Source organism: Oncorhynchus kisutch, linkage group LG10, assembly GCF_002021735.2.
Source record: "Oncorhynchus kisutch isolate 150728-3 linkage group LG10, Okis_V2, whole genome shotgun sequence".
NCBI classification, from domain to species: domain Eukaryota; kingdom Metazoa; phylum Chordata; class Actinopteri; order Salmoniformes; family Salmonidae; genus Oncorhynchus; species Oncorhynchus kisutch.
This window is the reverse complement of record NC_034183.2, coordinates 61,577,250-61,686,027: the sequence shown is the minus strand read 5'-3', so window position 1 is coordinate 61,686,027 and position 108,778 is coordinate 61,577,250. Positions and strand designations below refer to the sequence as shown.

General features: G+C 43.7%; 4 protein-coding genes across 5 annotated transcripts in view; 2 read left to right on the top strand and 2 right to left on the bottom strand.

Annotated features, from left to right (window-relative positions):
• Window positions 1-4,083: 4,083 nt before the first annotated feature.
• On the top strand, window positions 4,084-6,620 carry LOC109893511 (galactose-3-O-sulfotransferase 2-like). The gene is made up of 3 exons (XM_020486754.2): window positions 4,084-4,820; window positions 5,108-5,425; window positions 5,623-6,620. Exons 1-3 carry the CDS (start codon window positions 4,702-4,704, stop codon window positions 6,530-6,532), a joined length of 1,347 nt encoding a protein of 448 aa, XP_020342343.2. The 5' UTR covers window positions 4,084-4,701; the 3' UTR covers window positions 6,533-6,620.
• Window positions 6,621-7,044: 424 nt separating this feature from the next.
• On the bottom strand, window positions 7,045-19,545 carry LOC109891993 (cysteine protease ATG4D). Of its 2 annotated transcripts, none has more exons than XM_031834553.1 (11): window positions 19,402-19,545; window positions 17,559-17,799; window positions 12,163-12,384; window positions 11,924-12,001; window positions 9,801-10,077; window positions 9,638-9,705; window positions 9,396-9,544; window positions 9,212-9,290; window positions 9,049-9,125; window positions 8,667-8,786; window positions 7,045-8,143 (listed from the first exon to the last, which is right to left on the bottom strand). In XM_031834553.1, the coding sequence occupies exons 2-11, from the start codon at window positions 17,791-17,793 to the stop codon at window positions 7,958-7,960; spliced, it is 1,491 nt and encodes a 496-aa protein (XP_031690413.1). In that variant the 5' UTR covers window positions 17,794-17,799; window positions 19,402-19,545; the 3' UTR covers window positions 7,045-7,957. The 2 variants fall into 2 exon arrangements, with proteins under 2 accessions (XP_031690413.1, XP_031690414.1); XM_031834554.1 differs by having other exon boundaries at window positions 11,924-12,097; window positions 12,301-12,384; window positions 19,402-19,544.
• Window positions 19,546-19,838: 293 nt separating this feature from the next.
• Window positions 19,839-85,490, bottom strand: LOC109891992 (microtubule-associated serine/threonine-protein kinase 1-like). Its single transcript, XM_031834552.1, has 26 exons — window positions 84,621-85,490; window positions 73,459-73,487; window positions 38,586-38,683; window positions 38,390-38,465; window positions 37,791-37,863; window positions 35,408-35,644; window positions 34,852-35,061; window positions 34,149-34,250; window positions 31,871-32,003; window positions 31,674-31,741; window positions 31,196-31,272; window positions 30,804-31,012; window positions 30,541-30,679; window positions 30,283-30,415; window positions 29,500-29,665; window positions 29,285-29,386; window positions 28,891-29,013; window positions 28,183-28,292; window positions 26,872-27,032; window positions 26,429-26,700; window positions 26,100-26,330; window positions 25,683-25,912; window positions 25,374-25,496; window positions 23,888-24,024; window positions 23,556-23,743; window positions 19,839-23,443 (listed from the first exon to the last, which is right to left on the bottom strand). Exons 1-26 carry the CDS (start codon window positions 84,657-84,659, stop codon window positions 21,783-21,785), a joined length of 5,127 nt encoding a protein of 1,708 aa, XP_031690412.1. The 5' UTR covers window positions 84,660-85,490; the 3' UTR covers window positions 19,839-21,782.
• Window positions 85,491-101,929: 16,439 nt separating this feature from the next.
• The window catches only part of LOC109891991 (riboflavin-binding protein-like), a 7,125-nt gene continuing 276 nt past the window's right edge, over window positions 101,930-108,778 (top strand). The window contains exons 1-6 of the mRNA XM_031834551.1: window positions 101,930-102,214; window positions 103,028-103,235; window positions 103,400-103,493; window positions 103,698-103,826; window positions 103,956-104,052; window positions 107,412-108,778. The exon at window positions 107,412-108,778 is cut by the window's right edge and continues 276 nt beyond it. Coding sequence (XP_031690411.1) covers window positions 103,073-103,235; window positions 103,400-103,493; window positions 103,698-103,826; window positions 103,956-104,052; window positions 107,412-107,783 — 855 coding nt within the window. The 5' untranslated portion in view covers window positions 101,930-102,214; window positions 103,028-103,072 and the 3' untranslated portion in view covers window positions 107,784-108,778. The remainder of the gene's footprint in view (window positions 102,215-103,027; window positions 103,236-103,399; window positions 103,494-103,697; window positions 103,827-103,955; window positions 104,053-107,411) is intronic.

Sequence of the window (108,778 nt, the reverse complement as noted above, 5' to 3'; positions counted from 1 at the left end):
GACTCCCTTTTCTGGGTGTCAAGCTTCGACTCCTAAGATTCAGTATTTTTGCAATGGAGGAAACTATGTTCCGTAGAACACAAACTCTCGCATCTTTCACCGCAAAGAAAGAGCGAGGGAGAGATGGGAGGGGCATAGCCAGAACTGTGCATCGGTTATCAAAATATGTAGGCTATAGCAATGCTGTATTTCACAATTTCTTGCCTTGTAATGTCTCATGCAAATTCACTAAAGTAAGGGCTATCAATGAGTAGGCTGAGCTATTCTACACGCACACACTAGCGTTTTTCATAGCGAAGGGAAAGAGGAGCAGGCGAGGGAGAGAGAAGATAGGGTCATGCAGAAAGACTGTTAAAACCATGCGCATAGGCTGTATTTTGGAAATCTGTATCTAGCTATGCCTCGTAAATTACCAAAAGTATATTAAAGTATATATTAGGCAGTCAGTGAGTATGGCTAAACTGAAATTATCTAAAGTATATATTAGGCAGTCAGTGAGTATGGCTAAACTGATCTTCATAGTGCCAGTGAATTGAAGTGAATCATTTCCAAATGCATCAGTTAAATTAGGCCTAAAGGTGCAATACAAATGATTGCCATTAGCTTATTTAATGAAACTCTGGCTTTTGATGACCTAGGTCAGGGCTCCCCAACCCTGTTCATGGAGAGTTCCTGTAGGTTTTTGTTCCAGACCCAGTTGTAGCCTAACTAACTTGATTTCAATTTATCAAGCAGCTCATTTTTGAATAAAATGCGCTAGATTAGGGTTGGAGAGCCATGTTCTAGTCAATAGTTCCCAAAGCAGGATTCTCGCTGAACTTTTTGTAAATGGCAAGTTCACTTTCTCATCCATATACACAATCAAATGTGCATATACCGTTCAGCAGCTGAAATCAGCAGGATGTGGGGCATTGTTGTTAGGAAGGACGTCTACCATGAATGGATCGCAAAAATAATGGTTATCAAATCTAATTTTATTTCAAATTTAATCAAATTTATTTATATAGCCCTTCGTACATCAGCTGATATCTCAAAGTGCTATACAGAAACCCAGCCTAAAACCCCAAACAGCAAGAAATGCAGGTGTAGAAGCACGGTGGCTAGGAAAAACTCCCTAGAAAGGCCAAAACCTAGGAAGAAACCTAGAGAGGAACCAGGCTATGAGGGGTGGCCAGTCCTCTTCTGGCTGTGCCGGGTGGAGATTATAACAGAACATGGCCAAGATGTTCAAATGTTCATAAATGACCAGCATGGTCAAATAATAATAATCACAGGCAGAACAGTTGAAACTGGAGCAGCAGCACGGCCAGGTGGACTGGGGACAGCAAGGAGTCATCATGCCAGTTAGTCCTGAGGAATGGTCCTAGGGCTCAGGTCCTCCGAGAGAGAGAAAGAAAGAGAGAATTAGAGAGAGCATACTTAAATTCACACAGGACACGGATAAGACAGGAGAAGTACTCCAGATATAACAAAATTACCCTAGCCCCCCGACACAAACTACTGCAGCATAAATACTGGAGGCTGAGACAGGAGGGGTCAGGAGACACTGTGGCCCCATCCGATGATACCCCCGGACAGGGCCAAACAGGAAGGATTTAACCCCACCCACTTTGCCAAAGCACAGCCCCCACACCACTAGAGGGATATCTTCAACCACCAACTTACCATCCTGAGACAAGGCCAAGTATAGCCCACAAAGATCTCCGCCACGGCCCAACCCAGACAGGAAGATCACATCCGTGACTCAACCCACTCAAGTGACGCAGCCCTCCTAGGGACGGCATGAAAGAGCACCAGTAAGCTAGTGACTCAGCCCCTGTAATAGGGTTAGAGGCAGAGAATCCCAGTGGAAAGAGGGGAACCGGCCAGGCAGAGACAGCAAGGGCAGTTCGTTGCTCCAGAGCCTTTCCGTTCACCTTCACACTTCTGGGCCAGACTACACTCAATCATATGACCCACTGTAAGCAAGCCCATGCAATGCTTTGTAGGTTAGCAGTAAAACCTTGAAATCAGCCCTTGCCTTGACAGGAAGCCAGTGTAGGGAGGCTAGCACTGGAGTAATATGATGACATTTTTTGGTTCTAGTCAGGATTCTAGCAGCCATATTTAGTACTAACTGAAGTTTATTTAGTGCTTTATCCGGGTAGCCGGAAAGTAGAGCATTGCAGTAGTCTAACCTAGAAGTAACAAAAGCATGGATTAATTTTTCTGCATAATTTTTGGACAGAAAGTTTCTGATTTTTGCAATGTTACGTAGATGGGAAGAAAATGTCCTTGAAACAGTCTTGATATGTTCATCAAAAGAGAGATCGGGGTCCAGAGTAACGAAAAGGTCCTTCACAGTTTTATTTGAGACGACTGTACAACCATTAAGATTAATTGTCAGATTCAACAGAAGATCTCTTTGTTTCTCGGGAACTAGAACAAGCATATCTGTTTTGTCAGAGTTTAAAAGTAGAACGTTTGCAGCCATCCACTTCCTTATGTCTGAAACACAGGCTTCTAGCGAGGGCAATTTTGGGGCTTCACCATGTTTCATTGCAATGTACAGCTGTATGTCATCCGCATAGCAGTGAAAGTTAACATTATGTTTTCGAATGGCATCCCCAAGAGGTCAAATATATAGTGAAAACAATAGTGGTCCTAAAACGGGAAACATTGAGGAACACCAACATTTACAGTTGATTTGTCAGAGGACAAACCATTCACAGAGACAAACTGATATCTTTCCGACAGATAAGATCTAAACCAGGCCAGAACTTGTCCATGTAGACCAATTTGGGTTTCCAATCTCTCCAAAAGAATGTGGTGATCGATGGTATCAAAAGCAGCACTAAGATCTAGGAGCACGAGGACAGATGCAAAGCCTCGGTCTGATGCCATTAAAAGGTCATTTACCACCTTCACAAGTACAGTCTCAGTGCCATGATGGGGTCTAAAACCAGACTGAAGCATTTCGTATACATTGTTTGTCTTCAGGAAGGCAGTGAGTTGCTGAACAACAGCCTTTTCTAACATTTTTGAGAGGAATGGAAGATTCGATATAGGCCGATAGTTTTTTATATTTTCTGGGTCAAGGTTTGGCTTTTTCAAGAGAGGCTTTATTACTGCCACTTTTAGTGAGTTTGGTACACATCCGGTGGATAGAGAGCCGTTTATTATGTTCAACATAGGAGGGCCAAGCACAGGAAGCAGCTCTTTCAGTAGTTTAGTTGGAATAGGGTCCAGTATGCAGCTTGAATGTTATGACCACACCTCATCAATATAAATATTATGGGGAGACCTATATTTTTGTCAACGCACATACTTGGATAATAATTACAAAACCAACGTCTCTAGTAATACCCGTCCGAATAGGGCTATAACATGTAAAAGAATAGGCTTATCAGCATCGAGTGCGCAGTATCATCGCATGGGATCTGTGAAGGCTGCACACAGCAGAAATATCACGGAAATATTATAGATTTTACTTCTTACATCACCTTCTATATTCAAACAAAATAGTCCTTTAATATGCAACTGGGGGGCATCATTCTCTTGCCAGTCCTCTGAAACGCAAATATAACCTTCCTAGTAGGACGCAATAATGAGGTGGAGCGTACGTGTGTGCATCCCTTTCAGCGTGTTTTTGGAGTTGAGCAAGATTCGACTCCAATCACAGGAGTCGGAGTCGACTCCAAAAATCCTGAAGTCGCGCACCACTGGAACCGCGTTCATCAGGACAAAACTTTTTAAATTGTTTTATTTAATTTAACCTTTATTTAACTAGGCAAGTCAGTTAATTAAGAACACATTCTTATTTACAATGACGGCCTACCAAAAGGTAAAGGCCTCCTGCGGGGCCCTGGGATTAAAAAATACAAAATAAATACAATATACATATAGGACAAAGCACACATCACAACAACAGAGACAACACAACACTACATAAAGGGAGACCTAAGATAACAAAATAGCAAGGCAGCAACACATGACAACACAACATGGTAGCAGCACAAAACATGGTACAAACATTATTGGGCACAGACAACAGCACAAAGGGCAGAGACTACAATACATCATACAAAGCAGCTACAACTGTCAGTAAGAGTGTCCATGATTGAGTTTTTCAATGAAGAGATTGAGATAAAACTGTCCAGTTTGAGTGTTTGTTGTAGCTTGTTCCAGTCAACATTTTGGCCAATGTTCAGATAGCTGTGTTTGTTCTGCATAATACATTTCTATCTCTTTAGGTGGTTTTACTGTTCTTTGTGTTGGGGAATTTTCTGTTCTTATTTATTTTCATTGTATCTAATTTATTGTATTTATTTATTTTCCTTAATGTCCTTGTCTCTCATCCAATTTAGCTTTTAGTATTTGGCATCCCTAATATACAAAACCAGTGATTGCTGCTCTTATCATGTGAATAAGGACTTTAGCCTTGTCATATTGCGGTTGCATCTTATGACTGTTTACAGCAGCAAAGCTTGAGAATAGACAGTCTCAAATCTTATATTAGCCAAAAACTCAATCACAACTTCTTGGCTGGAGAGTTGCTTGCTGCGTGACGTCTCACTGAGCCAGCTTAGAGGGTGAGGTCAGGTCTCAGTTTCTTTAAGCTCCGGAACCCAGTCTCACCTTCAAAGTCCCAGAGTCTCTTTACCATGCTAGGAGGGAAGAAGGTTCCAGAGGAAAGTGTTTCGGGTGGGCCACAGAAAGGAGATGACCCTCCGCTGGTTGTCCACCCAACTTTGGAGACACCGTGTGATGGGTCTCCTGCTGGCTTTGTGTGTCACCTTGTTACTCATGCTCCTGGCTACTCAGTCATTGCAGAATCCAAGGTAAGGGACAGTCTGTCTCTCTCTTTCTCCCCACACCATTATGCACTGTCTGTAGCTGTAGGTGGTGGTAAAACTAATAGATTTAACTCAGTGGTTATTGTGAATGTACCAGAGAAATTCTACATATACTTGTGTAAATGCGTTACGGATTAAAAAAGCTTTTACATACAGAATTGATTACCGAGGAGTTTTTTGTCATGGCATACAGCTAAGCTGCATAAGTCCTGTTGAGACTTTGTTTACCTAGACGTCTGATGAAATCCTCTGTCTCTTTCCTTTTTCGAAAGCCACTATGCTGGGCACAAGGGCCATAAGGTGGAGGAGAGGGGAGCACTTTCTGACAATGCTCTTCCAAACACCCCTGTCCCATCCCACACTGCCCCTAACAGGAGGAAGGCAGTTCAGACACCAAATCTGCAGCATCAAAGTGACCCCAATGGGTACACCTTTATGAAGACAAGGAGGAGCCCTCCACCTGTAGCTTTCCTCAAAACACACAAGACTGGAAGCAGCACTGTTCAGAATCTGATGTTCCGCCTTGGGGAGAAGGAGAACCTCACTTTCGCCTTCCCCTATTACGCATACCAGTTCAGCTACCCAGATAGGTATGGGCACGACTACTATCTCCTGTAAGATACGGTTACCTCTATTCATCTGATGAGTAGATATATTCTATTGCAATGTTCAGATTATCAAATTTACTGTCAGGTCTCTGGTACATTTGGAGCCCCTCCATTTGGTGGATATTAACTGCAGTTAACTTTCACTGCTTTAACGTGCTTAACCTTCCTTATGGCTCCAGGTTCCGAGCAGACTTTGTAGATGAGCTGCCACCGGGTTCCTCTCAGTTCGACATGCTCTGCAGCCACATGCGGCTGGACCTGGGACAGCTGAAACAGGTGATGCCCAGGAACACCATCTATATCACCCTGCTGCGTGATCCTCTACAGACCTTTGAGTCCATTTTCAGCTACTACACTTCCACTGTACCCGCCTTCACTCTAGCCAAAAAGGCAGCTGAGACAGCTAACAGGAAGTCCGCCCTCTCGGTCTTCCTGGAAGCCCCAGAGTCCTACTGGGACCCTACAGAACCTGGGAATGGCCTAGCCAGGAACCCTATGAGCTTTGACCTGGGCCTCAGCAGCCAAGAGTGGAACGCATCCTGGCCCATGGAGCTGACTCAGCTGGAGGAGGCCTTCCAGCTGGTGATGATCGCTGAGCACTTTGATGAGTCTCTGGTTCTCCTGGGGGCTCTGCTGCAGCTGGAGCCTGAGGAGTTGGCCTATGTGCACCTGAACGTCCGCGCCCCATCGGACATCACCCCGCTGGAGGACGACACCAAGGCCAGGCTCTGGGCCTGGAACAGTCTGGACGTGCTGCTCTACAACTTATTTCTGCAGGTGTTCTGGGAGAAAGCTGAGCAGTATGGCCTGGGGAGACTGAAAAGGGAGGTGGCCCTACTGAGGGCCTCCACACAGAGGCTCAGACAGAAGTGTGTGGCCAGAGAAGGAGTCCCCCCTGGTGAGCTGGAGGACCTGGTCAGGCCCTGGCAGACCGACACAGTCACCATCCTGGGATACAAGGTACGAGGGAACCTGACTCTGCAGGAAGAGGGGCTCTGTGTGCGACTAGTGCTGCCTGAGCTACAGTACCACTCTCACCTGTATTTCCAGCAGTATGGCCATGACATGAGGTCCATACCTACAGACTAATGTGCAGCACTTTCCCTTTTAGATACTACACCACTCAGAATTTCTGCTTTTGATGTACTTTTCCAATAAACCAAAAATACTAACATTGTTAGGTCTCTTTCCAAATGTATTTTTATTTTTTAAATGTGGACCTTCTTGTTAAAATACTATAACGACCTCAATTCAACTCCTAGCGACCTAATCAAGAGATGTTAGCCTGTTGGGGAAGCTAAAAGAGGCATAGTTACGCCACTTCCTGTCGGATTATGGCTGATCTTTTTACTAGAAGATCAAGGACATTATTTTAGCTATAATCGTAAAAATTCAGTAAAATGTTGGGATTTTTTGGGTGGGGAGAAACCCCTCTTCAGTTATCAAATGTATTTATAAAGCCCTTTTTACATCAGCAGGTCACAAAGTGCTATACAGAAACCCTACCTAAAACCCCAAATAACAAGCAATGTAGTAGCACTGTAGGGTATCCTTTAAACATATAATTCAAATTTGTATGGCCTAAACTAAAATCAGTCTGATGAAGTTGAGTGATTTTATTTATTTTTACTGAGCTTTTATTGAATGCATTGTGCCACTCATTTTCCATGTAAAAGAATATTCATTCCAAAAACAACAGGGCAAATGCAACCCCATATTGCCCAGAATGTGCCTTTTAATTGACTGATAGCAATTTAAAATTTTTACACTCTCCCCACTCAACCACAAAACCAACATCTCTAAGACAAATTGATTCCTTCACCGTTTCCATGTGCACATCACAAGGTCTAAGGAATCCAATTTCCTAATCCATTCACAGAGCAGACATCCTGTCACATGACGTCAAACAGCAGCTCAGAGTCTAATGCTGGACAAAGTAGTTCAACAAAAGGTTGTAGTGGAGAGGACTATGGGGTGAGCAGCCTATCTACACAATGATGAAATGGGGTCAGTTAGTGTCTTTCAGCCAGGCATAGAGTCACCCATGACTTCATGTAGAATAGTAAACAACCAAGTTGAAGGCAGGTTATTTAACGTAAGAACCTCAAAACCATACTAATATTAAAACCTTAAATTAAAAACAATTACACAAAAACCTTCATTTAAAAACATTGTTACATTCATAAAACAAATAATTAGCCCAAACAAATAAATACACAAGAATAGTGTCATTCTGTTCTATTCAGCAACACCTCACCCAGCCTGGTTATTGCCTGTGGAGGTTGGGGATAAAGGCGAATGCTGGAGCATGTGCCCCGTCAGTAGCTGCCACTGATAAAGCTCAGTTCAGTAACCGTGTGTATGAGTTGGTATGTGAATTATGTTCCCTGCTGGCCACATTCAGTCAGTCTGTTCACAGCACCCTTAGCAGAGTTGCCAACAACCGGATGTTCCGGTTTTCAGGGATACAGCTAATTCAACCTAGCTTAGAACTTTTATACCTGCTACGTTAGATCACAATAACACAAACTCATCCATGCTGTTGCTGTTATTGGTCCTTCGCAGCCTCGCCTTGTCCTTGGTCAGGATGTGGGTGATAGAGTTTGGGGGTGCATCGCTCTCATCCTCCTGCCCCCCATCCTGTCCCTGACCCTCTGCAATGGTGAAGATGGGGTACTTTTCTGTTGATGATGAGAGAGCCTGGGGAAGAGAGAGATGAACGAGAGAACCAACTCTAGGAGCTCTTATATTTCCCGTCATCTTGATTTAACCATTAACCAATGACTGTATTACAACATATTGTAAAAGCAATAATGTACTTGGCTCCTTGCAACTAAAACATCTGCATCAGTTATACAGCACACTCTTCATATATGTATATTTGATCTCAAGAGTAAACAACAGCATCTTGGACAGGGTTCAAATCCATAGCCAGCCTATTCCCCTGACATGGACACCACAAATAAAATCAAGTTGGTCACATTCACAGGATACAGGGTATAAACGGTACAGTGAAATGCTTACTTGCAAGCTTTCCTCAACAGTGCAATATCCATTTATAAAAAGAATACACAATAAGTAATACAAAGTAGTAACAAAACAATTCCAAACATTAAAATGGTTATGTTTGGAAATATATACACAAAAATAATATACAGTACAGCTTAGATAAATTATAAATAGTAGCAGCAATAGTGCCTGTGTGTGTGTGTGCCCCACATACCGTGCTAACAGCTGAGCACAGTAACTCAAATTCCTTCTGGCTCTTGGCATAAAAGCCTATAGTGCAGCTGGGATCCATGCGACTGAAGGAGATCTTCCTGGGACACTTACAGTGAAACGACTGCAGGGGGAGTGGAGAGGAGAAGGCCCCATTAAGGCGAGAGATGGTGGCGTCAGGGTAGCCCAGTTTCTAGACTGAGTTTTTATCACGAAAGCGTGGCCAACAGGCACAGACAGGTTGGTAAATAAGTGGCTTAGTGTTACACTGCTAGACCGAGATGCAATCTTGGCCTAGGACCTGGTCTAGTCATGGATATAGAATAACGTATAGGGTTTGCAAACAACACAAACAGCCAAAACAGGAAGAGAGCGCCTTCCATTACCTCTAAGGGGAAGTTATCATGTGTGATATCCACTGTGGACTGGCTGTAGTGGGGGTCCAAGCACAACAGCTGTTCGTCTAGCACAGGAGACATGCGCATGGTCAGAGTGAGGGTACAAGGACTGTAAAATTCCAGAATGACAACAGGAAGACCATACACCTACTTTGGTACCCAACGAAGAACAGAGAGTGCTTGGGTTTGCCACCAATGATTCCAATGCAGCATTCTAACCTCAGGAGATTCTATGGAAAGAAAAACAAGAATGGTTTACCAATCTCTCACTGTGTTCTGTGGTTGTCAGTGTCTGTGTGCATGTCTCTAGCATGTTACTCTGACTTGACACATACTTTGACACATTTGATGTAGGTGGGGTTGAGGACTTCTCCTCCCAGGCGCACAGGGACCAGGATGATGACAGACTTCCAGGCTGGACTGGGTCCTGTGGAGCCCTCAGATAGAGGTCTCTCACACTGCCTCACCACATCATCTATGTACACTATACAGGGACCACATAATGATACAACCTATTACTATGGTCTGATGGGCACCCTGCCAAATAGTGAGAATGAGATAACAAGGGAACACTCACCAGTACAGTCCTGTGCTACATACACTGTCAGATTGGACACCTCTGCTGATGCTGCGTCAACAGCCTTACTAAAACAAACAGACAGCCCACATCACTAAGGGAAGATGTATTGTATGGAATGCAGATGGCTGGGAGGGGGCAGGTTTAGCTTCTAAGTTCTCACCGAAGAATGTGTGCTACGATGGAGGGGCCATACCAGTCCCCTGCCTTCTTCCCTGAGCTTGTGCCCTGTTCCACCAGCTGATGCAGCCCGAACGGGGCGATGGGATGGTCCCCAAACCAGGACACCACCCGTCTGTGAGTAACTTCAGTCCGGCTCTCCAGGAAGGACACTATGCTCTTCCTCCTTCCCTTCTTAGTCACCTCTGGACCCAAGGAGCGAGACTCCTGTACCTCCATGTCATCTTTGGACACATGGTTGGCAGAGAGCCAGGTCCAGCCTGGCAACAAGAGAGAGACAAGGGACAAGGCTAAGTAGTGATAAACTGTAGTAGTGTGTTACTCAGGAGATACTTTGAGATGCTGCTGGAAACATGTACCTGTATGTATGTATGTATGTATGCATGCATGTATGTACCTGTATGTACAGTGCCTTGCGAAAGTATTCGGCCCCCTTGAACTTTGCGACCTTTTACCACATTTCAGGCTTCAAACATAAAGATATAAAACTGTATTTTTTTTGTGAAGAATCAACAACAAGTGGGACACAATCATGAAGTGGAACGACATTTATTGGATATCTCAAACTTTTATAACAAATCATAAACTGAAAAATTGGGCGTGCAAAATTATTCAGCCCCTTTACTTTCAGTGCAGCAAACTCTCTCCAGAAGTTCAGTGAGGATCTCTGAATGATCCAATGTTGACCTAAATGACTAATGATGATAAATACAATCCACCTGTGTGTAATCAAGTCTCCGTATAAATGCACCTGCACTGTGATAGTCTCAGAGGTCCGTTAAAAGCGCAGAGAGCATCATGAAGAACAAGGAACACACCAGGCAGGTCCGAGATACTGTTGTGAAGAAGTTTAAAGCCGGATTTGGATACAAAAAGATTTCCCAAGCTTTAAACATCCCAAGGAGCACTGTGCAAGCGATAATATTGAAATGGAAGGAGTATCAGACCACTGCAAATCTACCAAGACCTGGCCGTCCCTCTAAACTTTCAGCTCATACAAGGAGAAGACTGATCAGAGATGCAGCCAAGAGGCCCATGATCACTCTGGATGAACTGCAGAGATCTACAGCTGAGGTGGGAGACTCTGTCCATAGGACAACAATCAGTCGTATATTGCACAAATCTGGCCTTTATGGAAGAGTGGCAAGAAGAAAGCCATTTCTTAAAGATATCCATAAAAAGTGTTGTTTAAAGTTTGCCACAAGCCACCTGGGAGACACACCAAACATGTGGAAGAAGGTGCTCTGGTCAGATGAAAACAAAATTGAAGTTTTTGGCAACAATGCAAAACGTTATGTTTGGCGTAAAAGCAACACAGCTCATCACCCTGAACACACCATCCCCACTGTCAAACATGGTGGTGGCAGCATCATGGTTTGGGCCTGCTTTTCTTCAGCAGGGACAGGGAAGATGGTTAAAATTGATGGGAATATGGATGGAGCCAAATACAGGACCATTCTGGAAGAAAACCTGATGGAGTCTGCAAAAGACCTGAGACTGGGACGGAGATTTGTCTTCCAACAAGACAATGATCCAAAACATAAAGCAAAATCTACAATGGAATGGTTAAAAAATAAACATATCCAGGTGTTAGAATGGCCAAGTCAAAGTCCAGACCTGAATCCAATCGAGAATCTGTGGAAAGAACTGAAAACTGCTGTTCACAAATGCTCTCCATCCAACCTCACTGAGCTCGAGCTGTTTTGCAAGGAGGAATGGGAAAACTGATAGAGACATACCCCAAGTGACTTACAGCTGTAATCGCAGCAAAAGGTGGCGCTACAAAGTATTAACTTAAGGGGGCTGAATAATTTTGCACGCCCAATTTTTCAGTTTTTGATTTGTTAAAAAAGTTTGAAATATCCAATAAATGTCGTTCCACTTCATGATTGTGTCCCACTTGTTGTTGATTCTTCACAAAAAAATAGTTTTATATCTTTATGTTTGAAGCCTGAAATGTGGCAAAAGGTCGCAAAGTTCAAGGGGGCCGAATACTTTCGCAAGGCACTGTATGTATGTATGTATATATGTATGTATATATGTACATATGTATGTATGTATGTATGTATGTATGACCCACGTGCACAAGTGTGTTTTTTCTTTTACCTGGCGGCAGCAGGTGTAGCAGCAGCCCCTGTGCCAGGAGCATCTGTCCACTGCGCAGCATGCAGCCCCACCCACTGTCTGTGGTCAGAGAGGAACCATTCAGCTGTGGGAAGCCCCGCCTGTACGTCAGCCACAGCAGAGTGGCAAAGGCCCGGCGAAAGCACTCCCTCTCCACTGACAAAACAAAGGACAGACACTGTCCTTGAATATATACAATGTTCTCAAATCCAGTTACATACCAGTTAGGTGTGGGTCTTTAATTGAAGGTCCCCAAGAACACATTCTTAAATGGAAGAAGTTTGGAACAACCAAGACTCTTCCTAGAGCTGGCCTCCCGGCAAACTGAGCAGTTACCCAACCAACAGAACATCTCTCACCTCCATGACTGAGCAGATAAGACTGTCCAAGCATGGTCAGAGGAGAGGTCTTGCTGAAGCGGGCCTTTGACTTGAACGACCAGCCTGGATGGGCAAAGGAAAGCAAAATATAAAATGATAAACAATAACTTGCCCAAGCCTCCCCCATTTCTCCTTCACCCAAATCCAGATAGCTGATGTTCTGAAAGAGCTGCAAAATCTGGACCCCTACAAACCAGCCGGGATAGACGATCTGGACCCTCTAAGATTATCTGCTGAAATTGTTGCAACCCCTATTACTAGCCTGTTCAACCTCTCTTTCGTATCGTCTGAGATTTCCATAGATTGGAAAGCTGCCACGGTCATCCCCCTCTACAAAGGGGGATACACTCTAGACCCAAATTGCTACAGACCTATATCTATCCTAACATGCCTTTCTAAGGTCTTTGAAAGCCAAGTTAACAAACAGATTACCGACCATTTCTAATCCCACTTTATCTTCTTCGCTATGCAATCTGGTTTCAGAGCTGGTCATGGGTGCACCTCAGCCACACTCAAGGTCCTAAACGACATCATAACCGCCATCGATAAGAGACAATACTGTACAGCCGTATTCATCGACCTGGCTAAGGCTTTCGACTCTGTCAATCACAACATTCTTATTGGCAGACTCAACAGCCTTGGTTTCTCAAATTATTGCCTCGCCTGGTTCACCAACTACTTCTCTGATAGAGTTCAGTGTGTCAAATCAGAGGGCCTGTTGTCCGGATCTCTGGCAGTCTCTATGGGGGTGCCACAGGGTTCAATTCTCGGGCCGACTCTTCCCTGTATACATCAATGATGTTGCTCTTTCTGCTGGTGATTCTTTGATCCACCTCTTACGCAGACAACACCATTCTGTATACCTCTGGCCCTACTTTGGACACTGTGTTAACTAACTTCCAGACAAGCTTCAATGCCATACAACTCTCCTTCCGTGGCCTCCAACTGCTCTTGAATGCATGCACTTCAAACGATCGCTGCCCGCACCCGCCCAGCACCACTACTCTGGACGGTTCTGACTTAGAATATGTGGACAACTACAAATACCTAGATGTCTGTTTAAACTGTAAACTCTCCTTCCAGACTCACATTAAACCAAATCCAATCCAATCTAAATCTAGAATCAGCTTCCTATTTCGCAACAAAGCATCCTTCACTCATGCTGCCAAACATACCCTCGTAAAACTGACCATCCTACCGATACTCGATATTTACACAATAGCCTCCAACACTCTACTCAACAAATTGGATGCAGTCTATCACAGTGCCATCCATTTTGTCACCAAAGCCCCATATAGTACCCACCACTGCGACCTGTACGCTCTCGTTGGCTGGCCCTCGCTTCATACACGTCGCCAAACCCACTGGCTCCAGGTCATCTACAAGTCTCTGCTAGGTAAAGCCCTGCCTTATCTCAGCTCACTGGTCACCATAGCAGCACCCGCTCCAGCAGGTATATCTCACTGGTCACCCACAAAGCCAATTCTTCCTTTGGCCGTCTCTCCTTCCAGTTCTCTGCTGCCAATGACTGGAACGAACTGCAAAAATCACTAAAGCTGGAGACTCATATCTCCCTCACTAGCTTTAAGCACCAGCTGTCAGAGCAGCTCACATATCACTGCACTTGTATATAGCCCATCCAACTACCTCAGCCCCATACTGTATTTATTTATTTTAGAGGTCGACCGATTAAATCGGAATGGCCGGTAATTTTGGACAACATTTATTTTCTTTTTTCTACACCTTTATTTCATCTTTATTTAACCAGGCAAGTCAGTTAAGAAGACAATCTTATTTTCAATGACGGCCTAGGAACAGTGGGTTAACTGCCTTGTTCAGGGGCAGAACGACAGATTTTGTCAGCTCAGGGATTCAATCTTGCAACCTTACGGTTAACTAGTCCAACGCTCTAACCACCTGCCTCACGAGGAGCCCGCCTGTTACGCGAATGCAGTAAGAAGCCACGGTAAGTTGCTAGCTAGCATTAAACTTCATCATAATCACTAGTTATAACTACACATGGTTGATGATATTAGTTTATCTAGCGTGTCCTGCATTGCATATAATCGATGCAGTGACTGTCGTTGCTCCAACGTGTACCTAACCATAAACACCAATGCCTTTCTTAAAATCAATACACAGAAGTATATATTTTTAAACCTGCATATTTAGCTAAAAGAAATCCAGGTTAGCAGGCAATATTAAGCAGGTGAAATTGTGTCACTTCTCTTGCGTTCATTGCACGCAGTCAGGGTATATGCAACAGTTTGGGCCGCCTGGCTCATTCCGAACTAATTTGCCAGAATTTTACGTATTTATGACATAACGTTGAAGGTTGTGCAATGTAACAGGAATATTTAGACTGATGGATGCCACCCGTTAGATCAAATATGGAACGGTTCCTTATTTCACTGAAAGAATAAACATCTTGTTTTCGAGTTGATAGTTTCCGGATTCGATCATAATGAATTAATTAATTTCTGTGTGTTATTATGTTATAATTAAGTCTATGATTTGATAGAGCAAACTGACTGAGCGATAGGCACCAGCAGACTCATAAGCATGCATTCAAACAGCACTTTCGTGCATTTTGCCAGCAGCTCTGCTGTTTATGACTTCAAGCCTATCAACTCCTGAGATTAGGCTGGTGTAACGATGTGATGTGAAATGGCTAGCTAGTTAGCGGGGTGCGCGAGTAGTTGTTCCCCTTGCTCTGCAAGGGCCACGGCTTTTGTGGAGCAATGGGTAACGCTGCTACGAGGGTGGTTGTTGTCATTGTGTTCCTGGTTCAAGCCCAGGTAGGAGCGAGGAGAGGTACGGAAGCTATACTGTTACACTGGCAATACTAAAGTGCCTAAAAGAACATACAATAGTCAAAGGTATATGAAATACAAATGGAGAGAGATAAAAATATTCCTATAATAACTACAACCTAAAACTTCTTACCTGGGAATATTGAAGACTGGAACCACCAGAAAGGAACCACCAGCTTTCATATGTTCTCATTTTTTGAGCAAGGAACTTAAACGTTAGCTTTCTTACATGGCACATATTGCACTTTTACTTTCTTATCCAACACTTTGTTTTTGCATTATTTAAACCAAAATGAACATGCATCATTATTTATTTGAGGCTAAATTGATTTTATTGATGTACACTGCTCAAAAAAATAAAGGGAACACTTAAAACAACACAATGTAACTCCAAGTCAATCACACTTCTGTGAAATCAAACTGTCCACTTAGGAAGCAACACTGATTGACAATACATTTCACATGCTGTTGTGCAAATGGAATAGACAACAGGTGGAAATTATAGGCAATTAGCAAGACACCCCCAATAAAGGAGTGGTTCTGCAGGTGGTGACCACAGACCACTTCTCAGTTCCTATGCTTCCTGGCAGATGTTTTGGTCACATTTGAATGCTGGCGGTGCTTTCACTCTAGTGGTAGCATGAGATGGAATCTACAACCCACACAAGTGGCTCAGGTAGTGCAGCTCATCCAGGATGGCACATCAATGCGAGCTGTGGCAAGAAGGTTTGCTGTGTCTGTCAGCGTAGTGTCCAGAGCATGGAGGCGCTACCAGGAGACAGGCCAGTACATCAGGAGACGTGGAGGAGGCCGTAGGAGGGCAACAACCCAGCAGCAGGACCGCTACCGCCGCCTTTGTGCAAGGAGGAGCACTGCCAGAGCCCTGCAAAATGACCTCCAACAGGCCACAAATGTGCATGTGTCTGCTCAAACGGTCAGAAACAGACTCCATGAGGGTGGTATGAGGGCCCGACGTCCACAGGTGGGGGTTGTGCTTACAGCCCAACACCGTGCAGGACGTTTGGCATTTGCCAGAGAACACCAAGATTGGCAAATTCGCCACTGGCGCCCTGTGCTCTTCACAGATGAAAGCAGGTTCACACTGAGCACATGTGACAGACGTGACAGAGTCTGGAGACGCCGTGGAGAACGTTCTGCTGCCTGCAACATCCTCCAGCATGACCGGTTTGGCGGTGGGTCAGTCATGGTGTGGGGTGGCATTTCTTTGGGGGGGCAGCACAGCCCTCCATGTGCTCGCCAGAGGTAGCCTGACTGCCATTAGGTACGGAGATGAGATCCTCAGACCCCTTGTGAGACCATATGCTGGTGCGGTTGGCCTTGGGTTCCTCCTAATGCAAGACAATGCTAGACCTCATGTGGCTGGAGTGTGTCAGCAGTTCCTGCAAGAGGAAGGCATTGATGCTATGGACTGGCCCGCCCGTTCCCCAGACCTGAATCCAATTGAGCACATCTGGGACATCATGTCTCGCTCCATCCACCAACGCCACGTTGCACCACAGACTGTCCAGGAGTTGGCGGATGCTTTAGTCCAGGTCTGGGAGGAGATCCCTCAGGAGACCATCCGCCACCTCATCAGGAGCATGCCCAGGTGTTGTAGGGAGGTCATACAGGCACGTGGAGGCCACACACACTACTGTGCCTAATTTTGACTTGTTTTAAGGCCATTACATCAAAGTTGGATCAGCCTGTAGTGTGGTTTTCCACTTTAATTTTGAGTGTGACTCCAAATCTAGACCTCCATGGGTTGATAAATTTGATTTCCATTGATCATTTATGTGATTTTGTTGTCAGCACATTCAACTATGTAAAGAAAAAAGTATTTAATAAGAATTTCCATTCATTCAGATCTAGGATGTGTTATTTTAGTGTTCCCTTTATTTTTTTGAACAGTGTATTATATTAAGTTAAAATAAGTGTTCATTCAGTATTGTTGTAATTGTCATTATTACAAATATTTTTTTTTAAATAAATCAGCCGAATAATCGGTATCGGCATTGAAAAATCATAATCGGTCGAACTCTTATTTATCTTGCTCCTTTGCACACCCAGTATCTCTACTTGCACATTCATCTTCTGCAAATTCTACCATTCCAGTGTTTAATTGCTATATTGTAATTACTTTGCCACCATGGCCTATGTATTGCCTTACCTCCCTTATCCTTCCTCATTGTTACATGCTGTATATATACTTTTTCTACTGTATTATTGATTGATTGTTTGTATGTTTATTTATTCCATGTGTAACTCTGTGTTGTTGTATGTGTCTAACTGCTTTGCTTTATCTTGGCCAGGTCGCAGTTGCAAATGAGAACTTGTTCTCAACTGGCCTACCTGGTAAAATAAAGAAAATTAACCTTTAAAGTGACTGGTCACTTAGGTCAAAACGGTTTTAGGCACACATACCATATTTGACATTGTTCCATGCTGACACCAGCTTGGACTTGAGTCTGCCTCTCTCCTCAGGTTCCTCTGTGTCATCCTGGCTTCCATCAGAGCCCTGAGTTCCCAGAGACATGGTGGAAAGGTGGAACCAATCGTCTGGAGGGTCACCCTCAGGGCTCTGGCCCTCACAGGGAGAACTGGGGTTCATGACTACTTGGCTTGTCCAACTGTCTTGAGGTCGTTTCCTTATCGCCATATCAACCTGAGAGTGGACACAGCATTGAGTATTCAGCCAAGAAGAAACCTTGATTACCATCAGGGGCAAAGCTCAGATGTAAGCTGAGAGATATTGACTGCACAGATCATAGTAGTAGCTTATACTAAGTCTTCTCTCCAGGAAGTAGCTACAAACATAAGTTAAACTGCATGACATGTTAATAATTCCCCTCAGTGAGTTAGACTGAGGGCATGTGACAAGCTTGTGATGACAGTAAGAATTTCAGACATGTATGGTTCTTTCAAATAGATAGACTATAATAAATGTTGCTAGAAGATACCAACCCTACCGTTAGGCTTGTTTACACTAAGCTCCACTGGGGTCGAAACACAATCATGATTAAATTAAGACAATGGGGAGCCAGCGTGAGATATGGGTTGGAATATAAATCTCAATGTAGGGATGGGATATGTATTATTACTAACGTATGCTAGCTAGCAGTAACCACCTTAGCCATTTTCGAATGGAAGTGTCAGCCAATCAGCTCCTTTGTTGTTCAACGGACTTGCCATTCCATAAGGCTGCTGTGGTTATAATCCTGATTGCGTTCCGACCCCAGTGCAGCTCAGTTTAAACAATCGTTATGGTAGGGTTAGTATCTTCTGGCAAATAATTGTGGAGCAGCACTTTCTTTTCAGCAGACACTGAAAATGCAGTTACTCACACAGTAGAGCTCCATCTGCCTTCGCATGTAGCAAGTATCCAACTGTTTAATATACATTGAAAGATTTTATAGCTGGCTAGTCTACAGTGCATTCGAAAATTATTCAGACCCCTTGACTTTTTCCACATTGTTACGTTACAGCCTTATTCTAAACTGGATTAAATAGTCCCCCCCCCCCCCCCCCCCCCCCCCAAATCTAAACACAATACCCCATAACGACAAACCAAAAACAGGTTTAGACATTTTGGCAAATGTATATATACAGTGAGGCAAAAAGGTATTTAGTCAGCCACCAATTGTGCAAGTTCTCCCACTTAAAAAGATGAGAGAGGCCTGTAATTTTCATCATAGGTACACTTCAACTATGACAGACAAAATAGAGAAGAAAAAAATCCGGAAAATCACATTGAAGGATTTTTAATGAATTTATTTGCAAATTATGGTGGAAAATAAGTATTGCCCGGGCAATACACGTTGTGCTATAAATCAGCACCTGAATTGTTTAACATAAGTAATACAATTCGTGTTGACAACCAGCTAACATTACAGTGACACGACTAGGGTTGAGGTAACTACATGTCTCAACATTACATATGAATCGTCAACATTTTTTCCAACACAATGCCAATGGCAAGCACGTCGGCATTAATTTGTCACTGACGAGCTTCTTGCTGGCTGAATGTGTTCTAACGTTGCATTGTAAAAATATAGCTAACAAAAATATTGTATATTGCTTTCAAATCTTAAGCTAACTCAATGTTGGGAAACTTGCTAGTGAGTGAGCTAATAGCTCATTGAGAACGGGTTAACGATATCTAGCTAGCCAACGACGTCCATGTCTTTATTCTATTCTGTAAACAAGCTAACATTAGCTGTTCTTCTCTCCTGAGCTCTTTATAGTTGGTTATAATTTGTCCTCTTACCTTTATTTACATATGTCATCTTGTATGTTTCACTTACAAACTACTGTCAACGAAATAATCGTCTGAATTGGAGATGACTTTCAAGAACAAGTTATCCCATCATTAGCTAGCGGCCTGACTTCCTGTTTGTCTACTTGGCAATCGGTATCGTGATTGGTCAATAAATGACCAACGTTTCATTTACACCCATTGATTTACTCCCTCCACAGCGGCGTGTTCAGCATGACGCAACGTTTTGGAACGTTCATGTATATGCTACTTAAAACAAACATGACTCTCTGATGTATAGAATATAGAATTATGTATTGCTCTACTCCTGAAATGTCTGTCTGCATGTTTGGACAAAGTTTTGCTGAACGTGGCCCTGTTGATATCCATTTAGAAGTTGTCTGTCAAAGTTATGTCTCACAACAAGAACACAAACAGGCACATGGTAATTTAAGGATTATCTTGAAGGATTTTATTACTCTATAGGCTTTTTTTTGCATTGGTTTCATAACAGTGCCTAGGGAATAAAATGACATGGACAACAATGAACTGAGAGAAGTGTCATAAAAAAAGTCAAAACTCACAAATAAGTCAACATGGACAGAGGCCATGGTGTATTGCAACTCTCTTATGGAATGACAGAAGTATAACTGCACAAAATATGACAACCACACAGATTTGGTAAATTATCTCATTTGTAGACTTACAATTTAGAGATATAAATAACAATTCAAAGAACAATGCACAAGTAAACCGTTTGAGAGCAATTGACAAATAATCAAATACAATAAATAAAAGTGTAATAAATAGATAAATAAATACATTTGACACAAAATAAAGTGCAATTTCCACGCACACCCCCACATACACAAACACAAGCTTTTAACTAGCATTCATCTAAATATGAGCTGTTTGTCGTCTCCTAGGAGCTCTGTATCTGTATCATACATCTATCTCTCTTTATCGGTCATAATACAAACAACAAAAGTTTTTTCAAATTGTATTTAGACAAACAAACAAGTTTCTAGTAGCTATATGAATGGAACAGAGGTTACAATAGAAAATCATGAAGATATGAGGGTAATATCTCGGATCAAATCTAATCTTGTGTCATTCAATTGTGAACTGATTATGTGTAAATGACATTTTTACCTCAAATACTATGTTCAGGACAGTCGTGTGATGACCACAAGATGGCAGTCTGATACAGGTATGGGCATGAACATATTAAGTTACGTCCCTGATGAAAGTGCTGCCTAGGTCTACGGTGGGCTCTCAGATCTCACTTGGAATTCTACATAGAACTTGCATATCATTACTCATCACTGTAAACAACATATCCCTCAAATAAACTGGCACTTTTATTCACACATTACATTATACAATGCTAATTTTGCATATATTGAAAAGGGAGAGTTCTAGCCTACGTTGCCAGAGTACGAGTAAGTCTCAAATAAGACTCCCATTCTATAGTATCAATTTCATCACCTGACCACACTTAATTCACACGCAGAGACATATGGGTTCCTCTTCTTTAGTTCAATTCATTATATCTGCTTGCTTGGCTTATTGCAAACCTTTACCTCCCTAACATCCGTTCATGGGTACATTGTAGGGGACACACAGGAAAATACTTAAAAAGCCCATTGCATAGTGTCCCTGTGCAAGTTCAGATAGTCCACCTAAATCCAACCAGGACTCAGCCCTTAAAACACTCAAACAAATTCATTCAGCTCTCCTTTACACAATACAATTCCAAGTTCCACATTTAGCAAGCAGGTCATCTTCTTTGTCCAGTTAGAAACAGATCTCAATGTGTTACACCAATGCATGTTACACCATTACAACAATTCTTCACTCAATCTATTTTCCAGGTACTGTGTGAGAAAAAGAACAAGGTGCTATCTTTAGGTATTTTAACTGAGTGAAAAGATTTGACGGAGTTGACGGACATGGGTAATGTTCTTCGTGTTGACAGACTGTGACAGAAGCCTGCCTATAGACATGCTGTTTACATTGGGAACATGTGGGGGCTGTTGACATGATGTTCACAGTGTTCACTACCATCAGGTCTGTTAGATTTTTTTTTCTTCTCTTTCATCTCTCATGTACAATTTGGAACATGCAAGAAGACACGCTTTTACTATATACATTACACATACAGTACATACACACACACATTTGAGAACAGCATTAAAGCACATTCCTCAACATATTCTTGTTTTATCTACAGGTCTGTATTTTCTAGCTATTTGGTGTGTTTCTGTTTCTTTAGGCGTACATGTTTTTGTCCCTTTTTTGAGGGTGCCCTGTCCGTGCCTGATATGGTGGCATGATATTCTGGTCCAAAAGGCATTTTCCGGGAGATCCCAGGTTTGTCCCTCACTTGCAGATCAGGAGTGGTGCTTACCTGAATTCCTTGTGTTTGCCTTTTCAGGCTGAGCTGAGCCGGTAGGACTTGGAGATGTCCCCTGAGCGCCCCGTCGACTACCTCCAGACGGAGCCTCAGACTTTCCTGCTGAACTTACCCGTTTCTCCTCACCACCCTTGGGCCCTTCCTGGGATCCCATCTTCATAGGCCCCAGCACGTTTTTGGCCACACTGGTCAGCTGAGTCACAAAGCTTGGCTTGTCACCAGGGGAGACGGGGCGTGACTTGCTGGAGCAGGGGGAGGCAGCGGTGGAGGAGGGGGACATAGGGTTCTCCTCCACCACCTCCAGGTGACTCCTCTCCTCCTTGGCTCCTCGGTAGCTGCTCAACGGGACAGAAACCTTGTCTGCTCTGGATTTTGTTGAAGCAGGAACTGGGCGTATGGTAAGAGGGGATGGGGCCGGGGTCGGGGCTGGTGCTTGGATTGGGACTGAAGGAGCAGGTCCTTTAACCTTGGTCTCAGTGGCTTTGTCAATGCCACCCATCCCTCCTTTCAAAGCGCTCTCTCCCATCTGTGTGTCTTTACTTGCCTTGGCCAACTCTGTAGCTCCCGCCCTCTGTGTGGTGACTTTGTCTGGACCCACACTCGCTTTCTCCTCACTCTTCTCCTGGCTTCTGCTTGCTGGGGTGGTGTCTGTCTGGACAGCCTGGTGCTTACGCTCCTGGGAGAGCGGACTCTGGGATGTAGCCTGGACTGGGGCCCTGTAAGTGGGTTTAGGACCACCACTGGCTGTCTCAGAGCTTGGAGCACTAGAGCTTAGAGGTTTGTCTGCTGGGCTGGACTTGGCCCCTGGAGTGGAGGGGGTTGAGACTGGGCTAGGCTGGGCCTCACCTGGTACTGGTGAAGCTTTTCTCTTCAGAGCCTCACAAGGGGTTAATGTCTTAGCTGTCTCACTAGCGCTGGTCTTGGGCTCTACTTTAACAGGTAGAGGGTCAGATGCTGTAGTCTGGGCAGCTCTCTCCCTCCCTGTCAGCAGTGTGTCCCGGCTCAGGGGCGACTCCTGTCTCCCCAGCCTCCTCGCAGGCTTCAGGCACCCTGTCTCTCCAACCGTGGGGGGAGAAGGGGAGGAGGAAGATGAGGGAGAGGGGGGAACGGGCCCGTTCTCTCCCTCCATCTCCAGCAGACTCTGCAGGCTGTGCTCGCAGTGGAAAGACTCCCTTCTGTAGTCCCCATGTGACACCTCCAGGCTGTGCTTACGCATTGACACCCCTCCTGCAAGGGGTGAGGAAGCTGAAGACGAAGATGAAAAGGAGGGTAGGAGGGTTGCACCCAGTTTCTCTGACGACTGAACCCGCTGTAGCAAAGGTGAGCGGGGGGGCTCTGCGCTTTTGGGCCTGGGACGGGCCACAGGGGGAGAGGAGTGGAGCTTTGCTGGGAAGGCCTGAGTGGTGTTGGAGCTACCCACTGTGTGGCCAGACAGGGGTGGGGGAGAGGAGGTGGTGGGGGAGGGTGTGTGGGCCAGGGGGGACAGAGGGATGTTGCCAGCTGACTTGCAGCGGGCTGAGCGGTACTGGCGGTGCAGTTTGGGGGAGAGGCCGTGCAGGGAGCTGGGTCTCATGTGCTGGGAGGCAGCCGGAGAGTTAGGGGTGCTGGAGACTGGAGAACTGCTCTGAGAAGTGTTGCCTGAGGAGTGAAGAGGAGACAAATAGCAATCATTCAAACTATTATTTTGTTATGTGAGGGTGCAGATGCTAAGAGGAGTGCTGTACAGTAATGTATTGCCCTTCATACTGACCCAGGTAGGTGGAGTCGGGGGTGGAGCGGTAGCTCTGTGTGGGGGAGCGTGCAGAGAGGTTGTGGGTGGGGGAGCCTGGTAGGCTGTCCCCTGATGACAGAGAGCGGTTCAGAGAGGACAGGCTGCGGCTGGTGTGGAGCAGGTTCGACTGCTTAGTGATCTTCCTGAACAACGAGCTGCGCTTCTTACTGCGAGTGAGAAGTGAAAAGAGAGAGGTGGGAGGATGAGAGGAGAGAGAGAGTTAGAAAAACAGAGTCAATGACATTGATTTTCTAGAGCGCTCATCTGAAATCATATTGTAGCATCTGCTGTGCAGAGAAACCCACTTGTACCTTTCTTGTCCCTCCTTAGCCCCGGTCTTCTTGTTGCGCCGTGCCATCTTGGACTTGTAGCTGGACTTGCGGGCAGGACCAATCTTGATGGAGGTGTTTTCAAAGGGAGTGGTGGTCACCGTCACATTGTTTCCACTCTGGAGAAACAACGGAAACAAAAAAAGTACAGTATACACTGCTTGGACAATTATTAGGCAAATTGTATTCCTCAGGATTAATTTTGTTGTTGAACAAACACAATGCTCTCAGTCAATCCAAAATGTTATTGAATCTCAAACCTGAATATTTAACAAAGGAATAGTGAGTTTTGTCTTTCTCATGGGAATATATGTGTGCACAATTATTAGGCCACTACATTACCAAAATAATTTCTCCCAACTCACTTTTTACTCTCAATTTGTAGAGTAAGTGTAACAAATAAGTAACACAAAATGACAATTAAATAACATTTTTGGCCTTTCAAAAATATTCAGTGACCAATACAGCCACCCTTCTTTTCAATAACTGCCTTGAGCCTTCCATCCATGGAGTCTGTCAGTTTCTTGATCTGTTCTCGATCAACTTTCGCTGAAGCAGCAACTACTGCCTCCCAAATGCTGTTCAAAGAGGTGTATTGTGGAGTACTTGGATGCATGTGATGGAGCATCGTCCTGCATAAAGATCCTGGCCTTATTGAATGCTGAGGACGTCTTCCTGTACCACTGCTTGAAGAAAGTATCTTCCAGTTTCAGTCCATCTTCAACCCGAAAAGGTCCAACTACCTCATCCTTAATGATAGCAGCCTATACCAGGACCTCTCCTTCACCTTGCCTGACTCGAAGTGGTGCCCTGTGTCCATTATTGATCCAACCACGGGCCCATCCATCTGGACCATCAAGAGTCACTCTCATTTCATCTGTCCATAAAACCTTAGAAAAATCTGTCTTCAGGTGTTTCTTTGCCCAATCTTGACGCTTCAACTGTTGAATCTTATTCAGTGGTGGTCGTGTTTCAGCCTTCTTGACCTTGGCCATGTCTCTGAGCAATTGACACCTTGTACTTCTGAACACTCCAGGTAGGTTGCAGTTCTGGATTATGGTGGCACTGGAGGATAATGGGTTCTTGGTAGCTTGACATTTAATTATTCTCCAGTCTAGTTCATTTGCACCTTTTCTTCTCCATGTGTTTTATACGCCCCAGTTGACTGTTCGCAACAAAACGTTTGATTGTCCGGTGAAGCTGCCTGGTAATTATGCACACCTTGACATAAGGTGTTATTCACTTTCACCACACCCTCCCTCATTACACAAATACATATCACCTGAAAATGGTTCAATCCAATAAGTATTCAAGTTTATATGGTTTGGAGTTGGAAAATGTGCATAAAAATAATGATAAGATCAGAATACTCACTTGCCTAATAATTGTGCACACAGTGTATGATAGGCTTCACCTGTATTCTATACTGTAGAAAAAAACACCTGTTGTTTCTTTCCTTTCCTCTCACCTTCAGAATGAGCTCCACCACCTCAGTGTGCACCAGCCCGTGGACAGACTCCCCGTTCACATGAGCGATGAGGTCACCAGCGCAGAGTCCCGCCTCCTGGGCAGGGCCTCCGTCCTCCACATGCTGTGATTGAAGCAGATCAACATCAATCAAACAAGTCATCATGCTATTGGACAAGTCTGTTTTTCCACTACAAATTGTAGCGATGCTTTGTTATGATACAGAACTTCTCAAAAGAGTGATGTCTACTTAACACTACTTTGTCCATGGAAACGAATACAGAACATATCATCTCTATCGCCGTCTCACCCAGACCACGTGGTGTACGCTATAGACATCACTGTCTCCCATGTAGACTCGAATGGCTCGGAGGGTGAAACCGTACTTCTTCCCAGAGCGGTGGATAGTGATGGGAGAACGCAGCACGTTGACCGTGGGCGAGTAGTCTCGGCTGGGGGAGGAGTCACGAGACGACAGGTCGGAGGAGATGGATCGAGGAGACATGGGGCTGGCCAGGGGGGACGTACCATGCTGCTCCACTGAGGAGGGGGGAGGGAATCACAGGAATAAAGTGTGAGAAAAGGTCAAAGCAATTGATAGGTTTTAAGAAATGTACAATTTTCCATAACAAGCCCAGTTAACCGTTTTAACTGTTTAACATGAATATTGTCATTAGCAACAGACAGCCCCGTTCTTCTCACACTCCCTTGCCTTCCAGCTCCTCACCTGCAGGTATGATGACAGACAGGGCTGTGGTGGAGGCAGACTTGATGACCTTGGTCACGGGTCGCGAGTTGCGCTTCTCTCCCTCAGCTGAGAGCTGGCTGTGGCGGACCCTCCTCAGGACCAGCTCGTTGGTAGCCCGGGACCCCTGGGGCTCTGTTGCCCCAGCAGTCACAGTACTGTTGGGGCTGGGGATGACTCCCATTGGTACATCAGCTGGCCTCAGCAGCTTGTCTGGAGCAGAGCAGAAAGATGGAGGAATAATATCATGTAGGTATCAAAGTGTATGTCAAGCCAGATTTCATCCATTATCTAATGCCAAATGCCCTCACCTCCAGCAGTCAACCCATTGCCCTCCCTTTCCTTCCTAAAATCCCCCTGGCTGGATGTGGTGCCCACGGATGTGGTGCCCATGGCCCCCTCCAGAGAGGTGCCCCTGGCCTTGACTGGGGGCTGCCTGGTGGGCACTGGCAGCTCAGGATCGGCCTCTAGTGGTGAGGCGAAGCGGTGAGTGTCCATGAGGGCAGAAAAGCGTCGCCGGGCCCCAGATGGAGGACTGGAGTCACTCTCAGTGAAGGATGACTCTGAGCATGACAGTCGCTTCCTACACACAACAACACAGCACAGAATAGATTTATTGTATTTATGAAAACAAACAATGAGTAATGATAATGAGAGCCTTGATAATGAGGACCAACAATGTCACATTTCCAACTTGTTATGCAGGGTAAGAGGGCACTAGTACTAGTCAGAGTACAGTAGTGGTCATACTCACATCTCAGGTGATCCTGTCCTCCAGCTCTTGTCTCTCAAGGTCAGGCTGCCCAGGCTCTCTCTCTTGGCCGCCCGGTCCTCCCTGGGGCCCTTGTGCTCCCGCCGGGTCACCGTCGGGGGCTTGTGCTCCAGCTGGGACAGGTGCTCCATGCTGCTGTACACCTGTAGTTCCCAACAGAGAGAGGACAAATAAGCTTTCAGAACCCACAGAGGGAAAAATTACACATTTTCCCATGATTCTTTCTTTTACAATAGGTTCAGGGGCACAATTAGCTTTCACAGATTAGTCAAGAAGGGGAGATCTGAGCAGAAAGAGACATACGCCTGAGGCATGTGTGTCAATAAAATCCAAGGTTACAAAAGAGGTTCTTTCATGACTTAGTCTACCATGTGTGATAGTCACATTAAGTCACTTGGCTCAGACGTTCTTATTGACATTAAATAATTCAGTAATGACTCAAAAAAGTGATGGCAATCATCAGTTTTTATCGCCATCAATTAATAGCCAAGGCATTTATTTGCTTGAATCACTGAACACAACATGTGCTTATTAGACACTGGCTTCTATTTGAGTCAGGTGTCTATTTGCTTAAAGCACACAGCGTTTGCTCACTTGCATAGTTAATTGTTTAATTCCTGAATTCACTTCCAGTATTTTAATCAATATCTTAATTTCCTGCACTAATGTGCTATCATTTACACACTGTGCCACGTTCATTTTGTCTTAGTATGCCTCTAATAAAAATGTATAAAAAACCCCACCCTTGACAGAATAATTGTTCTCGTTGAATCTGCATTTTTTCTGCAGTTCTTACTTTCGTCACTAGAGCGAACAGCTGTTTTACCAGTTAGCTAGCAGTTCTCATCTGTTAGCAGCCAATGGCTAGCAGTTCTCATCTGTTAGCAGCCAATGGCTAGCAGTTCTCATCTGTTAGCAGCCAATGGCTAGCAGTTCTCAGCTGTTAGCAGCCAATGGCTAGCAGTTCTCATCTGTTAGCAGCCAATGGCTAGCAGTTCTCAGCTGTTAGCAGCCAATGGCTAGCAGTTTCTTACTGGCGATAAAAACTGATGATTGCCATCACTTTTTTGAGTCATTACTGAATTATTTAATGTAACAAATTAAACATTAAACCTGGTAAACAATTCATGGTAGTTCATGGAAACGTTGTAAACAATTCATTTAGACCCAGTGTTTATTTTAAACATGCGTTTATTTGCTGAAATGTGTAGTGTGGGCTATTAAAATGGACAGGTCGGCTATTTGAGACTGTGTTTAACTGAAGTTTAAAGATGAGTAAGTGTAGAGTTTGACCTTGCTGAAGCGAGGGGAGCAGGACGAGAAACGACGGATCTCGACAGGTTCATCATCATTGGTGTCGTCCTCATCATAAGAGTGGACGTGGTGGTAGCGATCTGAGCGGGCTGGGGACGGAAGAGGACATGACACACACACACACACACACACACACACACACACACACACACACACACACACACACACACACACACACACACACACACACACACACACACACACAGACACACAGACAAATAGTATGGACAAGTGCCTCAAAGCTCCAAACACAGCTAGTTCATATCTCTATCCCATATGCCAGTGGTATTCAAAGTTGGGGTTGCAACCAAACTGCAGTTATTTTTTTAGGAACAAAGTAAAGATTATTGTACAGGGCAATATGCAAACCTTTTTGAGAAATACAATTTTATTAAGTAAATGTATTTATTGGTTTCTTTTATAAGAGATTCAAATGTTATTGAAGGTTATTTGTTGATGTAAAAATCAACATTTTTGTCAATAGATTAGGGGTGGGGTGGGCTTGGGTAACGAGAAATTGTTGCAAAAAAATGGGTTCCCCAGAAATTCTGGAGAAGAGAACGGGGTCCCCGTTGAAAAAGTTTGAATACCACTGCCTTATGGTGATTCTATACATTAAGAATGCAACGAGTCAGCACAGTTCTCCTCCATGTGACCAGGGGGCAGTGCAGTTAGAGAGAGACTCACTGTCGAAGTAGCTGGTGTCCTCCTCTGACTCTAGGTGGGGGATGAACTCAGCCTTCTGTCTCAGCAGACTGTTCCAGTCCAGTTCAGTGAAGAACGAGTGCTGCTTCACCTCAAATGCACCGCCTGGGGCAGCGAAAGAGAAAGAGAGAGAGAGAGAGAGAGAGAGAGAGAGAGAGAGAGAGAGAGAGAGAGAGAGAGAGAGAGAGAGAATGAATGAAAGGGAGAGTGAGAATGAAAGGGCGAGCGAGAGAGGGGGAGAGAGAGGGAGAGAGAGATAAGATGTGTGTTGTTGAGTGAATCTATATTTTAAGGCAGTTTTAGGCAGTTTAGTCAATTTCTGCTACAGCACACGTCTGATGTTAAGCATTTTGTCAACATGCATGTGTATGCTGACCTGTGCCCAGTCGGACCAGTGGGTTGGTCTGAAGCAGAGTAGAGATCAGATGCTGGGCATCGGCAGGAAGAGCGTCCTCATCTTCTGGCCACACTATGTCATCTACAAGAGACAGACAGAGATAAGTTGCATTGGACAATGTAGATGTGAGAAAGATGGCTTCAAAATGGCTGTAAGATGCTGCTCAATGAACCCACTAACCCCGGACCTCTCACCTGTGATGACCTGTCCAAAGAGCTCCTCAGGCGTGTCTCCAAAGAATGGCACACAACCCACCAGGAACTCATAGAGGATGATGCCCATAGCCCACCAGTCTACTGGCTTCCCATAGCCCTGTCTCAGGATCACCTCCGGGGCGATGTACTCTGGCGTGCCACACACCTGATGGAGGACAGAACCACAGCGCTCCTATGAGAGGTTCTATAGTCATATCTATGGATAAAACCCTACTGGTGAGATGCTAAGGCCAGTCTCTCTCAAAACGTGAGTGAGAGACGTGTGGCCAATGCACGTGTTTTCCAAGCTGATGGGATCAATGCGAGAATGCCAGGATGAAACATGAAAGCTTTGGACGTTGTGTTTTAATGTGCAGATGGGTATTCATCAAATGCTAACAGATCTGTGGCTGTGAGAAAGCCGAGCCAATAAATAATTGGGGATTTAATTGAAGCAGCACCATTCAAAGGGTGGGAAAAACAAAACATCTGAAAAGACAGTTGATTATAATAACTGAGGCATATTTGGTTATCATTTTGTTTGATGTCGATCATTTAATTTCTTCACGCTTTGACAACTATATGCACACATTTATAAACTCAGCATTTATTTATTACATTTGTCTAGAAATAAATACATAAAAAATGTATTAGGTATAGTTTTTGGTCTGAGTGGTTATGGAAAATGTAGAAATCTAAATATATTACTGCAAATTCATTTTGAACGCCTGCCAAGGTTGTGTATACTGTGGTGGGTTTCTCTGCTCTATATACAGTGCACACCTGTTTGTCCAGGAACTCTCTGGTGTCCTTCTCAATGTGTCCCTCGTACAGGTTAGTGGTGAGGCTCATCAGACCCATCTTAGACAGGCCGAAGTCAGTCAGCTTGATGTGCCCCATGGAAGTGATCAGAAGACTGGGGACAGACAGGTCAAAGGTTACCTGAAACACTCTTCGTGTTTGTAATATAATCAAACTTTGAGTTCACTCCAATGAGTCCCATATGATAATTGTTCAATGCCAACCCAAGTGAGGTCTTACTTGTCTGGTTTGAGGTCGCGGTGCACGATGCCATAGTTGTGGATGTACTCCAGTGCCAGGACGGTCTCGGCAAAGTACATGCGCGTCATCTCCACGGGCAATGCCCCAATGTTTTTCAGCAGGGTGGCACAGTCTCCCCCTGGCAACCGATAACACATGATCAGACTGACTGCTAACATTCCCATCACCAGCAATGTCCTAAATGCTGCTCTTGTCCTAAACAGACAAGAAGTGGTGCCCAGTGTATTATTGTGTTAACTTACCCTCCACATACTCCATGACCATACAGAGGTGCCTGCGGGTCTCAAAGGAGCAGAACATTGAGACCACGAATGGGTTCTCAGCGAAGGTCAGGATGTCTCTCTCTACGAAGGCCTGCTGGATCTGGTTCCTTAGTATCAGGTTCTGCTTGTTGATCTTCTTCATGGCGAAACGCTGACGGGTCTCCAGGTGACGGACCAGGTAAACAGCTCTGGAGACACACACACGCATACACACAGTTAGTAATCTGATTTTTTACACATTTTACTGAGTAAATCCAGTGTTTTCTCCTAAAACCATTTAATGGACATCAACAAGATGGCTCAGAGACATGTACTAATGTAACATTGATATGCGTGAACACACCCACACCAACACCCACACTCACACTCACCCATAGGCTCCATTGCTGATCAGCTTTATGGTCTGGAAGTCAGCCTCTTCGGGCGTCTTCATAGCTCTCATCTTGCCCTGAGGGAGAGAGCATAATAGCAGGGTAAGATGAGACTGGATCTGGCCAGACCTCCAACACCAGGCCCACAGGAGTGACGTCGTCACTTTTTCCTGTCTTCCTGACTTCTTGTCCAGTTAGCTGAATTTTGGCACCTGTCCTGATGGTTGAATGAGGGCTGATTGCAGGCCTACAAGGCACTAGAGGATATCCTGCTTTGACTTCAGACTCTAATCAAAGCAAATGGACTCAATTACGTAGAGTATTGTCCACTGTGCCAAGTAATTAGTAGAGGAAGCAGTCATATTCATTAGTCAGCAGGGCCTTGGACTACAGTTTGACTTAACTCAAAGGGACAGAGGGAGAGGGGGGTTGATGGTGGGTGGGCTGAGAAGAGGTGGAGTAGGGACAAGGTTCTCACCTCTGTTGAGTCGTCTGTTTCTGGGGTGAGAGGTCCCTCACTGTCGTAGCTGTCCAGGTTCACCATTTCTGGGGACATACAGAGGGAGTACCTATGAGCTGCCTTTCAGCAATACATAGAGTGAGAGAGCAACAGTAGTCAACACAAGTCAAGGTTTCCTCTTTCTCTCTCTCTCTCGGACTCATTCTCTCGCTCACCCTCTATAGGCTCTCGTGTCAGTCCCAGCTGGCTGATAATGTAGCGAGGGATGTCCGTCTTCATCAGATGTCCCTCCTTGGCGTGGTCCTCTGCTGCCTCCAGCAGGTGGTAGAACTCCTCTGGATTAAACTCCTGAGGGACAGGAACAGGGTGACCACATTCAGTGTGACACAGGTATAACACTGCTTGAATCAAGATATAACTAATTTTATTGCACGCACTACAGACGCTATATCGGTTCGCTAATACAGGACTAGTAAAGGCCTAGTACACTACTTTTATGAAGCCATTTTTTTCAAATAATTATTCTGATTTTTCAAGGGGGCCCTCAGCACCCTCAGCACCCTCAGCACCCTTACTTCCCGCGTTTATGCATGTACCAAATAAAAAATACAAGTTAAATGGGTTTCCATCACATTTTCAACTCTACTGAGGATTTTGTCACCATTTCTTTTGTATATAGCGAGTGTGCCCACTCTGGTATTGGCAGAGTACTGTATCTGCGCCCTGCGCGCTGTAGGCTAGAGCACAGCCTACATCATGGGTATTACACTCTTAACCTACGAGGTCGGAACCTGCTGGTTTAGATAATTAATTGCACTCACCTGGTGTCCCAGGTCTAAATCAGTCTCTGATTAGAGGGGAACAATGAAAGAAATGCAGTAGACCTGGCTTCGAGGTCCAGAATTGAGTTGATGAGATTATTGTGGACAAAAGAGCGATATCATTTGTATTCGTCAAACAGCACCCAATCATCGATGATGATGTCACCTGAATAAGACCCTGGATATTTATTGGAAAGGAGCATCAAGCTCACCTTGCAATTTCACCACCCTGTGAAGTTCATCATAAATTATTTAATCTGTAACCTAATAAACTGCATGCTTCCCTAACGAGTTGTAGTGGGAGGACCATACAACATGTCATTGCAAGACACTAAGTTAACTTCCATTTGATGGGTTGTTATTTCAATATTTGAGCATAAAAGAGTCAGAGTGCAGTATAACTACAGTATGCTGCAAATACTGCGTCCAGTTTCCATCAGGCCTGTCATGACATTTTTTTTATCCAACATGTCCTTTACGCACATAAAAAGGTTGGATGGAAGCCAAGTTCATGAGGCCTGCTGGCTGCGGTCACCCAGAGGACAGGACTACTGATCTACCAGAGACCCTGAGTCAGTCTGGGCTACACACACAGGCTCAAACTTTAAATGACACAGTCACGGTCTGTGAGACTCAGACAGCACTTCAGGGGGCAGCTGCTATTTGTAATACTGCAGCGAGGCAAATTAAATTTGAATCTAAATGCAAATGGAATGGCTAGCCAGTCAGATTGGGCATTTTATCAAGGTGCTTAGTTGGAGCTCAGTATTTTTGCCCTAATGTGTAATAAACCCCCTGTTTAAATGTTCATAATGACTGTTTGTGCTCATATTTATTTAAGGAAATGAATTTCTCTTTGGTCCAGGCCAGGGATATGGTCTGTTAAATAATTAGTGGGGCCATGGACCGTGAATATGACTGTGAACACTCTCATGACCATTACCATGACTGTGAACACTCTCATGACCATTACCATGACTGTGAACACTCTCATGACCATTACCATGACTGTGAACACTCTCATGACCATTACCATGACTGTGAGTGTGACAGGTTAAAGGAAATATTCATAGCCTGTTATACATTAAAAAGTATTAGTAAGTTCATAGTATGTGAGGATCTTAAAACATCTAAGGTTAAAAAGATGCATTCAGTATCAGTTGATAGAGATTGATAACATTCATATAATTGTGTTAAAGTTCAAATCTGTCAAAGGGTACGAATTGTGAGAGTAATGTGTAAATGTTATATTGATTACTTGATTTTATGGTGCCTAAAAGTGTTAATCTGTGATCTACGAAATGCTCTTAATCTATGAGCCGGAGATCGATTGCTCTGGTCTCCACCCATATTCCTGGGGAAAATCGCGGTCTTTTTCTCATTCAACTAAACGTTAAATTGAGAATACAACACCGTATCACTCTCGTGATTATTTCTCCCCTGTTTTCAGGGGCGTAACATGAACACTCTCATGACCATTACCATGACTGTGAACACTCTCATGACCATTACCATGACTGTGAACACTCTCATGACCATTACCATGTCTGTGAACACTCATGACCATTACCATGACTGTGAACACTCTCATGACCATTACCATGACTGTGAACACTCTCATGACCATTACCATGACTGTGATTGTGTTGAGAGTTCTGTGTTCTGTTCTCACCAAGCACTCCAGCAGCCTTGCTGGGCGAGAGATGATGATGAGGAGTTTCTTCACCAGCTCTGTGACGAAGGCCACCTCTGAGCTCTCTGATCGCTCATACGCCTGAGAGAGAGAGAAATAGTTGGAGGAAGAGAGAGAGAAATAGTTGGAGGAAGAGAGAGAGAAACGTTGAGGGAGAGAGAGAGGTAGAGAGAGAGAGAGAGAGACAGCGACAGACAGAACAAGACAAAATAAATCAAAGCTTTGCAGCAACGTGGGATGTGAGAACAGTTATATTCCAGGCAAAACTAATCCAATCAAACAGAATACTGGCAACCCAGAATAATCAGACCGATTTAATCAACCTGTCAAACAAAGGGTGCAGATTAAGTTCCTTGATAGCTTCTATCCACTCAGACAAATCACACACACAATTAGCCTTATTTTACTCCTTTACTCGTTCTTATCCTTCTGAAAGGCACAGTGCTGTCATTTGAAATGAGATGATAGGAACTAACTGTGCCTCTCAGCAGCCTGCAGCTAGGCCACCCAGACCTGAGAAGAGCCTGATATTGAGACAATGTGGCTCCCATTCAACATTTCCACTCAGGGCTATGCTGATGTTATACACTGCAACATAAGAGTGGCTTATGGGCAGCTCTATAACCCCAGGCACCTATCATATGACATCTTAGCCTATAGTTGCAGTGCTTCTGTGACTCACGTCATTGAGCAGCTTCTCCAGGTTCTCCTGCAGCTCAAAGAAGTAGACAGTAGTGATGAGGCCCTTGCGAGCTTTGGACAGGCAGTCCCTGGACAGCTCTGCTATCTGATGGTGGATGAAGCTGATGACCCCGTCGGCCAGCGGCAGCACGCTCTCAGGGTAGAAGGCATTGATGAACTCTGCTAGATGCTCCTCCATCTGAGCCGTGGCCTGGGAGAGGGAGATACAGGAAACAGAGTTAGGAGAGTTTTATCTATTTCATATTTTACATTCAAAGCTGAAATAGTTCCGTTTTGCTCCACTGAGCCGTGGTATCATTCTCACTTCCACCTGTTTAAAAGTAGACATAACTCCTGACATACAAATCAGAGAGGAGGCAGCCTCGTTTCCCATCAACTTCCATAGAAGAGAGTTTCTCTGACATACAGTACCACACTGAGCAAACACCATAACCTGCTTCCTTTTGATACCAGTCTGCTCTAATCAATCTTTACTTGCACTTGAAAGTGTGAGAGAAAATTATGTTTTGTGTGTGTGTGTGTGTGTCATGTCTTACTTTGGGGAAGCGCTCCTTGTACACATGGTTCATCATGACGATCTCATTGTCATAGCAGGAGGGGGAGCGTCCAGGACTGAGGCTGCGGGAGCGTGGTCGCATTTGTGGTGAGCAGCGGCCCCCATCATCGTCGGTGATGCTCTCCGTGCTGCCAAAGTGCTTGGACAGGAAGTGCAACTCGTCCATGGTGGGCTGGAAGGGCAGCTGGTGCAGCCGCTCCTGAGACGAGCTGGAGGACTGGAGGGGGAGGAAGAGAGGGAGAAGGAGGAGAAAGAGAAGGGAGGAAGAGTGGAGGTGTTGGACAGGAGACAAAAGAGGATGAAAATTGATGTTCTCTCATACATGAAATCCAGTTTTTGTATTGGCCATAACCATAGCTAATCATGTACTCTGATGGCTCTGGTAGTGGCTATACTGGGAAGTGGGGACAGTTAACCTCATCCATCTGTCTCACCTCTGAGAGACAGAGAGAGACACTAATGAAGTGAGCACAGCACCAGGGTCTGCTACATTAATCTGTCCCTTTCAGACACAGACTCATTTACCTGCTGAGTCAAAGCAATGGGACTTGACATTTACCACAGGCTCAATCCCAAATCAATCCCAATTGGCATCCCTGCTTAAAACAATCAGGACAAGGTTGGATGGAAGGACGGGAAGATTATCTCTGTCACTGCATTTCATGGTTATAAATGTTCTGTTATTCATCGATGCTGCTTTCTCAATATGTCTGCCAGGGTATTGAAAAAGCACAGTTTTCACTCCCAAATGGATCTGTCTCCACCATAGCCATGATCAGACTCAGTCCAGGGGAGACTGAATATATAGCCTGGTTATTGTTATTTTATTGTGTTACTTTTTACACTTAGTTTATTTGGTAAATATTTTCTTAACTCTTTCTTAAACTGCACTGTTGGTTAAGGGCTTGTAAGTGAGCATTTCACAGTAAGGTTGTATTCGGCACATGTGACAAATCAAATTTGATTTGATTAGAAGCCACCCTGCCAGCTCCATACTAAGTTCCATGTCTGGGCTCATTCAGATATATATGTGTTGTTTGTTGATGTATTATTTCCAGTGGGGGTATTTAGCTAAATAGAGCCTGTGGTGAATTGGGCACCGAACAGCGTGTACTATCTATTTTCTCCTCTTTTCTACTCTCCTCTCTCATCCCACCGGTCTGGTTCTTATCTAGCTACCCTCTGTTCCTCCCTCTCTCACTGGCCAGACGAGAGCAGTCCCCAGGCCTCTGATGTTGTGTTACATAAGTGAGAAAAACAGAGAGAGAGAGAGAGAGAGAGAGAGAGAGAGAATCCTGAGGGAGGAGAATCAAAGACAGAGAAAATGTGGGTCGAGATGATGTGTCTGCCGGTATTTGTGTGTGTCTATGAGTGTGTGAATGAGAGAGAGAAACTGAAGAAGTCCCCGAGGCAATGACAAAGACAGTAAGAGTGTACCATAGTGTTAGAAAGAGAAAGGAGACAGAGACAGTAAGAGTGTACCATAGTGTTAGAAAGAGAAAGGAGACAGAGACAGTAAGAGTGTACCATAGTGTTAGAAAGAGAAAGGAGTCAGAGACAGTAAGAGTGTACCATAGTGTTAGAAAGAGAAAGGAGTCAGAGACAGTAAGAGTGTACCATAGTGTTAGAAAGAGAAAGGAGTCAGAGACAGTAAGAGTGTACCATGGTGTTAGAAAGAGAAAGGAGTCAGAGACAGTAAGAGTGTACCATGGTGTTAGAAAGAGAAAGGAGACAGAGACAGTAAGAGTGTACCATGGTGTTAGAAAGAGAAAGGAGTCAGAGACAGTAAGAGTGTACCATGGTGTTAGAAAGAGAAAGGAGTCAGAGAAAGTAAGAGTGTACCATAGTGTTAGAAAGAGAAAGGAGGCAGTGACAGTAAGAGTGTACCATAGTGTTAGAAAGAGAAAGGAGACAGAGACAGTAAGAGTGTACCATGGTGTTAGAAAGAGAAAGGAGACAGAGACAGTAAGAGTGTACCATAGTGTTAGAAAGAGAAAGGAGACAGAGACAGTAAGAGTGTACCATGGTGTTAGAAAGAGAAAGGAGACAGAGACAGTAAGAGTGTACCATGGTGTTAGAAAGAGAAAGGAGACAGAGACAGTAAGAGTGTACCATAGTGTTAGAAAGAGAAAGGAGACAGAGACAGTAAGAGTGTACCATAGTGTTAGAAAGAGAAAGGAGACAGAGACAGTAAGAGTGTACCATAGTGTTAGAAAGAGAAAGGAGACAGAGAAAGTGAAGTAAGTCAGACAAAGGAAAAAGAGAAAGTGGAAGAAAGCGAGTTTTAAAGAAAAGACTAAGAGCTTTTTAGGAAAAGGTCATTGATGCATGAGATGAGACAAAGCAGGGTAAATCTGTGCTACCGTGGAGCTGGGCGTGTTGGTGCCATATCCAGAGGAGGGCAGAGATGCCAGGGACCATCGTCGACCATCCGCCCTTCAGAGGAGAAAAACAATGTACAGTATTAAACCTGAGAGCATCAGACTTCTGCCCAACATCCTCAATGCATCCACCAATGGAACAAATATGGAAATATGCGAAGGAGGCGACGCCCACATCATGTATAACACAACTGATCCACCGTATTGTGTTAGTCATACGAGCCATCCGAAGGGAGAGGGAATAGAGTGGAGTGGCCTGGCCATTGTGTTTCTATGGGGCTGCAGCATGCTGCAGTGACAGACTGGCAGAAGGATTTGATAAATGAGAGCCGTGAGTACAGGAAGCTATTACTGCTCCTGCCTCTGGTCCTCTAACTCTGACTGACTGACTGACTGGGAAGAGATGGGATGACCTCCTGGCTAGGCTCTTTGGCTTCCTCTCACCACTGATTCTGAGAGGTGTGATCATTCTCACTGGGAGGTGCTAGACCTGCATCTAACATGTATTCACCTCTCCCTCCCTCTCTCACACACACATACACACGCATGCATGCATACACACAGTGTCAGGGAGCTGTTACCGTCTGGAGGAGGCGAATGAGAAGTGTGCCGGGGTGCTGGAAGAGAAGTTGCGTGGGCTGTCCAGAGGGCTACTTCCTGGAAACATAAAGGAATGGGAATAGAAAAACAGACAGAGCATGAAAGAGGCGGAGAGGTACTGTATAATGACGTGTTTACAGTAGGATGTTTGCAGTCCGAGATGGCTGTAGTACGTACCGAGGTGTCCAGGGAGGGGCAGAGGAGAGTGTGGGCGGTGGGGCAGAGTGGGAGAGGTGGTGGACAGGATCAGACTCTTCCTGTTACTGGTACGACAACTGGAAACACAGAGAAAGAGAAATAGAGGGAGTTTTATGAACAATGATGTATTAGCAGGAGACCTTCTGTGAAGGTTTAGTGTGGTACATGAAAGAGAGAGTGTGTTACTGCAAGTGTGTGTGTGTGTTTTCAAATGTGTGTGTGTTCGTGTGTGTGTATGTTAGTGTGTGGACATGTGCGTATGCAGGGCTCACTGCAGGAGGACCAAGGCGATAAAGAAAATTCTATTTGCCATCAATCCCCAGCCGTCGCCTCTCATGCAAGATAAGGGTGAAGAGTAGGAAGGAGGGAGAGATACAGAGATACAGAGAGAGAGAGAGAGAGAGGGAGAGAGAGAGAGAGAGAGAGAGAGAGAGTGAGAGAGAGAGAGAGAGAGAGAGAGAGAGAGAGAGAGAGAGAGAGAGAGAGAGAGAGAGAATGGGAAGACAACAGGATCCTCTCAAATCAATGGGAGAACCTCAATCCTAATTGGAACCTCCACTCCACACACTCTCATCCATGTCGTACTACACATGATGACTCTGAGTCACACACAGGCATTCTCAGTAATGGCACGAGGTCTCTTTAATGACACTAAAAGCCCACAGCTCAGATCCATTTGAAACACACTCAGATAGCTCCATCACCAGCACTATGACATATTGCCCCATCCACTCCTCTTTAATACTGTATGCACTACCAGTCAGTCAGTGTGGCTTGGCTTTACCGTCAAGGAAAGGAGGAGAGATGCTGCGTTCATATGCTGGTCGGAAATAGGAAACTCGAAAATGTCCAACTTGCTGATTTGTGGAATGCGGCAAGTGTATAACTACAACCAGTTAGCAAGATATTCCTAGTTCCATATAGTCCTGCTGTTTTTCCACATCCTACCTCTGTCACACAGGGGAGAGGTTATACAGACATGCTTGTTGCCATAGCCACAGGAAGTAGGGGTGTTGAGGGTGCTGAAGCACCCCCTAAGAAATCTGAATTAAAAAATATATATAAATAACAATAAAAAAATAGACATTGTTTTTTCTCCACAAAAGTGGCGCACTGGGCCTTTACGCCAGCAAGCAGTCTATAGATGGCAGCATTGCGACACCATGTATAGTGTTGTGAAATGTTAACACCATGTATAGTGTTGTGAAATGTTAACACCATGTATAGTGTTGTGAAATGTTAACACCATGTATAGTGTTGTGAAATGTTAAGAGTAACAGAGTAACACACTCTGCATAGAAGGCAAGGTCAGTACAGGGACCGAGAGACTGAAAAACAGCTTCTATCTCAAGGCCATCAGACTGTTAAACATCCACCACTAACATTGAGTGGCTGCTGCCAACATACTGACTCAACTCCAGCCACTTCAATAATGGAAATTGATGTAAAAAATGTATCACTAGCCACTTTAAACAATGCCACTATATAATGTTTACATACCCTACATTACTCATCTCATATGTATATACTGTACTCGATACCATCTCCTGCATCTTGCCTATGCCGTTCTGTACCATCACTCATTCATATATCTTTATGTACATAATCTTTATCCCTTTACACTTGTGTGTATAAGGTAGTAGTTGTGGAATTGTTAGGTTAGATTACTCGTTGGTTATTACTGCATTGTTGGAACTAGAAGCACAAGCATTTCGCTACCCTCGCATTAACATCTGCTAACCATGTGTATGTGACAAATAAAATTTGATTTGATTTGAAATACATGGGTAGCCATGAGAAAGACCCCCCCCCCCCCCTATCGAGGATCGTAATCGGGTGATGTAGGCTTGTACACAATCGCCCAACCTTAACACACACACACTGTGTGTAGTTACACTAGGCTAACGTATATCAATGGTTTTAGGAACAGCAGTGACATCAGGCAGGATTTAGGCCACCTGCCTAACCAGTTGTAGCTCAATCTTGGGTGCAATGATCACATTCCCGCACTGTGTGGAGGATCATTGATTTAACGTTACGTTAGCCTACATGATACTGTCGTGTCTTTACTATCATTAAATTGAAGACTTATAGTTTTTATCAAAGATTCTCTGTAATTAGTATTACGCGATCAACTTATTAATCATGTAAATGTAATTAACTAGGAAGTCGGGGCACCAAGGAAAAATATTCAGATTACAAAGTTATAATTTCCTAAAATAACTTTTCAAATATTTTATCTGATCAATTAGTCTTGGAATTAATTAATTATTTACTTTACCTCACATTAGTCTCATTCTAAATAGTTGGTTATCTGCACGAACCCAGTATCATACTCACTCATTCATCCTATACAACAATTAGATGTAAACCCCATATCTGAGGCTATTATATAAACAGCGTTATGGCAATGTGGCCACACCATCTCCCATGAGCCTCCCCAAGTTGTAACAAACAGACCAGTTCGTAGCTGGATTCTTCACCGATCTTTTATACTTTCTCCGGGACATGAAATTTGTTCATACCTCAAGTTCTGTGAGGTGGAAGGAATTCCTTTGTTCTCTATGAAAATGTACTCTCTCTATACCATGTGTCCATGAGGAGATCCTCAGGAATTTACGACGTCTCTCTGGCCACAGCAGCCTAGTTGAAGGAGGAAAGGGGGAGGCAGGGAGAGGGGGATAGGGCTCGCCACATCCAAAGAGGCAACGTCATGACAATACACTAGTAAAGTAATAAAATATATAGCTGTCGACTATATTGGCCACGACTTACCATTCTTTGTGCATCTTCAAATGTCGAACAAAGTTGGAAGTTGTTGCTCCTCCGTCTGTAATTTCCTTCCAGCATGTTTTGCAAGTTGCAATCCGTTTTTTGTTGATACAGTGTTGTCTTTATATCCGAAAATAATAATTTTGTTTATCATTTTTCCAAGGGCTACATCTGAATTCACCCGCCGACATTCCTCTGCACTGCCACGAACAATTTTTTCTCAGCTGGCACAATTTGATTGGCTGCTGTCTAATTCAAACTGTAATCTGTTAAATGAAGAGTTGATGCGCTGCACACTTTTTTAATGGCATCATTTTTAATATCTGAGCTTGGGGAGGGTATCAAGTAAGGTCGAGTCAAAAGGCTCAAGTCCAAGTTAATAAGTCACAAGTCATTGGTGTTAAAGTCAAAGTCGAGTTGCATGTCATCATATTTGTGACTCAAGTCTGACTCGAGTCCACACCTCTGCCAAATAGGCCTACCAATAAACATTTATCCATTAGCTAAAGCTCTAGGCTACATGCCTTGGCACCACAGAAAGCCTATCACCGAATAGATGTCACAATTTCAGCACCATGGACAGTGATCAGAAGTCTATACTTTGTTAGTGCCTGCCTGGTTAACAGGAGGACGAACTCCTACCTTGTGGGGATCCAGAGAAGCTGCTTCATGCCAATGGCACAGATAGGGGGGTCTACCTATGTCAGAGGACCTTCCCCTTTGCCCTCCCACTCCTCAAGTGCCCTTTTGGGTATTTTTCTGTATACCGTTTTTGTCATTGTTGTTCTGAACCCACTGACCCCAAGTAGTCGTGATGTCATCACCCACTCCCTACCCCGTCTGTTGGTTTGCACTGTACAGAGCTCACATACTGCCGGTTGTGCCTTTTCCCAATCTGCTCTATATCGAGATTGCGTGCTCATGGTATCCAAACATGCATGGCTTGAAATGCAGTCACCGTTCGAGTGTGTGTAGCAAGCAGGAGAGGCTGGTGAGAGGAGCTATAGGAGGTTGTAATGGCTGATCATTTACATGATTAGCTCAATCAGGTAATATTAATTGTAATGGCTGGAATATAATAAATGGAACAGAGTCAAACGTGGTTTCCATATGTTTGATACCTTTACATTTATTGCATTACAATGAGTCTGTCCTCCTATAGCTCATCCCACCAGCCTCCTCTGGTAGCAAGCCACAGCAACATAGCATTTGAGTAACACTTGATAACACTTAATTTAAATAGCCATCCATATTCGGTCTGGTGGTTGACTGTTACCGTGACAATCAAATTACTAACTCAACGACAAGCCGATGTGGATGACCAGTGCAACAGTGGTGCAATTCCATCGAGGTGCAATTCCCACTCTTTCATCCTTCCGACTGGGCAGAAGCAGAGAGGAAGCAATTGGTTCCCATACCTGTGTGAAGCTAGCCACAATAAGGATTAGCCACAATAGTGGAATTTGTGCTTCGCTTAAAAATTAAAGTCCCCAATTAATACTGACCAAAATAGATACAGAGTGGAATAATGCCATATTTGGACTAGATATTCATGCTAAACAAGGTTGGAATGTTGTTATATTACTTAAAAATAAATACAATAATTTATTAATTGGACAATGAACAGTAAAATAAACCGTTAATTGGTGGTATACATACATGCACATGTACAGCCTATAGAGTGTGTGCCCATGAAATGGGGTATCAGACTATTCAGTGACACCTACAGATTACAATTCCAAAGAGTTTACACAAATATTAGAGTCTTAGCTCTTAATGCAGGACTTTGACTGTGTGAAATCACCTCCCCAGTCAACCTACTACTTTTAGTGGACATTCATATTGGACTGTACAGCCTTACCTATAGAGTGTGCACCCATGAAATGGGGTATTAGCCTACTCAGTGACACCCACAGAACACAGCTATGTCTCGGGTCAGATCTTGGGTATTCGGGTTATGAGTGGACCAGAGAAATGATTATAATCCCCACCCAACTATTGCTGAACAACATATGTCATCAATTATTTTAGGGCACCAGGCATATCCATTCAGCCTTTCCCAGCACACAGGCAGATACGCGAGAGGAACTCTCCTTGACCACACACATACACCCCCCCCCCCCCCCCCCTATCACCACACCCCACCACCACACACACAGTTTCTTTGACGTTGTTTCAGAGGAGTGTTTTTCAGTCTGAATAAATGCAGAGTCACTGGGACTAATAGGCTGATTGCTGAGTCATGACGTGAGCTGACTGTAGGATCACCCAGTCGGACAGACACAGAGGCAGTCGCAGAGACAACCTCCTCTATTCCATTGAGAGACAGTGACAGAGTGCTGCTAGCAACCAATCACAGACAGTCTAGTCAGGCTGCAAGTAATGCTAATGATTAGCATGACTCTGCAACAAATCTGTTCAATCAACCAGTGTTTGCTCTATCTGTTTGTTTCAGTTGTGAAGATTATACTCCTATGCTTGTGGTTATTACTGAGAATGTTGATAAAGAGTTGATCACAAAAACAGCTGTTAGCCTAAACCCAAATATCATCAACCACTATCCAGAGTGAGGAGTTCATTCATTTTTGTTTTCATTCCCTATCCTATAAAATATGATCCATCATCAAGCTTATAGTTATGGTCATTTACGGTCTCGACTCTTTAGCCTTTGCTACAGAAGGATGCCTCTGTAATCCTAATTTGTCGTCCTCATCCCCAGCACTGGGCCTCTCCAGATTCAGTCCTAATTCAACGTGAGGGAGAGGCTTTAGAGACGTATTAATTAAAGTTTCATTTCACTGCAGATGATGGTGGGACCAGAAAGCGACGGCGAGCACATTAAACACTGTTTCACTTGGCTTTCATCACATTCGTGGTTAATTGTTTCTTCAGCGACTGGGGCTATTTAAAGAAGTGCAGGGCGCTCTGAGGCATCAGTGAGAAACCCAGAGTACAAAGAGCCTCACTGGCTGAGATTCTACTTCTGTGGTTCTCAAACTAGCAGGGTAAATGCACTCTCAATGCTGTGGGAAATAAATAGGGCTAAGTGTTCACACAAATATGTACACACGCACACAAAGGCACGCACGCAAACGTACACACATGCAATTTAAGATGCACTACATGGCCAAAAAGATGTGGACACCCCTTCAAATGAGTAGATTCGACTATTTCAGCCACATCCGTTGCTGACAGGTGAATAAAATCTAGCACACAACCATGCAATCTCCATAGACAAACATTGCCAGTAGAATGGCCCATTCGGAAGAGCTCAGTGACTTTCAATGTGGCACCGTCATTCCAACAAGTCAGTTCGTAAAATTTCTGCCCTGCTAGAGCTTCCCCAGTCAAGTGCTGTTATTGTGAAATGGAAATGTCTAGGAGCAACAACGGCTCAGCCGCAAAGTGGTAGGCCATACAAGTGCGCAGAACGGGACCGCGGAGTGCTGAAGAGTGTTGCGCGTAAAAATCATATGTCCAACACTCACTAATGAGTTCCAAACTTCCTCTGGAAACAACGTCGGCACAAGAACTGTTCGTCGGGAGCTTCATGAAATGGGTTTCCATGGCCGAGCAGCCGCACACAAGCCTAAGATCACCATGTGCAATGCCAAGCGACGACTGGAGTGGTGTAAAGCTCACCGCCATTGGACTCTGGGGCAGTGAAAATACGTTCTCTGGAGTGATGAGTCACACTTCACTATCTGGCAGTCCAAAGGAGGAATCTGGGGTTGGCGGATTCCAGGAGAATGCTACCTGCCCCATAGTGCCAATTTTAAAGTTTGGTGGAGGAGGAATAATGGTCTCGGCCTGTTTTTCATGGTGAAGGGAAATCTTAACACTACAGCATACAATGACATTTTAAATGTAAAAAATTATTTAACCATACAATGACATTTTAGATTTACATTTTTATTTAACCTTTATTTAACTAGGCAAGTCAGTTAAGAACAAATTCTTATTTACAATGACGGCCTACCGGGGAACAGTGGGTTGACTGCCTTGTTCAGGGGAAGAACAACAGATTGTCAGCTCGGGGATTCGATCCAGCAACCTTTCGGTTAGTGTCCCAACGTTCTAACCACAAGGCTATCTGCCGCCCTGAATGATGATTCTGTGTTTCCAACTTTGTGGCAACAGTTTGTCGAAGGCCCTTTCCTGTTTCAGCATGACAATATCCCCCTACACAAAGCATACAGAAATAGTTTGTCGAGATCGGTGTGGAAGAACTTTATTGACCTGCACAGAGCCCTGACCTCAAACCCATCGAAGTCCTTCAGTACACCCTCTTACTCATTATTTTAAAGGAAAATTAGTGTTGGTGTAATGGCTTTATAATTTAGGACCAATCCCCCATGGCCCCGGGGCCCAGGCCCATTCTCTGGTTGCTCATTCAGGGTCACAGACAGGACTGTGGGGAGATGTGGCTGTTTGTTTCAGCCCCAGTGCCTAAGGCTGGACAGAACCGGCTGACTCCACACAACCTCCCAGCTGACAGGCTTCTCACTGGGAGGGAGATTGAGAGGAGGGAATAAATTAGGAGGGATGGAAAGGAAGGGAGAGATGGAGAAAGAAATATAGGTGGGGAGAAGACATGGAAAAGAACAAGGACAATGGAAGAAAGGGATGGAAAGAGAAAATCAAATCAAGTGGAAGAGAAAAAAGGAGGTAGGAAAGAGAGCGAGAGACAAAGAGAAATGAGGTAGGGAAAGGGAGGATGTTCTCCCAGTGGTGCTCATCATCCTTGCAGGTGTAACCAGTGTGAAATGGCTAGCTAGTTAGCGGTGCGCGCTAGTAGCGTTTCAATCGGTGACGTCACTCACTCTGAGACCTTGAAGTAGTTGTTTACCTGGTTGTCGATGTGTTCAGAGGGTCCCTGGTTCAAGTCCAGGTTAGGACGAGGAGAGGTAACAGCAACACTGTTACACAGGTGTCATGACGTTGGCCTGGGGGTAGGTTTCTGGCAGTCATAAATACCTCTTCCCCCCTTTTTCCTCTCTCTACCCTACTGATGTTACATTTGAAAACCCCTTGGCTAATATAGAGATTCTGGGAACATCAGAAGGTGGGGGGAAATTAACTATATTCTGGTAATCCGACCAATTGAACATATGCGGTGGTACTTAATGAATATAATGTCAGTTTGGTTGTCATCTGAGACATTCTCATTAATGATAAGATGACATAAACTCTACAGTGGAAAGTCTACACATCAGAGTTATCGGATTCACATGGAATTGTTGTTCAATTTAAATGTTTGAATATGAAATAATTTGTGATGGGATGAAATGTGATTTTAGCTTCTAAAATGTGAGAATTTGGTTTTCATAAGGTTAGGGCTCTGCTCAATCAGTAGCCCACCCCTGTGAAGAGTCATGGGTTATAAAACTTTTCAGACACACCCTTCTCGCGCCACTATATAAAGCCTTGACGAAAATGTAACCTCCTGTTCCGAGGATATGAGGACGACGGTCCAATGTCAGAATGGTTCAGATAATAACTACAGAACGAAGCCAACATCAGCGTGAGCTTTGGTTGCGAATGGTATGAACTTTGAACTCTTATTCATAACAGAGGTGATGCCTCCTAGCCGTTAAGTTAGCAACAGCAGCTGCAAACGAGGGTTAGGAAGGAACAGACAGAGTATCCCATCTATCAGACAACGACGTTACTACAACGTATCCAATTGACCACCAGAGACATTCTTCAAAGGACAAAGGACTCGTTTTGGCAACACGGCCTTCCATCTACCACCAACCTACTGAAGCGCAGCTCAGAGTAAACATTTATTGCATTTTCCTTTTCCAAATGGGCGGTAATTTAGAATGCATAAAATGCTGTATTTAAGACAGCACAGCATCTTCCTTTGGTCCTCAGTCTTCCTGCTCTTTCACTCAAACCCAGCCCTTTTCTTTTGTGTAACCAGCTGTCATATCTGTTCCACCCGCTAGGGACGTTTTCCTTTATGACGTAATTTGTAATTTTTATTTATTTATTTCACCTTTATTTAACCAGGTAGGCTAGTTGAGAACAAGTTCTCATTTGCAACTGCGACCTGGCCAAGATAAAGCATAGCAGTGTGAGCATACAACAAAGAGTTACACATGGAGTAAACAATTAACAAGTCAATAACACAGTAGAAAACAAAGGGGGGGTCTATATACAATGTGTGCAAAAGGCATGAGGAGGTAGGCAAATAATTACAATTTTGCAGATTAACACTGGAGTGATAAAAGATCAGATGGTCATGTACAGGTAGAGATATTGGTGTGCAGAAGAGCAGAAAAGTAAATAAATAAAAACAGTATGGGGATGAGGTAGGTGAAAAGGGTGGGCTATTTACCAATAGACTATGTACAGCTGCAGCGATCGGTTAGCTGCTCAGATAGCTGATGTTTGAAGTTGGTGAGGGAGATAAAAGTCTCCAACTTCAGCGATTTTTGCAATTCGTTCCAGTCACAGGCAGCAGAGTACTGGAACGAAAGGCGGCCGAATGAGGTGTTGGCTTTAGGGATGATCAGTGAGATACACCTGCTGGAGCGCGTGCTACGGATGGGTGTTGCCATCGTGACCAGTGAGCTGAGATAAGGCGGAGCTTTACCTAGCATAGACTTGTATATCAAGTTTTGATTAATTATGTGTATGTGTAATTCTGTGTGATTAGTTAGGTATTTAGTAAATAAATAATTATACCCAATTTTGTATTGCTGATTCAACTTGTTTTTTTTATTTCGCCTTTATTTAACCAGGTAGGCTAGTTGAGAACAAGTTCTCATTTGCATGGACAAAAAAAATATGCTTTTCTTTCAAAAACAATGAAATGTCTACGTGACCCCAGGGTTCGTGAAGATAACCAAGAATTTACAACTTTCAGATGAGCCTGAATTAAGGTGCCGATTAATATTGACTGCTATTGATGTAAAATATTATTGGGTCTTTAAGAGTTTATTCGGAAGATAACAGCTCTATAAATATAATTTTTTGGTGCCCCGACTCTCTAGTTAATTACATTTACATGATTAGCTCAATCAGGTAATATTAATAGCATGTCATATCACTTAATCCGGCATAGCCAAAGACACGACACAGGTGTAAGGTAAACATGACCCAGTTCTTTCACAGTGCTGTACACACACACACACACACACACACACACACACACACACACACACACACACACACACACACACTATAATGTAAACACATGGAAACATAGCGAACACACACAAAAAAACATAGGCTCTTCTGCTTGAACAAAATGCCTGACAAATAGGAGCCCTCATCCCCTTATTTATGCTTATCCTCTGCCTTTTCATCTATTCCCCCTCTCTCTTCCTCCATTCACAGCAGAGGGAACAGACCTCATTAATACTGAGCAAACCAAACCATGTCTCCCTCCATGCTAACAAACAGGCAGGTGCAACATTACATTCTATGGATGTGATGACAAATTTGAAACTGATTATATTCTGAAGGACAAAGAGAATGCGAGAAAGTGAAAGAGAGCAAGAAAGAGAGACACAGAGCTGCGATGGAGGGAGGAAAAGAGAGAGAGAGAGAGCAAGAAAGAGAGAGAGAAGCTGAGGTTGAGGTGATGTACAGCAGGTGTTTACATCTGGCACTGGAGAGATGGATAGAGGAGGGGGAAAGAGATGGGTGGAGAAGAGCTGAGACTGGTAGAGGAAAGGAGGGGAAAGATGGATAGAGGAGGGCGGGAAAGAGATGGGTGGAGAAGAGCTGAGACTGGTAGAGGAAAGGAGGGGAAAGATGGATAGAGGGTAGCGTGAGCGATGGGTGGAGAAGAGCTGAGACTGGTAGAGGAAAGGAGGGGAAAGATGGATAGAGGGTAGCGTGAGCGATGGGTGGAGAAGAGCTGAGACTGGTAGAGGAAAGGAGGGGAAAGATGGATAGAGGGTAGCGTGAGCGATGGGTGGAGAAGGGGAGATATTAGTAGAGGAAAGGAGGGAAGAGAGATATAGGTAGAATAGGAGACTACTGGGTACAAGAGAGGTGGGAAGGAGGCAGAGGAGAGAGTTAGTGGAGAGGAAAGAGCACTGAGCGGTGGGCTCAGATCACATGTTGGCTTGTTGCTATGCAATGTGCAGCAGGGGAGACACAGATAAGAGTTGAGAGAGGGTGACCAGTGAGACGAGGAGAGGAGACAGAGGAGAGAGACACCCGACTCCATAGTTATTCAAGTTCACAGACCATGTGAGATTAAAAGAAAATGATAAAGGAGAAGCAATAATGTGAAAGAGCGAAATAACAAAATACGGTGAATGTATGATGTGGGTACATTAAGATTTTTTTTAAATGGTGTAAACAATGGTTACAATAGTACCAAAAAGTTACAATTTTTGTAACAACCCAAGCTAGAACACAGCTTGTCGTTTCCATTGTGAGCAAATTAAGCATAGTGGGCAGAACAAGCATGGAGGTGGGCAGAGCCAATCACGAGCTAGCGAAATCCTATTGGCGTGGTCTAGTATGTATTAGCATATTTCCGTTAAGGAACGCCTACTCTGCGAAGTGCGTGTGTGCAATAACTCAATTCGCCCCTGCACTCATTCGTACGTTATTTATAATGAGGGATATCTGAAGAAAATCGGACCACTCTGAAATTAAAATGGATGGCCCTCCCTTCAGTAAAATATATTTTTACCCGACATTACTTGAACTTTTGAAAAAAAACAAGTGACCCTCCGCTATGCCCAAAATAATAATTAAAACATGAAGTGGATAGCAGAGGACATGCCTACCATTTACCCTCACTCAGAACAGAGACCTGAGCCTTTAGATATGCAGTTTCAGAAACTGTCCTTCATTTTGTAAGCATTAGCCTACATGGCAAAGTATCCAGAAGGTTGTGGATTCACATTACACCGTGGACAAGGGTAGGTGTGAAAAGATCTCCATTATAATAAAAACACTGCATGAATGTATCTGAGAAAAAAATAGTCTTTTATAAAAGCATTTCATGCAATTCTACATTATTTTACATGACTGGAGACGAGCAGAATCTTTTAATATCACAACAGCGCATGACAACTAATGAGCGCATGCTGCAGCACCAGAGAGGTTGTGATTTCTAAACAGGCTATTGTTTAAAAAAGAGGATAAGGTTGGAACAGTGCTGAAGTTGTCTATCAACTGTAAAAATTGAGCGACAACAGAACCAGTTACAACTGATGTTTCTAAAAGTAAATTCAAAGGCTCTGTAGAATGACTGCATATCCTAATAAGGCATTTTTCATTTCATTATTTTTCAATCTCAATAAAATAAAATAAATTAAACTGCAGAGGAGTATTTCTGCCTGTAATAATCCACTTTTGTGGGGAAAAACTAATTCTGATTGGCTGGGCCTGCGCCCCTGTCCAGTCATGTAAAATCCACAGTGGTGTAAAGTACTTAAGTTAAATATACTTACCACTGCTACACCTGGCTATCAGCGGAGCCTTGTCTGGCAGCGAAACAGTTCAATATAAAAGTTGTTTTTTGGGGGTATCTGTACTTTACTTGACTATTTATATTTTTGATAACTTTTACTTTTACTTTACTACATTCCTAAAGAAAGTAATGTACTTTTTACTCCATACATTTTCCCTGACACCCAAAAGTACTCGTTACATTTTGGATTCTTAGCAGGACAGGAAAAAGGTCCATTCATGCACTTATTAAGAGAACATCCCTGGTCATCCCTAGTGCCTCTGATCTGGTGGACTCACTAAACACACATGCTTTTTTTGTAAATGATGTCCTAGTGATGTTGTGTGCCCATGGATATCTGTAAAATAAAATGAAAAAACAGAAAATGGTGCTGTCTGGTTTGCTTAATATAAGGAATTTAAAATGATTAATACTTTTACTTTTGATACTTAATTATATTTGAGCAATTACATTTACTTTTGATTCTTAAGTATATTTAAACCAAATACTTTAAGACTTTTACTCAAGTACTATTTTAAAGTGTGACTTTCACTTTTATTTGAGTCATTTTCTATTTAGGTATCTTTACTTTGACAGAAGTATGACAATTAGGTACTTACATTTTTTTTTAAATTAGTGACAGAATGTCAATTAGTGACAGAATCACACATTACTTCCCAAGCAAAGACATTCCTTTAGCATCGGTCACGTCTTTCCCCTGCATTTTATAACTTGCTTCTAGCATAAAGCTCTACGGACTAAAGCGTCGATATAGATTGCGTTATATCAATATCATAATCAATATCATCATTATCATGATATATGATATATCATTATATCATATTTCATTGTGTTATATCAATCAGGCCTTTTTAAAAACATTTATCCAAAGCTAACAAGGGGTAGGCCCAGTTGGCCCAGTGGCCATTTTAGCCTGTAAATCCTGGTGGGGCTAACCCCCCCCAAATTAATTGCACTATAACGGTGACAAACGGTGCCCAGAAACTGTTAGGGCCTACATAAAGCTGTACCAACAGCAGAGCTTTCTTTTCAGCACCGTGGAGTGAATCTTTACCACTACTACACCTGGCTATCAGCTGAGCCTTGTTTGGCAACGAAACAGTTCATTCAGCTTCATTTACTGCCTAACCTTACAAAAAATCTACTGACAATTTAGAAGTACAAACTATGGCATAAGGGGATGACGAGCGGATAAGAGGCAATCTGTAATTTCGATTAAGACATTAAAACCTGTTGTGACTAGGGGGCAGTATTTTGATTTTTGGAAAAAAAACGTTCCCGTAGTAAACGGGATATTTTGTCAGGACAAGATGCTAGAATATGCATATAATTGACCGTTTAGGATAGAAAACACTCTAAAGTTTCCAAAACTGTAAAAATATTGTCTATGAGTATAACAGAACTGATGTTGCAGGCGAAAGCCTGAGAAAAATCCAATCCGGAAGTGCCTCATGTTTTGATAGCGTTGCGTTCCAATGTGTCCCTATTGAGCAGTGAATGGGCTATCAACCAGATTACTCTTTCTCCGTATTCCCGAAGGTGTCTACAGCATTGTGACATAGTTTTACTCATTTATGTTGAAGAATACCCATAAGGGGCTATATTGCGCAAGTGGTCACCTGATGCTCCCAGAGAGATTCTCGCGTAAAATACAGAGGTAGCCATTACTCCAATCGGTCCTACTGAAAAACGAATTGTCCCGATGGATATATTATCGAATAGATATTTGAAAAACACCTTGAGGATTGATTATAAACAACGTTTGCCATGTTTCTGGCGATATTATGGAGCTAATTTGGAATATTTTTTGCCGTTTTCATGACTGCAATTTCCGGGCGATTTCTCAGCCAAACGTGAAGAACAAACGGAGCTATATTCGCTTACAAAAATAATGTTTTTGGAAAAAAGGAACATTTGCTATCTAACTGGGAGTCTCGTGAGTGAAAACATCCGAAGCTCATCAAAGGTAAAGGATTTAATTTGATTGCTTTTCTGATTTTCGTGACCAAGTTACCTGCTGTTAGCTGGACAAAATGCTATGCTAGGCTATCGATAAACCTACACAAATGCTTGTCTAGCTTTGGCTGTAAAGCATATTTTGAAAATCTGAGATGACAGGGTGATTAACAAAAGGCTAAGCTGTGTCTCAATATATTTCATTTGTGATTTTCATGAATAGGAATATTTTCTAGGAATATTTATGTCCGTTGCATTATGCTAATTAGTGTCAGGCGATGATTACAATCCCGCATGCGGGATGGGGAGTCATTAGAGGTTAATGAGCGAGCTAGGATGGACGTAGTCAATATAACTATTTTTTCAGCACTTTTGAAATGTACAGCCACAGAATTAAGAACATAGGCCGTTCTTACAGTAGTCTCCCTGTTCACCAAGACAGAACCGTAGGACAAATAAAGTGGGCATATGAGCAGACAATGAAAGGTCTTACAATATTTGATGATGACATTTCACTAAAACAGGCTATAGGCTACATGTGCACCACCAAGTCAGAACAAATGGCTGAATTATGAGGGGAAAATGGGCCAAATTATTAGGGTGAGGAACATAGGCTTAATAACAGCTTACTACACAACATACACATAGTATTACTTTCTTAGCTACAGTATACATATCTCCCTGGCATATTACAGCATTTATGCAGCAGCATACAAGACATTTTTGAACTCACCATGTTGTGCTGTGCTCACTTGAACAGAGGAGTGGAGCAGAGGTCCCTTGTGGGCAAACTTTGTCATCAAAGTCTGGCATTTTCTGGATTTATGGTGCTTTCAAGGCAACTGAAAACTTGAAGACAAAACCCAAAAGTTGAATCATGATGTCAGTGATCTTCAGGTCAAATCAAATCAAATCAAATGTATTTATATAGCCCTTCGTACATCAGCTGATATCTCAAAGTGCTGTACAGAAACCCAGCCCAACCCAGCCCAAATGTTCATAAATGACCAGCATGGTCGTATAATAATAAGGCAGAACAGTTGAAACTGGAGCAGCAGCACGGTCAGATGGACTGGGGACAGCAAGGAGTCATCATGTCAGGTAGTCCTGGGGCATGGTCCTAGGGCTCAGGTCCTCCGAGAGAGAGAGAAAACGAGAGAATTAGAGAGAGCAGGTCGGAGCTCTAGAAAGAGGCTCAAGTTCCAGACTTGGAATTCCAAGTTGGATGACCGTTCAAAACATATTTTCCCAGTGTGGCAAAATCGCAAGATTATGTTATAATACTTTTATTGCATAATGGTTGTTTTATTCAACAGAGTAGAGTATTCTTAACTACCGTGTGTGTGTTCTTCTGAGGATGGGCCTCTGGGAGATAACACTGACAGGAGATTTACGATGTCTTTTGGATGATAAAACCTAAAGAGCATTCCAGAGCATGACTTAATGTTTCTGTTCTATACCGTACAAGGGAGAGATGGTTCCAGTTTGGAGTCTGTAAACTATTGACACAGCAGATACTGTCTGCTATGTATTATAGCTATCTTTCATACAGATCTTAACCTTGTGACCCATTATATATATATGTTGCTCGTCATGTAGGTTGAGTGTGTATTCCTGTGTGAAGGGGGCACCTTGGAGGCGTAAGAAGGGCTGAGTCAGTGGAGGATGATCTGAGAGTTAGTCGACTCAAAGACACCTATCATTGGTCGGTTGCGGGCGACCTAGAGCCGTCCTGACACTGAATTGATCACAGTGGGGATTGGTGCGGTTTGTAGGGGTGAGGGGCCAGGATGACTGTGGGTTCTGTGTGAAGTACGGTACCTGGTGTAATCCTATTGGAAGAAAGACCTCATTCTGAAAAGTGTCTGTGTGACTGTCTAAGAGACCCTCAGAAGTGGTGAATTCCAATTATTTTAAATGTGCTAGCCAGGTATGCCCTGAGTTTGGTAATTTAGCGTTAATTATCTAGAATGTGTGTGAACTAGTTTACAAAGGGGTGTATTTTGGCTATAAAAGACCTTTGTACTTTTGTCTTGGTGCTCTCAACGGATCATCAGAGATGGTGATTTGTCAACCAGCCATCGCTATTGCAAAGCTCTCACTATTAAAGATTTAGTTTAAGTATAACTCTGACTTGTGTGATAAGTTTGTCTCTCCTCATTTGATAGTAAAGAAATTAACCACCACATTTGGAGACGAGGATGGGATATGAATCTTCACTTGGTGACCGCTCCTGACGACCTACATAGTGCATGAGGGATCCCTCAAACTTGGGATCCCAGGGAGACCACACTTCGGGAACGGAGCAGATGGACCCACCTTTGATCTGAGAGGCAGCGAGCCGAGTGAATACCACATCTCCAACTTAGTTTTTTTTAAGAAAGAGGTGAGCGAACCACACTTAAAGTTGAGTTTTTGAGAAAAGCCTCTGTTATGTAGGCTCTGAGTTTGTATTCCTTTGTGAAGGGGGAACCTTGGAGGCGTAAGAAGGGCCGAGTCAGTGGAGGATGATCGGAGAGTTAGTCGACTCAAAGACACCTATCATTGGTCGGTTGAGGTCGACCTAGAGCCGTCCTGACGCTGAATGGATCACAGTGGGGATTGGTGTGATTTGTAGGGGTAAGGGGACAGGATGACTGTGGGTTCTGTGTGAAGTACGGTACCTGCTGTAACCCTATTGGAAGAAAGACCTCATTCTGAAAAGTGTCTGTGTGACTGTCTAAGAGACCGTATTTTAAATGTGCTAGCCAGGTATGCCCTGGGTTTGGTAATTTAGCATTAATTATCTAGAATGTGTGTGAACTAGTTTTGGTCATTTAATGTTAAAACATCTGGAATCTGTGTGAACTAGTTAAGACCATTTATGATACAGTATAAGATAGTAAGGTGAACCTGTAATTGTTTTAGACCTGTACTTGTTTTAAACCGGTAATTGTTTTAAACCTGTAACTCATTTTAGAAGTATTGAAAGATGCAAATGTATGAGTTGCATTATCCTAGGAACTAATCATGAGATAGAAATGAGAAAATATTCCTGCAGGTTAAAATATAGTTGAAAACAACTAATTGATTAGGTATGTTTGAGAATAGCATTGTGTGACTGTGATATGAGATTTGTGTGAATATGGAAATGAGTCTTAATCTGAAGTTTGGATAGTAACATATAGAAATATGCTTAAACAGATTATTTAAATTTGGATAATAAGCTTTGATATAATGTTATCTTGGGGTTCTGTTCCTTCACTGCCCATCATAGAAGATGTCAGGGTGGTACTGAGAGCGGGATAATATTTTAGAAAGAAGCAGAAGGTCTTGAGGATCCCATGGTCATTGTCCGGGAAACTGAAGTACATTTTTTTGGTTCTGCTGGGAGTATGTTTGGAGAGCTGCTTCGTAGCTATGGAGAGTCCTTGAAAAAGCAAATGGAATGGTTGTCGTGAGTACCTAAGAATTTATTACGTTTTATATGGATTCTGTGAATATATGAAAATATGATAAATTGTATGTGTGTAAAATCGATTACTAGAGATTTGATAAAGTAATACTAGGAATATAATTAGATACAATTTAAACCACCCATTCATAGACGTACGTAGGTTTTGAGTTGGTATCTTTAATGGATAATTTGATAAAGATGAAGTTTAAGCATTATTAAACTGTCTACAAAGTCTGGGCAATTGTCTTAGAAACTGAGTGTGTCCACTTTTGGTTAACTTACCCTAATGATGTAACTATAAAACGCTTATTGGATTTTCTCCTTCTGGGTACTACATTTGAAATAAAACTGCCCTTAAGGCCTGAAAATTTGTTTTTTTAGAGTATCATAGATTTGAAATACAGTTTTGTTAATTCTGTAGTCAAACAATTTCAAACAATTTCATATGTGGAAATTAGCTAGGTTGAATTTGGTTATTTGAGTTACTTTTTTCATTTGCCTTTTAAAAGAGGTTGGAATCAAGTATGATGTACTTAAAATCAGATACCACCTGGAGCTTTTCCCCTGACACATAGACATGTCAGGGGTAAAATAATAAAGGTAAAATAGGTCAAGGTAAAATAAATAGACATCTAGCTTAGTGGCATCAGTTGTCCTCTTTGTGAGGAACATGCAGACTGTGTGTTTTTTCATTTAGATGCAAATATGAGTCCCTGAGCAACTTTGTCATCTGGACCATTACAGTAGTGAGTTCTTCTGTAGCTTGTTGTTTGCTATTTGCATGCATATATCACTGTATCATCTGCATACATTGGAACTTCAGACCCTGTACAGACAGAAGGAAGATCATCAGGTGTACGCCGATCCCAGCTAAGTAACTCATGCAAAGAGTTAATGCGCAATTATGTGTTTTATCTCCAGTACTCTGCCATGATTGTCAGTTATGTAGCTGCTCTACTGATAATCTCAGTGCGTCCTTGCTGGGATGACACAATCAGTCTACTACCGGAGAATATCAACACCAAACACATTGGTTCACCGTTCCACGGGAGCGGACAGTACACAGCATACCATAATGTTCTGAATAATGGCCAAGCCTACCTCGCTCCTTATTCTACTGAACCGCTTAGGCGTAACAAACACAAGTCCAACATTTATCGGAAACTGTTAAACTACCTGTTCGCTACCCTCCTGCTCTCTGGGGATGTACAACTCAATCCTGGGCCCAATATCACCGAGCCAGTGATACGCACCGTCGTCGCCGCTGTGGAGGTGGGTGAGTGCTATGGTCCTATGGTTTCTCTCGACTCACCCGGTTCCAGGATAGATTTAGACTCTTCAAACATACCAGAGTCGCTATATGCGATCCCTGACTCTGATTCAGGTACGCAAGCTATTTTAATTAGTTCCCCGCATCCAGTGCAGGTGGGAGGGATTGTTAATTGCGCTACCGAACTGCCCCTAATCAAAACGAAACAAAACGGCCTAAACCCAGCCGTCAGAAAACACAGAAAATGTAACTTTTTTCAATGTGTCAATCACTCTCGAGTCATCTGGGACCCACGAGCTAAGCCCAAGGGACTACTAGGGGGGCACTTGAACATTCGTAGTGTCATTCCAAAAAGTGATCAAATTCAACATCTACTCACAGACTCCAACCTTGACTTTCTCTGCCTCTCAGAGACATGGCTCCATAAACACTCTCCATGTGCTGCTTTGGTTGTGCCTGGCTACAATGTTTTCAGGAGAGTCAGGATTGAGGGAAGAGGAGGGGGTGTGATGATTTACATTAAAGAACATATCCGATGTAAACAAATTGAGTGGTCATGTGATAATGAACTAGAATGTATCGGCCTGAACATTACACTGTCTCCCCAAATGTCTTTTACCCTCATTGGAATATATAGGCCACCTTCCACCAAAAGTGTGTTTTTTGATCAGTTTAATACCATGCTTAGGGAATGTGATTTTGGGAAAGAGGTCATCTTAATGGGAGATTTTAACATTAATTATGAAGACAAGTGTTGTAGGAAAATCCTCAAACGGATCACTAATACCTTTGACCTTACACAGCTAGTTAAAGGGCCAACCAGGGTGACTTGTTGCTCTAAAACACAGATTGATTTGGTGTTCAGTAATAAACCAGAGAGAGTGACTAAATCATTCAATATGGTTACTGGGCTGTCTGATCATAATCTGACACTTATAGCCAGAAAGCTGTCTAAGAGCAGGTTTAACCTCTCTACTGTTAGAAAGCCGGATCAACTCAGAATACCTAAGAGTGAATTAAATAATTTTGAAAAAGCAATTAAGGGAATAAACTGGAATGATCTCTTGTCCTATACAGACGTGGAAACTGATAGTCAGGTTTTTCTATCCACAATCCAGACTACAATAAATGGCTTCCTAAAGAAAATCAAATCCAAACCTGGCCAAAAGAGCACTCTTCCTTGGCTAAATGGAGAAATCTGGAAATTGATGAAAGAACGAGATTATGCTCTAAAAATAGCCCTAAAATCTAAATTAGAGCATGACAGACGTAGGTTTACCATGTTGAGAAATAAGGTGATGAAAGAAATCAGACAGGCCAAGGCAAACTTTTTTATTAACATAATTGGTGAAGCAAAGGGAAATTCTAAATTGATATGGGAGAATCTAAAAAAGTTAACAGGGAAAGACCATAGTAACACTGCAAAAAGACTAGAAATCATGGTGAATAACAATCTAACACAGGATGCAGTCGAAATAGCAATAGCCTTCAATTCCTACTTTATTGACTCTGTCAGGGTACTGACACAGAACCCCTCCACTTGTTTCTTGGGCTCAGTGCTAGTGAATGACACTCAACCTGTCTTCATCATAAGGGAGGTTTCTGAGTCAAAGGTGAACAAGGTGATTAGCTCACTAAAGAACTCTAAAGCCAAAGATGTGTTTGGGATGGACTCTACTTAAAAACTACAAAGAGTCACTCATTGGCCCCATTACTAAGGTCACCAACACATCTATTGGTCTCGGTGTGTTTCCAAGGGTATGGAAGTCGGCCATAATAACGGCCATCTTTAAATCAGGCGACCCTGCTAACGTGAGTAACTACAGGCCCATTAGTATATTACCTGTGGTGTCAAAGGTTGTTGAAAAGTGTGTAGCAGAACAACTGATTGCCCACCTCAACAACAGCCCCTTCACATTACACTCCATGCAGTTTGGCTTCAGAGCGAAACACTCCACAGAAACGGCCAACTGCTTTCTTCTGGAAAATGTGAAGTCCAAGATGGACAAAGGGGGTGCTGTTGGGGCTGTGTTTCTGGACCTAAGGAAGGCTTTTGATACTGTTAACCATGAGATTCTCATCACAAAATTGTCCAAGTTCAACTTTTCCCCTGATGCCTTGAGATGGATGAAATCATACCTTGAAGGCAGAACTCAGTGTGTCAGAGTGAGCAATGAGCTGTCGCCCACTCGTAGCTATGATGTGGGCGTGCCCCAAGGGTCAATACTGGGGCCCCTCCTGTTCAGCCTGTACATTAATGATCTGCCTTCTGTCTGTACTGGGTCTGAAGTTCAAATGTATGCAGATGATACAGTGATATATGTGCATGCAAAGAGCAAACAACAAGCTGCACAAGAACTCACTACTGTAATGGTCCAGGTTACAAAGTGGCTCAGTGACTCGTGTTTGCATCTCAATGTGAAAAAAACTGTTTGCATGTTCTTCACAAAGAGGGCAACAGATGCTACTGAGCCAGATGTCTATGTGTCAGGGGAGAAGCTCCAGGTGGTATCCGATTTTAAGTACCCTGGCATCATACTTGATTCCAACCTCTCTTTTAAAAAGCATGTGAAAAAGGTAATTCAAATAACCAAATTCAACCTAGCTAATTTCCGATTTATACGAAATTGTTTGACTACAGAGGTAGAAAAACTGTACTTCAAATCTATGATACTCCCCCACTTAACATACTGCTTGACTAGTTGGGCCCAAGCTTGCTGTACAACATTAAAACCTATTCAGTCTGTCTACAAACAGGCTCTCAAAGTGCTTGATAGGAAGCCCAATAGCCATCATCATTGTCACATCCTTAGAAAGCATGAGCTCTTGAGTTGGGAAAATCTTGTGCAATACACCGACCCATGTCTTGTATTCAAGATCCTCAATGGCCTGGCTCCCCCTCCACTCAATATTTTTGTTAAACAGAAAACCCAGACATATGGCAGCAGATCCACAAGGTCTGCCATGAGAGGTGACTGTATAGTTCCCCTAAGGAAAAGCACCTTTAGTAAATCTGCATTCTCTGTGAGAGCTTCCCATGTCTGGAATACACTGCCATCAGACACACATAACTGCACCACATATCACACTTTCACAAAATGCTTGAAGACATGGCTAAAGATCAATCAGATTTGTGAACATGGTCCCTAGCTGTGTGTTGCCACTCTCCATGTTGTCTGTTGTCTGTAGCTTGTGAGGTGTGGAAACACTTTGTTGCTTTTATGAATTTTGTCTTGCTGCTTTTTGTTTTATGCTGCTCTGTCTGTATGCTACGTCTTGCTTGTCCTATGTTGCTCTGTCTGTATGCTACGTCTTGCTTGTCCTATGTTGCTATGTCTTGCTTGTTCTATGTTGCTATTGTCTATATTGTAATTGTTTTTAATAACCTGCCCAGGGACTGCGGTTGAAAATTAGCCGGTTGGCTAAAACCGGCACTTTTACTGAAATGTTGATTAATGTGCACTGTCCCTGTAAAAATAAAAATAAACTCAAACTCAAACTCAATTAATGTAAGAGCTGAACCTTTGGGGCATGCCCACATTGTAGCTATGAGTGGAAAAAAGTTTGTTTTGACTATTATGCTGATGAGACAGCACCAACTTTTTAAAGGTTTTAGATTTGTTAAACAACAGGTTTGTTTTTACTAACTTTATGCAACAGGTTGAAATGATTAGATTACTGGAAATAGGTTATGGGTTTGTTTATTGTTTCTTTTAGGTGTAATTTTCACTTAATTAAACACTGTATTATCTGATGTGTTTTGAGTAGGATTCTTTCTTCCGGGATGGATGGAAGTCACCTAAAGTACGTATGTTACAGGAGTCATAGGTGATCACGTCTCAAAAACACATGTTTATTAAATGCCTGGGATTAAATATCACAAATTCCTTATGCTGAGAAATGTACAACATTTGCGACAGAAACATTTTTACATTTAGAGGGGTAACAGGAACAATCTAAGGAGAAACATCTATCACATATTTGTTGGACATTGGTCTAGTAACGATACCAGGATAATTGTATCTAAGGGTAGCGAATGCTAAATTAAGCATACATAAACATTGAGGTAGAGTACATTATTATCAGGTTTTGTTTGTAGTTAAAACTTTCGGCTTGCTGAATCGGTGTAGTATAATTAATGCTACCGAAGTGTTTTTTCTGGGAAAATGAAGATTTCATTGTCTCTCTTTGAAATGTTTCCTGGGGCTATAATCTTGGGGAGAGTGAGTGAGATTGAGGCCGTAAATTACCAAATTAAATAAAGCCTGACATTTTTTGATTGATTTTACCTTAAGGTTTGCAAATACACACACACACAACACATTTGTTATGACTATTTGTTGGTGTTTTTAAAATACTATGTTTGATTTGTTGTGTTCTATTTCCTTTGGGTTTTGTGAGTTTGTGAATAGGCATTGCCATATAAATAGTGGAATCATGATGCTTGTCTTGGGTCATGTTCATTAGGCACCAATGGAATAAAATTTACTCACAACCTGGATTTGTCCAACAAGATATGCTAATTTTAATTTCTGGGATGGAAATAGTCATTTGCACCCCACTATAGCATGCTATTAACTAAATAGTATTTTTTATTAAACTCCATTGTTGCATGCACTGCATTATGCATTAAATATGTGATTTTCACTGTCTATGAAGATATAGCTTTGAATCTCAAACTGTATGCATTTTTTGTTTTTCTTCATGGGATTCGTGCAGGTGACTGTGTATCATAACCTTCCCAGACAAATTGCTAGAGTGCTTAGAAAATGTGTTGGAGGTTGAAATGGGAGACAGTGCTGAGTTTCTTGAAAGGAGGCTGAGCCAGTGCTATAGCAGCCAGTCACGTGTGTAACGGTATTCGTCGTCTGAAGAAGAGGAATCATCGGACCAAAGCGCAGCGTGGTAAGTGTTCATGCTTTCTTTATTAAAACTCAACACTATAACAAAAAATAACAAAGAGAATAACTGAAACAGTCCTGAAAGGTGCAAAACACTAAACAGAAATTAACTACCCACAAAAACCATGTGGGGAAAAGCTACCTAAGTATGGTTCCCAATCAAAGACAACGATAGACAGCTGTCCCTGATTGAGAACCATACCCGGCCAAAAACAAAGAAATACAAAAACATAGAAAAAGGAACATAGAATGCCCACCCAAATCACACCCGGACCAAACCAAAATAGAGACATAAAAAGCTCTAAGGTCAGGGCGTGACAACGTGCAGGAACCCCATGCAATGAGTTCTTGTTTTTGTGCATCTTGGTTTATGTAGAATATATGCATTTTCTACATATGAATGTTCTTAAATCTTGAAATTTTCTTTGAAGTTGAGAGGATTCTCAAAATGGGGGATTATGGTGGCAAAATTGCAAGATTATGTTGTAATACTTGTATTGCATCGTGGTTGTTTTATTCAACAGAATAGAATATTCTTAACTATTGTGTGTGTGTGTTCTACTGAGGATGGGCCTCTGGGAGATAACACTGACAGGAGATTTACGATGTCTTTTGGATGATAAAACCGAAAGAGCATTCCAGAGCATGACTTAATGTTTCTGTTCTATACCATACAAGGGAGATGTAACGAATCTCCTCTTCGTCTGATCGGACCAACACGCAGCGTGGTAAGTGTCCATGTTAATATTTTAATATAACAGAACATGAAACAAAAATAACAACGAGAATGTAAGAAACGAAACAGTCCTGTCAGGTGAAACAACACAAAACAGGAAACAACTACCCACAAACACAGGTGGGAACAGGCTACCTAAGTATGGTTCTCAATCAGAGACAACGATTGACAGCTGCCTCTGATTGGGAACCATACCAGGCCAAACACATAGAAGTACAAAACATAGAACAAAACATAGAATGCCCACGCCAACTCACGCCCTTACCAAACCAAAATAGAGACATAAAAAAGGAACTAAGGTCAGGACGTGACAGGAGAGATGGTTCCAGTTTGGAGTCGGAGGGCCAGACACTGGTCTATACAATGAAAACTGTTGACACAGCAGAAACTGTCTGCTATGTATTATAGCTATCTTTCATACAGATCTTAACGTTGACCCATTCTATATATCTGTTGTTTGTCATGTAGGTTGAAAGGGTTGTACCTTGGCTATAAAATACCTTTGTACTTTTGTCTCGGCGCCCTCAACGGATCATCAGAGATGGTGATTTGTCAACAAGCCATCGCTATTGCAAAGCTCTCGCTATCAAAGATTTAGTTTAAGTATAACTCTGACTTGTGTGATAAGTTTGTCTCTCCTCATTTTATAGTAAAGAAATGAACCACCACACCAGTCGGAGCTCATTTCCCAGTTGTCTTGAACGCACTTAAGTCTAAGATTTCCCAGTTCCGAGTTTCCATTTGTTTTGAACAAGGCAGAAGTCATGCTGGATTGACAGCATGACCAATGTATTCAACCTTTTCTGGCCCATCGTGTTAATTAAATGTTTATCCTTTTAATCTTGGAAAAGAGACGCTTAAACCGAGACCACACCCCCACTCCACTGAATTTATGAATCTAAACCCAGACCTTTTTGTGCCAGCATTGCACCGATCATTTTTGGCTGTGAAAAGGGCAAACATATTTCTGGCACACCCCCGAATCTAAAGGTCTACCGCCAGCACATAGATTTACTATTGCAATAGGTTTGGTTCTGTTTTTAACTAGGCAAGTCAGTTAAGAACAATAATCTTTACTCTTATTTACAATGATGGCCTACCCCTCCCATAACCCGGATGACGCTGGGTCAATTGTACACCGCCCTATGGCCAATCACGGCCGGTTGTGATACAGCCCGGGATCAAACCCAAGTAGTGATGCCTCTAGCACTGTGATGCAGTGCCTTAGACCACTGTGCCACTCAGGATCCCTGTTAATTGATTACAAATTAGAGGACCCTCCTCTGGACAAAATAGAAAAATAGTAAACCCTCCCCCTGACTGAAATTGTAAAAGCATGACCCTCCCCCATTTTCCACCAGGTAACAACTGTGTACATTTCGACAACTCCCTAAACAATCAATTTTTTTCTAACCTTTGGCAAAGGGTAAAGTCTACAAAACTTAGTTCAGTTTTCTTCAATGAGAAAATGTGCAAAATGTCAGCCAAAACCCATCTTGTTACATCTTCTCCCACTGCCGGCCACTAGGCTTCCTCGCGTCACCATATTTGGTGGTGAGTGGAAATTCCAACCGTATGCTTCAGATTTATACATCCGGTGAAACATCTAGCTCATTCTTCTATCTGTGATAGTACTGTATAGGCTACACTATGTGACCACAATCGATGACATACCAAGCAAAGAAAACCAGGGCAGAGAGAAGAATATTACAGTGAAAAAGAGAGTGCCTTGTCTTGTCCTCTATCATGACACTCCTTCCATTTCCCAGCATCCTCTCCTCCTCCTGACCGCCATGGGCTGGGACAAAGTCGCCAGCGTCAGCACATCACAGCAACCCAATTTAGACAGACATCCGAGGAGAGGCAATGCCACCCCAGCTTGGAAGATGATGGATGTGGCTTTATTGTCCCTGAAAGTTTAAACACTGACAGATGTTGAAATGGACATGCCAGCTCTCAAGCAGAGCTCTGACTAACACAGCTTTGTCACAGCTCCACTGGACCACATGTGTGTTAAATGTCAAATTGTGTGGCCTAATTTCATTACCGCCACCAGAGAAGTCAAACCGAGCCTAGTCACCTTCTACTGACCCTCTTACAGCTGTCTGAGACACAAGTTCCAGATCCTCATACAAGATGCCCCGAGGCAAAGATCTAGGATCAGCTCACCTTCCCCAGATCCTTATAACTGTTCAAAACAAAAACAAACGTTTTAAGTGAGAAGTAGGCATTGGTCTGAAGCCGAAAAAATAAAGGATATTCACGAGTACCACAAGTCCTACTCCACCTATGTACTATCAAGGTTTTCCAGCATACAGCTTTGACGTAATATTGGTCTACTGTACTTTAAACTATGTGTATGCAGGTTACTTAGAATGTAAACCTTATCAAACACCCACAGTAACTCAATATTAGGACGTTTTTTTTCAAATGTATATATTTTTTAGTTAACAAGGCAAGTCAGTTAAGAACAAATGATTATCTACAATGACAGCCTACACCAGCCAAACCCAGACAACACTGGGCACACCGCCCTATGGGACTCCCAAGCAGAGCAGGTTGTGACACAGCCTGGAGTCAAACCAGAGTGTATGTAGTGACACCTCTAGCACTGAGATGCAGTGCCTTAGACCACTGCGCCACTCGGGTTCCCATTCTAAACTTTGGTGTCCTTAATGTTTTGTACACTCAGTGTATGTAGACATGATAGTTTTTGCACCATAACACAGCAATACAAGTAAAGTAAAAATACACAATAATGACAAATGGCAACAGAAATAATGTAGTTATTAGTATTTATTTCATATTAACAGCTGATTTTCCAGAGGGAAGTGAAAAACCAGAAACACATTTAAGCCAATATGGAGTAAACTGGAAAAATATCCCTGAAATCATTTAACAAGACAATCGAGCAAGCTACTGGAAAATATACAAATAATCAACATGTAGCCTACCAATGAACTATTCACATACATTCTTGACTGTCACATTAGGTGGTTCGGAGAGCAAAGCATGAAGTGGCACAAACTGCTCTGTGTTCTGCGTCAGCTCCCCCTGACATCCTGCGTCTCCCCCTGGCATCCTAGTCTTCCACCTCGGTGGAAACTACTTGGGATATACCAGGGGGACGGCACTGGTGCAGCAGATGCATAGATTTAGAGGTGGCCATCCAAATGTTTCCCGGGACAACAGTGGTCTTCTCTGATATCGCGCAGCGGAGGAGCTGGATGTTCCAGTGGGGCCAGAGGATAAACAAGTGCATAGAGAGGGCCCGGCACTCTATCTGGTTACGTATTTCCGGGAACACAATCCGCCACCCAGATAAGCAGTGTGTCCCTGGCATGTCCCGTAGGGATGGAGTGCATTTGACGGAGGGGCAACAACATATTCCTTGAAAGTTTAGAGTTGGTCTCTCCAGTCTCTCCAGCGTGGCAGTTTCCCATGGTTTGGTGTTGACAATGAACTTTATTTAGCTAGCTAGCTGTGCTTTGTGGACGAATGTGGGAGATATTGTCAACATTGAGTTGTGCCGGCCGGTTCATGATCAGTCCACACAGCCAATGTTAAAGCCTTGTTAGCTTGTAGCTAGCTAGTTAGGTAACATTACTGGCTAACATTAGTTGGCTAGCTAACTGGCAATAGCAGCCAAGGACATTCGTTATCTTATTTGTGCTTATTTGTTTGTACTCTGATTACACGCAAGTTTCAAGGCCAACAGTTTACACAGATAACTTCAGCCAGATGACTTCCATAGCAAAATATAGCTATCTTCCTTAGCTTGTAGCTTGCCTCTCATCCGACTGCTGAAAGCTAGCTACTAGCACTGTTGCTGCGCAATCCAAGTGCTTTGGTCTGGTTTTAGAACTCCTGAGATTTTGGCTTAAAAGATGCCCAGCTAACATGAGGAATCTTCCCAGAAGTGGCCCTTTTCCGGGGGGCCATAACTGATTGAATCGGCCCGGAATCGAGTGTCGGACTCGGACGGAAATCAAAATGAATGATTGACCAGAATCGACACGATGTATCCGTCTAACGGAATTCAGACGATTTTGCCGGCATTTTTCCAGAATCCCTCCCAGAAGCGGCTTGATGCAATTTTAAATAAATGTAAACAAAATGACCTGATTTAGTCATTTTTTATATTACTATTATACATTTTATACATACAAATTATACCCATCCACAATTTTTGTTAAATAATTGTATTTATTTATATATTTATTACCCCCTTTTCATCATATCCAATTGTCTTGTCCCCTTGTCACTGCAACTCCCATACGGCCTCAGGAGAGGCAAAGGTTGAGAGCCCTGCGTCCTCCAAAACACAACCCCGCCAAGCCGCACTGCTTCTTGACACAATGCACGTTAAACCCGGAAGCCAGCCGCACCAATGTGTCAGAGGAAACACCGTACACCTGGTGACCATGTCAGTGCCTGACCCACCACAGTAGTTGCTACAGCCTGATGGGACAAGAACATCCCGGCCGTCCAAAACCTCCCCTAATCCGGACTGCGCTAGGCCAATTGTGCGTCGCCTCATGGTCTCCCGGTCGGCACGCATATTAAACCAGCATCCGTAGCAACGTAGTTTGCACTGCAATGCAGTGCCTTAGACCGCTGCACCACTCAGGAGGCCCGATCTGCAAAGGTTTAAATGCTCATCAATTTGCCTTGCACAAAGTATCAAAATACTAAAACACTACTTAAATAATTGTATTTTTTATCACAGAAACAATGAGAAAATATGGAAAAAATAAATAAATAATGAAATGTTAATTATATAAAGCATCCTGTGTAATCATCTGCCAGAGTGTAGCCACAATTGGCCCGAGCCCCAAGTAATACATTTGGGCCAGATAACTGACACCGGAATCGGCCCAAGCTCAATCCCCACAACCTAGCCATAAGTAATACTGCTGCTGTCGGCCCAGACTCGGGCCACATGACGTCAGCCGAGTGCACTGACTCTCAGCCGGAATCCACTGTGCTAGCTGGGTGTTAGCGATGTCAGAAATGTAACAAAAGGGTAACACATTGTTGGCTCTTAATGTACAGAAACGAGCACGTGAGATTGATAAATTATACATTTGATCAAAACTGTTGCCCCTACAAACGTATTCAGTCCAAAAGGTGGCAAGTCTAATAGTCATTTTATGGACGTTGTAGTCTTGTTTTTATCCGACTCCTAGATATTGAGCTAGGTCGGGGCAAGACATTTTATTGTTTGCCTAATTCTAACAACCCAGATGGCTCATGACCAGAGGCAGGGAGTGTGTTGTGTACCTGAATTTAACATTGAGCTTCAACCAATGCCATACTATTGTGGGGGCTATAGCCAGTTAAGGTAAATCCCAACTGACCGTAGATCAGTGTCTAGGGAAGTGAAATTCAAACTATTCTTTCGACAAGTTTCTGGGCATCTTATCGGCACTCCAATAAAAAAAGAAACCAAGAAATACATTTACTCAATAAAATAACCATTTTCAAATGATCTTTCTCAAAAACGTTTGTATATTGTCCCATACAATAACCTTCACTCTTATTTTAATTTTTTTTTAATTACAACTTCAACACTGAATACCACTGGTCTAGGGGCTTACTTCAAAGCTGGAACAGCTTTTGACGTTGCAGTCTCAGAGACAAAGCATTAGCTTCTTGTTATTGTCTTTGATAAACAAAGATCCCTTATTTTGTCTAGAAACATAGAGGCTGACAGAGACACAGCAGACAGTGTCAAGAGTGGCATTCTTCAGATTCAGTATTGAGGGGGTAGACTTTTCCTGGAACTGAAGTCAGGCTCCGACGAGACTAAAGAAGATCAAAGAGAATAAAAGCTCCATTACTCCACAGAATGGATTTTTACTCTAAGAGAGGAGTAATGCTACCACTACCACCAAAGCTACTGCTATTGAGTCCAAACATCCCCTGAGGGACAGGAGACCACTCAGAAGGACGGATTCTTTGGTCTGGCCCAGGTATCTCGACACCCCACTTACCTCATTCAATGTGTGATATGTGTGGTATTGTTTGAAGGTAGATTCAGCTAAATGACACTGCCCCGAAGCAGCACCGGAGATATATTGTGATAAATGAGATGCAAGACTTCACTCTCACAGTCACACACAGTATCTGCATATGAGCACGGGTTCTCTTCACACTGTGAACAACGTGGCAGCCAGGGCACCAACACAGTGGAGAAGTTGAGCCTTGTGCTTTAATGCTCTTAGTTGACCCACTACGCTCTTTACTTTTTGCATCTACCTCATATTACTGAGTCTACCTTTAAGTACTGTGTAATAGTGATCTGACGGACTTGTTTGTTTGTAAGGGTTAAGGTGTGGCCATGAATGTGTGTGTGTGTGTGTGTGTGTGTGTGTGTGTGTGTGTGTGTGTGTGTGTGTGTGTGTGTGTGTGTGTGTGTGTGTGTGTGTGTGTGTGTGTGTGTGTGTGTGTGTGTGTGTTCTAGGGAGGGGTTGGGGATGGAGCAGTGTTGTTTTCACTCTGATCTTTTTTGTGATGAGGTACACCTGAGCCCAGCACCTGAGGGACATACACTGTCTGATTATCAACACTCATTATCTCTCCTTTTATCCTCCTTCCCTCATTATCTTCTTTACCTCTCACTCCTTCCATCCTGAACACACCCACCCAATACATCTGTATTTAGCTAACACACACACGGAAACACACATTCCCCCACATAAAAAGAGGAGAGACTCGTGTGCACACATGTGCCTGACTACAGCTGAATGGACACTCATCCCAGGACGTTCTCTCGCTCACGAGCTCTCTTTCTCTCTGTCATCCTCTCTTCCGTGTTTAAACTGTAAAGAGCTGGATATAGACAGAAAGAAACAGGGAGAGGGAAAGAGAGAGAGAGAGAGGCATGTGCATGTCTTCACTGCTCACATAACCCCAGTGTGTTGGTCCTTGATGGAGGCTAAGATAGAGATATTACCCCTGGGCCCTGTGCTCTTACTCACTCCCTCTCTCTCCCGCTCTCATTTTCTCTACCCCTTTCTTTCTCCCTCACTCTCTCTCCTCACTTGCTAAGCCACTTTGACTTGAGGATGTGACGGGAAGATAACGCAGTGTGATAATGGCATGTCCATTCAAAACAAATAGGGAATGCCATTGATGAACCTGCTGTTGCAGAGCACCAGCTAACTTAAAATGGCAACAAAGGCTGATAGATATATTACACTGCAGTGTAATGGGAAGATATACATTTGTTTGAAAGCAATTATATAGGGGCACTATGAGATGATTGAACACACAACTTCATATGAAACATCAGCACAACAGACTTCTTGTTAATCAGCATGCTGACTAAGTCGAGTATCTTCTGTCTGGTGGGTGTTTGTGTGTGTTGGTGTGTGTGTTAAAACTGCAGTAATAACAGGCCAGAGGCAGCCTAATCCCTGGCCAATCAGCAGGAGAGAATGAAGTCATTGGGAGTAGGAGGAACTGGGGCACAGTAGGAGAACTTCTCTGAGATTAAAGCGAAATGATCTTGATCATGGCTAGAACTAACTGTTTTAGAATATTCTATGTGTCAGACAGCTACGTATCCCCTTACAGTCATCGCTCAACAAAGAGTTTATCTCAGCATCACTGAGTCAACCTGATTCAAACAAAGCCATGGATATAATCAAACGGTCACCTTTCATTTGAGTCACTGATTAGTAAATACTATGTTAAGCCTCAACTAATGCTACAGTCCTATCTTAGCTGGTACATAGAGGATATCCGTAGAAACACTGACACAGCAATCTTCATAAACACTACTCTGAGCCACTCAACAGCCTCACTAAGCAGAACTGAGCAGAAATACAAAACCAGATGGACACACACACACACACACACTCGGTGACCTTACAAGCACAAACACATCAGTCGCACTGTAAATGCTAACCACCTCCTCATGTACACTTAGCTGCTACACAAACACAGAGACGGAGAGAAACACAGATAGATGAGGTGATGGAGGAAGGGAGGGAGAGAGAGAAACACAGATAGATGAGGTGATGGACAGAGGGTGGGAAACACAGATAGATGAGGTGATGGACAGAGGGAGGGAAACACAGATAGATGAGGTGATGGACAGAGGGAGGGAAACACAGATAGATGAGGTGATGAAGGGAGGGAGAGAAACACAGATAGATGAGGTGATGGAGGGAGGGAGAGAGAGAAACACAGATAGATGAGGTGATGGAGGGAGGGAGGGAGAGAGAGAAACACAGATAGATGAGGTGATGGACAGAGGGAGGGAAACACAGATAGATGAGGTGATGAAGGGAGGGAGAGAAACACAGATAGATGAGGTGATGGAGGGAGGGAGAGAAACACGTATAGATGAAGTGATGAAGGGAGGGAGAGAAACACAGATAGATGAGGTGATGGAGGGAGGGAGAGAGAGAGAGAAACACAGATAGATGAGGTGATGGAGGGAGGGAGAGAAACACAGATAGATGAGGTGATGGAGGGAGGGATTAGAGAAGGATAAAACAAAAGGGAGTACAGGGAACAAAATCACGTATTACAGAATCCCCCATCCCTCAGGACACACTGACCTATTTAACAGTGCCCTTTGTTTTATATTGTACCTTTTGGTGCCTCGGAACATGTTGCTTGCGTAGGGAGGGTAGCTTAGCGTAATGCTAAGCAACGAGAGCAGTTGAGAAGTGAGAGTCAGGAAGCAGCAGGGTCCCTTGAAAATGTTGTTGCAAACGCTCTCTCAACCTTTAGATGTGCACCGGTGTCTGAGTGATGTGGCGGTGGACAAACGACAGTAAAGGAGAGAGAGAGAGGCTGTCTTTGGTTTTAAATAGGAACAAAAAAGCAGACAGGGTATTGCGGATCGTGTCTCAAGGGTAAGGGTCGTGGCAAGGAAAGGGCTTACCAAGAAAAACTTTCAAAAGGACTAATTTGAGACAGAAAGAAGTTGGGGGGGGGGGGTAATGTCATAAGAATGCTCTCTCTCTCTCTCGCTGTGTGTGTGCTTGAGGGGGAAATCTGTGTAAAAAGCTTTTTACTTGAGGCTACTGTAAATATGAATGAGAGAAAAGAGAGCGAGGGAAGAAGGGATGATGAATTCATAATCCCAGGGAGGAGGAGAAGACACTTAAAGAAGTCCAGAGCGTGTTAAGTGAAGCTGATTCTAGGAGGTGGTAGAGATGTGTGTGTTTATCTGCAATATGTGTGTATACAAGCGAACGTTTCTTACATAACAAAAAACAGATTCGATTAGATATGAGCACATCCATTCCGTAATTCATCCAAGCAAATCTAAAACCTCAACAGTGCTGATAAATACAAGCCTACTGAGAACAATAGAGGAGACACCCCATCCAGATGAATAGATCAAGACAGTAGATGAATGTGAGGCCTACTCCAGTGAGCTCATCTATAATGGATGATATGGATGATACTGGTCTAAGGGGAGGGAGGCTTAGAATGGGAACCAGACTGAGACAGAATGAACCCAGATGGTACATCTCTGGAGGAGAGCATAGAGTTGATGACTAAATGGGGGACAAAATGAAAGCTGAATACCACTGTGAGGGAAAGATAGAGATGACCAGTGGTCACTGATGTCAGAGGTTAGCATGGTCCCCAGGTTAATTTCCTGGTTTATTTCCCAGGGGTATGGTGTGGGTGATATGGGCAGGGGGAAGAGACGGGTTACAGAGAAAGGCAGAGAGAGGGACTGGATGGAAGTAGGGACAGAGACTACACAGAGAGACTGCTTGGGTCTGTGTTCTGTATGCTGAGATTATAAACACACACAAGCGTGCGTGCGCGCACAAACACACACACAATTTGATAGAATGATCAAAGCTTCATCTACCACATTATTAACATATTATAACATTTCATTAACACAATCAATTATGTCAGCCATATCTTTGTCTTGCTGACACAGACAATAACACACTGGAGCTGTTTCCTTACCACACACAAGCTAGGGTATGAGAAGGGTGAGCGAGAGAGAGTGCGAGAGACAGACAAAGACGGAGGAGGAAGTGTTTCAGCACCATGGAAAGTGATCAGACGCAGAGCGCTGTCTACCCAGACAGATGGCAGGATTGTCTCCTCCATTCATTCTAATTCCCCTCTAAGTACCTCTAAAGTATCCTCAACCCCTCAATAGGGTGTTGAAATGCTAATCATGTCTCAACAGGGATTCAACAGGGATGAAATCTTCCAACCAGGACAGTAGAGCCCTCAGGTGATAAAATAGCTGTTGTTTCCAAACACACACTTCCCCTGGCTCGGGGTGTGTTTCTTAGGGAGTGCCCAGTTGGCCAGGAGGGAGGGAGGATGTACTAACCTGCTGTTCTTGCGGGGCAGTGGCAGATCCTTCTGGAAGAAAGGCAGAAAAAGAGAGGACAACAGAGATCAGGTACTGGTAACATTAGAGGGATTCACAGGTTACAAGATGGTTAGAAGCAGAGAAACAGACATCAACTACGTCACCTCACCACATTTGTACATAAGCTAAGCAATGGAGTGTTATGATATGACACCTCCCTTCAGTCTCTTAGTCCACTTGGACCTCGCCTCTGCTATAAAGACTCACATATACAGGACATTAATCTTTATTTATTTATTATTTATTTCACCTTTATTTAACCAGGTAGGCTAGTTGAGAACAAGTTCTCATTTACAACTGCGACCTGGCCAAGACAAAGCAAAGCAGTGAGACACAAACAACAACACAGAGTTACACATGGAATAAACAAGTGTACAGTCAATAAAAATAATGTCTATATACAGTGTGTGCAAATGGCATGAGGAGGTAAGGCAATAAATATGCCATAGTAGCAATTTAGCAGATTAACACTGGAGTGATAGATGAGCAGATGATGGTGTGTAAGTAGTGATACTGGTGTGCAAAACAGCAGCAAAGTAATTAAAAACAATATGGGGATGAGGTAGGTAGATTGGGTGGGCTATTTACAGATGGACTATGTACAGCTGCAGCGATTGGTTAGCTGCTCAGATAGCTGATGTTTAAAGTTAGTGAGGGAACGAATTTTGCAATTATTGTGACCAGTGAGCTGAGATAAGGCGGAGCTTTACCTAGCATAGACTTATAGATGACCTGGAGCCAGTGGGTCTGGCGACAAATATGTAGCGAGGGCCAGCCGACTAGAGCATACAGGTTGCAGTGGTGGGTGGCTTTGGTAACAAAACGGATGGCACTGTGATAGACTGCATCCAATATGCTGAGTAGAGTATTGGAAGCTATTTTGTAGATGACATCGCCAAAGTCGAGGATGGGTAGGATAGTAAGGGTAATTTTTGCGACGTGAGTGAAGGAGTCTTTTTGCGAAATAGAAAGCCGATTCTAGACTGGATTTTGGATTGGAGATGTTTGATATGTGTTTTGCTAGCGTTTAAGAGCAGTTGGAGGCCACAGAAGGAGTGTTGTATGGCATTGAAGCTCGTTTAGAGGTTAGTTAACACAGTGTCCAAAGAAGGAGCAGATGTATACAGAATGATGTCGTCTGCATAGAGGTGGATCAGGGAATCAACCGCTGCAAGAGCGACATCGTTGATATATATAGAGAAAAGAGTCGGCCCGATAATTGAACCCTGTGGTACCCCCATAGAGACTGCCAGAGGTCCGGACAACATGTATAGACAGTACATGGTATTCTGTGTGTCTTTGTTTGTGAATTCCGTTAAGGGAGAGATACCAGGAAACAGCAGAACAGAGAGGATGGGTAAGTGCATTATGTGCTTGTATATGTGAGTGTGTGCTTCAGTAATGTGGACCAGTGCTTTGAAGTGGACAAACGCTCTCGCTATCTCTCCCTCTCTGTCTCTCTCTCTCTTTCTCTTTCTGTGTTCCCCCAGCAGAAAAGAACAGTGTGTCCACCCCCCTATCTCTCCCTTGGGTCCCAGATGGACCCAGAACACTGTGCTGGAACAGCAGCAAACGCTGAGAAGTGCCAAATCCTACACCAGCCCAGCCTGGCTATTTGAAATGCTTCTAACTGAGACACTGGTTTAGTTTCCCTGACACTGTTTTAGCATTTGTGGCACAAATCCCATTCAACTCATGGTACCGATATTTGCATTTTTCATGCATCATGTTCAAATCATCTATAGTGACATTTGTTGAGCTTCACAGTCAATTTGAGATATTTTCGGAGGATTTGGACATGCGCAAAAAATGCTAATATTGGTACCATGACTTGAATGGGATTTGTGCCACAAATGCTAAAACATTAGCATTTGGAAACAATGCCAGGAAAATAAAACTAATGCATGGATTGCTGTCATACCTTGTCTATAGTCTGCTTACAGGGAAACCAATGTGTCATTTTGTAATTTGGGATGAACTATCCCTTTAAGCTCTGTGGTGCCTAGAGCTTCAGCCTCAACCAGAGCCTGATTCTGCTTCTGTCTGTGTCCCTGACTGCTTACTTCTTACACACACATTCACTGCAGCAGACTCCCACTCTCTCCAGACATACATGTAGAACATGAAAGAGACAGAGAAATTGCAAATTGACCAAGAGGTACTGCAAAATAAATCAGGAGAGAGGAGCCAAGAGAGACACTGAGCCCATTTCCTAGGTGTGTGTTGTGTAGAGCATTAATTAATGCATTAGCCACTCCACTCCACTCCACATCCACCAGTGACAATTAATACAATATTTGGTTAATCTTGAGCTAAAATGTACCTGATTGTTTGAGAGAGAGAGAGAGAGAGAGAGAAAGAGAGAGAGAAAGAGAGAGATAGAAAGAGAAAGAGAGAGAGAGAGAGAGAGAGAGAGAGAGAGTGTGTGTGTGTGTGCTTACATGTATACTATAAGCTATTAGGGCTGGGAATTTCCAGGGACTTCACGATATGATATTATCACAATATTTAGGAGCTGATACGATATGTATTGCGATTGTCATGATTTTATATTGCGATTCAATGTTCGGAACATATTGCTCACTATATGTCTGCTGCAGAGAGAGAGAGAGATCATGAGAAAATGAGTTGTGATCAGTCAGGGAAATAAAAGTGCTGAAGACTTGTTGGCTCACTGTTTAAAAGAAGATGAAGAACAAGCTACAGAATGAAAAATAGTTTTGGCGCAGGTACAGCCGACTAGCGCTAGCTACAATTATTTTTCTATTTTTCTATTATTACAAATCAATACTTAATATCATCCAAAAATAATGTGTGTGTGTGTGTGTGTGTGTGTGTGTGTGTGTGTGTGTGTGTGTGTGTGTGTGTGTGTGTGTGTGTGTGTGTGCGATATGTAACTGTATCAATTTTTTCCCCACCACTATAGGAAATAGACTGAATCATGTGTGTGTGTGTGTGTGTGTGTGTGTGTGTGTGTGTGTGTGTGTGTGTGTGTGTGTGTGTGTGTGTGTGTGTGTGTGTGTGTGTGTGTGTGTGTGTGTGTGATCCTCTTCATAAGGTTCTCCCTCTGGAACAACTAGAGAAACCCTCTCCATAGTGTGTGCTTGTCTAGTGGAATGTCTTTGACAAACCTCCCACATAGCAGAATACCTATAACACTCAGTTACCTTGAAGTGTCAAACGGAACACTCCACAGATTTAGTCTTACCCCAGAGAGAGCTGGTAAAAGCTATGAATGCTTGGGAGAGAAGGCGGTAGGACCTTGATTGAGGAGTGAATATGAAATAAATCATTTTGGATCAAAAGAGAAGTGACCTCACCATTGTAAGGTCAGACACTCACATGAGTTTTACACCCAGCACAAGCCGAAGGTCATCGATAGTTGTTGGTGTATATTAAGCTCCTCCCATGGGTTTACGTGTTAATAGAAACAAATCCCTCTTTACAAGGACAACCGAATATTCAACCTATTGATTCCTCCTCACTCCTCCTCCATTGGTCAGACTAATTGATCCTGAGCCATCAGAGCTCTGTACATTACTTGAAAGTGTGGATGGAGGGAAGACAGTGCAGAGAAAGACTGGTGATGGGGAAGGTGTATGAACATATCTCAGACACAACATCATAAAGATATCTGTCTCGTACCCGTCATACAACACATACCAGTAAATCACTTTATAATTGCCACTTTAAGAGCTGTGGCATAGATCCATATTGAGTCTATGCCTGTACTGAAATGCACTTTCAATAGATACTCTCCATTGTGCATACTTTTTCATCCAGGTCATGTAACCTCTCATAACATGATTATGAAGAGAACATCTAGTTCGCTTTGACACACAAGGAGTGGAAATCTTTTTATGCTACAAGTGCAGACTAGTTAGAGTAAGAAAGAATGAAGAGAAAACCTTCCGAATATAGAGGTATGAAACCAAAGGAACAAAGCAGGATGCACTACGTCGACTGTGGCATTGCATCAAAATGAGTCTGCTCATTGGCTGATGTCCTCAGTAGGGCCCTTTAGTGCTGTGGCGTGTCTGAGGCATGTCTAGACAACAAAGAGAACAATGTGGTGCATCAAAGAGATTGCAACCTTCTATTTGTCGGGGAGGAAGGAATCAGATCCATGGACAGGGCTCAACAGGTGTAGGATCTTAATTTGAGTCAGTTTTCTACTTCAGGAAAATAATCCAGCAGCAAAAGGAAATGTGAATTATTATGTTGATTGTAATTCATGGAATTGTTTGTCGGGGGTTGATACATTTTAAGCAAGAGAAAATCAAGTCTGAAATTTCAAAATGTAAATTGTTGTCACGGATCCCTCCGTAACTTTCATCATGCACACCTGTCCACTATTCCTACTGATTTGTTTTCTATATATGTGCCCTTTGGTTTCCATTGGGGGGTGGATTATTGTTCCCATGACCGTCGGTGGTGTGAGTACCTATGCGTTGGTGCAGCTGTTATGCTGCGTGCTTTATATATTGTGTATTACGGGCAGAGGTGTGGACTCGAGTCACATGACTTGGACTCGCGTCAGACTCGAGTCACAAATATGATGACTTGCAACTCGACTTTGACTTTAACACCAATAACTTGTGACTTATCTTGGACTTAAGCCTTATGACTCGACCTGACTTGATACCCTCCCCAAGCTCAGATATTAAAAATGATGCTATTAAATAAAGTGTGCAGCGCATCAACTCTTCATTTAACGGATTACAGTTTGAATCGGAGAGCAGCCAATCAAATTGTGCCAGCTGAGAAAAAGTTGTGCATGGCAGTGCAGAGGAATGTCGGCGGGTGAATTCAGATGGAGCCCTTGGAAAGATGATACCCAAAATGATTATTTTCGGATATAAAGACAACGCTGTATCAACAAAAAACGGATTGCAACTTGCAAAACATGCTGGAAGGAAATTACAGACGGAGGCGCAACAACTTCCAACTTTGTTCGACATTTGAAGCTGCACAAAGAATGGTAAGTCGTGGCCAATATAGCCGACAGCTATATATTTTATTACTTTACTAGTGTATCATGTAGGCTAACGTAATGTTAAATCAATGATCCTCCACACAGTCAGTCAGTGCGGGAACGTGATCATTGCACCCAAGATTGTGCTACAACTGGTTAGGCAGTTGGTAACCTAAATCCTGCCTGATGTCACTGCTGTTCCTAAAACCATTGATATACATTAGCCTTCTGTAACCACACAGAGTGTGTGTGTGTGTGTGTGTGTGTGTGTGTGTGTGTGTGTGTGTGTGTGTGTGTGTGTGTGTGTGTGTGTGTGTGTTTGTGTGTGTGTGTGTGTGTGTGTGTGTGTGTGTGTGGGTGGGTGGGTTGGGCGATTGTGTACAAGCCTACATTGCCCAATTGCGCCCCATTGCGATCCTCGATAGTCGATCACTATTGGGGGGGGTCCTTCTCATAGCTACCCATGTATTTCTATGGAAATATAACGTTTATTTGGAAAGTAATAAATATATATATATATTTTTAAAAGCATTCATGATTTGAGTAAATGTAATATACTAACTATTACTCTTGTTAAAAATATGAAATGTTATTACATTTGGTGAAGAGCACATTGTGACTTGTTTAGGACTCGAAACTCAAAGTTTAGGACTTGAGACTTGACTTGATGCTTGACTGTCTTGACTTGGGACTTGAGTGCTAAGACTTGAGACTTACTTGTGACTTGTAAACAATGACTTGGTCCCACCTCTGATTATGGGTATTGTCCCGTGTCGTTCAAAGAGGTTTACCCTCGCTCTTTTGTTTGGGTACAGCCCAGTGTTTTTGTATACGTGTTTGTTTTGGGTGTATTAAAAACCCCTATTGTGTATTCCTGCGCCTGTCTCCAAAATCCTTTATACCAGCGTGACAATTGCAAACTTCAGAAGCCTTTTAAAATGTCAAATACACTACAGGTTTTAAATGTCCTGCATTGCAGGAAGGAATCAGCACCATGGACAGGGCCCCACCTTGGAGGTAGGAATCAGCACCATGGACAGGGCCCTACCTTGGGGGTAGGAATCAGCACCATGGACAGGGCCCTACTTTGGAGGAAGGAATCAGCACCATGGACAGGGCCCTACCTTGGAGGAAGGAAACTGGACCATGGACCGGGGATACTTAGGAGGTCACTCCACAGAGCCAACTCAGGAGTGGGATATGGAAGAGGGATATAGTAAAGGGATTCAGGAAAGGGTATAGGTATAGGTTCAAAAAGACCAAATGAGTTCAGGAGAGGAGATTAGCTGTTTGAGGGCCAATATATCCAATCAGCTCATATATGATGGAATAACATCGGGTCTGGAGAGTGGTCTGACAAAATGTGCCTCCACTCCTGACTATTCTTTGGCTTTAGATTTGCATCAGAATGTCAGATAATGTACGTTATAATATCATGTTTTCGAATAAAAAAAATGCAATGAAATACGGTCACCCTCTCAAACTTCCCTACAAACAACATGATTTTCATTGTTGAACTAATATTTTAATGCTCTCTCACTTTGTCAGGCCATATGGGGAGAAACTCATGTCACACTGAAATCTAGACTTTATCAATGGCCAGACATTGTGTCATTGACACGGTCAATCCAGGAAGCTGAGACTAATGGAAGGGATTGTAATTGAGTTTCCACTTTCTGAATGTTAAACACAATAAAAGTGCAGTGACTGGCTGACGGTACAGATTGGTGCTCTGAATCTGATAGATCTGGAGCGGATTGACGACAGATGGAGCTCTGACACAACCGTACCGTTCCCACTGACTGATCACAGATTTGAAAGCAAAACAATTATACTCCATATTTACCCCCTCTCTGTGACGAGGATGACTGCTCTTCCAGAAGGTTCTGCACTGTGGTTTGAGGAGTCTAAATGGTCCCTCTGAGTCGCAACCACATTGGGATGTTTGTGACACAAATGACAAAACATACGTCAAATGTCTATGAATATTCAAATAGACTGTATTGTCCTGTGATTGCTGTGGTTGACAACATTACAAATACAGTTCAGGATGCTGTGTACAGTACAGTATACTATGCTGTGGCCCAGGGGGGAGGTGGAACTCCCAGTTACAAGTCACTGTTCCACCGGATGCACCACAATATACTTGTGTATTCAGCCCAGAACAGAACATGGTGCGCTGGTGACCGTTTCAACACGGGATGGTGCATCTCACGGGGTTATATCCTTTCAATAAGAATTCCTAATTAATAGAATACATGTGATTGTGATGTACAGCGCATTCGGAAAGTATTCAGACCCCTTGACATTTTCCACATTTTGTTACCTTACAGCCTTATTCTAAAATGGATGAAATAGTTTCCCCCCCTCATCAATCTACACATAATACCCCATAATGACAAAGCAAAAACAGGTTTTTAGAAATGTATGCAAAATTCTTAAAAAACAGAAATATCTCATTTACATATGTTTTCAGACCCTTTACTCAGTACTTGGTTAGAGCACCTTTGGCTGTGATTACAGCCTCAAGTCTTCTTGGGTATGATACTACAAGCTTGGCACACGTGTATTTGGGGAGTTTCTCCCATTCTTCTTTGCAGATCCTCTCAAGTTCTGTCAGGTTGGATGGGAAGCGTCGCTGCACAGCTATTTTCAGGTCTCTCCAGAGATGCTCAATCGTGTTCAAGTCCGGGCTCTGGCTGGGTCACCCAAGGACATTCAGAGACTTGTCCCGAAGCCACTCCTGCGTTGTCTTTGCTGTTTGCTTAGGGTCGTTGTCCTGTTGGAAGGTGAACTTTCACCTCAGTCTGAGGTTCTGAGCGCTCTGGAGCAGGTTTTCATCAAAGATCTCTCTGTACTTTGCTCCGTTCATCTTTCCCTCGATCCTGACTAGTCTCCCACTCCCTGCCGCTGAAGAACATCCCCACAACATGATGCTGCCACCACCATGCTTCACCATAGGGATGGTGACAGGTTTGCTCGACGTGACGCTTGGCATTCAGGCCAATGAGTTCAAGCTTGGTTTCATCAGACCAGAGAATCTTGTTTCTCATGGTCTGAGAGTCTTTAGGTGCCTTTTGGCAAACTCCGAGCGGGCTGTCATGTGCCTTTTACTGAGAAGTGGCTTCCATCTGATCACTCTAACATGAAGGCCTGATTGGTGGAGTGCTGCAGAGATGGTTGTCCTTCTGGAAGGTTCTTCCATCTCCACAGAGGAACTCAGGAGCTCTGTCAGAGGGACCATCGGGTTCTTGGTCACCTACCTGACCAAGGCCCTTCTCCCACGATTGCTCAGTTTGGCCGGGCGGCAAGCTCTAAGAAGAGTCTTGGTGGTTACTAACGTCTTCCATTTAAGAACGGAAATCATGTCCAATCAATTTAATTTGCCACCGCTGGACTCCACTCAAGATGTAGAAACATCTCAAGGATGATCAGTGGAAACAGGATGCACCTGAGCTCAATAATCGAGACTCATAGCAAAGGGCCTGAATACATATGTAAATAAGGTATCTGTTTTTTATTTTTATACATTTGCAAAAAAGATGTATAACTTTGGTACAAGACTCCGAATGTCCTTGAGTGGCCCAGCCAGAGCCCGGACTTAAACCCGATCTAACATCTCTGGAGAGACCTGAAAATAGCTGTGCAGCAACGCTCTCCATCCAACCTGACAGAGCACACCAAATACAGGTGTGCCAAGATTGTAGCGTCACGCCCAAGAAAACTTTAGGTTGTAATCGCTGCCAAAGGTGCTTCAACAAAGTACTGAGTACAGGGTATGAATACTTATGTAAATATGATATTTCTGTTTTTGATTTTTAATACATTTGCAACCATTTCTAAAAACCTGTTTTTGCTTTGCCATTATGGGGTGTGTAGATTGTGTGTAGATTGATGAGGGGGGAAAAAACAATTTAAATGTGGAAAAAATCAAGGGGTCTGAATACATTCTGAAAGCACTGTATATAGAACCTTCCACCCCCAGCTGGGATATGGATGCTGATGAAGACCTAATGGTCGAAACGTTATTGTAATAAAATCCCCTGGGAGCATGAGCAGCAGTGGGCAGTGTTTTCCTTTCTATTAAACATAAATTCACCTAGAACTCCAGAACCTGCAAAAAGTACCTGAATGTACATATGTTCTTCAGCTTTTGTACAACACCTCAATATCAGCAATATGGTGCTACTTTAATTATCTTCCCCCAGACCACTTCCTTGCAGTAATCTCTGTGAAGCTCTCTGTTAATGAGATGGGCTTGCTAAGACACCAGCCAGCCATGAGGATCAGACAGAGGCAGGCAGAGAGTAAATGCTGCGGCCGGACCCTGCCATGAGATAGGAGAAACAGCAGCACTAAAAATGGTCGTCTGACGTCATGCCCTTCAGCTCCTCTCTTCTGAGCCGGAGGAGAAATGGCCCTGGCTGCTATGAAACAGTACTGGCTGGGCTCCCTGCCCACAGCTACACCACCGCTGGCCCCATCATTTCGTGAACACACGAAGGACAATGGTGAGAAAGTCAGTCTGGGGAGCTGATCGGAACCTAGACAGGGGCCTGCTCATCACCTCAGTCAGTGTCAGTGATTGGCTCACCATCCCATGTCTGACAGATGGAGAGGAGCTGGAGAGGAGGGTGATGCTGTAGTATGGAAGTGTCATATCATCCCCAAGGGCTGGCACACCATCCTCAATACCCCACACATTATTCAGATCGGTCCTTCCCCTGAATGCTACTGTACATACTGTACATGTATATACGTGTGTGTGTGTGTGTGTGTGTGTGTGTGTGTGTGTGTGTGTGTGTGTGTGTGTGTGTGTGTGTGTGTGTGTGTGTGTGTGTGTGTGTGTGTGTGTGTGTGTGTGTGTGTGTGTGTGTGGAGGCTGGAGGGATAGTGTCTGGAGCAGATACAAATAGTTTTTTTAATGTTAGTCATGTTGAAGCAGTGCATTATGGGGCTGACCCTTGACCTGCTCTCTGTGGGAGTGGGGTGTGTCACCATATGGCGCAGAGAGATGAGAGATGCGCCAGAAGGGGGATTTTAAACAGACACTAACGGTTGTGAGAGTGGCTGGGATGATGAGACTCCAGGGAGATGAGCTGTTGGATGAATCTGAAGGATGGTCATCCAGACACTATCCATCCTCATAAACACACAGAGAGACACACTGGCATACACACACATCTTCCTCATGCACATTCATGACTCATGCTTGTTGTTGAGACATGTAGATGTTTCTAGTTGTCACTAGTTTGCTTTGCCCTATGTTTTACTTCACACACACATCCACTGTTTGTTTGCTGTTGTGTTTGTGCTGTTGCCAGTGTCTTCTGTCTGTGTTGTCCATTTTGTGTTACATTGCCTTTTGCCTCTTGCCAGGCCATCATTGTAATTAATGATTTGTTCTTAATTGAATTGCCTGGTAAAATAAAGGTAAAATAAAAAATGAAATACTGTGAAGTTAAGCATATGTGCACAGACACAGACCCCACACACACAGGATGGAATTGAGAGAGTTGATGATGCCATGAGGTGGATTTTCCCAGCACAATAAAGAAACGGTGTAATGGTCAACCCCAGTCTCTCCATCCCCAGCTCTCTATCCCTCCCTACTCTTCATCACTATACTGCCCAGTCCTAATGACGCCCTAAGGCACTCTGCCCGCCTGGCTGGCCGCTCAGCTCAGTTCACTTGACTGAATCACACTCCAAGGGGGAGGGGTGACCCGTACTTAACCAGGCTACTTCATAATGGATGAACACGTCGGCTTTAGTAATATGAACATGTCATATCAATATGCATGGCGGTACATTTTAATTATGGAGATATTACCTTGAATGGCATTATAGACATAGAGTCGCCAAGTATCTTATGAATATGACCTCTGCTGAGATACATTAAATCAAGATTTCTGCAGCTGAGCATATGAAGTCATAAATGCATAACACAGTTGTTATAACACATGCTCTAAAAAGGATGTTATGTGTGGGTAGTTGGTTATTAACATATGAGCCTAAAAATTGTATTGAACATCATCTCAACTCAATGGCACATTCTGTACGATTTCTATTGACATGAGTGTAGCCTACATGGAACTAACTGTCAATTAGAGATACTATCAAACACATTACACCCGAACCTCACCTGCAGCCTCCGACGCCGAATTATCCCCGAGTCATCCATGGTGAAATAAGGCGCAGTCGGATGGGGAATTCCCAAAAACAGCCCACTGACCCTTCACTTGTTTCGGTTTCGACCCAAACAACTCTGCGGCATCCACTGGCTGTCCGGTTCTCACTCAAATAACACAGCCGAGACGGCGGCGTTGCTCACTTTGAGCCAAAGCGCACAGTGCGCGTGCAGTGTCACGTTGAGGAACCGCTTGAAAACCACCAAATGCCAGGATGTCCCGTAGCATCTGAAACGAGCAGGGTCTTTGGGCTTTTAAGTCTCTAAAATAAAGTTATTCCGCTGTAGCCTATAGGTTAATTAAATGATCAAGTCAATGACTCATAAATCCCCATGTTGATAGTCGATTATCACCTTCACTTCTTCCGGTTGTTTTTAGAGCATCTTTGTGCACCACCAACAATGTCTTTAGAGACTTCACTTGCAATATAGTCTACTGCACCAATTCTTTGGCGGTGTCTAAAATAAGTTACACCTACAGCATTAAATGTTCACAATACACCAGAATGTTCATTTCGCGGTTGATGCTGCTTGAGCAATGGTGCGAGACGTGCAAAGATGCTTCCTCGAGCTCAGTCAGTCCCGTTGACATTGCCGCTGATTCGCCCAGGAATCCATCCACTTCTTTGGACTCCCAAGGCAACAGTCCATGACATAACAAAACACATCGTCTTTCCGCTCAACTTTAAACATTCGAGAGAATGTTCTTCTCCCTGGCTGCATATCGCGGTCCATTCATTATTCCACCTTCACTTCCTTTGATAACGGACGACAATAGCGCGATATCTGTAACCCTTCCGTGCCCGGGATTCCCTCACGCCCCTCCTCCACGCGCAATCCGCAACTGGGCCAGTGTGATGAACTAAACATCCCTCTCCTCTCGCCACAGGTAAATGGGGGGGATAAGAAGGATAATATGGGGTGAACTACTTCATTGCTGGGCAACGATGAGAACCGCATGCGTGTGAACGGCCATACTGGTCATTCAGGACCATGGACAGCGCCACGTAGTCTACGAATGAGTACATTAGCTTTTAGATAGTTTTACTTCGGGCCATTGCATTGTCATAATTTTTTTACCAGCATTACAATCAAAGTGTTGTACCTTGTATACGATATACAGTGCCACTCAAAAGTTTGGACACACCTACTCATTCAAGGGTTTTTCTTTATTTTTACTATTGTCTACATTGTAGAATAATAGATACAACATTGAAACTATGAAATAACACATATGGAATCATGTAGTAACCAAAAAAGTGTTAACCAAATCTAAATATATTTTATATTTTATATTTTTCAAAGTAGCCACCCTTTACCTTGATGACAGCTTTGCACACTCTTGTCATTCTCTCAACCTGCTTCACCTGGAATGCTTTTCCAACAGTCTTGAGGGAGTTCCCACATATGTTGAGCACTTGTTGACTGTTTTTCCTTCACTCTGCGGTCCAACTCATTCCAAATCATCTCAATTGGGTTGAGGTCGGGTGATTGAAGAGGCCAGGTCATCTGATGCAGCTCTCCATCACTCTCCTTATTGTTCAAATAGCCCTTACACAGCCTGGAGGTGTGTTGGGTCATTGTCCTGTTGAAAAATAAATGATAGTCCCACTAAGCATAAACCAGATGGGATGGCGTATTGCTGCATAATGCTGTGGTAGCCATGTTGGTTAAGTGTGCCTTAAATTCTAAATAAATCACAGTTTCACCAGCAAAGCACCCCCATACCATCACACCTCCTCCTCCTACATGCTTCACGGTGGGAACCACACATGCAGAGATCATCTGTTCACCTACTCTGCGTCTCACAAAGACACAGCGGTTGGAATCAAAAATCTCAAATTTGGACTCCTCAGACCAAAGGACAGATTTCCTCTGGTCTAATGTCCATTGCTCGTGTTTCTTGGCCCAATCAAGTCTCTTATTATTGCTGATGTCCTTTAGTAGTGGTTTCTTTGCAACAATTACACAATGAAGGCCTGATTCACACAGTCTCCTCTGAACAGTTGATGTTGAGATGTGTCTGTTACATGAACTTTGTGAAGCATTTATTTTGACTGCAATTTCTGAGGCTGGTAACTAATGAATTAATCCTCTTCAGCAGAGGTAACTTTGGGTCTTCTTCCTGTGGCGGTCCTCATGAGAGACAGTTTCATAACAGCACTTGGTGGTTTTTGCAACTGCACGTGAAGAAACTTTCAAAGTTAACATTTTCCCGATTGATTGACTTTCATGTCTTTTTGCTTATTTGAGCTGTTCTTGCCATAATATGGACTTGGTCTTTTACCAAGTAGGTCTATCTTCTGCATTCTGCATACCACTCCTACATTGTCACAACACAACTGATTGGCTAAAACACATTAAGAAGGAACAAAATTCCACAAATGAACTTTTAACAAGGCACACCTGTTTATATAAATGCATTCCAGGTGACTACCTCATGAAGCTGGTTGAGAGAATACCAAGAGTGTGCAACGCTGTCATCAAGGCAAATTGTGGAGAATAATTTCAAATATAAACTATATTTTAGGTTACTACATGATTCCATATGTGTTATTTCCTTGTTTTGATGTCTACACTATTATTCTACAATGTAGAAAATAGTAAAATAAATAAACAAAAACCCTGGAAAGAGTAGATGTGCCCAAACGTTTGAGTGTTACTGTATATATTAATCCTTTTGCAATATCTGTTCATGGTGTATGTTGGTCTCAAAGCTCATATCAGGAGACCATGCAAATGGAATCCAGTAAGTCTACTGACCTGCTGTTGATCAAGCATGGATTATCTTTATTATCTTTATCATCTTTATCATGCATGGCATACCCATATCCAATATCTTTAGTTCCTGGTGTTTGATCAAATAGGCCTATGTGCAGCAAACAGGTTAGATCTCAAACATTTGTCATCCATTTTTTGCTTAAGAAATTAGCATGAATGACTAGAGGGCTGGGAGCTGAAACTTTTGAATGTTTCTCTCCATCAGAAAAATGCTTGAGTGGAGAGAATGTTTTACTCGTGGTTTGGTGCCCTCAACATTTGTGAACAAACTGAAACAGACAGTCAGACAGTGCATGACCTGAGTGAAAAGAAGGAGCACAAACAATGGCCAATGTTTGCCCTTGGACAGTTGGCCATTGGATAGATCTACAGATCTACTATAATGAGTTCCTCTCATCATATTTGTTTGCCTGGGATGATGATGAGGGACAGATGGGTTGCCCTTTGGCAGAGAGAGGTTGCGTAATGCTTTGCGATCAAGGATTAGGACTTTCACGCTGTTTTTATGTAACATATGGTCGGTCCGAGTGTATTGCCCACGCAATGGGGGACAGAGCAACACACACACACACACACACACACACACACACACACACACACACACACACACACACACACACACACACACACAGTCCAGCTAGACCATCCCGTCCAAACAGCTATACTGTAACCAATTTAAATATATTCAACAGATTACTTCTCCACATAGAATTGCGATGCCACTTGAATTAGTACATTGTGCTCATAATGCAAAATCATGGAGAACAGCTGTGGTAAGCAGGCTTTGATTCATTTGATTAAATAGCAACCATCAGGGCTTTCTGGCTGGCACACTTTCTTAATGCTGATGGCTGCTCTTTATGTTCCATTTCTATGCAGCCAACATCCACCTAACAGAGACAAACACTCACAACACAATCAGGAAGCCATTGGAGTTCCTCACCCAAACCCTGTAGCACCTCATCCACTACACTCAGTGAAATCCTCAGGCATCTCTACTGCTGTGGTGCCTTCAGACATACTGCAGGCACTGTATTGATTTTTGCTCCTTGTTGCTTTAACTCGTCTGACCGATAGACCCTGCAAGATGCCCTGCACGGCAGATAAAAGCCTGGTGGGCATACAGTACATCGGAAAGTATTCAGACCCCTTGACTTTTTCCACATTTTGTAACATTACAGCCTTATTCTAAAATTGATTAAATACACATTTTACTTCATCAATCGACACACAATACCCCATAATTACAAAAACTGGTTTTTAGAAAAACAGAAATACCTTATTTACTTAAGTATTCAAACCGTTTGCTATGAGACTCGAAAATTAGATCAGGTGCATCCTGTTTCCAATGATCATCCTTGAGATGTTTCTACAACTTGTGTGGAGTCCACCTGCGGTAAAATCAATTGATTGTACATGATTTGGAAAGGCACACACCTGTCTATATAAGGTCCCACAGTTGACAGTGCATGTCAGAGCAAAAACCAAGCCATGAAGTCAAAGGATTCGTTCGTAGAGCTCCAAGACAGGATTGTGTCTAAGCACAGATCTGGAGAAGTGTCACGCCTTGGTCTTAGTATTTTGTGTTTTCTTTAATTATTTGTTCAGGCCAGGGTGTGACATGGGTTATTGTGTTGTCGTATTGGGGGTTTTTGTAGGCATTGGGATTGTGGTTGATTAGGGGTGTGTCGAGTGTAGGCTTGGCTGCCTGAGGCGGTTCTCGATCAGGGTCAGGTGCTTCTCGTTGCCTCTGATTGGGAACCGTATTTAGGTAGCCTGAGTTCGCTTTGTATTTCGTGGGTGATTGTTCCTGCCTCTGTGTTGTGTCACCAGATAGGCTGTATTAGGTTTCACGTTCCGTTTGTTTAAAATTTATTTTTTTTGTTATTTCATGTATCGTCACTTTTTCCATTACAGACATGAGTAACAACCACGCTGCATTTCGGTCCGACTCTCTTTCTACAAACGAAGAACGCCGTTACAGAATCACCCACCACACACGGACCGAGCAGCGTGGAAACAGGCAGCGACCGCAGGAAAAGCGAAAGGAGGAATGGACATGGGAAGACGTATTGGATGGCAAAGGTTGTTACACTTGGGAGGAGATACTGGCTGGAAGAGATCGCCTCCCATGGGAACAGGTGGAAGCACTGAGGAGAGCAGAGGCAGCCGGAGATAAGAGTCGACGATACGAGGGAACACGGTTGGCAAGGAAACCCGAAAGCACCCCCAAAAATTTATTAGGGGGGGGGTTCAGAGGGAGAGTGGCTGAGTCGGGTGTCAGACCTGAGCCAACTCTCCCTGCTAATCGTGAAGAGCAGTTGCAGTGGGAGAGGCTGCATCACTTGGAGAATTGGACATGGGAGGAGGAACTGGACGGAAAAGGACCCTGGGCTCAGCCTGGAGAATATCGCCGTCCCAAGGAAGAACTAGAGGCGGCTAAAGCAGAGAGGCGCTGGTATGAAGAGGCAGCACGGCAACGCGGATGGAAGCCTGAGAGTCGGCCCCAAAAATGTATTGGGGGGGGGGCTTACAGGGAGTATGGCTATGCCAGGTAGGAGACCTGCGCAAACTCCCTGTGCTTACCGGGGGGCTAAAGAGACCGGGCAGGCACCGTGTTATGCTAGTGAGCGCACAGTGTCTCCAGTGCGGGTGCATAGCCCGGTACGGTTCATACCAGCCCTTCGTATTGGCCGGGCTAGAGTGGGCATCGAGCCAGGTAAGCTTGGGCAGGCTCGGTGCTCAAGAGCTCCAGTGCGCCTGCACGGTCCGGTCTATCCAGAGCCACCTCCACACACCAGTCCTCCGGTAGCAGCTCCCCGCACCAGGCTTCCTGTGCGTGTCCTCGCTCCAGTATCACCAGTGCCCGCACCACGCATCAGGCCTACAGTGCGCCTCGCCTCTCCTGCTCTGTCGGAGTCTCCCGCCTGTTCAGCACAGCCAGAGCCTTCCTTCCCTCCTGCGCTGTCGGAGTCTCCCGCCTGTTCAGCGCAGCCAGCGTTTTCCTCCTCTCCTGCGCTGCCGGAACCTCCTGCCTGTTTGAAGCAGCCTGAGCTGCCTGTCTGCAGGGTGCTGTCAGTCTGCAGAGAGCTGCCAGTCTGCAAGGAGCTGCCAGTCTGCAAGGAGCTGCCAGTCTGCAGGGAGCTGTCAGTCTGCAAGGAGCTGCCAGTCTGCAAGGAGCTGCCAGTCTGCAAGGAGCTGCCAGTCTGCAAGGAGCTGCCAGTCTGCAAGGAGCTGCCAGTCTGCAGGGAGCTGTCAGTCTGCAAGGAGCTGCCAGTCTGCAAGGAGCTGCCAGTCTGCAAGGAGCTGCCAGTCTGCAAGGAGCTGTCAGTCTGCAAGGAGCTGTCAGCCTGCATGGAGCAGTCAGAGCTGCCAGTCTGCAAGGAGCTGCCAGTCTGCAAGGAGCTGTCAGTCTGCAAGGAGCTGCCAGTCTGCAAGGAGCTGCCAGTCTGCAAGGAGCTGCCAGTCTGCATGGAGCAGTCAGAGCTGTCAGTCTGCAGGGAGCTGTCAGTCTGCAGGGAGCTGTCAGTCTGCAAGGAGCGGTCAGTCTGCAAGGAGCGGTCAGTCTGCAAGGAGCTGTCAGCCTGCATGGAGCAGTCAGAGCTGTCAGTCTGCAAAGAGCTGCCAGTCTGCAAGGAGCTGTCAGCCTGCATGGAGCAGTCAGAGATGTCAGTCTGCATAGAGCAGCTAGATCCGCCAGTCAACCAGAATCTTCCAGATCTGCTAGTCAACCAGAATCTTCCAGATCTGCTAGTCAACCTGAATCTTCCAGATCCGCCAGCCAGCCAGGATCTACCGGAGCCTACTACCTACCTGAGCTTCATCTCAGTACTGGGCTTCCTCTCAGTACTGGGCGAGCTGCCCCTCAGTCCCGAGCTGCCCCTCAGTCCCGAGCTGTCCCTCAGTCCCGAGATGCCCCTCAGTCACGAGCTGCTCCTCAGTTCTGTGGGGTTCTGGGTGAGGACTATTAGGCCATGGTCGACGGCGAGGGTGGATTATCCCAGGACGCGAAGGGGAGGAACTATGACATTTATGGAGTGGGGTCCACGTCCCGAGCCGGAGCCGCCACCATGGACAGACGCCCACCCGGACCCTCCCTATGGTTTTGAGGTGCGTCCGGGAGTCCGCACCTTGGGGGGTGGGGGGGTTCTGTCACGCCTTGGTCTTAGTATTTTGTGTTTTCTTTAATTATTTGTTCAGGCCAGGGTGTGACATGGGTTATTGTGTTGTCGTATTGGGGCTTTTTGTAGGCATTGGGATTGTGGTTGATTAGGGGTGTGTCGAGTGTAGGCTTGGCTGCCGGAGGCGGTTCTCGATCAGGGTCAGGTGCTTCTCGTTGCCTCTGATTGGGAACCGTATTTAGGTAGCCTGAGTTCGCTTTGTATTTCGTGGGTGATTGTTCCTGTCTCTGTGTTGTGTCACCAGATAGGCTGTATTTGGTTTCACGTTCCGTTTGTTGTTTTTGTATTTATTTAGTTATTTCATGTATCGTCACTTTTTCCATTAAAGACATGAGTAACCACCACGCTGCATTTCGGTCCGACTCTCTTTCTACAAACGAAGAATGCCGTTACAAGAAGGGTACCAACAATCTTGGCAGCACTGAAGGTCCCCAAGAACACAGTGGCCTCCATCATTCTTAAATGGTGTCACGAACCGGCTCAAAGCCCGTAACAAAAGGGAGACAACGTGGAGATAAGGAGTAACAAAACATATATTTATTAAATAAAGTAAACTAAGTACAATATACAATGGTGTGTGTAATCAGTAATCAGTAGTGTAAGTGAGTGTTTTGCATGCATGAATGTGATAATGCAGGGTGTTGAAAGGTGCCAAAGCAAACAACCAAAAACCACCAAGAAACATAACAAAAACTATCAAAGTGTCTGCATGGAGAGAGTCTTTTCCATTAATGTGGAAGAGGTCTATTTATCCTGGGACACATCTGGCCCAGGTGTTTCCCATGTAGCTGACGACCCTCCCAACTCCGCCCACCAGCATCCTAATAAGGAAACAAGAACAAAGAGAGAATACGGCAGACAGAGTGGGAGGGTCGTCACAATGGAAGAAGTTTGGAACCACCAAGACTCTTCTTAGAGCTAGCTGCCTGGCCAAACAGAGCAATCGGGGGAGAAGGGCCTTGGTTAGGGAGGTGACCAAGAGCCCGATGGTCACTCTGACAGAGCTCCAGACATCCTCTGTGGAAATGCGAGAACCTTCCAGAAGGACAACCATCTCTGCAGCACTCCACCAAATAGGTCTTTATGGTAGAGTGAAGCATGGCGGTGAAGCATGGTGGTGGCAGCATCATGCTGTTGGGATGTTTTTCTGGGGCAGGGACTGGGAGACTAGACTGGATTGAGGGAAAGATGAACGGAGCAAAGTACAGAGAGATCCTTGATGAAAACCTGCTCCAGAGCGCTCAGGACCTCAGACTGGGCTGAAGGTTCACCTTCCAACAGGACAACGACCCTAAGCACACAGCCAAGACAATGCAGGAGTGGCTTCGGGACAAGTCTCTGAATGTACTTGAGTGACCGAGCCAAAGCCCGGACTTGAACCCGAGCGAGCATCTCTGGAGAGACCTGAAAATAGCTGTGCAGCGACGCTCCCCATCCAACCTGACAGAACTTGAGAGAATCTGCAGAGAAGAATGGGAGAAACTCCCCAAATACAGGTGTGCCAAGCTTGTAGCGTCATACACAAGACTAGAGGCTGTAATCGCTGCCAAATGTGCTTCAACAAAGTACTGAGTAAATGGTCTGAATTCTTATGTAAATGAGATATTTCAGTTTTTTTTATACATTTGCGGACATTTTGAAATATTGTTTTTGCTTTGTCATTATGGGGTATTGTGTGGAGATTGATGAGGGGAAAAACTATTTTAGAAATTTTAGAATAAGGCTGTTTCCGAATGCACTGTATTAAAAAATATATTTTTATTCCTTTGGATTTTTCTATTCCTTCTGTGTGAAGGTTAGTGCTGAACTAAACCCCACATGGCCAGCAGAGGAGAGGGTTTATTTTCAGGTGTAAGTAGTCCCAAGTACAGTAAATAGTCTGATCACTGTCATTCCCTCTCCTCGGCTCATCCTCAGCTCCTACTATTCACACTCCACAGTGCATCCAAAAAAACCTTCTTCTCCTGCAAGTACGTTTTATATAAAAGCCCTTTTAAAAGTGTCTCTGAATGTGGTAGCAAGATGGCAAAATGGCATAAATCTTTCATTGAAATTGGATGGAGACCAGAGGTTTTTACTGAAGCACAGTTCTGGGAAAGCATACAGACTGTGTAGATTATCAAGGGATTTTTACACCATCATGCCTGCGAGCAAGGGGCACTGACTCGAAACACATGGGGTGATGGTTGATTATGTCAGGGGTGAGGGGAGGCAACCTCAGCCTGGGGTGATGTAACAAACTGAAGCTGTGTTCATCCTAAGACACCTGTCATGTCATACACACACACACACACACACGTGTGCCCGCACACACACACATATACACACACACACACCGATAGGGGAGCACAGATGGAAAATGAGAGATGCATTCCTTTCCCCCACCCACTCAGCCAGAAGACAAACCAACCATTACCAAAGACAACCGTGAAGCTGTCACTCAGTGCTCCAGAATGCTCTCTTCTTGGTGTTCTGCGTGTTACTGTTACAGACAGTTTCATACAATGTTATGAAATGCAAGGACACACAAACCGCTGTGCAAAGGAGCATTACTGTTTGACATGATCTCCACCATATCAAATGCCTTTGACCTAAGATGACATAGCCCTGCTAAGTGTGTATGTGTGTGAGATGATATAGCCCTGCTAAGTGTGTATGTGTGTGAGATGACATAGCCCTGCTAAGTGTGTATGTGTGTGAGATGACATAGCCCTGCTAAGTGTGTATGTGTGTGCATGAGAAAAAATCTCTAGCTTGTCTAGATGTCTGTTTTCATTATTACAATGTTAACCATAATGTTTCCCTCTCCCACTCTCCATAGTAAAGAAGTGGGTCACAGTTTCCACACACACACACACACACACACACAGACCGCCTGCGTGGAAAGAATCCCCAGAGGATCATCATTAAGAGGCAACAGACGTGGCTCTGGACTTCAGAGAACACATTCAGCCACACAGGGGGCTTGTTCCAATGCCAAGGCATGAGGAGTGTAAACATCACATAAACGAAGGGATGAGAGGGAGGAGAGGAGAATAGACAGAGATGAAAACACAACTGATGTTGGCAGTTATTTTTCCCTCTTCCTCTCTGAACCATCCATTGACATTCCCATAGGAACATCAGTTTCCTTGTTTCTCTTTTCCTTGCTTTTCCCAAACCACTGTAACCTTAGACCAGACTGTTCTATACTCAATCCGATTATTCTTAATGAGTAGTTTAATTTTATTTCATTTTGAAGAGGTGGTGAACTATAGTTTCATACTACAGCCGCTGTGGCGGGCCATGAGTATGGTAAACAAGACCAGGTTCACTGTAATCCCAACTGTTGATCCCAACTGTGCCACTGCTACCCTGTGGTGACATGTGACAGTGCAGAAACATTTCCACACTTATTTGAACAGCACTGAGTGGACCCATGTTGGCCTTCTCCCAGTGAGGAGTGACTGACAATCTATTTTACATAGGAAATCCACGAGGCAATAAAAGGATCAGGCAGTTTAATGTAAACCAGTCTTCAGGCAGTCTTTCAGTTATTGTTCATGGTGGTACAGTCAGATCTGGATTGGCCTGCTTTGTATGATGCAAATGCAGATGACACACTGCCCCATCATAGAGTCACTAACAAATCAAAGTCACAGTGTTAGACATCACTGAAAACAGTATCCTATCTATTCTCTGTCTGTCTCTCTTTCTCTTTCTCTTTCTCTTTCTCTTTCTCTTTCTCTTTCTCTTTCTCTTTCTCTTTCTCTTTCTCTCTCTTTCTCTCTCTCTCACACGCACATGCCCCCCCCCAAGCATTAACAAGATCCCCCACCAGAGCACTAACAAGATAATGTCATTACTAGATGATGACAGGAGGCATGGTGTGTAATCCATGTGGTCAGCGTGTCTGTGTCTGAGTCAGGAGGTGAGTCCCCCCTGTTAAACCAATGGATGAGCCCAGCAGGATGCCACTAAGCTCTGATCAGCACCACAGTCATCACCCACTGTTAGGGACAGCCACTCTAAGAGGATTGGTCAAACACACACACACACAGACAGACACACATCTCAAATGGCTCACAACCAACCAGCCAGGGACTGAGGGAACAGCCTGGCCTTATGACCATGGCATGGCTTCTTTCTTTTGGGTAGCTAGATCTTCTCCTGGATCAGACTCTTTTTACTGTAACTGAGAGAACAGCAGACGGTAACCGTAAACCCATATGTGCCAGATAACTGTATTAGAGATCCAGGTAAATTAATCCTTGTTCCTGACTGACAGGGGATTTCAAGGCAGGATTTGGCCTGTTCACGTTGGGTCTTACAATCTTTCTTTTTATTCCTCAATGGGGCCTTCTGGTTAAAAAAAAGAAAGTGAAACAACTTTACTTATGAGAGAGGTTTTGCCGTCACTCTTTTAAGCCAACTTCTAAAGAGAAACTCCTTTTTATGTATAATTCATAGTTACTTAGCTCAGGCAGAAGGCAGTATGCAATATACCTGAGATAAAAGGCAACAACAAAGACAGACACAGCAAACGTCATTAGAGGAAAGTGCTTTCAGAGAGCAAATTGAGATAGATTAAAGTCTTAGTGCAGTCTTTGTGTGTGTGTGTCACTGTGGAGTAGAAAACAATGTTTAGCACTGTTGCCAAGTGGCTCTGCAGGCACTGTGAGTGAAACATGGCGATCAGAATGGATGTCATGCACAGCATGTATATAGGATGTACTACTTCCCTGTTGATTTGATGACCACAGAGACAGCTGGAGTTATGGTCTCCCTGGACACCTCCTGTCACAGTCACACACATACATGCGGGCTTTACACTCACACTCTGTTCCTGTCCAACTAAGCCTATTAAATAGAAGCAGAGGGTCAGTGTGTGAATCTGTTAGAGAGCGTGTGAAAAACAGTACCCTGCTGCAGTAACAGGCTTAGAAGTGGCAATGCCCCACTGACCCTCTGAACATAGGTCACAGGGGAGTTCCATCAGAAACAAGTCTTTCTCAAGGTTTTTTCCGGTTCCACTCATTTCATTAACAGTGGTTACAGCCCCTCGTCTACAACAGTGAATGATGATGAATGCCAAAACAAAGTGTGATCAGCATGCATACGGCTGGTCGCGCTCCAGAGATGGCAGAGAGGGGGAGGTCAGTGTGGCGTATTTATCTGTTCTCTCTGAGGTGTCAATGTAAAGGTAGAGTTATGGGACAAACAGGGCCTTACGAGAGGACGCTCCCCTCCAATCCATCTACAGGAGACGAGATTAAGTGCAGAGACTGCTCGTAATACAAACATGAATCTGTCCGCGTGGTGTCTCATGCAATCTACACTGAGTGTACAAAACATTAGGAACACCATCCCAATGTTGCGTTACACCCCCACAGCCTGAATTCGTTGAGGAATGGACTCTACAAGGTGTCGAAAACATTCCACAAGGATGCTGTCTCATGTTGACTCCAATGCTTTTCACACTTGTGACAAGATGGCTAGATGTCCTTTGGGTGGAAGACCATTCTTGATACACACGTCAAACTATTGAATGTGAAAAACCCAGCAGCGTTGCAGTTCTTGACACACTCGAACCGTTGCGCCTGGCCCCTACTACCATACCCCGTTCAAAGGCACTTCATTATTTAGTCTTGACCATTCACCCTCTGAATGGCACACATACACAATCCATGTCTCAATTGTCTCAATGCTTAAAAAACATGATTCAACCTGTCTCCTCCCCTTCATCTACACTGATTGAAGTGGTGACATAAATAAGTGATCATAGCTTTCACTTGGATTCACCTGGTCATTCTATGTCATGGAAAGAGCAGGTGTTCCTAATGTTTTGTACACTCAGTGTATCTTCCCTGTGTGTACACACAGACAGACACTGGAGCTATACTCTCAAATAAAGGTCATAACACTGTGGGTGCTTAAATGTCACCAAGTTTCTGTCAGCATTAAGGTGTGTTGGGAGTGATGAAAATAGAGAGAGAGAGAGAGAGAGAGAGAGAGAGAGAGAGAGAGAGAGAGAGAGAGAGAGAGAGAGAGAGAGAGAGAGTGTTTGTGTGTGTGTGTGTCTGTCAGTGCACCTCTGTCAAAATCAAATCTGATCATTACTCATTGATTCTTTCTCTCTGTTCATCACTCCATTTTTCTTTGAGCCTGTCTGTCACGGAAAGGAAATGAAAAAAAGATACTCCTGGAAAGCGTAAAATGTCTACCGCCTCCCCCAGCCAAGTCATAGGCTGGATGAATGCCAAAAGAAGATGAAAAAGACAACGAAAAAGCCTTGCTTCCCCCACTGTCGTTTTATTGAAAACAAACTTCATCCATGTAACCATATTTTATTTATTTTATTTTACCTTTATTTAACTAGGCAAGTCAGTTAAGAACAAATTCTTATTTTCAATGATGGCCTAGGAACAGTGGGTTAACTGCCTGTTCAGGGTATGCATGATATGCTCTGTTGTAGACAGAGTCCAATAATATCCCTGTTGGTTGTTTAGAGACACAGTATATAGGCAATCCCATTAAGAAAATAATGGGAGGTAAGTTAGTATAGGCCTTGGCCCCATAGAGAGGGGTAACAGAGCTAGGTTGGCCTGGCCTGCTGTTGTTAGGTCACAGGCTCTTTCGGAAGGCTGTGGTGCTATCCATGGTCCTGATTTAGGTACTGGAGTAGAAGCAGTATGATGTTGTGTGGGACTTTTCTTCAGAAAATAGATTAATGGATAGCATCTCTTTGGCATGGCAGGAATCTATTGGTTGATTCTCATACCTTCCAAGTGGGAAACTCGAACCTCACCTTTCTACAACAAATTTCCAAGTCAGAAATGTTGGAGTTTCCGAGTTCCAAGGCAACTTGTCTTGAATACAACAAGAAGGTTAGAAGCATTGTCCTACATCAGACACTTTCAAGACAACTCGGAAACTCTGAACTTCTGAGTTAAAATATGGGTCTGTTTTTTGCGTAGAGCTTGAAATTGGTTGATTTTTTTTCTGAAACTTTCCAATTGGGAATCTCTGAGCTCATCTTTCCACAACGTGTTTCCAAGTCGGACATTTCTTAGTTTCCGAGTTCTGAGTTGTCTTGAATGCAGCATGATATTGGTTGAGGGACAACCACTGAACCATTTAAAAAGTGTCTCTCCTAACTTTCCTTTTTTTCCTCCCAATAAACTACATGGATGAATAATAATACAGTTTTTTTTTTACTATTGAGCATGACATGTTAACGTACTATTATATGGTTTGTTTTTCTATGTTCTTCATGTAGGCCTGATGGACCATCAGGCTGAGAATAACCAATCAACCATAACAAAGTGTAATAACATAGTAGAACCACAGGGTGGGAGTCTTCAGTTGGGCTTCAAACAGATGCGCCATGCTCTACCAACTGACACACGCACACGCACACGCACACGCACACACACACACACACACTCTTTATTTTCATCACACCCAACACACCTTAATGAAACATGGTGACATTAAAGCACCCAGGTTGGTGTGACCTTTATTTATTATTGGTTATTTCTTTTTGAAATCCTCATCAATCTACACACAACACAATATCATGACAAAGCGAAAACAGGTTTACATTTTCGTTGCAAATGTATTGAAAAGAAGAAGGAAAAAAACATATTTACACAAGTGTTAAGACTCTGCAATGAGACTCAAAATTTAGCTCAGGTGCATCCTGTTTCCATTGATCCTTCTTGAGATGTTTCTACAACTGGATTGGACTCCACCTGTGGTAAATTCAATTGATTGGACATGATTTGGAAAGGCACACACCTGTCTATATAAGGTCCCACAGATGACAATGCATGTCAGAACAAAAACCAAGCCATGAGGTCGAAGGAATTGTCCTTAGAGCTCTGAGACAGGATTGTGTCAAGGCACAGATCTGGGGAAGGGTTCCAAAACATTTCTTCAGCATTGAAGGTCTCCAAGAACACAGTGGCCTCCATCATTCGTAATTGGAAGAAGTTTGGAAACACCAAGACTCTTCCTAGAGCTGGCTGCCTGGCCAAACTGAGCCATCGGTGGAGAAGGGCCTTGGTCAGGGAGGTGACGTGACCAATAACATGATGGTCACTCTGATAGAGCTCTAGAGTTCCTCTGTGGAGATGGGAGAACCTTCCAGAAGGACAACCATCTCTGGAGCACTCCACCAATCAGGCCTTTATGGTAGAGTGACCAGACGGAAGGCACTCCTTAGTACAAGGCACATGACAGCCCGCTTGGAGTTTGTTGAAAGCCACCTAAAGACTCTCAGATCATGAGAAACAAGATTCTCTGATCTGATGAAACCAAGATTGAACACTTTAGCCTGAATGCCAAGCGTCACTTCTGGAGGAAACCTGTCACCATGAAGCATGATGGTGTCAGCATCATGCTGTGGGGATGTTTTTCAGCCAAGAAGACTCAAGGCTGAGTAATAGGTCTGAATACTTATGTAAATTTGATATTTCCGTTTTATACCTGTTGTTTTGTCATTATGGGGTATTGTGTGTAGATTAAGTAAAACAAACTATTACATTTAAAAGAAAATAAGGCTGTAACCTACAAAAATGCATAAAAAGTCAAGGTGTCTGAATACTTTCCAAAGGCACTGTCTGTAAAGAGTTGTAGTTGTCTTTTTTTGATCATGTAACATTATAAATATTCTGCCATTTCACCCAATATTTTTTCAGATCATTTCTAGGGTCCAGTCTTCAGGAAGTAATACTCAGGCCACATTCTGTTGGCCTGGAATTCCAATCAGTCTGTATTTCACTTGTCATTGTGTGAGAGGTCAGGTTGTGTGTGGCCTCTCTTAGCTTACATAACCACACTACACAGCCTCTGCAAAGCAACACAGACTACACTAATATTTTGGATTTGTTTGGAAATTCAAAAGGGATTAGTATTTTGAGTTGTCTTCCTTTTTAGTTGTCCACAACTCTTAAACCGATCAGAAAACCAAAACAAAAGCTTAAGAAATGGATCAGTGGATCAAAGCAAAGAATGTTTTGCAATTAGTAAGACAACAAGGATCGTTACACTGTTTGCCAACTCTAGGACTGGTTCCCGGCAACCTCGCGGTTAATTAAAAACAACAGTTCACAGCAATGCAAATCTCTGTCCCCCATTTCATTGGTCCCTGAATAGCTCCAACACAAAGGATATCATTATTCGCCTTCTAATTGCCAAAGGGAAATTGTTTCTGTCTGCCTCTCGCCCCCTCATCCTCGTAAATAAGTGCATTGTGAACGGCCCCTGATTGTGAAACTGTCTGGTGAATTTGGACCCATGTGAGGCAAATGTGTAGAATCCTCCTCCTATAGGATGATATGAATCTAGGCATTCTATAGGTCTACTATATGTTATTGGTCCATTAAGCTCCATCCTTTTCTTCTATGAATACACTTGAACTCAATACTGTACAATGGACTTATATAAGACTCAAGGTATGGCACACCAATGCTACCAAAACCAATAATGGATCAGAATGTCATTATCTTATTGCCATATCTTATTGTCATTACCTTATTGCCATATCTTATTGTCATATCTTATTGTTATATAATTTCAGATTATTGGTTTTAGGCGATCGTATCTAGGCCACAAGAACTACATCTGCTGTGATGAGGCCAAAAGGCTCGTGACGACACAGGGAGTCTGGGGCAGGGATTAGTTGGCACCTAGTTGGTCTTAGTTGGTCTGAGGGGGAGAGAGATTACAGGACAAGAGTACAGGACAGGATGAGCACTGGGCAAAGTGTCTGTTTAGATCTCTATTCTCACCAACATAAGGTAGGTCACACAGGCCCAAACATCAAAACAAACATGGGGGGGGGGGGTGAAGTGCGGATTTTGCTGCAAGTGGCAGATTGAAGTTATTTGTGGGGCAATGGTTATCAACAGGGAGATGTATTCCAATGCTCTCAGCATATCATACAGTATCAAATCTCATCCTTCGCCTACCCTTCACATAAAGCCCTGACCTCTGGGTTTGAGGGAGGGGAGGACAGGTGACTCAGTACTTGTGGAGGATGCATTTATACCAAGGACAACGCCACGCCAACATGTTCATATAGGAACAAATCAATTTGACGAATCCACTGACAACCACATCCTGGTGTTTTTCAGTAACTGGTGCTTGATACAGAATGACACTACCTGGACATAATATGCTCAGGCCAAATCATTTGAAGGTCATCATATTATATGGATATCTTTCTAATGTATATGATACAAATGTGTGTGTGTGTGTGTGTGTGTGTGTGTGTGTGTGTGTGTGTGTGTGTGTGTGTGTGTGTGTGTGTGTGTGTGTGTGTGTGTGTGTGTGTGTGTGTGTGTGTGTGTGTGTGATATGGATTACCAGCAAGGGGAGGTAGGAGGAGGAGGTGGGGGAGGTGGCCAGGAGCTTAGATGTCCTTCAGTTAAACCAGTGAGAAACTGTCGTGCTGCCCCTGGGAAGAAGAGATCATAACAAGCATTCAGCCCGGAGGAAGAGCTGCGTAGAGTGGTGCTGATTCGACGACGATTCCAAAGCTGAGGAGACACGTCGCACAAGACCAAGCAGAATCAAAAGGAAAACGGTTTCTCCCACCGACAGGTAGGCTAAGGCAGGCGAGGCGTAAAGTATTTGTGTCGATAGTGGAAAATAAACAAATGGACATAGATTGCAAACTACGCAGTTGGGATGTTGTGGTGTGAAATCTTGTCATTCCCGTTATTTTGTTTAAAGCTAATCAAACATGGTTTTACAGTAGCCTATCTTTGCATTTGTTCAAGTCTTAATTATTTTCTCGTCAAATTATTAGTTGATAGTTTAGTTTTGTCGGGTATGGTCATCGTTTAACTGAAAGAAAGTCAGTCATTTGTAGGTTTGTAGCTGATAGTCTCAAGTAGCCTACATACAGATGATCTACAATAACCAGCCTACATTGTTATTCATCTAACAAAGCTCTTAGTAAACTCTGAAATGTGTTAAACATGTCTGTAACTCATTTTCTATAAAATACTTAAACGGAAGTTCATAAGAAAATACCATATTTATTATTTAATCAGTTGTTGTTATGCATGCTTAGCGTTATCCAATGGCTAGATAGGCTATAGCTTAATATTTCACAGGCTGTGTCATACATCACACCAATCTTTGAATCTCCTTAATTAGGCTAGATGCTCCATGGCACGTCATTGAATACAAGCTATGTTATGGACAGACTAGACAGTTTTTGATCAGTGGTGGTTGACCTTACTCCCTTTTTGAGGGAAACATTCTCTTTAGTGCTATAGGCAATAGGGAAACATTCTCTTTAGTGCTATAGGCAATAGGGAAACATTCAAATGTCACATTATTAAAAAAACTGGTCTTCGTGTTGTATGGTTCACTGAACCCGCTTTGTCTCCCGCTCCGCTGTCCAAGGTCCTGACTATAGCGGGTTAGCTGAACGTATCGCAGGTTGAAGAAATGGCTATCACGTCAAACTCCCTGCCGTTGGTCTGTGCATATTTAGCGGCTACCCTGATTGGTCGCATTTTGTGTTTGGAGGGTGCGTGTCTACAGGACGGTAGACAGAAGGCCACGCCCAGCCAGGAACCTCACCTGAAAGAGTGCACAATCTATGCTGAGAGTGAGTGAGAGCACTGTGCTTTTTAAAGACAACAACATGCATTGTCAAATCATGATAATGAGAGAAAACTGCTGTTGGAAGTTTGCTATCTAAATCCTCAATCCTCCTATGAGATGAGGTGTCTCCCCATGGTCATAATCTATCCATATCTGTTCTCTCATCAGATGCATGTTGTTCAGGGGATGACATCCAGGATCTTAATCCCATGACCAGTGAGAAGAACAGCCCCTGGGACAAGTGTGGGAAACTGAGCCCGAAGTAAGTCTGCAATTTACAGCCAATAGCTAACAGAGACAAAACCATTGCACTGCTGGAGCAAAGAGAGAGTTACATGCTGTGGTCTTCTCTCTCTCTCTCTCTCTCTCTCTCTCTCTCTCTCTCTCTCTCTCTCTCTCTCTCTCTCTCTCTCTCCCCCTCTCTCTCTCTCCCCCTCTCCCCCTCTCCCCCTCTCCCCCTCTCCAGGTGTGAGGACTTCCTGAAGCGTGTAACCTGTTTCTACCGTTGTTCCCCTGATGCAGCCCGCTGGCCACACTCTCACCTCCAGTCCTCCATGCAGGCCGTGCCACTGTGCCACAGCTTCTGCCGTGACTGGTGAGCTCACTACAATAATCTAGGGTCCCCAATGTAAACTGTACTGTCGGCTCTGCGCTAATCACATCATCCAGCAGTATCAAATGTTGATCTGCCATCTGGTCATTGCAACATAACATTTTTCTTCAGGTATGAGGCCTGCAGGATGGACATGACATGTGCTCGTAACTGGGCCAGAGACCCCAGAGGACAGAACTGCACTGGGAACTGTGTGCCGTATCAGCAGGTAGGCTGTTGATTGGATGGGCAGCAGCCAGTCTCATGGGAGGGAGCCATGTTGAGTTGGCTGTAATGCTGTGTTGAGCTGTGTTTTAACCTTGCTATGAATATATATATATTTTTCAAAAAGAGATATTTAGACTCAATGATTCATTTCTTTGAGGAAGTTAAGAACTGCCCTAGTCTCTTTCTCCAGCTGTTTCTCTTATGATAGAGCTGTAGGAAGATATAGAAGCCTGGCATGCAAGGCTAGGTTAGCAAAGAATCATGGTAATATAGCTGAGTCAGTGTTAGTTGTACTGGTACTGCTGGTCTCAGTGGTCAGTGAGGGGTTACGGACACAGAGCCTGGCTCAGTGGAATAAAGGAGGGGCTCTGCCAGGGCGGATTGGGACCAGAAATCAGCCCTGGCATTTCTATCAAACCTGCTATTTTCTTTCCTCGAGGCCCCCACACCGGCCCATTTCTTTCCTCGAGGCCCCCACATTGGCCCATTTCTTTCCTCGAGGCCCCCACATTGGCCCATTTCTTTCCTCGAGGCCCCCATTATTAGCCAGATAATGATTATTTTGCACAAAAAAATCCAAGTTAGACAAGCCCACTGTGATAAAAAATGGTCCAGCCTGCCTGGCATTTGCCCAGAATGCCAGATGGCCAGTCTGCCCCTGGGCTCTGCTCTGTACTGTTCCACTGGACAGAGGAGGATATAAAAAGAGGCAGAGTGACCCAGGGCGTGTGCACAGCTGGGACCAACTGCGAACCTCCCAGTCACACACAAACATGCACGCACACCAGAGGAGGCTGATGGGAGGAGATGTAGGAGGACGTGCTCATTGTAATGGCTGTATTGGAATGAATGGAATGGTACCAAACACATGGAAAAACAACGGTTCCATTGATTCCATTCCAGCCATTACAGTGAGCCCGTTCTATAGCTCCTCCCACCAGCCCCCTCTGACACACACACACACACACATAATCAGTGGTTGGATGTGATGATGAGAGGTGACAGGAGTGTGTATATGTTTATGTGGAAGAGGCAGGTCAGGGAACCGCAAATATACCAAATAAAAACGTAATTATTGTGAGGCCATTCAATTAAAGTTAAGCTGTTCTGAATATGAGGGTCCTGCTACACAGAGACCTTCAAAAGAACCCAAAAGGAGGAGTCAGAATGTTTGAACAAAACAACTCGCATCTAATAGAAATATTGTTTACACAATAACAATATGTTCACAGATTTATGCTATTCATTAGTTTGACCCTTTTCTTAAGAGCAACTGAGTTTGGAACTCAAATGAGGTTGGAAGCAATTTGTGTCCTGGCATTTTAATGACAGCTATTTTAATGATCTTCAGCTGTTCAAAAAACAATTCGTCTGAGGTAAACAGTTTGTAGGTTAGACTGGAATGTTCCATTTGATTCCTCATCAGACAAAGGAATTGGGAAGCTAACTGCACCTCACGCATTCACATGTCCTCTCTAATCGAGATGACAACGCCTCAGTCTGCCTCGGGGCCACTGTACACAGCACAGGCAGGCTCCAAATATATACACGGAAACACATACACACAAACAAACACATGCACATTGTGCACTCACATATAGGCTACACACACACACATGCTCATTGTGCACTCACATATAGGCTACACACACACACACACAAACAAACACATGCTCATTCTGCACTCACATATAGGCTACACACACACACAAACAAACACATGCTCATTCTGCACTCACATATAGGCTACACACACACACACACACACAAACAAACACATGCACATTCTGTACTCACATATAGGCTACACACACAAACAAACACATGCACATATTGCATTCCCACATAAGCTAGACACACACAAAAACATTTGTACATGCACACACACGTACAAACCATGAAAACGTCCCCCTGGCCCTTCTCCCAGGCTCCTCTCCATCTTCTCACTGGCCACAGTAATGTGCTGGGGCTTCTTAACATCATCAACAAGGAAACCAACACTCTCCACTCAAACACTGGTTCTGAAGTGGGCAGTGACTCTGCACTAACATGCCCACAGACTGGCAAGCCTGTGTTGCGATAACAGCAGGTTGACATTTATTGGGATGAATCTTATCCTTAAGGCAGAACTGAGCGATTTCCTCTAGATTCAGCCAACGCAAAGTAAAAATATTTTCTATATTGTAAAAATTAATGAAAACAAATTTAAGGTCAGGGTTAGGCACATGACCATGGCCACCCCAGGAGAGGAGGCTAGTAATAAGACCAGCTAGCAGCTATCTGCTGCACAGCAACAGCGCTGTCCTTTTAACACAGTCAATATAGCAGTGCTTCCTAAATGTTTTGGGTGACTCATTCACTCCTTATCCCTCAGACAGACAGGATGAGAGGAGAGGAGAGGAGAGGAGAGGAGAGGAGAGGAGAGGAGAGGAGAGGAGAGGAGAGGAGAGGAGAGGAGAGGAGAGGAGAGGAGAGGAGAGGAGAGGAGAGGAGAGGAGAGGAGAGGAGAGGAGAGGAGAGGAGAGGAGAGGAGAGGAGAGGAGAGGAGAGGAGAGGAGAGGAGAGGAGAGGAGAGAGTTGTAATGGTAGCACTTCTTACAAAGTGGGGATGACTCACTCCCCAGAGAATCAGAGCTTACAGATATAGGCTCTTCATTTGACCTATATTGTCACAGCAAAATAATCATTCAGCAACAGGATTTAAGTGCTTAGTCCATAATGTAGCTGGAGCTGTGGTTAAGCTATTAGCTGGCCAAAAGTAGGCTACATGAAAAGTGTAATACTGTTAATATAATTGTCTGTTAGATTGGGTTTTCAGTTCATTTATCTAAATAACAAAGCTCATCTGCATTGCTCGGGGTACAGGAAAATTCTCAGCAACAAAGAGTGATCAAATTAAGAACCTACATCTGTAAATGTGTCACTACCATTCTACTAATAAGCTTTTCCAATATCAAGCTTTTCTGAGAAATGTAGACTTAATTATGTTTTTTTTTGGCCCTAAAACCTGAATTTGGATTAAAGTGAAGGGAAAAACATGTTTATTTCTCTCTATCAGCTGGCTTTTAGATGACAGATGAAGCATGACCTTGTGTGCTGCTCCCCTGTGTCTCTAAAAGCCTTTCTCTGTATGATGAGGGCACTAATGGATGGGTGAGAGAGGGGTGGGAGTGGCAGCTGCTGCCTGGCAAAGGCTTTGTTCTGTTTTTTCAGAAAAGGTACACCTTTGTGTAATCAATAGTCCCAATTAAAACGAGTGCCTTAATCAGAGGTATACTTTGCAACACACAGAACAGATAAGGGTCATATTGAATCTAATGTCAAACTACACCTCCAATGATTTGCTCTTTGCTACCACAGATGTACCAGCACGGCCGGGACCTGTGTGAGAGCCTGTGGGGGGACGCCTTCATGACGGTGGAGGATGAGGAGGAGGAACGGGAGGGGGGTGAGGGTATTAGCAATGGTAATGGTGGACGTCCCTGTGGATGCCTGACCCTCAGCCCCTCGGACAGGGAGGTGATCGCTGCCCTCAGGGCCCTGGAGGAAGACCCAGAGGAGCTGGACACCACCAAGAGTGGCTTGCCTCAGTATCGTGCCCCCTGCCACACGCAGCCCCAGACCAAGCCTGCCACACTGCCCCTGCAGGCGCGGAGGAGCAACGGCAACATTGTGATGCGAAAACGCTCGGTCGTGGTGGATGATGTGGAGGGTAGTGGGAGTGGGCTGTAGATGAACTGACAGAATCTGATCTCTGAATCTGTAGCTCTGTCCCCAAGCTGGGGTTGTCATATCTTGCTCCTATAACTAACCTTACCTCACATACTGTACCTCTCATGACACACCATTATAACCCATCAATCAAATGTTGCTTAGAGGCGCTCCATGTTTTGAAGTAATAACAAACATATAAACCATTATGACATGACATGCCCTTAACACTGTGTAAATAATGTACGAATAGTGACATTGACCGTAACATTATTCTGAAAGGTTAAACAATTAACAGATACAATCAAAGTGTATGACATCATGTTGTATTACAGTCTGTTGTTACATGGTACATGGCCCAGGGACTGCAGTTGAGAATTAGCCAGCTGGCTAAAACTTTTATACAGTAGTAATGTTGATTAATGTCCCCTGTCCCTGTAAAAGTAAATGTAATAAAGTAAAGTAGTTGCTAAAACAGGTGACACCATTCATGATCGCCATCAATGTTTGGCATGTAATTGTCAGTCATGTAAGCTCATTATTAACATATGTAGTCTTGCAGCTACATTAGTAGGCCTACAAATGAAAATATCTATCATCTTGTGAGGTGCCTGGGACTGCCTCGGTGCATATCATACTGTAGAGTTGTGTTTACCCATCAGTGGACTGCCGTAGTTTCTAAACTGTATTGTGTAACTATGCCATCAGACTAGGCATACAGGAGATATATACGTATCCATACTGAAGCGTCCAAAATTCCTCTATTCCTCAATCCTAAACACCTTTTTTTAGACATACCTGTACAACTGTCAACATGCTTGGCATATTTAACTGTCGTGATATAACGTAATGTACTACTGTTTTCTTGTCATGAAATGTTTGAGAGTGGAGGAGGGAGGTAGGGTGTGTGTGGTGCACAGCCACATCATTAGAGTGGTTGCCATCCTGCAACCATAGGAGTCAGATGTAAAAAAAAATGATGAAGTATTCTTTATAGCTGGAGGAAGTCTTGAATT

Coding starts and splice junctions, on each gene's coding strand:
- LOC109893511 (XM_020486754.2), top strand. CDS start 4,702: ATGACCCTCCGCTGGTTGTCCACCCAACTTTGGAGACACCGTGTGATG. Junction 4,821..5,107: donor CAGTCATTGCAGAATCCAAG/GTAAGGGACAGT, acceptor CTTTTTCGAAAG/CCACTATGCTGGGCACAAGG. Junction 5,426..5,622: donor CAGTTCAGCTACCCAGATAG/GTATGGGCACGA, acceptor TTATGGCTCCAG/GTTCCGAGCAGACTTTGTAG.
- LOC109891993 (XM_031834553.1), bottom strand. CDS start 17,793: ATGGCGATAAGGAAACGACCTCAAGACAGTTGGACAAGCCAAGTAGTC. Junction 9,126..9,211: donor GTTCTTCGTTGGGTACCAAA/GTAGGTGTATGG, acceptor CTCCTGTGCTAG/ACGAACAGCTGTTGTGCTTG. Junction 8,144..8,666: donor TGTGCTCAGCTGTTAGCACG/GTATGTGGGGCA, acceptor TCTCTTCCCCAG/GCTCTCTCATCATCAACAGA.
- LOC109891992 (XM_031834552.1), bottom strand. CDS start 84,659: ATGGATGACTCGGGGATAATTCGGCGTCGGAGGCTGCAG. Junction 35,645..37,790: donor CCAACACGCCCAGCTCCACG/GTAGCACAGATT, acceptor CTCCCCCTCCAG/TCCTCCAGCTCGTCTCAGGA. Junction 29,387..29,499: donor CTTTGGACAGGTCATCACAG/GTGAGAGGTCCG, acceptor TGTCTCTTGTAG/ATGACATAGTGTGGCCAGAA.